Source organism: Orcinus orca, chromosome 7, assembly GCF_937001465.1.
Source record: "Orcinus orca chromosome 7, mOrcOrc1.1, whole genome shotgun sequence".
Lineage (NCBI taxonomy): Eukaryota > Metazoa > Chordata > Mammalia > Artiodactyla > Delphinidae > Orcinus > Orcinus orca.
The window spans coordinates 63,590,369-63,734,547 of NC_064565.1; the positions used below are offsets into that span (position 1 = coordinate 63,590,369).

Genomic DNA, 144,179 nt, shown 5'->3' on the forward strand with positions numbered 1-144,179 from the left:
CGGCGGAGGAGGTCACGACGGTGAGAGGCCCGCGTGCCGCAAAAAAAAAAAAAAAAAAACAGAAGTGTTGACTGCCATACCTCTTTTTACTCATCTGCAACACAGTAGCCCTGAATTCCACTTCTTCATTAGAAGGCAAGTCATCTGCTCCCCTTCTCCTCTTCCTGCTCCAAACACACAACACTACTGTCCAATTTAGTAGTCCTGTGCCATCCTGACCTAAAAGGAGTGCTGAACATTCATGCTTGCTTCAAACTATTGCTTACAATTGTTTGCTGACAGGAGAAATTGGTCTTATCAGAATCTCCTAAAACCTGAACAGCTGCTGCTCTTGCCTTTGCTGGTTGGGGGAGGGGAGGAGGTGTGGCAGGGTGGGGCATCAGGCAGCAGGGAAGGAAGAATCCCCACTCTTCAGTAAGGATTGTGTTTAAATAAATAAAATGCCATTTAATTCCATCAAGCCCAACTACAGGAGACTGCCTTATTGAAGAGAAGAAAGATCATACAAACATACAAAAAGAATCCAGGTCTTCAAAAACCAAAAGAAAAAAAAATCATTCTGAAAAGAATACACAACGTCCACCCAAAACATGTTTCAAGCATATCAATTTTATTTCAGCCAATTCTCAGGTTAGATTATTTTATAAAATTCACAACATCCTATACTGAAAACTCATGTATTCTTTGGCTGTATGAACACTCATAATTGAGAATACAAATTCACGCCAAAATTTGATTCCTTCTTGTTCCTAGGAAAAGATTTTTTTTTTAAGCATACCACTATAATTTAATAAAATATGTCAACTCTTGGCAGGTAGGCCAAGCCTTTAGAACTCTTGCTATAGACAATAAGGCACAAATAGCCTTTCTCACTTTCAGAAAAAAATAACATAGCTGACTATAATTCATAAAATATACCACACTAATGTAAGTTTTAATTATACTTGCCATGTACTGCAAACTTTGCCTTTAATGATTTTTTGACGAAAGTACTCAATTTTAAGGTCTGAATTCCTATAGCTTATACATTGAAAGAGAAAATATTCTTAACATATATATATGTATATATAGAGTGCGTGTGTGCGTGTGTGTGTGTGTGTCCAGGCTCCACCAATGTCCAAAAAGCAGCAACTTAATCCAGAAAATTCCTAACTTAATGTCAGTTGCAACATTAAATGGTCAGAAATGAGATAATGAATAAAAATAAACATAAAAACAAGGTATTTTTATTTTTAAAAAAAAAAAATTTTGTTTTTTGCGGTACGCGGGCCTCTCACTATCGTGGCCTCTCCCGTTGCGGAGCACAGGCTCCGGACGCGCAGGCTCAGCAGCCATGGCTCACGGGCCCAGCCGCTCCGCGGCATGTGGGATCCTCCCGGACCGGGGCACGAACCCGTGTTCCCTGCATCGGTAGGCGGACTCTCAACCACTGCGCCACCAGGGAAGCCCAAAACAGGGTATTTTTAAAAACCCCATTCCACAGGTAAGTAAAATATGGGATCAGGGGTGGGGGGAGTATAGGGATCTTCAAGAATGGGAGTTTGCTAAAGAACACAAATTATACATACAATTTAGAAATCATACCCAAATAATGGACTCACTTGAGTCAAGGAAGAGCTCTGCCACTGTGGTCCCCCCCAGCACACCAGTTCTTAGGCCTTCTTCAGGTCTGTTCACAGTTATTGAGCATCTGTATCAGGCATTAAGAATTCAAAACAAATGAATCCTCCCCACCCTCAGTGTGCTCACAGTTTCCATTTTCTTATATCTTGAGCCAGTCCTTCTCACTTTCTAGCCCCAATTATTATATTTGTAGGAGTTTCAGAAGGAAGTAGCACACCAACCACTAGTGCTGATCAACTCAGGTCTATCATTTATAGAAACCCACTCTCTAAACGTACATGTAGCAGAGACCATGCCAGGTTTTAGTTTTGTTTTAATTTGTGTTGTTTTGTTTGAAGAGAAAGTGAGAAAATAAAAACTGAGAAAACATGGCCTTTCTTCAGTGTTTACAATCAAGTGAGGGAGGCAAACATCAGGAGACTACAAGTTACACCTGGTATATAAAGTACAATGGGAACAAAAGGCAAGTGACTGCTTAGGAAGGCTGAGGAAATCACTCAGATTACAGACAGGGTTAGTTCTTAAAGAAATGAGAGTTGACGAGAGTAGCGTCATGCAAGATCAGTGCAGGGCATCTCTCAGAGGTATGAAAGACTCACCTGTGGTCAGAGCGCGAGGGAGAATAGTGAGAGACGAGGCCAGAAAAGTGATTTAGATTCTGAAGTCATGCTTACAAGCCACCTAAGGAGTTGGCCATACACAAAGGAGCCTTACAATAATATTTAAAGTCTGTGTTTTAGAAAACTCCAACAGCAATGTGGACAGTGTATTAAAAAAAAAAAAAAGGCAAAAGTGTCAATTGGAATTTTCCTAAATTGCGAGAAACAAGCTTTCTGGCCCTTTCCCTTCTCAATAATTCAAATAATTTGAGATTTGCAAAATTCTTCACACTATAAAATCTGCATTAAGACTGCAGTGGTATTTCCCATTGTGTGCGTGTGTACATGCACGCATACTACCATTCAACAGATAATTTATTATCTCTTCTATACACCAGGCACTAGGAATATAATAAGCAAAACCAGACATGTCCTTGCCTTCAAGGAGTTCATAGTCTGGTGCAAAAGATAATATTATGAAAGAATTTCAAGGGGAGGGTGTGTGTGAGTGGAAAGTCTGACAAGTGTTAGGCTAAGAGAAGATTGCCCTGAAGAAGTAACAACTGAGTTATCACAAAAATGAGAAACCCAGGAGCCTGGGTCTATTTCTTTCAGCTACCAAAGAAAAAGAAGTAGAGGGCTCGTAGGCAGTAACGAAAAGGACAAGACTTAAAGATCCTAGGTTCCAGTTCCATTTAAAATATCCATAAACTAAGTGATTTTGGGAAATTAATTTAATCCCTGCTTGACAGGATTCCATCCTCTCACATAGCTCATAGTCTCACACAGACTGTAAGGGAATGTATATGAAAGTACCCAGAGCACAGTGCCTGACCAAGAATAGGTATTCAAAAAAATGTTCATTTAATTCCCCACTTTCTTTATCCTTCAAAATCAGACTAAGATAGAAATATTTATTTCCACAAAAATAAATGATTTTTCCCACATTTCCTAAATCAAGTGCCAGGGATCTGGTAAAAGGCTTTGGCAGTTGAAGATTTGGCCTATTCTCATATAATCCTGGAATAAGAACTTAAAAAACTAATTTATGAGGGAGATTTTTGAGAACTCTTTTTAATCTTCTCAGAGTGCTTCCAGATTCTATCAGTTGTGTTGCCAAAGAAAAAAGGAAGGCATAAATATCTTTTTAGAAAAAGAAAAATGCATAAAGCAGAAACTCTAGGTTTTAAAAAACATCAAATAATACAGAACTATGTAAGTGGATAGTATTTTCCTCTCCTAAAACTACATGAGTAGTATAAATTAAACTACATATAACAGGACCTTTGAAGGAGAAAGAATGGGAAATTAAATGGAATCTAAGTTTCATACAAAGGCAAACTGATAAAGGTAACTGGAGGGATATCTACTATCCAATAAATGCAACAATTTTTTTAAAGGAATTTTTAAATAGTATTAAAGTAGAAAATGTAGATTAGTTTCTAAGGAGGAAAGAAATTAGACAAATAAATAGTTTATGGATTGATACAATTTAATAAGGTTTAATTCTGTACTCATTTTAATTTTTATTATGATTATATTCTCATAAATGTACTTTTCTATATTTATGTTTATCTTTCCAAACTCAGAGCCTGAATCTGTGGACATTAATCAAAGGAGGTCACCAGCAAACTTGCTAACCAGTCTCATTGGCTTCCATCTTTTTTTATGCATAATAAAGTCAACTGACCAGTGACCATGAACAGAGACTGACTGGGGCTCCTGTTTTTTAGCAGCTGTTCCTCTTCAGCTCTGACCATGTTGTTGTGTGATTATCTCAACTGGTTTTAATCAAGACAGAAACTGAAGCTCTATCACTGAATTGTTTAAAAATAAGACACTAGTTTCTTGTATTAAAATTGTTTGCAGTAACAGCAACAACACAAAATGTTTGTTTTATGTCCACATTTTACTTATTAACTTGGTAGAGTTAATATATTTAGGTCTTTAATAACTTTGAAACAAGTCAAATTACAAATTGTAAGATTTAGCAGATCATTGATTCACAACTATATCTTGGTCTATCTTTACATAGTACTTTTATTATTTTTAATAGCTCTTTGGGAGTTCATAAACTATATCTAAATCCCTTCTATAATTTTTACAATGAATTGAAGTTATACTAGATGACTTACCACATTATTTTTCTTTCAATTTTCTAAAGCAGCTCTGTTCTCCATAATTGTTTCAAAATAGCTACCATAATTCCATAAATTATCCTCATTCTTCGACCCTTCCGCTAACTGATCTGCACACAAGCCAAGAGGTAATACTGTAGAGTAATACTGTAAAGTGGTATAGGAAAAAAAATAAGGAAAAAGTTTTAAGATAGTTAAGTAGTTACTGTCAGCTGGAAATAGAAGTAAACATGTTACATATTTTAAATAATCTTAATCTCTAACACCAATATTGATTGTATATAAATGGTGTGTAAAATGTATAAAAATGGTGGTTTAATATAAAGCATCCTACATTAAGAGCTGAGATCTGAGTTCTGACTTGGCTTAGGTGCTAGCTCTCCCTATGACTTTGTATAAGTCATTTAGTATTTCCAACACTCAGCATACAATATTTAATGAAAAAATCATTATATAATTAGAATCTTTCCCCCCCACCTCATGAAACGGTAGCTCTTCTGATTCAATTATGTTCACCAAACAGTAGTGACTGTGTCTAACGCATACAATGAGAAACACCAATTACAAGAATAAAGGGCAAAGCTTAATAACAATAATTAGCAAAATTTCTAAACTTGGGTTCTAACTGGAACTATTTCAATTGAATTCAACAACTACTTACTGAGTGTCCCCATATCTATTTGAGTGGGAAGATACCCCAGGCAGAGAAAGAGTACCAGGAGACTGGGGGATTAGAGAAAAAAACACTGCATATGCAAACCACAGAAAACGGTATAGCTACATTAAAAGCATGGGGGAACAAGGGGAGAGGAACAGTGGCAGTAGCTGTGGTGAGAAATGCCAGAGTTAACTAGGAGCAAAATTACACAGGCTTTGTGGGCCATATGGTAAGTTTGGACCCCATTCCAAGAACAATGAGGAATAATTAAAGGGTTTAAGCAATGGTATGACATGATTTGTTTTCCAATTGTGAAAACTCTTTCAGGCTACAGTGCACAGAATAGATAGCTGTGGGCAAGACTGGAGATGAGAAAACCAGTTAAGTGACAGTTTTGAGACGAAGGAGGCTTGAATTAGAAGGCAGTACAACAGTAATAAGAAGTAAGACTTCTGAAGTCATTTGCCTGCATTCAAACCCCAGATTTTCCACTTACCAAGCTGCTTACTCCCTACACCTGTTTTCTCATCTATAATCCAGAGGAAAAAATCCTCACAGGATTCTTGCCAAAGAACAAATAAAAATAATACTCATACAACAGTTGGCATGTTGACTGGCACATAGTTAGAATGCAAATGTTTACTATCATTAAGTAATGTTAATGGGATGGAGAAATGAGAATATAACTGAAAGATGTTTAGGATACAGAAACTGACAGTTAAGGTACAGGAAAAAGGGTAAAGGAATGAGTGAACAGATTCTAGTTTCTGGCTTGAATAGTGGCACTATTTGATGAGATAAGAAACACAGAAAGTTTGAAGTGTTTGTTTTTTAATAAATTGATTGAGAAAGACATTCCAACAGGCAGGTGAATATATCGCTCTAAAGTGAAGGAAACAGATCAAGGGTGAAGATCTGAGAATGAGAGAGACAGATGGTAATTAAAATCCATTGGGGTTGACCAGAACCTCTAGAGAGAGAATACATAGAGTGAAGAAATGCTGACAAGGTAAAAAGTATGAAACACCAACATTTAAAGGATGGGCAGGGGAAGAGAAGCCTGCAAAGGACACTGAGAGAATGGGGCCAGAGGAATAAGAACAATAGTGTGAGAAGTCAAAAGCCAAAAGAAAAAAAGTGTTTCAAACTAAAGGAAGTACTCAACAGCGTCAATACTGCCAAGCAGTGGAATAAGTTAAGGACTGAGAGTTTTCACTGGATTTAGCAACAAAGTTACTCATTCACATAATAAATGTGTCAAACATTGTGCTAGGCCCTGGAGAAACAGAGGTAAATAAGAGCCTTGCACACACAGACTCTAAGTCTTGAAGAGATACAGTGAACTAGTAAACAGATAAAATACTTACACATTATGATAATAAAGTAACATGACAGAGTAAAAGGCAGAGGCCAGCTTTAGATGCGGAGCTTAGGAGGGCACCTCTCCGAAGAAAGAACATTTAAGCTGAGACTTAAGATGGTAAAGGGTTTAGCTTGGTCAGAGAACTGAAAGAGGCCCTGAGACTGCAGCATAATGGTAGAAGAGCCAAGGAGAGAGAAGCCAGGTCATGACTGTAGATTATGCTGAGGGTATAGTGAGAAAAAGTTAGATGATGACCTGTTGAGCATTAGTAAGTAGGGAAGTTAAGATCACTCTAACTAACGGCACTTATTAGTTTGCTTTTCCTCATTTATACTAGTCTTAATAATCAGAAATAGGACATTTTACCACTCTTTCAACCATTAGCTGTTTATTAGAATGTCAGGATAAACTTTTCTATTTTAAAGGGTACTATATAATTACAGTATGTTACCTGTTGCATTAATTTACCTTTTAACCTTCTTCCATAGATACTTCTCATAATATCTGCTTAATTCTATCATTAAATTATATTTCTCTGAGGTATTCCTCATTTTCTAGTAATGTACATCAGAATTTGAATGTTTTCTAACAAGTAGACTCAGCAAGGTGTTACTAAAGTGTTATGGGCCAATAACGCACAAAAAATCTGATGGGCTTCATCAAAAAAAAAAAAAAGAGAGACTGTCTATATTCTGTAGTATTATATTCCACAGTTTCAGGTTCCTATTTCCTTAACCTATGCATTTATATACATGTATATGATAAAGAAAAGCTGATGCAGAAAACTTAGGCTTGATTTTGAACAGCTGAATTATATGTGCATATTGTTTTTTCATTTCCTTATCTGCAAGAGGAAGAATTTATAGCCCTTCCATATTTCACAAGGATATCAATAGTATAAAATGCTACCATTTACTTAATATCTATTAATTATCAGGCAGTGAGCTAGGCACACTACATAAATTATTTTTAATTGTCCCCATACCTGAAAAAGTAGGTATTATTCTTCCAATTTTACAGATGAAAAAACAGTCTCAGAGAGATCAGCTGACTTGCCCAAGACTGAAGAGCTGGAATTTAAGCCCAGTCCTGTAATCTTGAAAACTCTGGTCACTATACCATGATGCCTCAGACTATTAACAGATTTAGGTTCCTTAAAAATACCTATCAGATATAAGATATTAAATCATAAGGATGAATTTTTAAATGATAACAAATGGTATTTTATTAAATTTTTAATAAACTGTGTACAACTTAGAAATACTTGCCATATACACCATCCCTATATATTCCTCCCTTTGGCATAACTTGATTTCAATTTTTTTTAATAATAGAGAAGAGGGATAAAAGCAAGAGAGAAAAAATAACAACACTGTACTTAAAGTACAAGTATTACTATTCTGGGTCAAAACAATTTCCCAGTTAATCCTTAATACACATATTAAATCCAATGAACTACTATAATTAACTGCCTATTCTCACAAAACTATGTCTCTCAAAATTAAAAACTACAAATGGCCTAAGGATCTCATGAATCAGAAAAATCTAACCTCTGATTAGAACCTCTAAATGTCACTATTTCTCTGAATTTGAAAGGCAACAAGTCTGAATAAAAAGATCATAATTTGCTCTTAACAGAATCTATTGATTTATTGAATTGTGAGCTTTTCCTCCTAAGACTTTTCAGGTAGCCATGTCAGCCACGAAGATACTGTCTGAAGAAGTCTAGGTATTTAACAAAAAAATTGCTGACACATCATCTTTATTTTCCTTAACAAAATACACAATAGAGCACAAAATTCACTTATAATATCATCATTATTTTACAAATATAAATAATGCTCAAAATTCAAGTACAGTTAAGTGCAGAGATAGTTCCTATATGTTAATATGTAAACATAAGCTAATTATAAATATCAGGTACCTCTGGCCCAGGTGCAAAAAAAGAGACATCAAAAGTAACACTGCACTTGACTGTTCAACTGCATTCTTACTGGGAATTCATACCAATGCCTATATTGTTACTGTAATAACTTTCATAGCTCTTAATATAAATGCCTAAATAGACATTTTACCCCCTGGAAAATATCTCAAGAGTTAAGATTCTATCCATTTTAATGATGTAGTATTAAAAATCTTAATTGAGTTTCATTCCTTAAAACAAACGCTATTAGAACTTATTCCTAACCAAAGTTCTTCCTATGTCAAAATGGATAGTATTTACAGGTCACAAATAAAAAACAAAACTGCTATCATATTTGTTTACATTTAGAATGGAAAAAAATACCTAAAACCTGTCTAAACAGTGTGGGTTTTATACATTAAAAAGGATTTTACTTTACTGATATCACTTGCTTTTAATTTTAATAGCCAGTAGACATAACTTTGACATTGAAATAGCTAGGCAATCTGAAATTCAGATGACATCAAGCATGTCTTTAGAGGGGGAAAATAAAAAGAAAGCACCACCTAAGAAAGCAATAACTGACATCAACAAGACTACAAATATCCAGTTGAAGGCACGTGGAAGCATTTACTACATTGTCGAAGATTCTCCACTTAGTTCAGGATTAGGAATAGCATCAGCTCTGGGAACTGTTGATTTGGCTTTATTCATTGAGGTTTCCTCATTCTCGGTCTCTTCTTGCTTCTCCTCTGGTTTCTCTGTGTCAGATGCTTGTTCAATCACTGGGTCTGTCTGCTCTGTATCCGATATTTTGTCATCTGTCTGCTCTGTACTGTTATCTAGAACGTCTTGTTCTTCTAAAGATTCTGAAAAGATAAAGAGTCAAGACTTTAGGTATACCCAAATGTTAAAACTACTAAATAAGATAAGCACATGCAAACATGGACTAAGAAACAGTAGAATGGTCTAACATTAACCTTAAAATCTTAAAAAATATGCACTTAATTCCCTACAGCATACCATATATGAATTGGTATGAATGAAGGAAAAAAAAATTCGGGGGAAACAAACCCATAAACATACTTTTACCTAAAGACCCATAGTTCATGATATATATGAACTTTCATAATATTTAAGAACTTCAAGATGGATTTGAAAGTTGAATGTCCAAATATATCAAAGTCCCAACAGAATTATGTGCTATAAGACAACATCCCAGCAAAAAAAGCAAATGTATTAACTCCCAGATTATGTTTCCGGAAGGAACTGGTCTCCCTTGCGTCCAGGCAACGCTGTGACCAATGTGTAAATGTGTACCTTTGTGTGTGTGTATGTGGTGTGATTTCCCACACTGATTTACATCTCTATTATCCATGACTGGGGAGGTCTGGATCCACCTTTTCCAAAGGCATGACAAATCTTCCCTCATCCCTCTGCAAGACAAGTCCTCAGGATTTAAACCTCTGGGTCAGAATATGCTACACACCTTGAATGCTAGGGAGAGAAAGGGAAGGGTCTTTTGCCCCTGTCTCCACAGCGGAGGGCAAGTAAGGTCTTGGTTCCTACCTGAAAACTTACTCCCTTCAAACTCTCTTTTGAGTTTCATTAAATTCAAATCTCTTAATAATAATTTAATAATAACAATAATAACAACTTTAATTCTTCAAAGTTTATAGAAAGGGATAGGAAAGGGAATGACAGGAGCAGAAAGCTTCGAGCCACCCAATTTCCAAATCAAAGATAAAAACCTAACTTTGAGGTGTTTCTTTGTTGTGTTTGTGTAATAAACAGCAACTAATATTATTGTTAGGAGAAATATGGTTAAACTACATTGGCTAAGCAAATAAGCCGATTTTCACACCATCACAGAAGATCCCTTGCAATAAACTAAAAATGTTACTGATTCAAAAAATCTGGAGGAAAGGTCAGTCTACACTAGTAAAAAGTTCTAGTTTTGTTCCTTACACAGTACAGGCCAGAATTTTGCTAAATAACATTAATAGTTTTGCAAGGAAATTATGTGCTATACGCACACATATTGACATGGAGATCTTACAAATTCATGGTTTTATCATATCAGTTTTCACAAACTCTATGCCAAGAGTCGAAAAATATTTTTTAAATTATATTTAAAACAGATAATCTTAGACGCGTTTACAGAATTAATTACAATCTCTTTCTCTTTTTTTTTTTGCAGTACGCGGGCCTCTCACTGTTGTGGACTCTCCCGTTGCGGAGCACAGGCTCCGGATGCGCAGGCTCAGCGGCCATGGCTCACGGGCCCAGCCACTCCGCGGCATGTGGGATCCTCCCAGACCGGGGCACGAACCCGTGTCCCCTGCATCGGCAGGCGGACTCTCAACCACTGCGCCACCAGGGAAGCCCTCTCTCTTTTTATATATAGAACAAAAGGCCAAATTTGCATAGGTAGGGACATCCAAGTTAATGAGGTTTTACTGTATGAAAATTTCACATGCTCACAAAAAGTAGTGAGGAATGTTCACATGTCACAAAAATGCTAGTTTTATCTTAAAAGGAACTTAAAATGGCACTGCTGCACCACTTGGAATCTTACAAAAATCCAAAGCAGAAAAGCAGTAGGTCATTTGAGTTGTGTTACTTGAATGTTCCAGCGCTCAAAGAAAAAGCAGAAAGTGAAATGAAACTCTATGGACAGGTACAGATCATTTCTGCTATAAGGGCAAGCAAGCTCTTCAGTGGAAAATTTCAGGAGTCACTAACCATTTGTAATTCTACTTTCACATATTTATCCAGAGTAGAATTTTAAGAGTCATGGTTTTCCATAACTCTCTGGCCATAGAGCAATACTTACTTGCCAAGAACTTTACAAGTGGTTATAATTTAGTAAGCCCTCCAATAAAGTCACATGAAATGAAAAAACAAAAAGCTCAAAGTTCAGGACTCATCAATAAACATGCTTAAGTGAACATAGGCCCACATAGTTTGTCATATTCTGTTTGACAGATTGCCTCAGTACTAAACTTAAAACAGGAGAGGATGGGCTTCCCTGGTGGCGCAGTGGTTGAGAGTCCGCCTGCCGAGGCAGGGGACACAGGTTCGTGCCCCGGTCCGGGAGGATCCCACATGCCGCAGAGAGGCTGGGCCCGTGAGCCATGGCCGCTGAGCCTGTGTGTCCGGAGCCTGTGCTCCGTAGCGGGAGAGGCCACAGCAGTGAGAGGCCCGCGTACCACAAAAAACAAAACAAAACAAAACAAAAAACAGGAGAGGTATCAAAGTTCATGATTTATCGTATTAAAGCTCTGTGATGTAACTATTTTCAGAAACAGATACATCCCCAGTCAAATCCGATTTAATTTAAAAATTCTGGGATCTTAAAGAAGTAGTTAATACAAAGAGAAGAACTATAATACTTAACTTTTTAATGTCTATAGAGGTGAATTCTAAGAAATACCATGTGCTGTCATAATTAGAAAATAGCATTATATACAAAACTTGCTCATCAATACTGCACTGTATTTCAAAAAATATATAGAGGACTAAAAACTGGTGAAATGATGAGTAGGGCTGGAGAACAATCAAAAAGCCTAGTAATGACTACTTTTCTTCCCCCAGGTTAATTTTTAGAAAAGTAATTTTAATAGCAGTTAATACTACAAAAATTTGGTATGTGTCATAGTATCTATAATGCAGCTATCAGCTAGTCTAAATGACATAGATATTCAGTGTCTGGATGCCAATGCCATTTTGTGAGAGGTCATCCCAATAAGCTTGAAGTAAACTAGGTGTGCAAGATTAACAGAGAATTAATTACATATCAGTTTAATAACTAAACCACAGAGCTTTATAACAAGTTTATTAAATATATTCCAAAAGTACTTACTTTATTTCTGTGTGGGGGGGTATAATTTGCCTATTCTAATAAAAACAGTGAATTTTTTCTGTGAAGTTTAAAATAGCTTGGTGGTATAAAATACATTACAGTATATGTCAATATTTGGGCATAAAATACCAAAAGAGAAACCAGCTTTTATGTTCACACTAATAAAACAGGCCTACTCTCTCCCTGTGTAGCACCAGTTAAGACTAAAATTGATGCAAGTTATATGAATGACCTAATTCAATCTGTAAGAAAATTTTAAAAATCACCTTTGATATCTGTAATGCCAAGAAAACAATAGATCACAATGTTATAAAACAAAAATTACCCAAGGGATTTGCTCCTTACCTGACTCCTACCCCTGCCCAACTCCCACCCCAATATCCTTGAGAGAGAAGCTTTTTCCACAAAATTGTAACAACTGGCTTCCACTTGTCTGGGCAAAGCTTCAGTTCAGCTAGACAGAGCTCAAACTCGTAAAACTGAGTGTAACTGTACAGTGAATACCACTGCCTCACCTGTAAACCACACAAATGCAAAAACATCTAAGAAGATCACCTTATCTTTAGGTTTTTATTCTAGCTCTTAAAAGAATAACTTTCTAAGAAAATTAAAGAATGGTCTAGCAAAACAATTTCATATGTCTCCAAAAGAAACACATAACTTCCACAGCAAAATACATGATTCTATTTAGATTATGCCTTCCAAAACCCCTCATATTTTAGTGATTTAGATTCTTACTTCTTATTCCTCTTTACAATAACTTAAAATTTTTTTTTTGCCTTGCTAACACATCAGTACCTACTATATGCATAGACTATAAAACTTACCCAAAGGAAATTGGTTAAATTAAGATGGCCAATTTGTCTTTGAACTCACAGATTTTAAACAAACAGTTTTTGCAAGATTTTTCTGCCTTAAGAAAAATGGCCAACTTATATTTAAGGATCAAAGACATGAATTTCATCCCAAAACTAAACTCAATGGTTCAACGAACAAAATTCAAATAAATGATAACCACCTATGAAAAAACAGCTTATCTTTAACACACAGAATGTTGTGTAATTATTTACCATTGGTGAACAAATCCATTAGATGAGACTTTAGAATGTCATTATTAAGTAACAATGTAAAACTATTAGGTGAAGGTGTTTTAGAAAAAGGAATCAAAAGGCTAAAAGATCTATATGTCTAAAACAAACATGCAAAACCATACTACAGGCAAGTTTACATCTTGAGTAAGCTATACATAGCTAAATATAAATAAAGGTATAAGTTTTTTTGATCTGATAAATACACAGAATTCAATAAAATTTATATTATCAAATAGTTCAATTTCCTAGAGCATCATAATAAGCAATACTAAAAATAGAATTTTCCCTAGTTCAACATAACCTAATGGTAACAGTATATTGCTTAAAAGAAAGGAAGAGTAGAAATCAGATTATCAAGATAAATTTCACCTTATATAAATTTTAATCACTATTTTTGATAGTACTGATTAGATGCCATGAGTTTTATTATTAGCAAGTTATTTCAGGTTGAATAAAAGCTATATTCTACTAAAATAATTACATAAGATCTAGCCAAATATAACTGAACAATGAAAACGATATTAACATTTTTCAAACATGCTAACTCCAAATCACTTTACTAAAATACTAACAGTGTAGAAACCTTGTACTTTAATTATTACCATATCTAACAAAAAGAATGCTATGTATCAGTTATTTTGGAAAATACACTTTTAAAAAAACCAAAACTGATAAACCCACTTTAACATGGCTTAGCAGAGACTCAAATATTACTGTACTATTCATTTCACAGTAAAAGAAACCGAGGAACCAAAAACCAGTTCATTAGTTTGGCATACCACATCTAGTATGCTTTTAGATAAAATGACAATCCTAATATCTTGCTTTCTCTAATAGTCTATTACCAAAGCATCTGTATACACAGTTCTAGAAAAAAATACTAGGAATTCAAATGAGCAATTAATGGGAGGAATTTCTTCTAGGTCTCCTTCTTTGATGAAAACTTTCCAAGGTTTCATATATTGTTGTAAAGAGTGGTCCAAAAATTTCAAAAGCCTTGTGCCTCATTCTAAACGCAAAATCTTCCAGTAGCAGGATCAAGATAAAACTTAATTTCAAAGTCTTGCATCATAAATTGGAAAAAAAAAAAAAAAGGTTTCTTCTATTAACTCTAGATTTATATAAATGGTTGTAGAATATTTTTTGAAAAAAAATTCAGATGGAAGAAAGTTACCTTTTGGTTCCATCTGTAAATTCAGTAATGCGATTTCAAGGAGCTATTTCAATACTTTAAAAATATATAAATATTAAAACAGGAAAGTTTTTCTTTCAGACCTCAAGTTTCTACGTCAAAAGTGTAGCAATCAGCAATCTAAGCCCTTAATCACATTGGCTGTCAGCAGAGAGAGTAGCTGATTGAGATGATATACTCCTTACTTCATAGTTCAATTTAATCATAAAGGTATGCTACCAACGTTCAAATGAATGCAGCTTCATCCGTTCATCAGAAATACTTCCTGTCGTTTACTAATAGAATCCAGCTTGGAATTGATAACTGTATATCAACAGTGTTGAGACAGGAGTCTTCGAAAAAATTTTCAGTTTTCTGGAAAGCCAAAGAAGTAAAAAGGTGCTCATAATAGCCATTTTGATGAATCCAAACAGAAGAATGAAGAAGTTACTACTCTACAGACTATCTTAACCAAATGGAATCTCTTCAGTTTCTAGCACTGTGGAACTATCAGACCCTGCCTCAATGTCTTCACCTATTAACGTTACCTTATTAGGGTTGACTCTGAGCCAATTAGACTTCATTCCGGAGATTTCTGACAGAAAATTAGACATCTGGGGTATTGCTCCTCCTAGATTAGATGAGAAGGAAAGGTATAGCTGGGTGTTGTTTTGCTAACTGTGCATCTTGACCTTAGCAGAAGATATAAAGTATGGGACTCATTATCAAGATATCTATTTTGTTGGCTGTTTTTTCTTTTCTTTTGTCCCAACTATTGGGTTTCAAATATTCACTTTAGCTTTCATAAGCAAGGTTACTCATGGAAAGTACTCCAATTTTTCCTCTAGGCATCTTCAGTACGGAATTCTTTAATTTTCAGTTCCAAGAGGCTTGCAATGGCAAAGCAGATGATTTGCATGTGACAGCATGCAGCTCAGAGCATGACTTAAGCAAAAGAAAAAATCTGATATTGTGTTTGGAGTCGATGTTGCAGACTTGGAGAAGACGAATGCACTGATTCAGTGTTGGAAGTACACAGGCCTCTTGTCATGGCTATCTGTATTCAAATTCATTTTGATATTTGTTAGTAAGCCAAAAGCCAAGCCCAAGTCAACACACATATTTTAGGTCCATTCTTCGAAGTTAAAAAAAAAAAAAAAAAGATACTCAAAGTTTCATACTAAATTTTAGATATGTGAAAATTCACTGCCTCATATATTATTCTCAGTTCAAGCACTTTTTCTACTACTCAGTGATTTTATAAAGAAATCAAATATATATAACTGATAATTTCAAGAAGTTAAAAAGATGCATATTGACTACTACTTAAACTATGTGAACTAAACTTCCCATATGCATTTTTTTTTCTGTACCAGGTAAAGCACCAAAATATCAGGGCCTTTGTCATAATTTTAGCAATCTTCATAATTCAGAGCTGCTTAACAAGCAGCTCCTCACTCAATATTAATAACAAGAAATAGCTGGCCATTAATAGTCAGATTTTCCATCTCATCTTTTCCATTTTTTCATGAAATTTCCTCAAGAATTCCTAAAACAGAATTAAAAGATAAGTTCTAAAACTCAATGAATCTTGATAACTTCAGTTTCTCTAAAATAAGGTTGTTTTGGGCTTCCCTGGTGGCGCAGTGTTGAGAGTCCACCTGCCGATGCAGGGAACACGGGTTCGTGCCCCAGTCTGGGAAGATCCCACATGCCGCGGAGCGGCTGCGCCCGTGAGCCATGGCCGCTGAGCCTGCGCGTCCGGAGCCTGTTGCTCCGCAACGGGAGAGGCCACAACAGAGAGAGGCCCGCGTACCGCAAAAAAAAAAAAAAAAAAAAAAAACGGTAAAATAAGGTTGTTTCACAACAAAGGCATTCATCATCAGTGTTAAATCTTGTGGACCTCAATAAATTGTTTGTTTCAAAGGAACACCAGTCCTATCAACATAGTCTTCCAAAGAATGTAAGGCTGACTTTCCAACCCCAAAGTTTCTGGCTTTCGAGTAACTTCTATTCATTGAAATAGTAGGCACAAACCTATTTTTATCAATGTTAATTACAAAGCTTGTAAGAAATTTACCCTTATGAGTAGTAGTTTCATAATTCTCATAATCTGCTTCATTTAAGTAAATTGAAAACTAATTCCATGAAAACATTACTAGTTAAATGTCCCAACAGTTATTAAAAGAGGTAACTCCATAAATAATATTTACCTAGCTATTTCTAGATGCTGCTTAACACAATATAACCTGTATTTTAAAACTGAAACACATCAGGGGCTTCCCTGGTGGCGCAGTGGTTGAGAGTCCGCCTGCCGATGCAGGGAACACGGGTTCATGCCCCGGTCCGGGAAGATCCCACATGCGGCGGAGCGGCTGGGCCCGTGAGCCATGGCCGCTGAACCTGCACGTCTGGAGCCTGTGTTCCGCAACGGGAGAGGCCACAACAGTGAGAGGCCCGCATACCGCAAAAAAAAGCAAAAAAAACAAAAAAAACTGAAACACATCATACCAGTTGCACAGGAGGCCACAGTATCAGAACAACAGCTGATATACGCATGCTGCGAAATCTGATCCATTCTTGTCTAAAACATTATTAAGAGACAAAACTTTTTAATTAACATATTCATACCTTCACTGATCTGGTTCTCTGATGAAATCACACTTCCTGAGGGCAAGGAACCAACTGTGCTTGAGCCTTCCAAAGTCTGCCCCTTCTCAAAACTAAACTCCGGAAGTCTTGGAGCCTGGGGTCTGGTTTTTCTTGCAGGATTCAAGAAAAAACAGTAGGCACAACGAAAAGCTGCAGAGAATTTAAAAAAACAAAACAAAAATCATAAAACCAAAGAAATTTTAAGGACTAATCAAGTAACTCTCAAGATTACTTTTACAAGCAGTCAAAGAAACCTTCAAAAGTTACTTAGCCCTTGTGAAATTACTCGTGGTTTTAATAATATTATGGCAGGTGTTCTAACCAAAGTTTATTTTAAAGCATACTTTCTAATTATTAGAATTATAATATCAATTTAAAGCAGAAAAGATAATAAATTACATAGCAGGTTAACTAATAGCAAAACAATATTAATAATGATCTAAATGTGTTACAGAAGTTACATTTCTAGTCACCGGAATCATTAGGTATCTTAAAATCCAGAATTTTGCTCACCTGACCCAAAAAATGTAGTATGTCATACTTGAGAAGCATAATTAATTTAGTTCAATATTTTTAAGTACTAGTAGCTGCACATAAAAATATTCTGAGGAGCTTTAAAAAAAATGCTGATTCCTGGACCCCACCCCAGATCAATTAAAGCAGATTATTTGTAGGTGGGACCTGGGCATCACAATTTTTAAAAGCTCTTCATGTGATTCTGATGCACAGTGAAGTTTAAGAACAACTGGCCTAGGGACTTCCCTGACGGTCCAGTAGTTAAGACTCCGTGCTTCCAATGCAGGGGAAGTGGGTTCGATCCCTGGTCGGGGAACTAAGATCTCACATGCCGTACCGCATGGCAAAAAAAAAAAAAAAAAAAAGAACAACTGTATACTGTACGAAGAAAAAAACCTGAGTTGTCTTTCCTACTTTGCTCTGTGTTCTACAATATGCCTGAACAACATATAAAGAGTAGTACCTAAAATAAAATGGCATTACATGGGAATTGGCATAGAATGAAATATTTAAACATTTAAATCTAACTGCCAAATAATTCTTACCAATGTATTCAAATTCTTCTTTCAAAGCCATGCCATTGTGAGAAAAACACTGCTGACATATAAGGGCATACCTACACCAAAAGGAAAAATGAATAGAAAAGTTACAAATGCAGATAAAACCCATGGGAGAGGTTACTTTAGCCATCACAGCTGAAGTACACAGTGCATAGCATTTAATATAGCTAAACATGTCATAGTAGATTAGATATTACTTATAAAACAATAAATAATACTCTTTAAACATGCTAACAGTCAAAATTGCAACTATTTTAAAATATAATTTATACATCAAATTAAAAATAAACTAAGAAACTCTCAAATGAAAATATTCTTACTAAGTAAGCAGAAACATATTTGATAACAGAACACTTAAATTTTAATGGTTTCTAACATATATTCCTGGGGATGACAGACCCCAAATCTGTGGTCAGATTAAGACTGGAAAAGATGAAACCTCTTAGAGATTCACAGTGAGTATTATTAAAACCTCTGAGATGTCTTGTAGTAAAGAAATTAATTTAATCTTGTTTAGTCCAGTCCAAAGGTTAATTTCTATACATCATGATTCCTCTATCTATCCCAGTTACACTTAAACATCTTCTGCATTTTCTACTTATGTAATCTCTCTGTTCTCTGCATATGTACTTAACAAATACTTGGCCCTATCAAACAACATTCTATCTGTTTTGAATAACATATAATTTTTTACATTAACATTAAATTCTAGTCCCTTTATTAAAACGATAATATTAACCAATAACCTTGTCAAATATCTACTCAAAGAATATCCTAAGAATTACTTACAAGTCTATACTATGACAATTGCTCTGCTCACATCATACCTATAATCCTACAGTTATTATAAGGATTAATTAAGATAATACCTGGAAAAGCATTTTGGAACTGTAAGTGCCAAATACATGAAATTATCCTCACTGTTATTAAAATTATCACCATCAAGTCCAGTACTCACAATTGTAAAACTCCATTTCTTACAACCTACCAACTTTTCACTATGCTCTTTTCACATGCTCTTCAAGTTCAAAAGAGTCAATGAAATGATTCAATTTCTCTAAAAATTACCTTATAGTATGGTTATAACATAGCAGAGTTACAATATTTTTTCTGTTATATATAATACATTTTTAAATGTTTTATCTAGATACTTTAAGCTACTACTGAAAAATAATTGAATATGTACTCTTTCGCAGGACTATAAAATACTCCATTACGTTCTAAAATCAGGAAACAAGAACCACAAAGTTGTAGAACATCTAGTGCATGTGCACACACACATACCCTAACCAATAAGCTTTTCTTCATTTTCATTTTTCTACCACCCTAGTAAACATTACCTGTTCTGTGGACCATCACCAACTAAATATTCAACAATTCTATCCAGAGCACCTCGTTCTCGGGGCAGAATAGGTCTTGCTAAAGGTGGACCAGGAGGATGAAGACCTAGTAAATAAATAAATATATATATAACTTATATGTATAAAATACATTTAAACTTTAATTCAGTTGCCAAAAACTACCTATGCTTGTCAGAACTTTTAAATGATTTTAACAAAACAAAAATAATATTGTTATTAACCTCTGTGTTCAAATTTTCATTGAAAATACTGCACTACAAAAAATATATTTATACATGTGCTATATTAGAACCAGGAACATAATCTATTAAGGAATAAAGCTATGTTGAGTTCTGTACAAATTAATTTTTAAAATGCTCAGACTCTTAAAAGTTTATGTAATAATAAACTAGGGGACTTCCACTTTGTACCACAATAGAATAACCAGGGTCAGATTTAATCTTCCCACCTAAAACAACTAAAATACTGTGTAAAATATATGATGCAATGGTCTTAAAGACACTGGATATCAGGCAATGTAAGATAAAGATCCCTGAAAGACAAAAAGCAAATAAGATGAGCCCACTGCCAACTCCCAACAGCCAACTGCCCCCAACCTGTTGCCTGGAGAGAGTTTCCAGGTAGCAACTCAGGCAGGGTAAATCCAGGTGAAGTTCATCAGTCTCCTTGAGTTGAGGAGATAAAGCTGGAACTCTGGGGAGGCCAAGACAGGTTGAGTTCACTGGAAAGAGTACCAGAGAGGAGAGAATGCACAGAGCAAGAACACAAAAGATCTGCCCAGGATGCCTATGAGGAAGACTACCTGAGGACAGAGAAATAACTGCCCCAAAATACTAAAGCTACCAGTGCTCACATGGGATCAAAAATATCACATGTTCCCACCAGCCAGGGTGGAAAACTTCATAACTCACAGGTCATCGGGTAAGTATTCAGAGGAGCTCTGTATAGGAATATGAAAACATCCTGTACCCAATAAGGTTAGATCTACAATGTCTGACATCAGATAAAAAATTATTAGACATGCAAATTAGCAGGAAAATACAACCCATATGAGAAAAATCAATCAAAAGTGACCCAGAAATGACAAAGATGACACCATTAATAGACAAATATACTAAAACACTTATTATGACTATATTCCATATGCTTGAGAATCCAGAGGAAAGACTTAATATGTTAAGTAGAGACATGAAAAAAATTTAAAAGATCCAAATTGAATCTCTACAGGTGAAATCTATAATATCTTGATTTAAAAATCCACAGATGAAATGAATAGCAGTTTGGACATTACAAGAAAAAATTAGTAAACTTCAAGACAGAGCAACAGAAACCATACAAAATGAAACACAAAGTCTAAAAAGATTTTTAAATGAACAAATCATCACTGAGCCGTGGAACAACTTCAAGCACCTAGTATATATATAACTGAAGTTCAGAAGAGGAGAGAGAGGGAAAGAAAAATATATTAGAAGAAATAATGCACAAAGCTCTTCCAAATTGGACGAAAACTGTAAACAAACACACAGACCCAAGAATATCAACAAGCCCTAAGCACAAGAAATATAAATAATATTGTGCCAAGGCACAGCATACTCAAACTGCTTAAAACCAGTGATAGAGGGAAAATCTTAAAAACAGTCAGCTGTGGCGCAGTGGTTGAGAGTCCACCTGCCGATGCAGGGGACATGGGTTCGTGCCCTGGTCCAGGAAGATCCCACATGCCGCGGAGCGGCTGGGCCCGTGAGCCATGGCCGCTGGGCCTGTATGTCTGGAGCCTGTGCTCCGCAACGGGAGAGGCCACAACAGTGAGAAGCCCACGTACCGAAAAAAAAAAAAGCAGTCAGAAAAAGATACATTATATACAGAGAAACAGAGATAAGAATGACAGATTTTTCATCAGAATATAAGCAAGCCAGAAGACAGTGAAACAGTATCTTTAAAGTTCTGAAAGAACTCTGTATTAATGAAAACATCTTTTAAAAATGAAGGCTTTTTTTGGACATACAAAACTGAAAGAATTCATCACTAGCAGAACTGTACTACAAGAAATGTTAAAAGAAATCCTTCAGGCAGAAGAAAAATGACATCAGACAGAAAGCTGGATCTACACAAAAGAAAGAGGAGTACCTGAAATGGTTACCATGTGGGTAAATACATAAAATTTATTATTTAAATCACTTTAAAAAATAATCAGTGGCTTAAAGAAAAAGTAATACATGATTTCCCTTCCTGTCCAAAATTTCCCATGAAAGCTTTTGTAAGCCAAAATGGCATAAAGTGAAGAAGCAATTACCTTAGGATACATCTTGCTAATGGATGCACAAAATAAATTGAGATAAAACACAGATGTTCACAGACAAAGTTCAAAGCTATGGCGGCTTGATGCTGAGATGCTGAGTGTAGTTCCCAGGGAAGTAGCTTGGCGGTGCCACTCTTGCTGCTCAGGATGTGCGCTGCCTCTATAACAGCTCACTGCAAAACAAACGCTAAACGCTATTTTTGCTTTCCACCTTTTTTTGTAAAAGCGAAAACCCTCTTCCGATTTCTTTCAGTTAGTGAAAACAGGTACTAATGTAGGTCTTTCATAAAAGCAAAGTGGTGTAAAGTGAACTTTCAAAATGTGGGGGATATCTGTAATTTCTTCTGGGGTTTATAATACATATATAAGCAAAATGTATGACAACAATAGCACAAAGGCCAGAAGGAGAGAAACATAAGTACACTGTAGCTTGATTCGTAAACTATGCGAGAGGTGGTATCATATTACTTGAGATGAACTATGACAAATAAAAGATACATACTGCAAACTCTAAAATACCTGCTAAAATAACAAAAACAAAAAAGCACTATAGCTGATAAGGCAACAAAAAGAATTAAATGGAATCATAAAAGACACTCAACCCACAAGAAGGCAGAAAACAGGAGAAAGGTAGCAGAACAGATGGGACAAATAGGAAAAAAAATAGCACAATAAAAGATTTAAACTCAAACCTAAACATACTAATCATTACATTAAATTTATGTGGCCTGAACATCCTCACTATAAGGCAAATATTGTCAGAATGGATAAAAAAGCAAGACCCAATAGATGCCGCTTACAAAAACCCCATTTTAAATATAAGGACACAAACAGGTTAAAAGTAAATGACAGGAAAAATATATAAATACACTAACACTAATCAAAAGAAACCTGGAGCACTTGTATTAATAGCAATCAGAGTAGATTCGGGAGCAAAGAATATAATCAGGGATAAAAAGGGTAATTTCATAATGACAAGGAGTCAATTCATCAAGAAGACATAATAATCCTAAACATATATGTGCATCGTAACAGAGTTTCAAAAACTAACAGAACTACAAAAAGAAACAAAGACACAATTATAGTCAGAGATTTCAACAGCATCCTCTCAATAATTGACAGAACAAACAGACAGAAAATCATTGATGACATAGAATACTATCTACTACCAACTTGACCTAATTGACATTTATAGCCATTCTACCCAACAGGAACAGAATATATATTCCTTTCAAGTGAACATAAAACATACAACAAGACAAATGATAGTATGAGGTATAAAACAAGTCTCAATACATTTAAGAAGATTCAATAATACAAAGTATGTTTTCTGATAACAATAGAATTAAATTAGAAATCAGCAACAAAAAGACATCATGAAAATATCCAAAGTTTTGGAGACTAAATAATAGACATATGAAAAATCCAGGCTTTAAAGAAAAATCAAAAAAGAAATTAGAAAGCATTTTTAACTGAATGAAAACAAACAAAAAAACATGTCAAATTTATGACATGCACCTAAAGCAATACTTAGAGGAAAATTTATAACACTAAACACTATACCACTAAACACCTACAAAACAGGATAGGCCTAAAATCCATGAATTCAGCTTCCACCTTAAGAACCACAAAGGAAACAGCAAATGAAACCTGAAGTAAACAGAATAAAGGAAATAATAAAGATCAGAGAGGGAATTAATAAAAGAGGAAATACAAAAATAATAGAGAAAAGCTAGCTCTTTCAGAAGACCAATTGCATTGATAAACCTCTAGCCAGACTAATCAGGGAAAAAAAAAAGGAAGATACAAAATACTAACGTTAAGAATGAGACAGACTTCCCTGGTGGCGCAGTGGTTAAGAATCCATCTGACAATGCAGGGGCCACAGGTTCGAGTCCTGAACCAGGAAGATCCCACATGCCAAGAAGCAACTAAGCTCGTGAGCCCCAACTACTGAGCCTGCGGTCTAGAGCGCGCGAGCCAAAACTACTGAGCCCATGCGCCACAACTACCGAAGCCCAGGCACCTAAACGCCCATGCTACACAACAAGAAAGTCACTGCAGTGAGGAGCCTGCACAATGCAAAGAAGAGCAGCCCCCACTTGCTGCAACTAGAGAAAGCTCGTGCATAGCAACGAAGACCCAATGCAGCCAAAAATAAATAAATGAATAAATAAATAAATTTATAAAAAACAAAATGAGACAAATGACATAAATTGAGATAGTAAAGATATTAAAAGAATAAGAAGGGTATATTATGAATAACTTTATGCCAATAAATTCTATAAGTTAGATGAAATAAATTCCTCGAAAGACTACCAAACTACCACAACTCACTCAACAACAATTAGATAACTATTTAATTTGTTAAAATTTTGTTAAGAATTTTTGCATCCATGTTCATGAGGGATATTAGTCTGTAGTTTTCCCTTTAAAAAACTGAATTTTTAGTTGCAAAAAAAAACCTTCCACAAAGAAAACACCAAGCCCAGGTACTTTAACCTGTAAAATTTTAATTTATTATTAAGAAATAATACCAGACCACAGGACAGACAGGAGAAGCAAGAAGAACCACAATCCTGCAGCCTGTGGAACAAAAACCAAATTCACAGAAAGACAAAATGAAAAGGCAGAGGACTATGTACCACATGAAGGAACAAAATAAAACCCCAGAAAAACAATTAAATAAAGTGGAGATAGGCAACCATCCAGAAAAAGAATTCAGAATAATGATAGCGAAGATGATCCAGGACCTCGGAAAAAGAATGGAGGCAAAGACTCAGAAGATGAAAGAAATGTTTAACAAAGACCTAGAATAATTAAAGAACAAACAAACAGAGATGAACAATACAATAACTGAAATGAAAAATACAATGGAAGGAATCAATAGCAGAATAACTGAGGCAGAAGAACAGATAAGTGACCTGGAAGAGAGAATGGTGGAATTCACTGCCACAGAACAGAATAAAGGGAAAAAAATGAAAAGAAATGAAGACAGCCTAAGGGACCCCTGGGACAACATTAAACACACCAATACTCGCATTATAGGGGTCCCAGAAAAAGAAGAGAGAGAGAAAGGATGCGAGAAAATATCTGAAGAGATTACAGTTGGAAACGTCACTAAAATGGGAAAAGAAATAGCCACCCATGTCCAGGAAGTGCAGAGAGTCCCATACAGGAAAAACTCAAGGAGAAACATGCCAATACACATAGTAATCAAATTGACAAAAACTAAAGACAAAGAAAAATTATTAAAAGCAACAAGGCAAAAATGACAAATAACATACAAGGGAACTCCCATAAGGTTAACAGCTGATTTCTCAGCAGAAACCCTACAAGCCAGAAGGCAGTGGCATGATGTATTTAAAGTGATTAAAGGGAAGAACCTACAACAAAGATTATTCTATCAGGCAAGGATCTCATTCAGATTCAACTGAGAAATCAAAAACTTTACAGACAAGCAAAAGCTAAGAGAATTCAGCACCACCAAACCAGAGCTAAAACAAATGCCAGAGGAACTTGCCTAAGTGGGAAACACAAGAGAAGAAAAGGACCTACAAAAACAAACCCAAAACAATTAAGAAAATGGTAATAGGAACATACATATCAATAATTACCTTAAATGTGAATGGATTAAATGCTCCAACCAAAAGACACAGGCTTGCTGAAGGGACACAAAAACAAGACCCGTATATATACTGTCTACAAGAGACCCACTTCAGACCTAGGGACACAAACAGACTGAAAGCGAGGGGATGGAAAAAGATATTCAATGCAAATGGAAATCAAAAGAAAGCTGTAGTAACGATACTCATATCAGATAAAATAGACTTTAAATAAAGAATGTTACAAGAGACAAGGAAGGACACTACGAAAGGGATCAATCCAAGAACAAGATATAACAATTATAAATGTATATGCACCCAACATAGGAGCACCTCAATATATAAGGCAAATGCTAACAGCTCTAAAAGAGGAAATCGACAATAACACAATAATAGTGGGGGACTTTAACACCTTATTTACACCAAAGGAAAGATCATCCAGACAGAAAATTAATAAGGAAACACAAGCTTTAAATGACATAATAGACCAGATAGATTTAATTGATATTTATAGGACATTCCATCCAAAAACAGCAGATTACACTTTCTTCTCAAAGGCACATGGAACATACTCCAGGATAGATCACATCTTGGGTCACAAATCAAGCCTTGGTAAATTTAAGAAAATTGGAATTATATCAAGCATCTTTTCTGACCACAACGCTATGAGATTAGAAATCAATTAAAGGGGAAAAAATATAAAAAACACAGACACATGGAGGCTACACAATACGTTACTAAGTAACCAAGAGATCACTGAAGAAATCAAAGAGAAAATCAAAAAATACCTAGAGACAAATGACAATGAAAACACGATGATCCAAAACCTATGGCATGCAGCAAAAGCAGTTCTAAGAGGGAAGGTTATAGCAATACAATGCTCCCTCAAGAAACAAGAAAAATCTCAAATAAACAATCTAACCTTACAACTAAAGTAACTAGAGTAAGAAGAACAAACAAAACCCACAGTTACTACAAGGAAAGAAATCATAAAGATCAGAGCAGAAATAAATGATATAGAAACAAAGAAAACGACAGCAAAGATCAATAAAACTAAAAGCTCGTTCTTTGAGAAGATAAACAGAACTGATAAACCATTAGCCAGACTCATCAAGCAAAAGAGGGAGAGGACTCAAATCAATAAAATTAGAAATGAAAAAGGAGAAGTTACAACAGACACTGCAGAAATACAAAGCATCCTAAGAGACTACTATAAGCAACTCTGTGCCAATAAAATGGACAAGTTGGAAGAAACTGACAAATTCTTAAAAAGGTATAATCTTCCAAGACTGAACCAGGAAGAAATAGAAAATATGAACAGACCAATCACAAGCACTGAAATTGAAACTGTGATATAAAATCTTCCAACAAACAAAAGTCTAGGACCAGATGGCTTCACAGGTGAGTTCTATCAAACATTTAGAGAAGAGCTACCACCCATCCTTCTCAAACTCTTCCAAAAATTTGCAGAGGAAGGAACACTTCCAAACTCATTCTATGAGGCCACCATCACCCTGATACCAAAACCAGACAAAGATGTCACAAGGGAAGAAAACTACAGGCCAATATCAACGATGAGCATAGATGCAAAAATCCTCAAACAAAATACTCGCAAACAGAATCCAATAGCACATTAAAAGGATCATACACCATGATCAAGTGGGGTTTACCCAAGGAATGCAAGGATTCTTCAATATACGCAAATCAATCAATGTGATACACCATATTAACAAACTGAAGAATAAAAACCATATGATCATTGCAATAGATGCAGAAAAAGCTTTTGACAAAATTCAACACCCATTTAGGATAAAAACTCTCCAGAAAGTGGGCACAGAGGGAACTTACCTCAACATAATAAAGGCCGTATATGACAAACCCACAGCAAACATCATTCTCAATGGTGAAAAACTGAAAGCATTTCCTCTAAGATCAGGAACAAGACAAGGATGTCCACTCTTGCCACTATCATTCAACATAGTTTTGGAAGTCCTAGCTATGGAAGTTAGAGAAGAAAAAGAAATAAAAGGAATACAAACTGGAAAAGAAGAAGTAAAAGTGTCACTGTTTGAAGATGACATGATACTATACCTAGAGAATCCTAAAGATGCCACCAGAAAACTCCTAGAGCTAATCAATGAATTTGGTAAAGTTGCAGGATACAAAGTTAATGCACAGAAATCTCTTGCATCCCTATATACTAATGATGGAAAATCTGAAAGAGAAATTAAGGAAACACCCCCATTTACCACTGCAACAAAAAGAATAAAATACCTAGGAATAAACCTACCTAGGGAGACAAAAGACCTGTATGCAGAAAACTATAAGACACTGATGAAAGAAATTAAAGATGATACCAACAGATGGAGAGATATACTATGTTTTTGGATTGGAAGAATCAATATTGTGAAAATGACTATACTCCTCAAAGCCATCTACATATTCAATGCAATCCCTATCAAATTACCAATGGCATTTTTTACAGAACAAGAACAAATCATCTTAAAATTTGTACGGAGACACAAAAGACCCCGAATAGCCAAAGCAGTCACGAGGGAAAAAAACGGAGCTGGAGGAATCAGACTCCCTGACTTCAGACTATACTACAAAGCTACAGTAATCAAGACAATATGGTACTGGCACAAAAACGGAAACATAGATCAATGGAACAAGATAGAAAGCCCAGAGATAAACCCCACACGCATATGGTCACCTTATTTTTGATAAAGAAAGCAGGAATATACAATGGAGAAAAGACAGTCTCTTCAATAAGTGGTGCTGGGAAAACTGGACAGCTACATGTAAAAGAATGAAATTAGAACACTCCTTAACACCATACACAAAAATAAACTCAAAATGGATTAGAGACCTAAATATAAGACCAGAGACTATAAAACTCTTACAGGAAAACATAGGAAGAATACTCTATGACATAAATCACAGCAAGATCTTTTTTGATCCACCTCCTAGAGTAATGGAAATAAAAACAAAAATAAACAAATGGGACTTAATGAAACTTAAAAGTTTTTGCAAAGCAAAGGAAACTACAAAGCAAGATGAAAAGACAACCTTCAGAATGGGAGAAAATATTTGCAAACGAATCAACAGACAAAGGATTAATCTCCAAAATATATAAACAGCTCATGCAGCTCAATATTACAAAAAACAAACAACCCAATAAAAAAAAGGGCAAAAGACCAGATAGACATTTCTCCAAAGATGACATACAGATGGCCAAGTAGCACATGAAAAGCTGCTCAACATCACTAATTATTAGAGAAATGCAAATCAAAACTACAATGAGGTATCACCTCACACCAGTTAGAATGGGCATCATCAGAAAATCTACAAACAACAAATGCTGGAGAGGGTGTGGAGAAAAGGGAACCCTCTTGCACTGTTGGTGGGAATGTAAATCAATACAGCCACTATGGAGAACAGTACGGAGGTTCCTTAAAAAACTAAAAATAGAATTACCATATGACCCAGCAATCCCACTATTGGGCATATACCCAGAGAAAACCGTAACTCAAAAAGATACATGCACCCCAATGTTCACTGCAGCACTATTTACAACAGCCAGGTCATGGAAGTACCTAAATGCCCACTGACAGACAAATGGATAAAGAAGATGTGGTACATATATAGAATGGAATATCAGCCATAAAAAGGAACGAAATTTGGTCATTTGTAGAGACGTGGATGGACCTAGAGACTGTTAAACAGAGTGAAGTAAGTCAGAAAAAGAAAAACAAATATCGTATATTAACGTATATATGTGGAATCTAGCAAAATGGTACAGATGAACTGGTTTGCATGGCAGAAATAGAGACGCAAATGTACAGAACAAATGTATGGACACCAAGGGGGGAAAGCCGGTGTGTGGGAAGGGGTGTGATGAATTGGGAGATTGGGATTGACATATACACACTAATATGTATAAAACAGGTAACTAATAGAACCCGCTCTATTAAAAAATAAAATTCGAAGAAAGAAATAATACCATTTCTACACAAACTTGTCCATAAAATTAAAGATGAGAAAATACCTTCTCATAGTGAGGCCAGCATTACTCTGATACCAAAACCAGAAAAAAAAATTACAAGAAAAAACAAAAACAAAACTACAGACCAATATCCCTAAGGAAAATTGATGTAAATATTTCTAATGAAATTTTAGCAAATTGAACCCAACAATATATATAAAATAATAAAACATCATGACCAAGTGAAATTTACCTCAGGAAAGCTAGTGGTTTAACATCTAAAAATCAATGTTAAAAAAACCAATAAGGGGGCTTCCCTGATGGCGCAGTGGTTGGGAGTCCGCTTGCCGATGCAGGGGGCACGGGTTTGTGCTCCGGTCCGGGAGGATCCCGCGTGCCGTGGAGCGGCTGGGCCCGTGGGCCATGGCCGCTGAGCCTGCGCGTCCGGAGCCTGTGCTCCATGACGGGAGAGGCCACGGCAGTGAGAGGCCCGCGTACCGCAAAAAACAAAACAAACAAACAAACAAAAAACAATCAGGGACTTCACTGGTGGAGCAGTGATTAAGAATCCACCTGCCAATGGAGGGGACATGGATTCGATCCCTGGTCTGGGAAGATCCCACATGCTGCAGAGCAACTAAGCCCGTGTGCCACAACTACTGAGCCTGCACTCTAGAGCCTGCATGCCACAACTACTAAAGCCCCTATGCCTAGAGCCTGTGCTCCGCAGCAAGAGAAACCACCACAATGAGAAGCCCATACACTGCAACGAAGAGTAGCCCTCGCTTGCCGCAACTAGAGAAAGCCCACGCACGGCAACAAAGACCCAACGCAGCCAAAAATAAATAAATAAATTTATTTTAAAAAAATCAATCAGTGTATTTCACCATATGATAGTGAATTAATTAAAAGTGATGTTAAAACAAAAAAGCAAACTAAAACCCTACATGAGCATCTCAATAGATGCAGAAAAAGCATTTGACAAAATCCATCATCTTTTACTGATAAAAACCTTTGTAACTAGGATTGGAAGGGTACTTCCTCAATCTGACAAAGGGTATCTATTAAAAAAAAAAAACCCTATAGCTTACATCAGGCTGAATGAAGAAAAAGTAAATGCTCTCCTCCTAAGATCAGCAATAAGGCAAGAATGTCTGCTCTCACCACTTCTATTTAACACTGCACTAAAGGTTCTAGCTAGTATAATAAGGCAAGAAAAAGAAATGAAAGGAATCCAGATTTTAAAAGAAGAAGTAAAATTGTCCTTACTTACAATCTGACAGCCTATGTAGAAAATACTATGGAATCGATAAGAAAAAAAGCTATCAGAACTAACAAGTGAGATTAGCAATATTACAGGATACAAGATCAATATACAAAAATCAACTCTATTTCTATATATGATAGCAATGAACAATGGAAATAGTTAATAAAATATCATTTAAAATATGATAAAAACATGAAAAAATTAGATGTACATTTAACCCCAAAAGGTGCAAAACCTATATACTGAACACTGCAAAACATTGTTGAGAGAAACTAGAGAAGATCTAAATAAATAGAGAGATACATTGTGTTCATGTAATAAATTAGCCAGTATCAGAAGAGATGAATGGAGAATGGGGAGTGGAGGAATAACCCAGAATTTAGTTAATGATTACATCATATAAAAACAGTAGCAACAAAAACAAAGATTGCACATTCAAACTTTATGAATTGTTAACTCCACAGTCTCTGAAAACTGAAACAGAACTGTGTGCAGGAGATACTCTGAACTGAGAGACTACACAGAAGGCACTGAGAAGAAAGTGAGAGAATAAAATAAATAAGATGTGATGTTTGCCTTTGTAAAACAAGGCCAGATAAGAGTAAGATAGGCAGCAATGGAGGTTACGTGGAGACCTCGTAGAAGACTTTGAAACAAAATGCGGTCTTGTTGGAATAAACCCTGCAATACATGCATAAAAGGTTTTCAAAATGGCTGTGACAAATACTTTAATGCATTAAAAAATGGCTTTAGGGCAGTAATATGATATTAATATGTTAAAAGATAAGAAAGAGATTTGCTTTGTAAATAATCACAAATCTAAAGGTTGTTACCATCTTTAAAAAGGCAAATGATGTAGAATTATAGCTAGTAAATGAAATTTAGGTTCTAGAATAAGTTTTTAGTATTACAAATCAAGTACATTTTTCAGATTTCATCAGTTATTGGTATAGTCGTACTAACAACATTCAATCATCATCATCAAAACATTAACTTGAATGTAGACATTAAGTGTCATCCCTCATTACCAAATTTTCAACTTGAATAAACATGCCAAATTAGATTTTGAAAGCATTTAAGCCAACTTAACTTTTGCTGGAGTATTTTACTTCTACATGTTTAAAATGAAAATGTCCAGAAAGGAATCTGGATAAATAAAACAACAGATTTCATAAAACTATCTTAACTCCCTTGCATACTAATAACTTTTAAAATAACACATCTTTGTATTCATGCTGTTATGGGTAACAGTAATTAATAAAAACATCAAGAGCAATCATTGTAGGAATACTGGTCATTTTTACACAGCTTGGCAAATTATCAAGTACCTGCTGGTTATTAATTTCCAAACATATGGGAGCCCTGTGGTAATACACATTAAATTGATTCTCTTCCACAAATATGGCATAATGAAAATATGAATTATTAATCTTCGCTGTAAGAAATCACTTAACTCATTCATACTTTTGGCAATGTACAACTTAAATACAAAGTCTTTTACACAGAAACTAATTAAAAACTTCAGTAAAATATGTTATATTTACATGATCATGAAATGGTAGGCCATTGCTCCTGCTATAATCCTGTTCTTACATGTGCTAGTATATAATTTTTATTATTTTATATAAATTGCTAAACTTTAATTTCTTTAAAACTAGTTATACAAATGTACATAACTCATGCATTCTCACAAAAAATGTTCTTTCATTAAACAACTAAGAGCTTTACTTTACAAATATGGGTATCTTGGATCAACTAGATAACAACTGAAAGATGAATAATTTTCAATCACTTTAATTTACTCAACTTCACAAAATATATGGCTGTCTTGAGTGACATCATTATATGTCAAGTTTAAAAGTATTTTTTCAATAACCAATAATTAAAAGTTATGTTTTGTATTCATTTCATTTGTAGCTAGCTTTCTTAATGTATTTATAAATTAATAGTTTTCTAAAATCTTATGCTGCTTTTTTTGAAGAAAAAGCAGGAAAAAAAGTCTACTGCATTAGTAACATTTAGATTGCTTATTGATTTTATTACATAAGTGCCCTGAATACCTGATATCAACTACTAACTAGCCTCAAAATCATTATAAATTATATGCAATTAGTCATGAAATATGAAAGTAATCTAAATTAAAATTAAATATTCTAAAATAAAATAAATAATTTACTATCATATTCAATAATCAGACATGGAAATCTACATAAACTAATGTGATCTGCTGATATAGTGGACTTCCATGTCCCAATCACACTCCAAAAGAAAGCTGCAGGGTAATATAATCTATTACACTCCAAAAATGGGGTCTTCCCCTAGAGATCTACAGCACTGAAAAAAGAGAGTCCAAAGAAATGAAATACTAGTAAAGGGTAATAGTAGTAATTCTATTGAATTATTGTTATTAATTCAATAGAACTTTATGTTAAAGTATCTGTCAGAAGATACTAAGGTTCTATGGCTTAAAAAAAGAAAAATCTACCAAGCCCACATTAACATTAGTAGTATTATACACCACAACGCATGAATATTCTTCCTGAAATATGTTAAGTAATTGTCATATTTAAAAATATATATGAAGGGGCTAGCAAAAAGCACGAATATATTCCAAAAATGTTCTCTTCTATCGTCATTTTATATAAATCTGGGACCATTCTAAAGCTGAATATAAAAAGATATGCTATACTGTTGACTACAGAATACTACAAAGTTTTATTGCCATTTAAACAAAGAAGCCATAACAGTTAAATGAGCTCAAGAAATAGGTTTCAGTATCACAAGGTGCCAGCTGTAAAGAGTTATGGCTAATTGAATATGGAACTCCTGCTTAATCAGATAACTGCTCTGCTATTTCCAAATGAAATGCCATTTCCATACTGTCTGAAAATGGTCCGTTTTATTGGTAACCAGAGAAAACAATATAAACTGTAAATAACATTAAGTGCTCTGTTTACCCATTCCAGGCACTGAAGTAGCAGGGGATCCAAAACGTCTTGGTAACACATTTGACGATAGGGCTGGAATAACAGTTCTTTCTGGGGGTCCACCAGGGGCCGAAGTGTCCTTTGGTGGTCCAGGAGATACTGGAACTTTGCAGGGAGAGCCCTGGCTAGAGCCTGCTGGTGCTGGAGAAAGGTTTCTTTGAGCTGCAGGTCGCTGACGAATCTCTGAGAATAAGAATAAAAAGTATGTATTAGGTTCAACATCCAACATACCACCATTAGTCAATATCACAAATGACTTACATTTAATAATGTTTTGTGGCACTAGAAGGCATCTGTAGGGTCAAAACTACTTGTAATAAGAAATCTATAAAATGTGACACTGAAAGCTGGCTGTAGAGTACTCCACTTCTGAACCTACAATTCAACTACATGTATATATTTACACAACAAGCCTTGATCTAAGTCTACCTGCTGATATTATTTTTCAAAATAAATTCAAATAAAATAGAATCGTCACCCAGTTATGCATCATATCTTTTTACAATAATCCTTCCCAAGTTATGATAAAGAATGTTTATCAGAATTAGTGAAAACGCCAGTGAAAACTGTAGAATTGTTTTTTCAAGATAAAAAAATGGTAATGCTAAGAAATGAGTAAATAAGTATATTCTGTAATTATCAAGTGTTTATGAGGTAATTAAAGTAGTCATAGAAATGCTGAAAAAGTATTCTTTACTATTAGGTACCATTAGCTTCCCATTCTCCTTTATACTATTGCTATCTTTTTGGGTAAACTTTTTTTGCCAATACAGTTTACAAAGGAAAACTTCCACTCTGCATAAACAATATATTATCATAAACAAATCTTATCTTTTTCTTGCAAAAATTACAAGAAGTGGACAAATGTGCCAAATCCAGGCTGCTGCCTCTTTCTGAAACACAATAACGCTGTTGTTTACATACTGTCTATGGCTACTTTAGAAGAGTTGCGTAGTTACAACAGAGACCATACGGCTCTCAAAGCCATTTACTATATTTACTATCCGGTGCTTTACAGAAAGTTTCATGATCCCCTGCCTACTCGATAACATAAAATTCAATTCTGTCATTCCCCATACCCACCAATATCTTACTTGAATGTCGATGGTAAGAGCTCAAATAAAGATGCACTTCTAGCTTTTTAATTCTACATATCACCTTAAATTATCACAAATCCTGAAACTGTAGGCTAAAATTAAAGAAGTTAAATTTTAATTGGCATGACTGGTAAAAAATGCATACCTCCAGAAGCAAAATAGTTTAGATTTGGACTCTATTTGACAGTTAAAGATTTTCATGAAAAGTTCATTGCAGTCAAAAGTACAGCTTGAGCATCAGATTTCAGTTTACTATAATCTAGTCTACTAGTTAAGAACCTGGGCCCTGCGGTCAAAAAGGTTTGGTTAGAATCCTGGCTGCAGCTACAAGACCACAGATGGGCTAACTTCACTAGGTCTCTGTCTCTTTATCTGTAAAATTAGGATAATAATATCCTAACTCAGAATTGTTATGAGAATTAAATAAGATAATATCTGTAAGTTGATAGTTCACATTTATTGAATACATATTTCAGATGACAGTGTTTTCATACAGCTAAGTATTTCAAATCACCATTTATCTGTAATTAGTGGGACCAACTAATTTTCCATTGGTTCTTAATTTAATCTCTAGCCTAGTCACTGCAACAATAAATTACAAGCATGTCATCATTATATAAATGGAACTGCCCTTATATTTGGCTATTTTCCTTACAGTTTATAGAAAACTTCAGATTTTACGTAGACTAAGTGTATCTTAATAACTCCTGCAAATTAGCTGGTCACTTAATTATCTTTGATTCACAAGGAACACCTTAAAAGATGGTTACACATAAGAAAAGCCACTAAATGCTGCAAAAGGTACTGAGATCAATGAAATCATATAAAGATCTGGTCACTGGAATTAATTTAAAAAAACAAGGCATCAAATATTGTAAATCATTTCTTTAGCAGATTTTTAGGTAGGTAAAACATAACTCAAAAATTACATTTTTCTTCCAGATAAATAAATGCTTAACATTTATTAGACTATCTTAAAAGTTACTATTATCCTTTCACTTCTTGAACAAAGACTTGAGACTGCATCCTCTGAGTGTGCATTTACCCAGTGAAAATTAACTAAGGCACTCTTTTTTTTAACATCACTCATATGCTACTGAAAGGTAAGGTCTATAACTAACTATTTAACAAAGAACACCATATCTAGCATTCCATAAAAGAGATGTGGCTTAATAATTTCTAAATCTAAAATTAGGCAGACAAAAAGGAAAACTGATACAGAAGAGTCAGGAAAGGGAGAAAAAGTTTCAATGTTTACAAAAGAAAAGCAGGTAACAAAGAGTTACCATGACAATGGTTGAAAATAGCTAGCAATACAATACCAAATCTATATTTGGTAAAGTGTTATGGAATATTCTGGTATTCTCAATTTAAAATATGTAAGATTTATCTACTTTTAGCTACATGGCACTTACAAATGCTTTGTATTATAATTCTCTTAAAAAGTTTCTAGTACTCAACAAAGTAGTCATATCGGTTATATTGAACATTTCCCACATTTAAATGTAAAATACCATCCCCCAAAAAGATTTAGCAAGCATTCTATGTCAGTCTGGTTAAGTATAAGGACTGTCCCATAAAGCCACCTCTTGGCCAGAGGATGTTTTAACATCCTTATCAATGATCAATCAACTATTCAATAAAAATCATACCAAGTATGAGGACATGTCTATAATTTTAAATTCAAAATGAAGCAGACTCAAAATGAGATTAAAAACTACTATTTTATGATAAACAAAAGGAAGAAAAAAAAGTTTAAAATAATAAAATAAGATAGTTGTTAAAAGCATAGATTCTGAAATCAAACTGTCTTGATTTAAATTTTAGCTCCACCCTGTTTATTAGATGTGCATGCAGCCTTTTCCAAGTTGACATCTCTCAGTTCAGCTTCCTCACATAATGAGAATACTTACCTCCATGGTTGTTACAAAGAACAAGGGCCTCATCTGTCTTCTACTTACTTGACCCTTTGCAGAATATGACAATGGATATCATCCCTACTTACACTTCAGCTTTCTAGATGCCAGTTTAGTTCTGCTTTTAACTTTGATCATTTCTTCTTTTTCCTGGGCTCCTCTTTCTCCATCTACACTTAAATGTTAATGTTCTTATACAGGGGTCCCCAACCACAGGGTCGCAGACCAGTATCGGTCCACGGCCTGTTAGGAACCGGGCCGCACAGCAGGAGGTGAGTGGTGGGCGGGTGAGCGAGTGAAGCTTCATCTGCTGCTCCCCATCGCTTGCGTTACCGCCTGAACCATACCCCGACCCCCTATCCTACCCCGGTCTGTGGAAAAATTGTCTTCCATGAAACCTGTCCCTGGTGCCAAAAAGGTTGGGGACAGCTGTTCTTATGGGTCCTCTTACTCTATTTTCTCTCCCTGGACAATTTCACTCGATCCCATGGTTTCAATAAATATCACCTATGCTTCCCAATGACTCCTAATCTGTATCTATAACCTCAACTTTTTTCTAAGCTCCATTTGAAATAATTAACTACCTATAAACCATATCACCTGGATTTAACTCTCATTCAACAGATCCAAAAGCAAAGTCATTATCTTCAACACAAACCTACTACTCTGATTCTTATGTTCCTTATCTTGCTTATAACACTAACATCTAACCAGTTGCTCAAGCTAAAAATCTTTACTCCTCCTTCGACTCCACACTTTCCAAATCTAATAGCCATCAAGTCCTATCAATCTATTCTTAAATCTGAATAATCTCTTAAATCTCTTTCCTTTTCAACTTCTTTGCAATAAGCTATCTAGTGTAGGCCCTTGTCTCTTACCTATATTAGTTGGTATCCTAATTGATACCCATGTGTTCAGCCTTGCTCTCTCCAATCCATTCTCCATGTTACAAAAAAGAAAAAACCAAAACCAAACAAACAAAAGCTGTTCTTTCTAAAATGCAAAGCCTCCAGTGGCTCCCATGTTGCATATAAGATAAAGTCTCAAACTCTGTAATGCTGCATACAAAATCCTTCATAATTATCCCTCCCTCACATAAACCCTACCCCCCTTTTTCAGGCATATGGCACTATTTGCAGTCCCTCAAGGTACCAAGGTCTCTTCTTGGTACCTTAGAGTAGACCTGAAGAGTCCTTTCCCACCATGTTCTCAAAGCAAATTGTTATTAAAACATATGCATTGTGATGCGTGACGACCTTCACCCGTGGTCCTTGGTATGTTAAGATTATTTACATATGCATAACTTTTTTAACCAAGAGCTAATAGACAGGAACTGCATCTTTATAGCCCCAGGATGTGGCAAGGTACTGGCACAGAGTATGAGCTTAATAAAGTCTATGAAACAAATTTATGTTCCTCCTGCACTTTAATAACGAACTTCCAACTGCCTATTACCCAACTTACGTGGTACAGTAGGCAGAATAAAGGCCTCCCAAACACATCCATGTCCTCATCCCCAGAAAATATAAATATGTTATGTTACATGCAAGAATAAGTAAGGCTGTACATGGAATAAGACTGTTAATCAACTGAATTTTTGTTGCCTGCTACATTGAGAATTTCAGCCTAATTTCAGGAGACCATACAAAAAAGCTATCTTCAAGCAGAAAATTTTCTAATAACATACACCACTTGCCAGCCTTTAGTTGAGTTTACTTTTTTGTTGCTCTGCTCTTTAAAGAACTATTAAGCAAAATGTACTCTTAATTTATCGAAACATTTTTCTTCATCACCTTGATGACTTATTCCTACTCTAGTTTGTCTCCTATCTCTCAATTTTAAATAACCTGCACCTTGCAGTTCACCAAGGTCTCATTTGGTTAATCACTTTTTTACAACATTTAAACAAAATTTATGAATTCTTTAAAAAAGTTTCCTTTTATTTCTTTTGACAACACACTTATTAAGCAACCACTATGAGTAAAGCACTACTGAGTGGAATTCAGAGTTGCAATATAAAGGTGGCAAGCAAAGATAATACAAAATTATAACATACACTAATACAAGGTAAATGCCACAAAAAAAGGACACAACAAAGTACCATGAAGGGTTCAGGAAGCGGGATATTAAAATCAGTGATGGGATGAAGAAAGGTTTCATGGTAATGTTGGCATTTAATATGAACACAGAAAAATGGATGGGGATAGAAATGCCTTTGTTACCTGTATTAAGGTGTATGTGACAGTTTTAAAATAAGAGTCCACAATTATTTGAGTCACCTCCATTCAAATGGGAGAAGGAGAATGCCTATGTCCCCTCTCTTGAATCTGTAATACTGCTGTTTGACCAAGAGAATATAGGTGTGCCAGCTTTCAAAACTACTCTGTCTTTTGGGTGGCTTACTCTTAGAACCCAGCACCACATTAGAAGCAAGTCCAAGTGGCTCCATTAGAGAGGTCCATGTGGAAAGGAACCAGTGGCCAGCACCAATCTGTCAGTCATGTGAGTAAGCCATCCTGGTAGTAGATCCTCCATCCCCAATCAGGTAGTTCCAACCCATGTGGGGTAGAGATGAGATGTTTCTACCAAACTCTGCCGAAATTGTAAATTCATGAGCAAAACAAATGAATGCTGTTTTAAGCCACTAAGTTTTGGAGTGGTTTGTAATACAATAGATAACTACAACAGTATAGCTATAACACGTAAGAACACCCAAAAAAGTGCATTTGTTATTTTATGTTTTCGCAGATTTTCTTTATCAAATGTACATCCCCCAAAACAGCAAAGTATGAAGTATCATTCCATTTACTATCAAGAGCAAAAAAGATTCATGACTTCTACTTTAATCTTCCATATCTGCCATGGAACACAAGTGAGTAAACTCTAAAAACCTACTTAAATAAGAAGTTGTAATCCATTTGCTAGGACCATTAACTTTTTTTCAATACTTTTTGATTTCACACTTAGCTGTGGCAGGATATAACTGACTTTCCTTTTGTTAATTTCACTAGTACAAGATGCACTTGTACACTAAATCCCATCCTTTCTTGCCTCCTCATGGATGGTTCTCCATCAATTGTCCCCACTCTCTCCATCATCAATTATTCCATGTCTTCTAGGCCATTCCCAGTAGCACATAAACATGCACATGCTATCATTTCTTTCATACATCCTGCTCACTCATACACACGAAATGCTTCCCCCTCCAGCTACCCATTTTCTCAATTCCCTTTACTCAAAAGAACTGCCTCTTCTCATTGTCTACCACTTCTCTACTCCCTTACTTTCTTAAATCTACTCTAAACAGGCTTTTACTCCATTCCTCTACCAAAACTATTCTTCTCAAGGTCACCAAGTTCTTCAACATTGCTAAAACCTATGGTCAATTTTCGTCCCTCAACTTACTTGGCAGCAGTATGTGTCACAGATGACCATGACCCAGAAACTTCAATTAGTGTCCAGGACACCACACACTCTTGGGATTTCCTATCTCACTGACCACTTCTTCTCACTTTCTTTTTCTGGTTCTTCTTCATTACTCCAAGTATCTTAATGTTAGAGTACCCTAGGGTGGCCTTGGTCCTTTTCTCTTCTTTCTCCACATTTACATCCTTGATAATCTCATCCGGTTTCATGGTTTTAGTAGATACCATCCAAATACTGATGACACCCAAATTTATATCTCCAATCCACATAATTCCTGTTTGCCAGACTCATATTCAACTACATCCTTAGAATCCCCACTTGGACATCTGTCTAATAGGCATCTCAAACATACATATCCAAAAATCAAACCCTGTTCTTCACCACCTCACCTGAAACCCCATCCAAAAAGTGCTCCTCTTGTAATTTCTACCATCTCAATAACTGGAAACTCTATCTTCCCAGTTACTCAGGCCAAAATCCTGAAGGTCACCTCTGAGTCCTCGGTCTCTGACCCAATATCCAATCCATCAGGAAATCTTTTAGGTTCCAACTTTAAAATATATGCAGAATCTTAAACCACCTCTTATGTTACTAAACAAAGGTTCAAGCCACCATCAGTGCTTTCCTAGATAACTGCAAGAGCTTCCTAAGTACTTTCCCTGCTTCCACCTTTGCTTCCTTTGCAGCCTCAACACAGTCACCTTCCTTTTAAAACATAATTTAAATCATGTCAATCCTCTGCTCAAAACAAAAAACAAAATTTTTTAAAAATTGAAAACTGAAGTTCTTACAGTGGTCTACATTCTACAAGACCCACATGATATGATCCTTTGCTACCTCTCTTACTGTCTCTCCTACTATTCTCCCCATTGTTCAATCCAGTCCAGCCATATTGGCCTCCACGCTATTTCTAGAGTAATCTGGGCATACTCTCTACTCAATCTCTGCACTTACTGATCCTTCTGTCTGGAATGTACTTCCCTCAGATATCTGCATGACTCATTCCCTCACCTCTTTCATGACTTTGATCAAAGGTCACCTTATCAATGTGGCCTTCCCTGACAACCCTACTTAACGCTTCAACCCACCCTCACTCAAGACAGTCCCTATACATCACCCTTTCTTCATTTTCCTCCATCTAACACTATACAGATAAACTGATAGATAAAATTGTCTACCCCCACAACATGCACAAAGGGAGATTTTTTTTGTCTCTTTTGTTTTACTACTATAACCTCAGGGCCTAAAACAATGCCTGACAGCACATACTCAATGAACATTTACTGGAAAAAACAAAAACAAATGAATAAATCAGAAATTAGTATATAGAAGTCAAATTTATTCCCATATACCAATTAAAACCTTAAAAAGGAGGTTCTCCCCAAGGACTGAGGAGTCCAATCCCCACACTGGGCTCCCCAGCCCAGGGGTCCTGCACCAAAATGAGCCCCCAAAATGTCTGACTTTGAAAACCAGCAGGGTTCACATTTTGGAGAGCCAGAGGGCTGTAGGAAACAGAGACTGCTCTTAAAGAGTGCAGGCAAAAACTCACTCAATCTGAATTCAAGCAGAAAGGCAGCAGTGTGAAAGGTGCCAGGGTCAGACCTACTTGCCGATCTTAGAAAGCCTCCTGCTGGGACTCCCCTTGGGGACTCAGATGTTGGCAGCAGCCACTAATGTGATCTCATATTACCTAGATGACACCAGAACTGGCAGGCATGCTCTGGAATCCTCCCTCAAGCCTATTAGCACCAGGGGCCTGCCTCGCCTACCAGTGTGCTCACATCAGTTGCCTGCCACCAGGCCTCACAGCCTGATGTGCTGGGGGGCCTGCACCGCCCACCAATGTATCCCCTGTAATCGCACAAAGCAGGTCCTCTCAGCCAGCTGGGCCCAGGGGCCAACCCGCATACCAGCAAACCCATGGCAGTTAGCCCCGCAACAAGAGAAAGGCGCACACAGCCCACACAGGTTACACCCCTGAAGCATCTGGCTCTGGTGCACAGAAGAGAGCATGTGCCTGGGCCCCACAGGACACCACCTACATAAGACCGCTTCTCCAAGATCAGGAAATGTAACGGGCCTACCTAATACAAAGAAATAAACACAGAGAATTAGGCAAAGTGAGAAGACAGAAAAGTATGTTCCAAATGAAAGAACAAGGCCAATCTCAGAAACTAAATGAAATGGAGATAAACAATCTATCTGATAAAGAGTTCAAGGTAATGATCATAAAGATGCTCATGAAACTCAGGAGAAGAATGGATGACCACAGTGCAAACTTCAGCAGAGTAAGAAAATACTTTAAAAAATCAGAGCTGAAGAATACAATAACTGAGATGAAAAACACACTAGAGGGAATCAATGGAAGATTAGATGATACAGAAGAATAGACTAGTGATCTGAAAGACAGAGTAGTGGAAATCACCCAAGCTGAACAGAAAAAAGAAAAAGAACTCAGAAAAAAGAGAATAGTTTAAGGGACCTCTGGGACAACATCAAGCATACTAACATTCGCATTACATGAATTCCAGAAGGAAGAGAGAGAGAGAAAGGGGCAGAGAAGTTATCTCAAGAAATAATAGCTGAAAACTTCCCCAATGTGAGGAAGGAAACAGACATCCAGGTCCTGGAAGCACAGTCCCAAACAAGACGAACCCAAAGAGGTCCACATCAAGACACATTATACTTAAAATGTCAAAAGAGAAAGATAAGGAGAGAATCTTAAAAGCAGCAGAGAAAAACAACTAGTTATACATACGAGAGCCCCCATAAGACTATCAGCTGACTTTTCAGCAGAAACTTTGCAGGCCAAAAGGGAGCGGCACAATATATTTAAAGTACTGGAGAAAAAAAGAAACAACCAAGAATACTCTACCCATCAAGGTTATCATTCAGAATTGAAGGAGAGGTAGTTTTATACACAGCAAAAGCTAGAGGAGTTCATCACCACTAAACCGACCTTACGAGAAATGTTAAAGGGACTTCTCTAAGTGGAAAAGAAAAAGCCACAACTAGAAGTAAGAAAATTCTGAGAAAACAATCTCACCACTACAGACAAACATATAGTGAAAGTAGTGGATCAATCACTTATAAAGCTAGTAGAAATGATGAAAGGTATAAGTAGTAAAATCATCTATATCTATGTAGTTAAGGGATATGCAAAATAAAAGGATGTAAATTCAAAACATAAAACATGATGGGGGCTAAACATGTAGGGCTTTTAGAAAGTGTTTGAACTTAAAACAAGATCATCAACTTAAAACAGCTATATACACAAGTCATTATATATGAACCTCATAGTACCTAAAACAAAAACACACACACAAAACAAAGGAATCCAAACATAACATTAAAGATATTCATCAAATCATAAGGGAAGAAAGCAAGAGAAGAAGAAAGAAACAAAGAAGAACTACAAAAACAACCAGAAAACAATAAACAGAATGGAAATGAGTAAATACCTATTAATAATTACTTTAAATGTAAATGGACAAAGTGCTCTAATCAAAAGACAATGGATGGCTGAATGGATCAAAAAATCAAGACCAGGACTTCCCTGGTGGTGCAGTGGTTAAGAATCCACCTGTCAATGCAGGGGACACAGGTTCAATCCCTGGTCCGGGAAGGTCCCACATGCCGCGGAGCAACTAAGCCCGTGCGCAACAACTACTGAGCCTGCGCTCCAGAGCCTGTGAGCCACAACTACTGGCCCATGCGCCACAACTACTGAAGCCCACGCGCCTAGAGCCTGTGCTCTGCAAGAAGAGAAGCCACTGTAATGAGAAGCCCATGCACCACAACAAAGAGTAGCCCCCACTCAACGCAACTAGAGAAAGCCTGCATGCAGCAACAAAGACCCAATGCAGTCAAAAAATAATTAATTAAAAAAAAGAATACTAGCAACCAAATTGAACAATACATTAGAAGGATCATAAACCATGACCAAGTGGGGTTTAAACCAAGGATGCAAGGATGGTTCAATATCCACAAATCAATTAATCTGACACACCATGTTAACAAGACGAAAGATAAAAATCCTGATTATCTCAATACATGTAGAAAAAGCATTTGACAAAACCCAACATCCATTTATGATAAAAACTCTCAACAAAGTGGGTATAGTGGGAACATACCTCAACATAATAAATTCCATATATGACAAATCCAGAGCTAAGACTCAACAGAGAAAGCTGAAAGCTTTGCCTCTAAGATCAGGAATAAGACAAAAATGCCCACTCTCATCACACTTATTCAACATGTATTGGAAGCCCTAGCCACAGCAAGCAGACAAGAAAAAGAAATAAAAAGCATCCAGGCTGCTGCTAGTGAACTTGTCCTCAAGGTGAGACACAGCCACCTCTCGCCTCTGCAGGAGACCACCCAACACTAGCAGGGTATTATAGACTAGAAAAATCCTGGTTTAAAAATAAAGAGATTAGGAGAGGAAAGACAGCAGAAGCAAAAAGAATTACAATCCTGCAGCCTGTGGAACAAAAACCACATTCACAGAAAGATAGACAAGATGAAAAGGCAGAGGGCTATGTACCAGATGAAGGAACAAGATAAAACTCCAGAAAAACAACTAAATGAAGTGGAGATAGGCAACCTTCCAGAAAAAGAATTCAGAATAATGATAGTGAAGATGATCAAGGACCTCAGAAAAAGAACAGAGGCAGACTCAAAAGATGCAAGAAATGTTTAACAAAGACCTAGAAGAATTAAAGAACAAACAAACAGAGATGAACAATACAATAACTGAAATGAAAAATACACTAGAAGGAATCAATAGCAGAATAACTGAGGCAGAAGAACGGATAAATGACCTGTAAGACAGAACGGTGGAATTCACTGCTGCAGAACAGAATAAAGAAAAAAGAATGAAAAGAAATGAAGACAGCCTAAGAGACTTCTGAGACAACAGTAAATGCAACAACATTCGCATTATAGGGGTCTCAGAAGGAGAAGAGAGAGAGAAAGGACCCAAGAAAATATTTGAAGAGATTATAGTCGAAAACTTCCCTAACATGGGAAAGGAAATAGCCACCCAAGTCCAGGAAGTGCAGAGAGTCCCATACAGGATAAACCCAAGGAAGACACACACCAAGACACATAGTAATCAAATTGGCAAAAATTAAAGACAAAGAAAAATTGTTGAAAGCAACAAGGGAAAAGCAACAAATAACATACAAGGGAACTCCCAAAAGGTTAACAGTTAATTTCTCAGCGGAAACTCTATAAGCCAGAAGGGAGTGGAATGACATATTTAAAGTGATGAAAGGGAAGAACCTACAACCAGATTACTCTACCCTGCAAGGATCTCATTCAGATTCGATGGAGAAATCAAAAGCTTTACAGACAAGCAAAAGCTAAGAGAATTCAGCACCACCAAACCAGCTCTACAATAAATGCTAAAGGAACTTCTCTAAGTGGGAAACACAAGAGAAGAAAAGGACCTACAAAAACAAACCCAAAACAATTAAGAAAATGGTCATAGGAACATACATATCAATAATTACCTTAAATGTGAATGGATCAAATGCTCCAACCAAAAGACACAGGCTCACTGAATGGATACAAAAACAAGACGCATATATATGCTGTCTACAAGAGACCCACTTCACACCTAGAGACACATACAGATTGAAAGTGAGGGGATGGAAAAAAGATATTCCATGCAAATGGAAATCAAAAGAAAGCTGGAGTAGCGATACTCATATCAGATAAAATAGACTTTAAATTAAAAATGTTACAAGAGACAAGAAAGGACACTACATAATGATCAAGGGATAAATCCAAGAAGAAGATATAATAATTATAAATATATATGCACCCAACATAGGAGCACCTCAATACATAAGGCAACTGCTAACAGCTCTAAAAGAGGAAATCGACAGTAACACAATAATAGTGGGGGACTTTAACACCTCACTTACATCAATGGACAGATCACCCAAACAGAAAATTATTAAGGAAACACAAGCTTTAAATAACACAATAGACCAGATAGATTTAATTGATATTTATAGGACATTCCATCCAAAAACAGCAGATTACACTTTCTTCTCAAGTATGCATGGAACATTCTCCAGGACAGATCACATCTTGGGTCACAAACCAAGCCTTGGTAAATTTAAGAAAACTGAAATCACATTAAGCATCTTTTCTGACGACAATGCTATGAGATTAGAAATCAGTTACAGGGAAAAAAACGTAAAAAACACAAACACATGGAGGCTACACAATACATTACTAAATAACCAAGAGATCACTGAAGAAATCAGAGAGGAAATCAAAAAATACCTAGAGACAAATGACAATGGAAACACGATGATCCAAAACCTATGGGATGCAGCAAAAACAGTTCTAAGAGGGAAGTTTATAGCAATACAATCCTACCTCAAGAAACAACAAATATTTCAAATAAACAATCTAACCTTACACCTAAAAGAACTAGAGAAAGAAGAACAAACAAAACACAAACTTAGTAGAAGGAAAGAAATCATAACGATCAAAGCAGAAATTAATAAAATAGAAACAAAGAAAACAATAACAAATATCAATAAAGCTGGTTCTTTGAGAAGATAAACAAAATTGATAAACCATTAGCCAGACTCATCACGAAAAAGAGAGGACTCAAATCAAAAAAATTAGAAATGAAAATGAAGTTACAACAGACACCACAGAAGTACAAAGCATCCTAAGAGACTACTACAAGCAACACTAAGCCAATAAAATGGACAACCTGGAAGAAATAGACAAATTCTTAGAAAGGTATAACCTTCCAAGACTGAACCAGGAAGAAATAGAAAATATGAACAGACCAATCACAAGTAATGAAATTGAAACTGTGATATAAAATCTTCCAACAAACAAAAGTCCAGGACCAGATGGCTTCACAGGTGAGTTCTATCAAACATTTAGAGAAGAGCTAACACCCATCCTTCTCAAACTCTTCCAAAAATTTGCAGAGGAAGGAACACTCCCAAACTCATTCTATGAGGCCACCATCATCAACCTGATACTAAAACCAGAAAAAGATACTACAAATGAAGAAAATTACAGACCAATATCACTGATGAACACAGATGCAAAAATCCTTAACAAAATACTAGCAAACAGAATCCAACAACACATTAAAAGGCTCATACACCATGATCAAGTGGGATTTATCCCAGGGATGCAAGGATTCTTCAATATACACAAATCAATCAATGTAATACACCATATTAACAAACTGAAGAAGAAAAACCGGATCATCTCAATCTCATCTCATCTCAATAGATGCAGAAAAAGCTTTTGACAAAATTCAACACCAATTTATGATAAAAACTCTCCAGAAAGTGGGCACAGAGGGAACTTACCTCAACATAATAAGGCCACATATGACAAACCCACAGCAAACATCATTCTTTTTTTTTTTTTCGGTACGTGGGCCTCTCACTCTTGTGGCCTCTCCCGTTGCGGAGCACAGGCTCCGGACGCGCAGGCTCAGCGGCCGTGGCTCACGGGCCCAGCTGCTCCAAGCACGTGGGATCTTCCTGGACTGGGGCACGAACCCATGTCCCCTGCAACGGCAGGCGGACTCCCAACCACTGCGCCACCAGAGAAGCCCCAAACATCATTCTTGATGGTGAAAAACTGAAAGCATTTCCTCTAAGATCAGGAAAAAGACAAGAATGTCCACGCTCACCACTATTATTCAACATAGTTTTGGAAGTCCTAGCCATGGCAATCAGAGAAGAAAAATAAATAAAAGGAATACAAATTGGAAAAGAAGAAGTAACACTGTCACTCTTTGCAGATGACATGATACTATACATAGAGAATCATAAAGATGCCACCAGAAAACTACTAGAGCTAATCAATGAATTTGGTAAAGTTGCAGGATACAAAATTAATGCACAGAAATCTCTTGCATTCCTACACACTAATGATGAAAAATCTGAAAGGGAAATTAAGGAAACACTCCCATTTACCATTGCAACAAAAAGAATAAAATACCTAGGAATAAACATACCTAGGGAGACAAAGACCTGTATGCAGAAAACTATGAGACACTGATGAAAGAAATTAAAGATGAAACAAACAGATGGAGAGATATACATGTTCTTGGATTGGAAGAACCAATACTGTGAAAATGACTATACTATCCAATGCAATCTACAGATTCAATGCAATCCCTATCAAATTACCAATGGCATTTTTTACAGAACTAGAACAAAAAATCTTAAAATCTGTAAGGAAAAACAAAAGACCCCGAATAGCCAAAGCAATCTTGAGGGAAAAAATACAGAGCTGGAGGAATCAGGCTTCTGGACTTCAGACTATACTACAAAGCTACAGTAATCAAGATAATATGGTACTGGCACAAAAACAGAAATAAAGACCAATGGAACAGGATAGAAAGCCCAGAGATAAACCCACACACGTATAGTCACCTTATTTTTGATAAAGGAGGCAAGAATATACAATGGAGAAAAGACAGTCTCTTCAGTAAGTGGTGCTGGGAAAACTGGACAGCTACATGTAAAAGAATGAAATTAGAACAGTCCTTAACACCATATACAAAAATAAACTCAAAGTGGATTAGAGACCTAAATGTAAGACTGGACAGTATAAAACTCTTACAGGAAAACATAGGAAGAACACTCTTTGACATAAATCACAGCAAGATCTTTTCTGATCCACCTCCTAGAGTAATGGAAATAAAAACAAAAATAAACAAATGGGACCTAATGAAACTTAAAAGTTTTTACACAGCAAAGGAAGCTACAAACACGAGGAAAAGACAACCCTCAGAATGGGAGAAAATATTTGAAAACAAATCAATGGACAAAGGATTAATCTCCAAAATATATAAACAGCTCATGCAGCTCAATATTAAAAAGACAAACAACCCCATCAAAAAATGGGCAGAAGGGCTTCCCTGGTGGCACAGTGGTTGAGAGTCCGCCTGCCAATGCAGGGGACACAGGTTCGTGCTCCGGTCCAGGAAGATCCCACATGCCGCGGAGCGGCTAGGCCTGTGAGCCATGGTCACTGAGCCTGCGTGTCCGGAGCCTGTGCTCTGCAACAGGAGGGGTGACAAAAGTGAGAGGTCCGCGTACCGCAAAAAAAAAAAAAGGGCAAAAGACCTAAATAGACATTTCTCCAAAGAACACATACAGATGGCCAAGAAGCACATGAAAAGGTGCTCAACATCACTAATTATTAGAGAAATGCAAATCAAAACTACAATGATTTATCACCTCACACTAGTTAGAACGGGCATCATCAGGAAATCTACAAACAACAAATGCTGGAGAGGGTGTGGAGAAAAGGGAACCCTCTTGCACTGTTGGTGGGAATATAAATTGATACAGTCACTATGGAGAACAGTACGGAGGTTTCTTAAAAAACTAAAAATAGAATTACCATATGACCCAGCAATCCCACTATTGGGCATATACCCAGAGAAAACCATAATTCAAAAAGACACACACACCCCAATGTTCATTGCAGCACTATTTATAATAGCCAGGACATGGAAGCAACCTAAATGCCCATCGACAGATGAATAGATAAAGAAGATGTGGTACATATATACAATGGAATATTACTCAGCCATAAAAAGGAACGAAATTGAGTCATTTGTAGAGACATGGATGGAACTAGAGACTGTCATACAGAGTGAAGTAAGTCAGAAAGAGAAAAACAAATATCGTATATTAACGCATATATGTGGGACCTAGAAAAATGGTACAGATGAACTGGTTTGCAGGGCAGAAATTGAAACACAGATGCATAGAACAAACGTATGGACACCATGGGGGGAACGTGGCCGGGGGGTGGGGGGGTGGTGTGATGAACTGGGAGATCGGGATTGACATGTATACACTGATGAGTATAAAATTGATGACTAATAAGAACCTGCTGTATAAAGAAATAAATAAAGTTCAAAAATAATAATAATAAATAAAAATAAAGAGATTAGGAGCAGTTGCTCTACTGACTTGCTGTATAAAAAAAAAAAGAAAAAAGCATCCAAATTGGAAAGGAAGAAGTCACTGTCACTATTTGCAGATAACATGATATGGTATATACAAAACCCTAAAGACATCACCAGAAAACTTTTAGAACTCATTAATGAATTCAGGAAAGTTGAAGGACACAAAATTAATATACAGAAATCTGTTTCATTTCTATTCACTAATAACTAGCATAAAGGGAAAAAAAAGAGAAAACAATCCCATTTATAATTGCATCAAAAAGAATAAAATAGCTAGGAATAAATTTAACCAAGAAGGTGAAAGACCTATACTCTGAAAACTATAAGACACTGATGAAAGAAATTGATAATGACACAAATAAATGGAAAGATATACCATGATCATGGGTTGAAAGAATTAATACTGTTAAAATGTCCATACTATCCAAAGCAATCTACAAATTCAGTGCAATCCCTATCAAAATACCAATGGCGTTTTTAACAGAACTAGAACAAATAATCCTAAAACTGGTAGGAACCACAAAAGACTCCAAATATCCAAAGAAGAACAAAGCCAGAGTTACTGTGCTCCCAGAGTTCAAACTATACTACAAAGCTATAGTAATCAGAATAGTATTGTACTAGCACAAAAACAGTCACGTTGATCAATGGAACAGAACACAGCCCAGAAATAAGCCCATGCTTATAGTCAATTAATCTATGACAAAGGAGGCAAAAATATAACGTGGAGAAAGACAGTCTCTTCAATAAAGTGTTGGGAAAATTGGACAGCTACGTGCAAAAGTATTAAATACCATATACAAAAATAAACTCAAAATGGGTTAAAGTCTTAAGTGCAAAACCTAAAACTATAAAACCCCTAGAAGAAAACATAGGCAACAAACGCTTGACATTAGTCTTAGCAATGTCTTTTTGGATCTATCTCCTCAGGCAAAAGAAACAAAAGCAAGAATAAACAAATGGGACTAATCAAACTAAAAAGCTTTTGCACAGAGAAGGAAACCAACAACAAAACACAAAGGCAACCTACTGAGTGGGAAAAGATATTTGCGGATGATATATCGAATAAGGGGTTAATATCCAAAATATCCAAAGAACATACACAACTCAGTATCAAAAAAACCAAGCAATCTGATTAAACAATAGGCAGAGGACTTGAATAGACATTTTTCCAAAAAAGACATACAGATGACCAACAGACACATGAAAAGATGCTCAATATCACTAACTATCAGGGAAATGCAAAACAAAATCACAGTGAGATATCACCTCACACCTGTCAGAATGGCCATTACCAAAAAGACAACAAGTAACAAGTGTTGGCAAGGAGAAAAAAGGAACCCTCATACATTGTTGGTGGGAATGTAAATTCGTACGGCCACGATGGAAAACAGTATGGAGCTGGGTCAAATAATAAAAATAGAACTACCAGAAGATCCAGCAATTCCACTCCTGGGTTTCTATCTGAAGAAAACAAAAATACTAATTTGAAAAGATATATGCACCCCTGTGTTCATTTCAGCATTATTTACAATAGCAAGTGTCCACCCATAGATAGGTAAAGAAGATGTGGTATGTATTCATGTATACAATGGAGTATTACTCAGCCATAAAACAGAATGAAATCTTGCCATAATGCAACAACATGGATGGACCTAGGGGGTATTTTGCTAAGTGAAATAAGTCAGGCAAAGAAAGACAAAAACCAAATGATTTCACTTATATGTGGAATCCAAAAACCAAAACAAAGGAACAAACAAAACAAAACAGAAACAGACTCACAGATACAGAGAACAAACTGGTAGCTGCCAGAGGGGAGGGGAGTTGGGGAATGGATGAAATAGATGAAGGGGATTAAAAGGTACAAACTTCCAGTGACACAAAAAATAAGTTAAGGGGATATAATATAGTGTACAGCATGGGGAATATAGTCAATAATATTATAATAACTTTGTATGGTGACAAATGGTTACTATACTTATTGTGGAGATCATTTTGTAATGCATGTAAATGTTGAATCACTATGTTGTACACCTGAAACCAATATTGTATGTCAACTATACTTCAATAATTTTTTTTAAAAATAAAGAAAAACACAAGAGATAAAAAATTGGTGGGGGTGGGGTGGCCGTGAGAGGCTGGCAGTAAGGTTAGTATTATGTTCAGTAAATATTATACTCCTTTAAGAGCTAAACCTAAGCAAATCAAAGAATACTATTCTCAAATTTTATAATCATTCTTAGTGTAATATATATTATTAACACGTAAATAATAAAAAATAAAAGAAAGCTATCTACTACACATGAATCCAAGTTCTGGTTCAGAAAACATGCAAGAGAGCTAGTAAAATAAGGACACCACAATTAGATTCAGTTTGGAGAGCCACACATGTACATACATACATCCTTTAGTATTTTTTTCCCTTTTCTTTTATTTAAGTTCAGAAATAGGTGAAAGAAACAAAAAGGAAAGAAAGGGGGAGGGAGAGAAGAAGGTGTTGGGGAGAAAGGGAGTGAGTGAGGAAGGAAGGAAGGAAGGGAGGGAGGGAGGGACTGACGGACTAACAATGGTTCAAAGCAAAGAAATAAAGACAATTTTAAACTCACAGAAACACAGAACTTAAACATAAATAAAATGTATGACGAATTTGCCTATAATAACAAGATCAAATTAAACAAGGAACTAAATTATAATTCTCAAAAAGTAGAATAAAGTTGAGATACAGTTTAGAGTTTTTTTAAATAGGGAAAAAAATTCCAAATAGCAATTAATATTTACAGACCCAGAAAAGTTAGGAATACTAGAATAGTGTACCTCAGAAGAAATATTTTTAAAAAATAGGTTATAAGCTTCTTAAGGTCAAAAACCATATTACATTCATCTCTTTATTCCCCATGATGTCTACACATAAGAGTTATTTAATACATTCTTTGAAGTGAATGATTCATTTATATTATAGCTAAATGTTAATTCTCCCTAAAAGAATATCCAAAAGCAGTGCTGCAGGAATCCAAAGTAGAGAGACCAGAAGTGGTTTTTCTATAGTTACAACAATATGACAGCAGAAGAAAAAAATTGGGGCTTCAAAAGTTTCTAAGGAAAGATAAGTTTAGATTCTTAAAGGAACTAATGTTGCCTAATGTTAATAAATGCTTAAGAATGTCAATAAAGGGCATCATACATCTGTTCTTTTTTAATAAGAGAGAACAGATTTTTGTTAAAGTAACAGCAACAGCTTTCTGCAAAATATCACATTTTAAAAATATATTCACTAAGGTTATTCAAGAAGCACTTTTGAAAAGTTACTACCAGTCATACAAGTAGAAAGTATAGTAACCTGGCCTTCAGGCCAAAAAAAAATTTTATAATTACTAGTAAGAAGTATAAATTATAGAAAAATTTAAACTGATTATGAAAGTAGGTGTTACATTGCAAGTATCTATGACTAATTTTCTTTTTTTCAGAAGCACAGCATGGCTTGTGGGATCTTAGTTCTCTGACCAGGGGTTGAACTCACACCCCATGCAGTTGGAAGGGCAGAGTCCTAATCACTGGACCTCCAGGGAATTCTCTACGACTAATTTATTTTAATCATATTTAAACTTTTACATAACTTTTGATAGACTTTTACATTTATCAAAAGAGCGGGCTAATATTTCTATAAACCAGAATCCTACTTATAAAATATGGGAAACAGTGGGATTCTTCCCACATACCTCCGCCAATTAGAATACCTAAAACTACTATGGCTTATTTACTACCCATGGTCTTTGTGGATATTTATAAAAGAACTGACTTCTCGAAGTTCTAAATGTCACCCTAACTTTATAAACCAGGCTCCAATTCCGATGATTTATAAGAGTAGAAGTTAAATTTTTGTAAGTATATTCCATATAGCAACAAAAGCCTTACAAACTACAGGCATACCTTGTTTTATTTGCTTCATTTTATTGTACTTTGGGAATACTGAGTTTTTTCACAAAATGAATTTTACAAATTGAAGGTATATGGCAACCCTGCATTGTCAGATGATGGTTAGCATTTTTTAGCAATAAAGTATTTTTTAATTAAGGTATGTACATTTTTTTAGACATAATGCTATTACACACTTAATAGACTACAGTATAGTGTAAACATAACTTTAATACACACTGGGAAAACCAAAAAGTGTGTGTGACTCACTTTATTGCGATATTCACTTTATTGGGGTGGTCTGGAACCAAACCTGCAATATCTGAGGTATGCCTGTTAATTTATTATACTCTAGAGAAGAGAACAAAAAAGGAAGCCAATGCAAACTCAAAAATATCTTTTCACATGCCAGTCTTGGGCATACTTTATGTAACCACTTAAAATAATAACATAATAGTAATGGTTTCACTAGTAATCTGGCAATATAACCTCAAAAAGAAAGAGTTAATGTTATTATATAGCAGTAATTCAATTTTTTTTCTCGTTTCTAAATTACATTTTTTTTCTTTCTAACAGTGTTACTTTAGAAGGAACTCAAGTTTGACAAAAATCTTCATTAAATTCCTCAAAAAATAAATCATAAAAATGTAAGAATTTTCATAATAGCAGATATTCCAGGAGACTCTTATTTAAAGGGGGGAAAAAACCTTACAAAATATTGGTGAAATCACTTAAATTTCAAAAGATTAAAACTAATTATATATTTAATCTCAAAAGATAATAACATCTTTACTCATCAACATATTTCTATAAAATCAAAATGAAATAAACTTATTGCCATCTATTTTAAGTCATATCCCAAATTACCAAATACGAATTAACATAAAAGCATCCTACATAAGTTTTTCACACCTCTATCACACTTTTGAACTCACTTGGATAAATATGGATCTTTCCAACAGCAGCAGGAGTTTCTACAAAGTTATTTACCTTGTCCAGGTCTTGCAGTTATAGTTGCTCCAGCAGATGGCGGCTCCAACTCCTGTCAAATTCAATAATGTTATTACAGTGACCTACTACAATGTGCGATTTAAAATAAAATAGTAGTGATATTACAGCCTTACCTTTGCTTTCTTTGAGTCTGGATCAAACCTTTCAAGAATTAATTTAGCTGTTTTATAAGTTTCTTTTTCCATGACTTCTTCAAGCTGCAAACAAAAATTTCCACAAGTTGTCACATTTTAAAACACACATGCACTACTTACTTTTATAAGTCCTATTCAAAAAGTATTCAACTGCAAGGCTTAAAATAAACAGCACATAATATACCCAGATAGCATGAAAGACTTCCACATTCAAATAATTAAAATCCAGATTTTAAAATGGCTTCTAACCTCTAATATGTTACTTGTATTTAACAGCTTTACTGCAAGGAAATACCAAATATTGCTAATTGTTTACATATAATGAGGAGAATAATTACATGCACCAACTTCAATAATGGAATGTGCAAAAATCTATCAGCCATCATTATTGGAAGTTATTAGACATGACAAGCAAATGACAGGCAATTCCTCAGATTTATTTCCTCCTAGTACTTAATGCTATTAATTTAAAGAAGGTCGTTAGCCAAGAGCTTTACAAAATAAAATCTCTGTGCCAATTAACTGCTGTCAGCATCGATTTTAGATTATTTATTAGCAGAAGCAATTAGCTTGCTGCAAAATGCAGTGAAAACTCACCTAACTGGGAGAACAGCCATGCTCTCTCATGGAATTTGCTCAAATGACTTTAAAAGCTGAAGCTCCCCATTTTTTACTTAGATTCAAACAACTTTAGGGGGAAAAACTGAACATAATAAGAATTTAAGTAAAGATTTTACTGAGTTCTATGCTCACACTAGGGACTGTAATTAAAGCACTTCATTATTATAGAATTTTATTTACAATGCACTCAAGTCACTTTATGGCTTAATATGTGGGTTTAATTTAAAAAGTAATCACTAGTAAAGTATCATTTTAGCAGTTACAGCCCAATATCAGAAAAAGTTTAACTTTAGTACAAGACAGTCATAGTTATGACATAGTTAATATATAGAATAAAAATGCTTTTGCAAAACTTGGAAGAGGACCTTTTCCTTCTCAGTGACCACTTAGATTCATTAAATGTCATGTTTATTCCAAAGGACATTTATTTTAAAATGCAAAGCAGAGAACATTTACCAAATTAAAATACAATTTAAAATATGCTGCCACAATAGTTAACAGATTCCTCATTAAAATCTCAATATAACACTTAAGAAGTGCTTAGATGAATGATTTACTAACCTTGGTTTAGTGAAACTAAAATATTTTTCTAACTATTTCAAAATTATGATAAATTCTCAAACAAGCAAGTTTAAATTTCTGATGTAAAGAAAATGTTTGTAACATTACTACTTTAGGGTTGGGGAAAAACTTAGGATGGGGACAGAGAGAGGGCATGATAGAATCTATCCCCAAATCAACATAATCTACATGAAACAGCAAAGAACTGAATCCCTGATCTCTACAAATTAATTTTTGATGGTCCAGACCAGTGCTGTAACAATAGAACTACCTGTAATGATGGAAGTGGTTTATATCTGCACAATAGAGTAGCTACAATGCCATATGTGATAAATGATCACTTAAAATATTGCTTGTGCAACTGAGGAACCCAACTGTAGCTACTTTTATTCCACTTTAAATAATGTAAACTTTAAAAGCTACATGGGTCTAGTGGCTACTGACTTGTACAGCACAATTCTAGAGTAAGACTATTGGTAGGTTTAAAAAGAAGATTAGATACAACTGTGATCTTTAAAACAATACACAAAAGTCAAAACTGAAATGCCATTTTATTAAACGATTGCCATTCCTAGTACATCATTCAGCAAGTATTCATGTTTATGTCTATGTACATGTAAAGTATCTTAAATAAAAACATTTTAAAAAGCAAAAGATATAAATCCATTCTCTTTTTCTTTTGCATTTACTTTGAAAAATTCTTTTTTCACGTAATAGCTTAATTAACACATATATTCCTACTACATTTTAAGTGAATAATTTGTTTTATAAATAGGGAGACATCTGATCAGTGGGAAGAATACAAACTTGAAACCATGACATCAGAAAAGATCTGGGTTCAAAGTACATCTCCATTGTTAATTAGCTGTAGAAAGACTGAGCAAGTCTGTTAGCCTCAGTTTCTCCTTTTGTAGAGCAGAAACATTAACACTTTCTCGTAGCACTGTTATGCAATTTAAGTAATGTAGGAGAGTCTATACCAGTACCTAACACAAAAACGCATAATCTTCAATGATACCTCAGTTATTCAGAGTGGATCTGAAACAAGCAGTGTTTTCAAATACCCACCGTATTAATATCAGGATTCAGGAATGAGAAACTGAATTCTCAGAATTCCCTGAATTACAAATTACTCTGTATTCTTCCTAATATTTTACATATTTCAAATAATAATGAATGATGTAACAAAGAGTGAATTGTTTTTCTGTGATATGAGTATACTAAAAGTTTAAAAGTTTTTTATTTAAAAAAGAGAATAATAGGGACTTCCCTAGTGGTGCAGTGGTTAAGAACCCACCTGCCAACGCAGGGGACACGGGTTTGAGCCCTGGTCCGGGAAGATCCCACATGCCACAGAGCAACTAATCCCGTGCGCCATAACTACTGAGCCCGCGTGCTGCAACAACTGAAGCCCACGCGCCTAGAGCCCGTGCTCTGCAACAAGAGAAGCCACCGCAATGAGAAGCCCGCGCACCACAAGAGTAGCCCCTGCTCGCCGCAACTAGAGAAAGCTAGCGTGCAGCAACGAACACCCAACACAGCCAAAATTTTAAAAATAAAATAAATAAATTAAAATTAAAGAAATAAAAATTAAAAAGAATAATAAACACATGGTTGCTTATTTATTATGAATCAACATTATTTTGGCAAGATTATATATTTTGAGAACATATAAAAATTATTTCTACCTGATATAGAATTTCATCATAGAAGATACTAAAAGAAGGGAACACTAACACAAAATAAACATCAATTTTTTTAATTTTGAAAGATAATTATACAATATTTAAATTATAACTCTTGAAATAAAATTTTAAAACACACAAAGCATTAACTGCCTTATCCAATACTCTTTATCCTGTTTCATAACAAATATTCCGATGTAGAAAAATGTCTTGTGTTTTGTACTGACTTTGGTCAAATTATTAAAAGAATCTTCAATTCACAGCTTTAGGGTACATGTTGCATTATTTAAACTCATATTTTTAAAATGATGAAAATACTGTCTGCTTATCCTGATTTTGTTTTGCTGTTGAAATCAATATTGTTTTTACTAATTCAGATTTTAAATCATTTTCTGACTTTATATAGGAGTATTCTACAATAACAGTAACATCTCTCTCAGCATTTCTTCTGTTAAAGTATTTACAAAGATCTGTAGCCTACAGTGAATATTCAAACACTGGAAAACACCAGCAGATATTACTGGGTAATATAAAAATGTAACATGAAACTTCTAGTGAGGTTAACAGCCCCACACAGAATCACATGCTAAAATTGCCAATTTAAGGACTTATTTTGCTTCCAAAATTTATTTCATGGAATATCACTCACAGGATTTTGTATACAGTATTCTATATATATAAACTTATTAACATTTATTTGTAAGAATAAGTCACCATTAATAAGAGACAGGGCCCATAAAACAGACTTATGGCCACAAAAGCAAGACTGACTAATTAGATTGTGCCACTTCTCCTCTATGTGCTCCTGTCCTGTTGCCTAAAATGTCCACATTAACCTACAGCTCAGCATGCCAGCATTTCTTGCTCTTGCTTTCAACTGACACTAGTGGATTCTTTTGAACCAGTAACATTTGTAGTGATTGTTAAGTTTTAATTCTCAGAGAATTATAATAATTCTTTCCCAGGTTCCCAATTTCTCAACCGATTTTCCTCAGGACTTGGAAAAATATAAATTGCCTGAGAAATGCCAGAAAGGAATTACCACATAGAAACACCTGTAATATTCTGAAAAAAGCACAGCATTTTCATGAAGCCACTTAAAGAGGTCATTTTGACTCAAGTTTTGATGGATTTTGATTTTGAACTGTTTTGATGGGATGCTCATGGATACAAAGCGATTATCTATTGAATAGTGACATGTTTTAAACTAAAAGTTAAAAAAAAAATGTGAGTGGCAAAACGTACACAACCAGACTTGGGAGGTTTTTTAGGTAACTAAAGATTAATTCCTAGCTTTATTTTAGTAAGTAAATACTTACATTAAGTTCTTAGATTTAAAACATTGTTTTAAAACATTTAAAACGGTGTCACTCATTTTCCTTTCTAAGTAATTTTAATTAATTGATAATTCATGTTTATTGTTACAAATTACACTTTGACAAATTACAAATTACATTACAAATCTATCCAGATTAAAGAGAGGCATACCTGAGGAAATCACCTTTAATAACACCTCAAGTAGTAAATACAATTTACATTCATTTTTTTAGTGAAAGAGAAGGGTTAGGAGTTGGGTACTTTTAAACTAATGGCTATTCTTCCTGCCAGCATTTTTAAAGCTATAAATGTAGAGTTAAACATCAAGGAGCAAAATCAGTTTTGATTACATTTTGCTTTTGCTCAAAAGTAATGTCCCTTCTTTTTCCTCTCATTACCAGTACAAATCATTAGCTAGCATTGTACTCCTTACAAATTCACCCTTAACACCTATTGTTCTAAACAAAGTATAACTCAAACAAAGCAGCTCTGTTAAGGGCTTGAGCAATAAAGGCAAGGGACTAGTTAGCAACAGCAACAGTACTGAAACCAGAAGCAATCAAGTCAATGCAAATTGTGTTCCCTAATTAACAAAATGAGTTAAAGCAGCCAACTTATTTTTCTTTAATTATACATTGCAAGAGAAATGCTATACTGAAGTATTCTGTAATATTGATGTCTCATGAACCATTTAGATATACAAAACTATTGAACCTTGAACTGAGTTTCCCAACTGTCAGACCTAGATGGAGCAGCGTTTATGTTGTGATTCCATCAAGGGCTATTAAAGAAGTAAATAGCTTGGTTTGTCCTGTCAAAGAATTTTCTAAGTCTGTTCTGTTACTCTACTGAGAGTTCTTCACCAATCATATGTTCTCTAAGATTCTGTTTTCTGTTCATGTGATGCCACTGACATTGAATCAGCTTCTCATCACTTAGAATTTTTTTATTTTCTTCTTTTTTTCTCTCTCTTTTTTCTTTTGTCTTCCTCCTTGTCTTTTCTACTTTAATCAATATTTCTCCATTTTGGTACAACAAGTAAGGCTTGGCTACCAGCTCTTCTTTTTTTTATCACATCAGCAAACCAAACCAATCATATCACAACTTCTATATTATTGAGAACCATCAGTATTTCCTCACTTTGAATTTCTGGCTGTTCCATAATGTGTAGAATGCCAGAAATATAATAAGATACAATGGAAACATTTCTACGTTTCAATTTAGGACCATCAAAAGTATCAATGCAATTTTTTTTTTTTTTTTCCAGTACGCAGGCCTCTCACTGTTGTGGCCTCTCCCATTGCAGAGCACAGGCTCCGGACGCGCAGGCCCAGCGGCCATGGCTCACAGGCCTAGCTGCTCCACAGCATGTGGGGTCTTCCTGGACCTGGGCACGAACCCGTGTCCCCTGCATGGGCAGGCAGACTCTCAACCACTGCGCCACCAGGGAAGCCCTCAATGCAATTTTGATAAATACCTCACAGAATACTGAAGAGGCATCAAATAAAAAAGATAAGGAATCCTTTCAGAATTAAGGTTTCTTTATTTTTCAGGTACTTAAATCCCTCAGGACCAGTGTCTTTTCTTACCAATTCACAGAACAATTTTTAACATTAATCTTAACCTTCATAATTTTTATTAGTTTCATCCATAATTGTTACTCATTATGTTAGACTAAAATACATTAAATTGATTTTGCATCTGATCAAATTTCATTAAGTTTCCATATAACATGATACTCCTATCAATTATCATTCTTATACTTCAAAAATAATTACATGAAAAAAGTATATGTAAATTCAAGCCAAACACCAAGTTCAACCCACTTATTAAAAACTATTACAGGGCTTCCCTGGTGGCGCAGTGGTTGAGAGTCCGTCTGCCGATGCTGGGGACACGGGTTCGTGCCCCGGTCCGGGAAGATCCCACATGCCATGGAGCGGCTGGGCCTGTGAGCCATGGCCACTGAGCCTGCCCGTCCGGAGCCTGTGCTCCGCAATGGGAGAGGCCACAACAGTGAGAGGACCACGTACCGCAAAAAAAAAAACAAAAAAACTATTACATATCAACCTCTAAACATCTAGAGTCCTTCCTCTCTCTCTTGATCCTCCTCTTTCCAACCCATCTGAAGGATGCATTTAACTGGCCCCACAACAGACACCCATGTGATCAGAACTGCTGATAGAAAATGAAAGAAACCAAAGAAAAAATACTCTCTTTCTCTCTCCCCAGTTTTCTTTGGCCTTTTTTTTTTTGCATGTTAAATTTGTTTTTTACAACCAATCTTCTTGATTCCCTCTCTCCTCGCTTTATTATGTCAAGAAAATCTGAGAACTGACATACGATGTTTGGTCTTTTTTTGGCCCTAATAATAAATCTGGATACCCACTTTTTACCACTCTGCCTCATTTAGTCCTCCAAAATGATTCATTTACTTACTTCTCAGCTTCCAACTGACATAGACACTCAGACTCTCAAAAGTTCATCTAACTACTTTTTCCTGTCGATCATTATTAACTAGCAAAAATATTCATAACTTAGCTTCACCATTAAACTGTTATCTAAAAACATACTTGTTCCTTACTTAATGTTCCTTTCCTTAAGTAATGACTCTTAATGTAAGAGTCATTACTTACAACATATAAACATTAATTATTCAGTTCTGAATTTATTAGTTTTATATAAATTAACTTAAATAAAAGTTAACTTACTATTTTTTTCTTCTGGGATTTTAAATCATCCAATGCTTCATCTAGAAAACAAGATTTAAACCAAAACTAAATCAGATATTAAGATACTTAAGATACAAGAAAAAAAATCATGTCAAATGATATACATTAAGCAACTGCAAGAAAACAGTCTCATTTTAGAATTTCTCACAGATGTGTACAGACAGAAGTCATCTCAATTTTTACCCATATATATTTTATATGTTTGCTTATATTAGATATTACAAGCTCAGGAGTGGAAAAATGGACTTTACATAGAATAAAACACGTTTCCAAATTTTAAAAGATACATATTTTTTAAATGTTTTCAGAAATATTACTTTTTATTATTTCTCCTTCAACATCCCACCCACATTAATTTACAAAATTAAAACCAATTATTTTTTATACATTGGTAATAAAAATGTTCTCTTTATTTATGAATAAAGAAGTACATATTTTATTAAGTTATTTGATCTTCAAGATATTGAGCACTAATAAAGAAACCTTTGAAAATCTATAGCATTATATACCTGAAGAGGGACTTGGAAAGGAAGAGGATACTAATTACTTTTCAAAATTAAACTTTTCCAAGATTTGCCTGTTTAGTTAGGTTGCATTGGTGGAACATAAAGAATCATTTCAAAGGATATAATTTATGAATGTCAATATCTGCTTTACAAATTTATTTTAGATTTCTAGTTTTTCTCTAGAAATACTGAACTAGTATAAATAAGAATACTATTCCAGATGGAAAGAAGACTTATAACTTGATTTAAACATTTTACCAAATAGAATTCAAATAATTGTTCTTAATGTTTAATTAAATTTACAAATAAAATTATCTTTTCATGAAGTTCTGGAGTAGCAAACATCTGAATACCCAATTCAAATAATACTATTTACGTAAAAATCCAAAGAAATACAAACTTATGAAAAGATGATTTTACTATATATTTTTTTCAAAGTGTTCTAGCAGACTAATTACTGAAAGGGGAAAAAAACTGCTGACCTCTTTAAAGAGAATAGTCATCTTTAGTTAGATAAGACCAAGCCAAATATCTAACCTTTAATGCAGAGATCAGCAAACTTTTTCTATAAAGGGCCAGACACTAAATATTTTAGGCTTTATGGGCCAAAAGGCAAAATTAGGTGAGCACTTTTAAAGGAGTAAACAAATTTCCACAAAACTTTCATTGACATAATTCAAATATAATAATAATTGAGTTCAATTTTTTGTAACATAGGTCTACCAATGAAAAGAATGGAATCTGGAGGGGTAGGTGGGGGATAACATTTCACTTAATTGAGATTCAAAATTAGTGTCCCCCATCCTCAAAATTGATCACAAATGTCAATCTGTTAGTTTATCTGTAATGAGATTTCACACATTTTATTTTTGAAAATTTTTTTTCACAGATAGCTGCTGCTAAATATTGAAATCAATCCACAATCACATGATTTTAATTGAGCATATTCATTGTGTGAAAGGCATTTATAAAATTCTTTAGATTCTTCTCTTGATATTTGCCTTTTATCATGTCATTGCAAATTAATCACTTCCAGTTAAATGGATTTTGAAATACGGAAATTTCCTTTGTACTTGCATGAGGTCTGAAAAACACTGCTGGAATCGCAGTTTGAGCTCAGATAATGTATCTGCTGCAAATCGGGGTGGGAATGGAGATCTTGTTTCTTAACTTCTCATAGCACTTTTTAAAAAATTACCTTTCGTCATCAAAAGCAAATTGTTATTTGCTTTTCTAAATCACTTTATAGCAGTATAGGTTTCACATATAAGGACTGTTTTGTCTCGTACTCTTAGGTTGAATTCATTAAGAACCATTATCAAGTCTGCAGCAAAATCTAATTTCCAAAGCCAGTTCATTCATAATGGTTGAAGGTGGTTCTTCTCATTCAGAAACATTTTAGTCTTGGCTCTGAGCTCAAAACATCACAATAAAAGTTTACTACTACTACTAATCCATCCAACTGCTTGTATTTCTGATAAAAGTTCACATAATTGATGATGATTAAGTCCATTGCTGTTGAATAACACAGTGGATAACCACAGAATTTAAACACCTTACAGTTTCATGAGCTTTGTAAATTAATCCACTAAGCCTCTTTCTGCTTCACACATATTTTTACCACCAATAGTTGTAAATACATCTCAGTAGATTCCACTTCAGGTTGTACTAAATTAGTGTTTTTTCAACTTCTTTAAAAATATTCTCTCCCAGAGTGTTCTACACAGACTGTTCACAGAGGCTAATTCTTCAGTCATTTCAAGTTCAGTACTGACTTCTGAAATAAATTACAATTGAGCTGTTATCAGTAACATCTGTCAACTCATCAAGAGTCAATGACAGGGAATTCCCTGGCACTCCAGTGGTTAGGACTCGAGCACTTTCACTGTGGTGACCCGTGTTCAAGCCCTGGTCAGGGAACTAAGATCCTGCAAGCCTCGCAGCATGGCCAAAAAACAAAAAAAAAGAGCCAATGACAATCACTTTAAATAATTTTTTTTAAATGATCTTGTTTTTAAGTTAATTATGTTGCTTCCAGTGTTCTTAATTCTTCAAGCAATTGTTCTTGCTAAAAAGGCTACTAGCCAAGCAAGTATTTTCTCTAAACACATTTTTTCAGCTGCTGCAATTACACAATTTAATTAACTCACCATTGGTAAATAGCTTTCTTTGCTTCACAAATAAGCCACTCAGAAACTTACTTTGAAGTTCCATTTTCACTTTTTATTTTTATGAAGAAATCCTGCTATGATGAGATATTCCATTTAAAATTTTCTAGGGGCTTCCCTGGTGGCGCAGTGGTTGGGAGTCCGCCTGACAATGCAGGGGACACGGGTTCGTGCCCCGGTCCGGGAGGATCCCACATGCCGCGGAGCGGCTGGGCCCGTGAGCCATGGCCACTGAGCCTGCGCGTCCGGAGCCTGTGTGCCACAGCAGGAGAGGCCACAACAGTGAGAGGCCCGCATACCGCAAAAAAAAAAAAAAAAGTTCTAATTTTTCTAACATTGCTTTTCTGTGCATTGGGAGTATCATGATGAGTACTTAGCATGATAGTCAATGTATATTTGTATTCTTTTAGTACATTTATAATGGCATTGCATAATAAGCACAATGCTTTGTGGTTTGATAATAAAATAGTCCACAATTCATTGTGCCTTAAAAGTGCAACATTCAGGGCTTCCCTGGTGGCACAGTAGTTGAGAGTCCGCCTGCCGATGCAGGGGACACGTGTTCGTGCCCCGGTCTGGGAAGATCCCACATGCCGCAGAGCGGCTGGGCCCGTAAGCCATGGTCGCTGAGCCTGCGCATCCGGAGCCTGTGCTCCGCAACGGGAGAGGCCCGCGTACCGTTAAAAAAAAAAAAAAAAAGTGCAACATTCAAAGTCCAATTTTCTCTTCTTGTTTTTACATAATGAGTGTACACTGGTAATAATAAATAAAAGTCACAGTACAGCAATTATTACAAGTTATAACAGTGTCGCTGTGATTTGTTGTGCATCCTACAATAGGCTGAAATGTTGAGAGCACCATACAGTCTGTCACAACTACTCAATTCCGCCATTATTGAATGAAAGCAGCTACAGATAACGTATAAATGAATGGACGTCGCTGTGTTCCAATAAAACAGAAATGTGAACTTCATTCAAATTTAACATGTCACAAAATACTACTCTTTGAATTTTTTCAATAATTTAAAAATGTAAAAACCATTGTTAGTTAGCTCATGAGATGTACAAGGTGGTGCGCAGGACTTAGCTCACAGGCTGTAGTTTGCCAATCCTTACTTGAATCTATACTAGGTCCAACTTGTAAAACAAAGGAAATACAACTAACAGAGAACAAAAAGCAAGACATGATCAGTAGCTTCAGACTTAAAAAAAAATATATATATATATATACACGCACACACACATAAATATATATACATATGGTACCTAACTTTATGCTAAAAAGAAGTGTAAAACTGCAAGACAATCTCTTATGAAGTCTATTTTATCTACATACAATACCTATGCAAATGAATTCGTACAATTTTTTTAAATGAAAGGATCTGTAAAATAAAAATTTAAAGCAAAAAAACTCCTTTATATAATAAGCATGTCCTAATGTGCCTACTTGCAAGTCAAAATATTCACACATTTTCCTTAGAGAAGTGTTTCCAAGGGCTCTTTTAAAATAAATTTTCTTATATTTTTCACTATTTTGTTCGTTCCATGAGGTCCAAGATCATATTTGTTTTAAACTTCTTCCTGTCTTCCCGGCATCTACTATATTACTAAATATCACCGGAAACAATGCCATAAGCTTAATTTCTCTAATCTGATTAAAAGTATCAATATTTTTTAAAACCACAGCAAACATCATACTTAATGGTAAAAATTAAAAGCTTTTGCACCAAAATCAGGTGCTAGACAAAGATACCTGCTATTCCCACTTCAACTCAATATTATACTGGGTCCTAACCTATTAAACAAGGCAAGTAAAATTTTAAAGGCAAGAAAAATAAAAAATAATAGGAATTGGAAAAGAAAAATCAGTACCATCAGCCCACATGTATGTAACACTTTACAATTTTTATATGCTTTCACACATAATATTATCAGTTAAAACTCATAACAGTCTTGCCAAAACAAATATTTGTTTCTAGTTTATAAACTAGCAAACTGAGGTTCAGAGGACTTAACCTTATTTGTAGGACAAAAAGATGGCTAGTGTGGCTGGAGCAAAGGTGAAAAAAGGAGAGTGGAAAGAGATGAAGTTAGAGAAATAGACATAAGCCAGAAAGTTGGGGTTAAGGTCAGATTTTACTCTGGTTGCAATGGGAAGCCACTAGAAGAATTTAAGTAGGAGAGATACAAGATCTGATTTATACCTTAAAAATAGACTAGTTAGGAAACCACTGCAATAGTGCCAGCAACAGATGATGATGAATTAGATGACCTGAATTAGAATTGTAGCAGTAGTAAAGAAAGTTATAAGTGGTCATATTCAAGATAATTTTGGAGGTAAAAATGAGAGAACTTTGAAGGGGAGGGAGAAATGCATTGTAAATTAAAGGGAATACGGAGTCAGGATGGGATTTTTCCCCCAGATGATTGTATTGAGACAGGATTATATGCCAAATAGGGACAAGCCAATACAAATAATACAATACAATACAATACAGATAATGCAAAAGAGATGCAGGTAGGGATAACTATAAGAGCAAAGTTCATGAAATGGTCAGAGTATCTAGAATCCAGAGCATAAATGAAAGGCTTAGCCAGAGATGGGATCAAGGTCGGTCTTCCAAATTACCATGATGGATGACAGCATACTGAGTAACAGATGGGGCAAACTCTATGTTTTTGGTGGTGGAGATAGCGCTCACCTGTTTACATCTATTTTCTTCATGAAGTGAGACTATCAGGTCAGAGTGGCCCGGTAGATTTTGTGAAGTTTTGATTATTTGTGGCTTCTGAATTTTTATTTGGTTGGTTGGCTTTATTTTGGTTTGGTTTGGTTTTGGTTTTGGGGTTTTGGTATGGTGGTGGGTATTAGTGATTTGAGGAGAAATACAGTGTCAAATAATACTCTCAAAGAGAAAAAAGTAAATTTACTAGGGAACTATAATAGGGTTGTGTAGCAGTGTTGAGTGTACATTTGGTATTTGCAATCATAGATTTAAAGTGAGTCTAGTCAGCATGTTGTATGATTTTCCTCTAACAAATTTAGTTTTCCTGATGCAGATATAGACTAAGCACATAAATGTTTTTAACCAGGATATGGTTTCTCCAGTCACAGATTAAGCATATAACTGTATTTAAACAAGGTATGGTTTGCCAGACAAGCAGAATGGGAAAGAGAGGCAAAGGAGTCAAGGGTGTCTAAAAGGGATGGTCATTGGTCTAGATCACAGAAGCTTAACTGGGTCAAAGATAAGTTATACATGAGGAGGGCAGTTTGAAAGTCATGTATCTGTGTGAACCTTATTTGGATCCTGAGTCAAACAAACAAAATATTTTTTAAAGCAAATGACATTTGTAAGATAACTGGAAATTTATTATTTTTATATTTAATATTTTATAATTTTAAGAATTCTTTTTTAAGTATAATAATGTACATTGTTTACACATTTTTTAAGTATATTATGGATAGATATATCTGGGATATACTTCAAAATAACAGAGATGGAGAAGTGGGTGGGGGTAAAAATTAAATAAGATTGACCAGGAGTTGATGATTGTTTAGGTTGTGTGATAGGTAATAGAAGTGTTCATTATACTATTCAGTCTACTTTTGTATATGCTTGAAATATTCTATAATGAAAAGTTAAAACAAGAAAAAAAAAATCACATGTAAAGTTCATTTAAAATGAAATTTGCATATCTTGGGTTAATTATAACTCATAGTTTTAAGACCTGAATGTCTTTAAAATCTGCACATACACAGAATACAGGAAAATTGTCATAATTTACATACATATTGTATTTACATACAATAAAAACAAAAGCCTAGGGGCTGTGAGCCTGAAGAGAATGATGCAATTAATAGAATAAATCAAAAGATGTTTAACTATATTTTATTCCATAACATGTTTTCTATAAAGATAATTTAATAAATATAATTTCTCTTCATTTAAAGAAATGAATTGTTTTATGTATTGTGTAAAAAAAAAGTTCTAAATGGACAAGACAGAAATAACACAACTGAAAAACAGAACCAGTTTGATCATTCATAACCTTTCTTATACTTTACAGTAAACAGCTCTTCAATATTTACCACGTTGTCATTTCAATATACCATTTCACAACCTGTTATTCAATTACAAACTAATGCACCATAAGATGGGTTTTTTAATGTATTTATAAAAACTTCAAAATTAAACTTACTATTTCTTTCTGTTCTCTTGGAAAAGAAGAAAATAAGCACCGTTCTTATGCTCCAGATGCTATAGAACAAGCAAAATTCAAAAACAAAAACCATCATTAGGATACATGAATTAGAAGCCACATAAAATGAAAACAAACACACATTTCCAATTAGAGTTAGGGACATTGTATCCCTTTGTATTTTGAAAAGCAAAAAGCACTCCTTTCTTTCAGAATCCACCAGAAGTTTACCTGTGCTTTCAAAGGAGGAGTTCTCAATCTAAAATCCATGGACCTCCTGAGGGTCCCTCCAAATTGTGAAATTGCCTTTGTGTGCATAAGTGCATTTCTCTGGAGACACCATTACCCTCATCATTCTCAAAGGAGTCTATGAATCCTCCAAAAGATTAAGAACAAATTAAAAAATTCCTTCTTACTAGGTAAGCATCAACTCTAAAACTTTATCTATTCCCATACGTTAGGGAAAAACATGTTTTACAAATCCAAACCATTATACAAATGTAAGTTGCTACTCCTTCCCTGTTATTTTTTTTTTTTTGCGGTACGTGGGCCTCTCACTGTTGTGGCCTCTCCCGTTGCGAAGCACAGGCTCCGGACACGCAGGCTCAGCCGCCATGGCTCACAGGCCCAGCCGCTCCGCAGCATGTGGGATCTTCCCGGACCGGGGCACGAACCCGTGTCCCCTGCATCGGCAGACGGACTCTCAACCACTGCGCCACCAGGGAAGCCCTTTCCCTGTTATTAATATTAGAGGGATCTTCTCTACTAAATAGGATAAGCTATCTGGAGAAAAAATAAAATCTTACCATCAAGTAAATAACTGATAAGTAAATTTAGCTAAACATTGCCTTTCAAAGATTTTATGAAGGTAATTCTTTAGGCCTTGCATTAGTAAGTCGTCAAATGATACTAAAAGAATTAAAAGAAAATCAAAGAATGATCCTAATCACAAACTTGTCCAGGTCATCTCTTAAATTCAATGTAAATAAAACAAAAATCCCTTCTCCATAGAGCATGGCCGAATAAGTATACAAACATTATCCATCATTTTATAAAAGAAATACATTGTATCTAAATGCAAATTCAGATAATAGGTATGAAAATTAGTTCTTCACTCTGAAATATATCATTGCCATTCTTAGGAATTAGCCTGCAAGGTCATCACCAGTGAACCCTGTCTCCTGGTATTCATAACTTTATGTAGTTCTCTCTCACCAGTGTTGGTCTGTGTGACCAATAGCATGTCACTTCAAGATTAGGTTATAAAAATATGCAGTTTCCATCTCAGGCCTCTTCTTCCGCTTGCTTTCTTTCTCTCTCTTGGATTACTCGCTCTGAGAGAAGCTGCTATGACATGAGGACATTCAGGGAACTCCATAGAAAAGCCCATTTGGTGAGGAACCGAGGTCTCTGGCAAACAGCCAGTGAGGAGCTGATGCCTGCCAACAACTGCATGTGTGAGCTTAGAAGTAAATTCTCCAGCCTTAGGTAAGCCTTGAGATGACTATAGGTGCAGCCAATAGCTTAACTGCAATTTACATATGAAAAAAGACCCTGGGCCAGAACCATCAGCTAAGCTGCTCCCATATTCTGTCCCTGAAGAACTGTGAGAGAGAATAAACATTTGTTGTTTTAAGCTACTAAGCTCTGGGGCAACTTGTTATATAGCAATAGATAACTTGCACATGTTTTGGGGGTTGTTTGTTTGTTTATTTATTTATTTTTGGCTGCATTGGGTCTTCGTTGCTGCACGCGGGCTTTCTCTAGTTGCGGTGAGTGGGGGTTACTCTTTGTTGTGGTGCACGGGCTTCTCATTGCAGTGGCTCCTCTTGCTGTGGAGCACAGGCTCTAGGCACACGGGCTTCAGTAGTTGTGGTGCATGGACTCAGTAGTTGTGGCTCATGGGTTCTAGAGTGCAGGCTCAGTAGTTGTGGCGCACAGGCTTAGTTGCTCCTTGGCATGTGGGATCTTCCTGGACCAGGGCTCCAACCCATGTCCCCTGCATTGGCAGGCGGGTTCTTAACCATTGCGCCACCAGTGAAGCCCCTACATGTTTTTACATGGTGATGATTTATTTTTATGATATGAAAATACCAAAATAACCAGTACCAGATTCCTACATGTTACTTGGACAACTATCTAAGCACTAAAAAAAAGACACTGGGTATTGTCCTTATCAAGGGAAGGGAGATGAGAAAAGAGGTTAAACATACAGCTCACAACCCTAAATGATCCTTCAACAGTAGAAAAGTCCCATAATATTTCCCCATTGCAAGCCCCCTGAAACAGTGGCAAGCTGAGAGAGATGATTTAGGAAAAAAAGTATAGGGAAAGAAAACTGAGAACACAAGAGAAGGAGTTGCAGAGATAATGACTAAAATTCTGAAGAAAATCAGTAAATTTTCTTAAATGGTATATTTTTTTAAAGCATATATAATTTTCAAAGTGTAAAAAGTACGAGAATGGAAATATACTCCCTTACTTCACAATAAAACTCACTAACTTCCCTTTGTGGACAACAAATTCTTCTTTTGGTTTTTATCAGAACTACTGGTGGAGAAAATGAGCTATCAAATAATACACATTTCTAAGTGTCAAGCCTTGAAAAGGTAGAATATAATAGAGTTAGTTATTCCTTAAGGCTAAATTAAATGAAATTCTTTTACATAATTCTTTAAAATAAAATTTAGGAAAAGAATTAAAGTACTTCAGGAATATGTGTTCTACTTATCCCAACAAAGATGTTGCTCTCCCAATAATTAAATATAATTTATGAAAATACAGCAACATGTTTTGTGAAGATATTAAAGATATTACTATTGACTCCTACTTTGAGAATACTGGCATAATCTCCATTTCCCCCTTCTCTTCGTAGAAATCATCCAAACAGCAAGGAGACAAAAACAAAAACACAAATCCCTTTTCTGATAAAATTAAGATAAGCTAAAACTCAACCCTCAAAATATGTGGAAGTGTTCTCCAAAACAATGGAGATCATGCAGGGGCTCAAAAGAGTAAAAGCAGAGAAGGAAAACTGCTTATCTCACTAAAAGGTAGGAAGATAAACTTCTCAAAGTGTAAAGCCTAAAACGCATGTTTATTACAGTGAGAATAAGATACACATGCTACAGGCAGAAACTGCTAAGTTTGGTTCCAACAATGAAACAGAAAAGGCAGGGCTTAAAGAGAAATCACTCAGAAATGCCCTATTTACAAAGAATATTCTGTTTCTATGGCAGCAGGGGAGAAAAGTTTTGTACTATGAAAAATTTTATACACAGTTGCCTAACCCTGTTGGCTGGAGAAGGATAAAAGCTGAACAAACTAACATACTAAATCCTGGATCGTAAGGAAAATTCTAGATAGCCTAAATGTAGGAAGACTTGCCTCTATACTCTCACATAAACCTCTTACAAATAACTGGGCCAAAGCAAAGTAAACATACCACATAGCTAGAGATTTTCTATTTAAGGTATAAAAACCAAAAGCAAAATAGAAAATTAGTTTCAAAACTTAGACCAACATCTTTCACCTCAATGAACGTAAATGAGCTAAACTCACTAGAGCAAAAGAAAAAGACTTTCAGACTGGATCAGAAAATAAAAACCAACCCTATAATGTAAACTGACACCTAAAACTGTTTTTGAAGGTTGAAAATAAAACAATGGGCAAAAAATATAGTAGGCAAATACACACAAAATAAAGGTTGTGATCTTAATATGCCACAAGACTGAATTCAAGACTACACCCGCACCAAAAAAAGCTTTAAACTAGAAAAAGAAGGTCATTTTATAGTATTAGAAAGGATGCAGTTTCTTTCCAGCAAATAGAGCTGGAGCAACTGCACATCCACAGGCAGAAGAAATAAAGAAAGAGAGAGAGGGAGGGAGGGAGGGAGAGAGAGAGAGAGAGAGAGAGGGAGAGAGGGAGGGAAGGAGGGAGGAAGAAAGGAAGGAAGGAAGGAAGGAAGGAAGGAAGGAAGGAAGGAAGGAAGGAAGGAAGGAAGGATGGATCTCAATGTGAACCTCACATATTATATAAAAAATTGGCTCAAAATGGCTTATGAACTTAAATGTAAAATGTTAGAAGGAAAAAAGCATAGCAAAAAACAAAGAAGAAAGTCTTCAGGACCTATAGATACAGAGAGAATTCTTAACAACAAAAGCACAATCCATAAAAGGAAAAATTTAAATAATAAATTTGGCTCTGTGAAAAACCCTTTATAAGGATGAAAACCCAAATTACAGACTGAAAAAAAATATCTGCAAACCATATATCCAGCAAAGAACTTGTATCTACAATATATAAAGAACTCTCAAAACTCAACAGTAAAAAGACTAATTATCCAATTAGAAAATTAGACAGCAGACCTGAACAGACATTTCAATGAAGAAAAGATACAGATGGAAAATAAGCACATGAAAAGATGTTCAGCATCACAGCCATCAGGGAAATGTAAATTAAAACCACAATGAGTTATCAATACACACCTATCAGAATGATCAAATCACAAAATAGTGATAATACCAAATGTTGCCAAGGATGCAGAGAAACAAGATCACTCAAACATCACTAGTGGAAATATAAAATGGTACCTCTACTCTGAAAAAAGGTTTAGCAGTTTCTTATAAAAATAAACATGTACTTACAAGCGCCTCAGAAATTACACTCTTGGGCATATACCCCAGAGAAATAAAAACTTACATTCAGACAAAAACCTGTACACAAATATTCATGGCAGTCTCATTTGTTAGAGTCAGAAACTGGAAACCATCCTAATGTCCTTTAACAGGTGTGTGCCTAAACAAACTGTGCTACATTAATGCCATGAAATACTACTCAGCAATAAAAAGTAATTACTGTTACACTTAACATCTTGGATGTATCTCAAGAATATGCTGAGTTTAAAAAGCCAACTTCAAAAGGTTACATACTATGTGATCCCATTTTATAACATTCTTGAAATAAAATTATAGAGATGGAAAACAGATGGGGTGGAAGGGGTTAGGAATGGGGCATGTGGAAGAGGGTTGGTATGACTGCAAAGGGGTAGCAAAAAGGAACTCTGTGAACAATTCTGGATCTAAATTGTGGGGTACTTACATGAAGCTACACATATGATAAAACTGCATAGAAATATAAAACACATACACACAAATGAGTGTATGTAAAACTAGTGAAATCTGAATATGCTCTATGAATTGAACCAGTGTCTATTTCCTGTTGTGATATTTAACTGTAGTCATGCAAGATGTTACCACTGGGGAAGGCTAGGTGAAGGGTACACAGGACCTGCTTGTACATCTGTTTTTTCCAATTTCCTGTGAATCTATAATTATTTCAAGATAAAAAGTATTTTTTAAAGGATGTGCCTACAATGAAGATATTACAAGAATATTTACTCATCAAATAGAAAAGCGTAACATTCATAAAGCAAAACTAAAGGAAATATAGGGAGAAGTAGAAATACACTGTTATTAGGATACAGAAGACCTATATAACACAGTAAGGTAGTTTACAATGATAATATTAAACTCTGAAAAATATATATATATATATATATCTTCAAGTGTTCATGAAACACAGCAACTGATCAAATAGCATGCCACCAAAACAGGTCTCAATAAAACCAAAGAAGGAGAAATATTATTAAACAACATTCTCTGAAAGCGATATAATAAAACTAGAAATAGTAACTAAGCCAAAAAAACAAACATACAAACACACATTGCCACCTGGAAATAACTCTTAGATTATAAAAACTTAAAAAAAAAACTTTTAAAAAATGTAATGAAGTTTTAAAAATAACCAAAGTAAATACATATCACTACCTATCAAGACCTGTGGGATAAAACTAAAGCAGTCAGAAAAATACCATGGCCTCAAATACATGTGTGGTGTATTGTGTTAAGAAATAAGAATGAAAATAAATACATTAAAGCATCCATTTTGAGTTACAAGAATAAAGTAAGCCTATGGAAAAAAAAAAGAAGTAATTTTTTAAGCTGGTTCTTTGGAAGAAACAGCTAATAAAAACAATCAGAAAAGAATTACAAATATACAAAATAAGAAATAATAAGGAAGCAATAATCATAGCTACAAAGAAAATTTTAAAAATCAATGAGACAATGATTACTGCTATTACAACACTATGCAAATACACTTTAAAACTGTAGAATGGTTAACAAAACTAACCTTGGAAGAGAGAGAAAGCCTAAAAAATGAACTGCTATTGAATTTTAGAAGTTAAGAGCTATCCTCTATAAAAAACACCAAGCCCAAAAGATTTCAAATGGAATACTACTAAACCTGTAAAGGACAGATAATGCTAGTACTATTTAAACTGTTCCAGAGCATTAAAAAAGAAAGGAAAGCTTCCTGATGTTCTTATAAAATGACTACAACTAAGAAAGTAGAAATTTTCCTAGAATTCAAGATTCAACATTTGATTTCAATATTTAATATAATCTATCATTATCAAGAGACGTAAGATGAAAAATCACATGGCTATCTCCATAGATGATGAAACAGCATTTAACAAAATTCAACAATCTTTCTTGATTTAAAAAAAAAACTAAATAAAATATAAATAGCTAGAAGATTCCTCAACATAAAATATATCTGTCTCAATCCAAAGTCAGGATAATGCCCAATGGGGAAACATTAGAAGCATTCCCAAGGAACAAGTTAAGGATGTTGACTATTTTCTCTGTAACTTAACATTGTCCTGAAAGTATTAGCCAATACAATTACCAAAGAGGAAAAAAAAATCTGAAAGGAGTCAAAATATCTGAAAGGAGGTGGTAAAATTATTGCTATTTACAAATAATATGATTGCATACTTAGAAACTCTCAAAGAATCAACTAAAAAACTTACTAGAAACAATAAGACAATTATCATAGTTGAATACAAAACTAGTATAGAAAATCGATAAGTTCATACATACTATCAGTTCTAAGACATACTAAATACCCTAACTCACATTCATGTAATCATTCCTGTTGTTCTTTTCTGAATGAAACTGATGCTATGTGAAATGTAAGTACAGCATGAATTTCTGTTAAATATTATCCAGTGACTTGCACTATAAAATTATAAAGGTGTTCTAACAGGAATAACTGGAGCCTCAATAAAACAGAATCATACTTTAGATTCAGTAAACATTTTAAATCCTTAATACTAAGTGTTTTTACTGTACTAAAGTTAAAAATGCTAAAAGTTAAAATGTAGCAGAATACCTAAAACTCAATCAATATAATAAAACCTTCCTCACTTTTACTAAAGGATTAACATTCCATAAACCTCTGATGATTTTTCACCAACCTTCATATAAAAAGGAATTTTTACTTATTTCGTCCTTTCTGCCAAATTTAAGTGCTTTCTTTCCAACAACTATACAAGCCCAATCCAATTTATTGAAATGTTTTTAAGATGAGACTTAACAATATATAAAGCTAAAAATGAAAAGATTACAGGTCTCAATATTTATAACTATGTTGACAATTTTGTCAGTTTATTTAACCATCAAAGGCTTTAGGGAGAATTACCGTCACATTTAGACAAGTAACAATGATTTATTTTGGTATAAGGAACAAGCTTTATGTATTTATTTTTATTATTTGGGTGGAGGAGAGATATAACTCAATACTGTTTTCCCCCAATGATTTGAAATGCTATCTTTATCATACATAAAAACCATATATAATAAAAATTCCTTTTGGGATTTATTTCTGGATTCTTGTATCTCTTCCTTTGGTCTGTGTCTCTATTTAGACACTATCAAACTTTTAATTAATGAAGTTTTACAATGCATTTGATGCCTGGTAGACCTCTGCTTCTCATTCCGCTCCTTTTTTAGACTTTTCAAGACTATTCTTATGTGCTTATTTTTCCATTAAAAATTATGGAATAAGTGTGCCAAGATTTTTAAAGTATTGTTAGTATTTTTATTGTGATCACACATTTTTAGATTAATTTAGGGAGAACTCATCTCAGAATAGGATTTGTCTTCCCATCCAAGAATAGGATTTGTCTCTTAATTATGTCTCAGTACATAATTTTTTAAGTACAGAATTATATCAAGTGAATATCTATATTTTAATATGAATATTATAAAAGGGATGCTTGCAAAATGATTTTCTTACCTACAAAAACTAAGAGTAAATATTACCTTGAGTAAATATCAAGAGATGTTCAGATATCTTCTCCTTTAAGAGCCAACTATAGTTGATGGGAGATACTTTGTATTTATAAGAGTGCCATGAAACAAACTTTTAACTTTCCTGAAAAGGCTACAAATTATGTCTGTTAGCTGCCTAGCTGGATTGAGGAAATATATACCACAAACTGGTTGGGAGGAGGGGAAGTGGGAAGGAGGCATTCCCTGACAGTCCAGTGGTTAAGACTCTGCCTTCCAATGAAGGGGGCCCAGGTTCAATCCCTGGTTGGGAACTAAGATCCCACATGCTGCGTAGTGCAGAAAAAAAAAAAAAAATTGTATAAAGTCAAAGCTCTAACCTCAAACGGCTTTCAATTCAAGTAGAAAAGCAAGAAAACAAAAAACAGGAGGAAGGATACAGGAGACAAAACCACCTTCCTCAGTTCCTTTGCTTAAATTTTTTCCCCTCAAATCTCATTTTAAGAGGAAAACACACATACACACGGAAAGAAAATATGGCCAAACCCTCTGGGAAGGTTAACATTTTATGCTAATTGGTCTCTGAAATGACCTTATAGAGAATGGAATTTCTAGAAAGTTATTATTTGTAAGAATAAGGTATCCAGGAATAAAAGTTTGTAAGATTGCTTGCAGAGTCAGTTAAGGGTAGAGACAAAGTCTATGGTTGTTCCTTCTTAGAAAATGAGCCAACTCCCAAGATAATGCCTATCTGCCAGCATAATGCAGAAATACAAAAATTTAATGTAAACCAAACCTTCCCTCACTATGGAGCACAATCTTAATAATTCCTATGAAATCAGTTCACCATAATTTCAGTTTCAGTAACAGCTGAAAAGATCAGAGAGATATAAATATATTATCAAATCTGAAAAGCAGAAAACCAATAGACTGGAATCTCACCAAGTTCCTCCCTATTACATCCTAAAAAGAAGACAAAATAAAATCTCAAATCTTCTCAGGTATTGATATTCTACCAAAAAAGATAATTTGGGAATAGTTATGATTAGGCAATATATGCTCAGTCCTGAATCCATGACCTCTCTGCCAGTAAAAGCATTTGGGAAACTGGGAATGCAGAGACAACAGTCGCTTTTTGTCATTGTCAGGTAGATTTCTAAACTTTATAATTAATGTAGACAGTGATGAGTAAAGCAATACCTTTTCTTGCTCCTTCTGCCTCCATTTCTTTAAGCAAACCCTGGTCTAGACATCAAAACTTTGTTTCCAAAGAAAAAAGGTCCAGGGGTAAGCTTGAGCGAGAGCTCATATTACACACAAAAGGCAATGTCCTGTGTTAAGTCTTCTTTCTGTTCACCACAACATCCACTCTCATGTTGTTGTATTCTATTTCATGCTTTTTTGATTGTAATCAATCAGAAGGACAATTCTATTCTTTGTTGGATAACTGGTCTATGCTTCCAAAAGTGAACAACAGCTCACTGAAATAGAAACTGCAGCAGTTGAGAACCAGGTCACAGATGTGAATGAGACAAAGTGAGAAATGGCTCTGAAGCTTAACAAGCCAAGAAATACTAGATGCAGGTGATGCAGAACAGGCAGAAGGACACAGTAAGGATAACAAAGCTTCACACTCAAAAGAGTGGAAAGATCAAACTGAAGAAATAAAAAACATTTTTAAAGAAACTAAGTTTTTTTACTTTTTTTTTTTTTTTTTGCGGTACACGGGCCTCTCACTGCTGTGGCCTCTCCCGTTGCGGAGCACAGGCTCCGGACGCGCAGGCTCAGCGGCCATGGCTCACGGGCCCAGCCGCTCCGCGGCATGTGGGATCTTCCCGGATCAGGGCACGAACCCGTGTACCCTGCATCGGCAGGCGGACTCTCAACCACTGCGCCACCAGGGAAGCCCCAGTTTTTTATACTTTTAAAAACAATTAGTATATGATTTATGTGCAAAAAAACAAACAAAAAAAATCTTCTGAGTCACAATAGCCAATCACAATCTGTGCTTAGGCATTAGAATTAGCACAGAGAGTTCCCTGTCAGGTATTCTTTTACAACTAGATTAAAATCTTCTATAATCAGAAAATCAATTTTTATATGGAAATGGATGTCAAATGGAGTTTTTTTAAGTATTTAAAGACATTTAAATCAACTAAACATCTCACACTTATTCCCTTTCTAAATTTTTCTCCCTTCTTTTCATAAAAAAAAAAATAGAAGGTTAACAAGGGAAAGGGGCTCTGCATTATGAAATCTGAGACTACACCTGGGATAAGAAGCATTCCAAAAGATTTCAAAAGAGAAGAAACATTTTTTAAATGGCAGAGACAATTATTTTGTAATATGCATGTACTTGATTTTTGGCTCTTTACCTACATACAAAGTTAAAATTGTATCAGCACCAGGAGTTCCTAAAGACTAAACCAAAAATGTTTACTATAGTAGTCCCAATGAAAAAGATCCTACCCCACCCACCAATGTCAAACCAAAAAACCTAAGCATCACCCTGATTCCTGCTTTTCCCTTACCTTCCATTTCCTCCCATCAAGTTGTCTCAGTTTTACTTCCAAAATATTTCCAAATCATCTGTTCATCTCTTCTGCCACTGGGCAGTCCAATCCGTCTTCATTTTTTATTAAACTTCTACAACAGCCTCCTAGCTGATCTCCCGGTTTCTATTCTTGTCCTCCTCTTACTCCATCTCCATAAAACATCACACATGATCTTCTTAGATCTCATCATGCCATTCTTCTACTAAAACCTTTACACTCTGTCCATTTCACCCAAAATAAAATTCAGACTCCTCTCTGTGACCCTCCATGACCTAGATTGTGCAAGCTCACCTTGCATCACTCTTCCTCTCCATCACACACTCCAGATATACCTATGTTTTTGACCCTCGTGTAAGTCACGCTCTCTCCTACTTCACAGACTTTGCATTTTCCATTCTTTCTTCTTGGAATTTTTTTTTTTTTAATTTGAAGAACACACTGATGGAAAAAATTCTAACAATACCAAAAAAAAGCATGTGGAAAGAAACGACTACTTAAAATTCCAACACCTGAGAAAATTACCATTATTATTTTGAGGATAATCCTTTCCTATATCTCTCTATGGATATATGTGCTATTACACACTGTACATATAAATACTCTTCCATATATTCCAACTCTTTCCATACTGGTTCTTTCTCATACTTTAGTTCTCAATTCAAATACCTCCTCAAAAGAGGCCTTCCAGGACCATCCTAAAGCATCCTATTCTTCTCTATCACATCACCTGTTCATTTTCTTCATTGCACTTATCTCTCTCTAAATTAACTATGTTTGTTTACTTGTCTCGTTTTTTGTCTGTCCAATCCCAACTGAATGTAAGCTCCCTACTTTCTCAATCACAACAGGCTAGCCCAAAACCTAACACATTGCAGGTACCAAATATTTACTGAATGAACAGATGATGGCTTTGACTAATATTTATAAGCTGCCAAATCCTAAATTTATATCTCCCATTCAAATTTCTCTCCTGAGCTTCAGTCATACTTAACCATCCCACTTGGCAGCTCTATCTGGATAGACCATAGGTATTTTGGTCTCAGTGGGTCAACTACCTGCTCCTCCTCATGTTGTTCCCTATTTAGATGAATGATGCTACCATCAACCAAATTTCCCAAGCCATGAACTTGAATTTTATCCTTGACGCAATTCTTCCTCTTCACCCCACATTTAACCAATCACCAAGAGCCTCTCCATATTACCTCAATTCTACCTCTTAAATCTCTTCAACCCATCCACTTCATTCAGCCCATCTGTTTCTCTTCAATGCTGCTACCACCACTCAAGTGCAAATCACCATCAATCGTTTCTCCCCTAGACAACTACAATAACCTTCTAACTTGCTGCTCCGGATCCATTCTTACTCCCCTCTAATTTATTCTCCATGCTGTAGCCTCAGTGGTATCTTCAAGATAATGATATGATCATGTCATACTCCTTAAAAATCTTCAGTGGCTTCCCACTATTCTTAGATTAAAACCTAAAATCCTTATCATGGACTATAAGGCCCACAAGAAATATCCTTCGTCTAACTATCCAGACTTTTCTCCATAATCCAGTCTTTGGCCTTCTTTCAATTCTTTAAACCTACCATGCTCTATCCTCCTTCAGAGTCTTCAAATATGCTCTTCCTTCTGCCTAAAACACTACCTACCATGTCACACCACCCTTGCTACATATAACTCATCCTTCAGGTCTCAAACTCAAAAACCACTTCCTCAGGAAGACTGTGGTAGGCAGAATTCTAAAGATATCCCCCTCTCTCTCCCCAAGATTTCCATTCTCTGGTTATATTATCAAACAGTAATCTAGGTACTACTATGGAGGGACTTTGCAGATATAATTACTACTCAGTTGATTTTAAGATAGGCAGATTAACCTAGATTATCCTGGTGGGTCTAATACCATCAGTTAAGCCCTTAAAAACAGAGGTTTCTCTCAGCCAAGGGCAAAATAGGAAATCAGAGAGATACAGCAGAAGTCAGCCAACACCCTGTTTGAGCCTGGAAGCAGATTCTCCGCCCCCAGAGACTCCAGGCCAGCTAATAACTATGATTTAAGCCTGCAAGACCCTAAGCAAAAAACCCAGTCAAACTACCTGGACTTCTGACCTACACACCTGTGATATAATAAATGGGTGTTAAGTCACTAAATTTGTGGCAACAGTAGTAAAGAATACAAAGGCCCTTCCCTGACTCCCATGTCCACTCCAGACTGTGTTAAGGACCCATTATAATATTCATTATACTTATTACTTAATTTCATGTATGCAGTCTAAGATCTACAGTCAAAGGTTCTGTATTTTTGTGTACCATACACCATTATAATCCAACATGCACACAATTGGTACCTATAAATGTTTGTTGATTGAATGAACAAATTTTTCATTCAACTTTCTCTCAAAATTCGCAATCATTCTAATCTCAATTCACACCTCCTGTAAAGTGCTGTATTACAAAATATTTCTGTAGTAAGGGTCAATTGCTTTATAGCAGTTACTAAAAAGAGGGGAAGGGTGGGATGAATGGAATACATTCAACATGGGGCAGATGTTCTTTTTGTTTTACAAGTCCTTCCTCACTTGCCACTACCCACAATCTGAAATGCCTACTCCATGCCCAATACTCCTAGGGAGCATGAACATGTGTTAGAGAATCACAAAAGATTACCATACAGAGCCATTATTACTAATGTCACTGGGTCATATTCTTCAAGTATGTTGGATTATAAATAAAGGTTTAAAACAATTGTTCTACTTTTTAAAGAAACAGTTTTCAAACTGCAAAAAATGCAAATTTATTCACTCTGCAACATTATTATTTCATAATAAAAAGAAACTGACTATATTAAAACTATCTAGTCAGGAAGAGGAAAAGTCAACAAAAAGAACATTTTACTTACATTAATGGGAAAGCAAAAAATGGGAGTGTCATGGCAAGTCTTGCTGTAAATTCATCGGGAAGGTACCATAAGTATACAATTAAACATGTAAACAGATAGAGAATTGAAGAGTAGAGAATTAATCTTCCAACCCATAATTTTTGTAATCTCTGATTTTTTTCCCTAAATTCTTCCAATGCTTGAATTTCCTGTGAAGAGAAAGTTATTATGTATTATTAAATCAAATTCATAAAGAAATTAAAATGGTAAAAAAAATTTTACATGAGAGGTTATAAAGAACTCTTAAAAATTCAATGAAACATAATACCTTAATATTTTAAACAGAACATAATATGAAAAAGAAAATTAAAAATGAAGTTAAAACATATGAAAAATGTCTATTATGATTTGACAAATCTTTTTTAAATTAAAAATTAAGATATTTAAAAATAATGTTTGATAACCTATCAAATTAGCAAAGATCAGAGGTATAAAATTGGCATCAATAGTCTTTGTTAAGTCAAACAAGTAATAATTCTCCCTGTATAAGGCCTAAAAAAAAAACTCTGACTATAAAAAGAATTAATAAAAATTGAAACAGTGACCCATACTAGATTCTTTCAATCCATTCATCACTCTCAATATTCTCAAAGAATAACCATTTTTTTATGATAGAAAGTATAAAAAGCTGTGAAGTTTGCAAACTGATACAAATAGTTGCAGACTATTTTATAATCTACTTTGTCCTATCTGTAACATTGATTTACACCATGCTGTAGATCAAATTTCATTCTAACATTCACTATTACCTGACACAGACTTCTTAGGTCACTGATAGACTTTGGATTTTAACATTGAAGTTCTCAGGCTTACTCTATTATCACCTCTAAATTCCCATACCAGATCTAGTCTCCAAAGTAATATGTACTCAAATAATATTTATGTAACACCTAAAATGAATTAAAACACCCCAGAGCCAAAGAACATACCTTATCTATATTTTCCAGAACCTCTACAGTTGAAGGTTTTGTCTGTTATAGAAACAGAAATAAGAGACAGCATTAAAACCTGTTATCGCTAACTCAGAAACACTTTGACTTATATAATCATACAAGAACATTTTAATCCAAAATTAAGTTTTTTCAATGTTATTAAGCAATATGTATTCCTGTCTTTTTACAAATGAGATTTAGACTTAAATAAAAATTATAACTATGAACAAAATTACACAAGACTAAAGAAATAAGATGTACCTACTTAACTTAAATTTTTAGTCCTAGAAGTACTTTCAACTCTGATAGCTCAATTTTTACCATCCTTAACCAACCCCAATAAAACATACTTTTACTAAGAGAAAATCTGTTTAAATTTTCCTCCAAGAAAAATTTTCTTAGATATGATTATTCAAAAGAATTCTATTAAGTTATTATAAATTATTAATTCTATTAAATTATTATAATTATAAATTCTATTTAAAAATTCAAGACTAAATATGGTCTGATTTACTATTGCTAAAAGTTCACTTAGGACTCTGGAGGTCGAAAATCAATAGGCTACCTTCATTCTGAATTCCTAAAGTACTTTTCTGAATATCAGATTTTTAAAGGGCATCTAAGAATACTTCACTATTGCAGAGCTTGTTTGTCAAAGATATTTTTTATATCACTTAGAATAAAAACCAGCCAAAATGCCTCATACAACATTTGAAAAAAGTAATTACCAGTTATATACTCAACCATCTAAGAGGGTAGTGATTATCAATTCATTGTAGGGCCAACAGGAGTTGTTAATATTAGGTTGAACCATATGCAATTGTTGTTTATGTAGTCAAAACTGGCAGTTTCATATGGTTCAACCTAACAAGAAAGACAAAGGAAGAATAGATAAACTTGATTCTCAGGCAGAACTTTAATAAGGTTTTAAAGGGGGGTGGAGGGTGTCAATGTAATGCCAATCCAAAACAAAGCATCTCCAGCAATAGGTCAAAAACTAAATTGTGTACCAAGTATTGCTAGACTCCATTGTTATGGTAAAAAGGAGTCAAAAAATAAGCAAAGTAGTTGTCCTAGACTACATTACCTCCTCTTATATTAGAGAAGAGCATTGACCAGAATATTTTATATTTTACAGCTCTAAATTTGAGATACTTCCTCTAAAGACTTAGCCAATAAAATCAAACTATATTTTTAATTTTGTTTAACCTATTAATTCCTAAAAGTATACCTAGTGTGACTTTAGTAAATATTTGTGACAAGCTTTAAGCAAAAAGATATAGCCTATAAAAACATAAATATTGTATAGAATACTTAATTTCAACTATCTTTCAAGTAAGATTGAAATTTAGGCAGTATGAAAACAAGAAAAGATAACCATTTGTACACAAATGTATAAACAGAGAAATAAAAATAATTCATAGGTCAACGTGAAATAATTCTGTTAAACAGAGACATCAGACACCTATATAGCAAGTAGAACCATTAAAGTCCAAATAAAAAAATAACTCATAAGAGAAGAAAGAAAAAAAATTAAATAGAGTTAGGGATAATATTAAACCACTACTCAAGTCTACACCACAAAGGAGACCCTTACAAATAGCTTTATGTGACACTTTTATATTAGACTAAGAACTGGCTGTAAAGAAAAGTAACTTACCCTCCATCGAGAAAATAATCCACCCATTTTTTTATTTGTAGAAACTGGGCACAATGATAAATATCATCAGTTGTCCAAAGGAATTCACAGCTAGAAATAAAGCAATTATTTTTAAAATTTAAGTTAAATATACAGCATATTCACTATAAAATTTAGATGTTGCAATACTACCCAAAAATACTATAAAATATTAATTTATTTGGACTCCACTTATGTGGAATTTTAATTCAAACAGTCTTGCAGACAGCCCACCTTTTAAAAATTCCTTTCTTCCAAGCCAAAACATATTTAAAAGTGAAAATAAAGCTGGAAAGACTTTTTAAGTAGCAAGGCGTTTTAAAAGTGTATATTCATACCACTTTGCAATTTTCTGTTCCTTAAAGTAGGTCCCCTATATTGTTCTTCTAAGAAAAATTCTGCTGTACTACATTTCTATCATTCAGCTGTCTCCCAACTAAACTAGTTATTTGGAATTAGGGGTGCTCTACAATGTTTAGAATAATATCACCTTACAATAATAGAAAACCAACAGGATTTTGAGTAAGAAAATAAGGGTTATAAGGTTACCTGTGACAGTGAGCATATCATTTAATGTTTCTGAGCCATAATTTTCTTTTCTGTATATTAAAGTTAATAATACTACCACTTTTCACAGGATAGCCTTTATTATTACCATTTTACAGACAAGAAAATTAAGTGGAAAGAAGTTTAGTGATTCACCCAATAGCTCAGAAGAAACATTACCCAAAGCCACTCTATCTTCAGACTTCCGGTCTGTTCACTACCGTTCAACACCCAAATAAACATTTCTTTCTGAAATTGTGTCTACGTCCCTCAAGTTAAACTGTCATGTCAGCTAGCTGTATCTCATATCCCCTTTTTTTAGTTGTTTTTCTATGACTCTCAAATGTATTAAATATTACCATACATATAAAAATGTATCAGCCATATTATATCCTAAATCAATTTACCAGTCAATAGTTATATAATTTTTAATTCTTTTAAACTGAAATAGTGAAAGTATATTTTCAAACTTACATAGTTTTACCAGGTTACAGTTATATACTACCAATGTATAAAACTGCTTCATTTCCACCTAAAAAAAGTTAGGCCATAATTCTTACATTTTTTTAAACTCATAAATGTAATCACAAAATAATGCCAGTACAAAGTAAGTACATTCACTCTGCAATACTATTTTTAGGTTGGAATTAGCATCAGGCATGCCTATCTTGACTTTCTTGGTTAGAGAAGTAACAAAAAGTCTAATTATGAAACACACAAAGTGATTTTTACCAACAGAAATACCTATAATCTGTACTGAAAACTTCTGAAGTTTATAAATGTAATCAATGTTATAAGCCACATTTAAGTTGCAATCTAAATATTATTAATCCTTCAATAGTAAATCGGTATTCAAATTTCTAAAGTGTGGTTGTAGGAAATCCAGGAACTTTAATGAATAAAAGTATAAATTTCTGAGTTAAGACATTAAATAGATCTTAAAACCTTAAGATGCTAAAAATCACCAAGAAAGGTGGCTGGGAAGGGAAGATTCAGATGAACCACTTAACTTGTATATTTTCTTTTTTTTTTTTTTCCTGTATGCGGGCCTCTCACTGTTGTGGCCTCTCCCATTGCGGAGCAGAGGCTCCGGACACGCAGGCTCAGCGGCCATGGCCCACGGGCCCAGCCGCTCCGCGGCATGTGGGATCTTCCCGGACCGGGGCACGAACCCGTGTCCCCTGCATCGGCAGGCGGACTCTCAACCACTGCGCCACCAGGGAAGCCCTGTATATTCTCAAAGTATACATTATCCCATGTATACGATGAATGCATGTGCTATACACCACTATGTATGGTGTATAGCACAGTGTTTTGTACACAACTGACCTACACATTTTGGTTTGAAACAGTTTATAGCTATCACAAATCAGAATTTTTAATATTTGAAAGTAATGACAACAATAATATCATTTAAACACTTGGTAAGGACTTAATCTTCTAGCAGGCCCTAAAACAAATGCTTTTCATGAATTTTATCATTTAGATACTACCATCACTCTATTTTACAAATGGCAAAGCTGAGTCTACAGAAGTGAAGTAATTTGCTAAGTTCCCAAAGACAGTAAGTAACAGAGCCAGACCCAGTATTTTAGTTTTGATTTTTTAAAAAGCAACAAGTTAGCGGTAGTGGCTTAAGAGATACAAACTACTATGTATAAAACAAATAAGTTACAAGGATATATTGTACAGCACAGGGAATATAGCCAACATTTATAACTATAAATGGAGTATAATCTTTAAAAATTGTAAATCACTATGTTATACACCTGAAACTTATATGATATTGTAAATCAATTACAGCTCAATAAAAAAGGCAAAAAAAAGCAACAAGTTACTTCTAATAACTCAAAATCAGAAATTAAGTCTTTCTGTAGATTAGATTGGAATATTTATATATAAAACATATAAAAGCACCTCAGACATTCTCAAATAGCTGGTAAACAGAGCTACTGAAGTGGAAAGTCATAAACATAAGACACAGGGTTAGTACAGTTTATCATGTAGCCCAATTCCTTCATTTGCTTAAATCTGAATGCTTAAATCTGCATGGAAGAGAAGCTAAATGACATGCCAAAGTCATGCAGGTCCAGCTAGGGGCAGAACTGGTGCTAGAAGTCTGCAAGTACTGCCTCTACTTGTTTACTGCATGTCACTTTTAAAATTCATGTAATATGAAATGTATGCATAATATTACAATTAATACCAACTTTGACATCAATTATTTGCTTGGAGAATTGTTTTGATGTTAATGAAACAAATTACATAAGATCCCTGCAGCAGAGAACTGTGCTTCTAAATTTGTCCTCTAGAACAACACACTATGGTAATAGTCATTAAATGCCATATTCATCCTTTCAGGTTCATAATCAAAAAGCCAATCAACCCTCATTGTCCCAACTTTATCAAATTCTGGTATTTGTTAGGGACGCCTGATTTACTATAATACACATGTATAAGTAGTACTTTCCAACAGATACGAAAGCATAACAAAATTAAATAAATCAACTATTTCTCTACAACTTTAATTTCATACCTCTTCTATTTCCAAACACTTTTTCCCTCCTTGCCACCTGAACATCTTAACTCCAATTCCTGTGGCCCATTACTATGAAACCTTGGGCAAATAAATAAATTAACCTCTCAGTTACTCATTATCTTCATCTGCAAAAGAGCGATAGTTAAGAACCCTCTCAAATGTTGAAAAGCTTAAACAACATAATGTATTCTAAAGTACTTACAACAGTGCCTGACACATACTAATTTCTCGATACAAATGGTTGTTTTTACTGCTGTGGTTGCTGCCCTTTTCTAGTCCATCTCTGCTTCCTTTCAACACATGGAAAATACATGGGAATCAAATAACTAGCATTTCTTTCTGAAGCATAAATCAATTTGCTTGCTCTTGAGTGGACAGATGTTCAATCTCAAGTGGCCTGTTCCAAGAAATCTTCCGTGAACGTGTATAAAGAGTCTCTTTCCACTCTGCTATCACTATGGGACCTGACATGACCTTAAGAGCTGGGTGCATCTAATGTGTTTTTCACTAAATAATAACACCCACCATATTATTTGAATGTTTTCTATTAACTGCTATTCACACTCAGGTTTAGGTGTCAGAATTTGAAATCTTGGGATGTGTTATTCTTAAATTTTGAGCTTACTTCAAGTCATATTGAAATAATGGAATAAAAAAGGTCTTGATTCAAAATATGACTCAACCACATACTAGCTACGTGATCTTGTATAAACTAAACTCTCTAAGCCTCAGTTCAGCATTTGTAAAGCGGTGAAAATATCTACATCTACACTTCACAGAATTGTTGCATGAGTTAAATGAAATTATATATCACTTGGTAATGAAATAAGTGTATAATAAATTATAGACATTATTACTACTATTACCAGAAAGCACATGTAGTACGGCAATACTTCTCATATGGAACACATTTCTTTCTAACTTCTTATAAAGAAACTGTTTCATAATTTTAAAATTGGAAAATAAAGTTAGTTTGTATTTTAACTGAAATTGTATTGCTCTCATTTTCTCCAGTATAAAAAATAAAACAAAATACTCTGAAGACTCTTACATTAAAATAAACTTTAACAGCAAAGGAAGTTTAGTTTTATGTTTATCAAGTTCCAAACTTAAGTAGAAACTATTGTCACCATCAACAGTACCTCTATAACACACTGGACAATTCAATTTGAGATTAAAAGAGTTTGTTCTATAACTCTAACTTTCAAATATCCTAACAGAAAAGACAATTCTGAAATATCCCAAACTACCACATTTATTGCTCAAAAATAAAATTACTGAAAAGAAGTACATCTCTAAAAGCACTTTTATTATACAATGATTAAGTTCTGGTCTTCATGGTAAGTCAATGCTCATTCTGAACTAAATACTACCAAAAAATGACTATTTGATTGTAAAGATTTCTCCTATAAATCATACCTGTTGTAAGCCATATAATTTCTTCCTTTTTTTATTCTTTCAAGTTAATAATATGTAAACACTAAGGTTTTTATCAGCAATGGGTTGATGCCAGTAGATGACGGAGAAACTTGAAATTCTAATTTTAAATGTTTAAAAAAATGTGTTGAAAATCAACTTAGTCCTCCTAAAATGAAACTACGGGGGCTGTTGAAGACAAGAGATTAGCATTCCCTGCCAGTTTGAACATATGCCTAAAGCCAAGTTTACTCACATCCACACAAACTGCTGTTGAATTTTGTGTGGTGACAATTTTGTCAATGGTGACACCCAGGCCACTGAGAAAGGAGAAGAAAGTCGACACTAGGCACCACAAACCAGAAGCCTACTGGGAAAAGCGGAACATGGAAAATTCAGTGAGTCACAAATTTTACTTAGTAGAGTGAGGGCACCATCAGCAAAACTGCGTGCACCAATCCCAACTCTCTCTCAATCCCCTTACACTGTATTCAAGAATTAAAACTATGATGTAGTTTAGATTTGCTCTTCTCTTTCTGCCATGCCTATGACACCCACGCAATCTGGCCCTTCCCTCCACCCCACCATTGCTCAAAAAAGGACTACAGTCCAAGAGAGGCTTCTCTAAGCAGCATACAATCCACGCCCACATGCCTGGGCCGAGCACCGTGACACTGACAGTTTTCGGTCCCTCCCGATCTCACCAACTCGTGGCGCCTCCGCACAACTCAGCAAAAGACGACAAGGGTAGAACCCACTCAAAGCGATGGCTTAGTGCAGGACTTTCTGACCCTTCGACCGAACAGGGAAGTGGGCCAAAGAGACGATGCTCAGCTCAACCCAGTCACTGCCCCCCTTCCCCGCCCCGAATCTCCGAGAAAAGGCTGGGGAACCAACTCCCCTCGAGAAACAGAAAGGGGTCTCCAGCACTCCAGAGCCATCCCTGCCACTGTGCTGGGAAACCAAGGGGATCAGAGGGCGAGACAGGATCAGCACGCAGCCGGGCAGCAGCTCAACTAGCCGCCGCCGCAGAGCTCGTAGGCCACTCGGCATGGGGCGGAGGCGCCCGGGAGAGGCAAGCGGGGGAACCCGAAGCGTATTTCCCAGGGAAGAGCTCAGCGCATCTCCCCTCTGCCGAACCCTTCCAACGGCCCTCATTTTGACCCCTCTACCTTCAAGTAGAAGCGGGCAAAGCCCGGCGCTGGCGCCCAGCTCTGCCAGCTTCGGCCGCCACAGCGCAGCCCGCCTCCGGAGCAGGCAGCAGCCGCCACTGACAGAGCGATGGGCTCAGCCAACTTCCCATCAAACCCCGCGCTCCCGCCGCCGGCCAATCGGCGCCGCAGCCTGCGCGCGGCGCTCCCCCGTCACGTAACCGTGACCGGGGCGGGCAGCTGAGGGGCGAGGCCGGCGGTTGGCCCGAGGACTTCTGTCCCTCTGGCTTCTGCGGCAAAATAGGGTGCTCGTCTTCGCGTCTCACAGGTGGACTGTCATTTATTATGACTCTTAACAGTACAGTTACTTCTTACTCCTCCTCTGCCTCCTTCTTTTCTTTTAGAGCCCGTTCTGCCAAGTCTTACAGGCGAAAGAAAACCCCGAAATTGGTCCTGATGGTCCTAGACCGCCGCGGGAGAGAAGAGTGCGCTTGGGTGGAGATGGATGCACTTGGAAAGGAGTCCGCCTTGAAGAGTGCCCGACCAGCTGCCATCCAACCGGCAGCAGAGCAAGTTAATGCTACACCGCTTAGAAGAGACGGGTTCCCAAACAAGCCAGTGGAGAAATTCAGCCTAGACTCCAGGAGTGCTTGAGGCTTTTATGACTCTTGGACGCCAAAAAGGGTCATTTGATATCTGGGCGCTTACCATTGTGTGGTAAACGTCGAATGTCCAAGGATGTTGATTTCAAACTTGTGGATAACAACATAAGCTGAGTTTTCTATCTCTTACCTTAAGAACACTCCCTTCACAGGTCCTGGTACTAGGCCCACGAATAAACCACCTAGGTTTTACTTGCCTCAGATTTGAAACATTGGCTAAAGAGTGTTAAATCTCCTAGTCAACTGGGAATGACAAGTCTAAATAACAAATGGTACTTGAACCACACAAGGTAATGTTGGAGAAGGGTAGAGAAACCTCAGTAAAAGCTTTTGTCCCATTTTACCCCTGTGTGCAAACATTTTTCTATTTTATTTAGTTACATACACATTTTAAAATAATGAAAAGTGTCCATAGTTTTTAAAGAGTATAATCGTTTTAATATGCTACCTTTAAATTTTGACAACCAAACAGGTAAAGTAAGAAAAGAAAGTGAGCATAGTATCTAGTTGGTAAGAATAATTTATTATACTGGAAGCTACCAGATAATTCACTGTAGAGTTGCTTAACTGCTAAAATCTTTAGTTATAGCTTTGTAAACTTGAAAAGAAGGGAAGGGAACCAAAGTTTTTTCTGGTACTCTGGGTCAGACACTTTACAAATCTAAAAGAAAATGAAAAGAAACGTTTCACCTATTCTGGTATGGAAATTTAATCGTTTTGTTTTTTCAGCCTTTGCTTTTTCAAAGGCCTGTGTAAGACTTAGAGGCCAAACTAATGGTTACCAGGGGGAAGGGTGGGGGGGGAGGGATAGCTAGGGAGTTTGGGATTGACATGTACACACTGCTATATTTAAAATGGATAAACAACAAGGACCTACTGTATAGCACAGGGAACTCTGCTCAATATTATATAACAACCTAAATGTGAAAAGAATTTGAAAGAGAATAGATAACATGTATATGTTAAAAAAAAAAAAAAAGGCCTGTGCAGTTTTGCGGATGAATCTCCTCACTTCAGGACAATCTTTTTTCCTAAGAGAACAAGGAAGAAATGTTTTCTACTTGCTAATGATTTGTTCTCTAGTTTTTGGGGGTTTTTTAATATTTATTTATTTGGTTGCACCAGATCTTAGTTGCGGCTCACATCCTCCTTAGTTACAGCACGCAGGCTCCTTATTTGCGGCATGCATGAGAGATCTAGTTCCCTGACCAGGGATCGAACCCAGGCCCCCTGCATTGGGAGTGCAGTCTTATCCACTGTGCCACCAGGGAAGTCCCTGTTCTCTAGTTTTAATTGAGCCATCAAGATCTACTGTAAAGGGGACAAAAACAGGAGAGGGAAACAGGAAAGAGCTAACTGGGTGCAAGAGATTCCAAAAACCTAATCCTGAGACAAAATTCCCTAGGTAATTGATCTACAAGAGAAGAGATTTGGCCTGGCAAGGGGAGAGAGAAGAGTATTAAATAATTAACTTTTTTAATCCTCCCAGCAACGTTTTAAGGTATCAGTATTCAAATGAAGAAACTGAAAAGTAGAAAAATTATACATATATCGTTGAAGGTAATGCTAACACTGCCTCTACCAAGTGGTAAGAGTTTGTAGGCACAGTGAGGGAAGACATTAGAAGCAGAGAAATCAGCATATGCACTATATGGCTGTACTACAAGCTACAACGGTCATTCCAAATATTTACTGAGGACAAGACCCTGTGTTAAGTGCTAGGGATACAGAGATAAGTAAAACAGCTGTCCTAAAGCAACTGATGCTAGTGAGAGAAACCTTCAAGAAAACAACAAAAAAAATACAATATGAGGTAAATAAGTGTTGTGGTAGAGGCAAATTTCAAAAGATTGGAAAATCATTAGGCAACAAGAGCCAGAGGGGATGTGGGAAAGCCAATGAAGATGGTTCTTCAGTTGAGTCCAAATATTCATCCTAAAAATTGTTCTGGAATAGGTTCTAAGGAAGTGAAATCAAACAAGAGAAGATGAGCAAGGAAACAAACTATTCTAGGCAAAGGAATTCGAAAATGTCTAATTCAACAAATAAGTGAGCCACATTTATTTAGATAAATAAATGAAAGTTGCAAGAGATAGGTGCTCTGAGAGCTTACATTAGGGTCACTCACTGATCTGGTCAGAAAAGTTAGGTAAGGCATGCTTGAGGAGGTCTCCTGGAAGAGAGATCTGAAGGCTGAGAGACTGAAGAAAGGAGAAAAGGAAACAGGGAACATCGTGTATTTTGTCAGGAGTGAACAGTGCAAACCTGAGGGACTGAAAGGAGGCCATTGTGGCTAGAGCATAGTTTGCAGGGAGACCAAACTAAGCAGAACTTGGTTGGCCATACTGAGAACCTTCATCTTTTTCTTCAGAGCAAAGTGGGGAAGGGATATGACCTGATCAGATCTGTGTTTTGAAAAGATCATTCCAGATGCAGTGTGGGAACATGAACAGGATCAGCCTTGGACCAGTTAGGACCTATGGGTCATGGTTAGCATTGGTAGTAAGTAGTTCAAGTGGACTGGGATGGGCACAAGGAGATGGAGACGAGTGCAGAAAATGGAACGATTTAGGAAGTGAAATAGGAGGTCTTGGGAATGGAGTTAGATAAGGCAGAGTGGAATGAATGGGGATTGAGGGAGAGGAAGGAGTCAGAAATGATGGGATTTCTGGCAGGCCCAGTGGGTGGATAACAATGCTCACTGAGGTGTGGGGAACACTGAAGGAGAGTCGGATTTGGGGGAAGATGATGATTTCAATTGAAACATGTTGAGTCTCAGATGTTTTCGGGACTTCAAGGAGAGATGTCATGTAAACATCTATGGGTCTGCAGCACTGAGGAGAAGTCTGGGCCGGAGAAAAAGTATTTTACGGTTTGTAATATGTTCTTTTCCACAAGGTACTTATTTTTTCAAAATGCAAATATTATAAATATTGTGGAAAAACGAAAGAAAAAGAAGTCTCTAGAGCTGTTTCCCAAACTTCCTTTCAAATTACCTGGGGACTTCATTTTGAAGAAAACAAGTTCTCAGGCTTCTACCCTATAGATTCTGATTATACATGTCTAGTATGAAGCCTCAAAATTGGATTTTTAACAAGTGCCACCGGTGATTCTTCCTCTCAGTGATTTTCTATGGGCAATGGTACTCCAGTGCCAGAGGCCCCCTGCATGAGAGTTATCCTAAGTGCTTATTAAAATATAGACTCTTGGGCCCTGCAGACTAAAATCTCTAGGGATGGGAGGACTGGAGAAAGGAAGATGGTACAGTACCAGGTTGTCCAAGATTTCACCATCTATGGCAGAGGTGTCCTAGGCCCTCCACCAGGCAGTTCAGAGAAGAGTTGGTGTCCTTTGTTGTATGATGCAAATGTAGGCAGCAGGCAGCCCTGGCAGGCTGGTATGATAACAGCTTTCCTGGCTTCTAGCCCAGGCCTCCCGCCCTGTCCATTGAAATGGTGCTCAGCCTATTCCGATGCTCTCTTTTTCTGCCACTCCTATCAAACCTCATCCTTCCCTTCCAGGGGAAGGTGTTATGCGTGTCATGCTCCATATACCCCTCCCAGTTCAGAGGTTTCTTTTAGCTAATCTGGCCAGGGTTGGGAGAGAAATACGTTCAAATGCTATGTTTCACTCTCAGCAAAGTTTTTTTTATTCTCAAGAACCTACTTTGTAAGCGTTTTGTTTTTAAAGACTGAATTGTTAGTGTCACTGTAACATCTCTATTTCTCTATGAGGTACTGTAGATGTAGAGGAAGAATCAGAAAGTATGGGGGGAAAAGAGAAGATTAGAATTTTTTTTTTTTTTTTTGGCTGTGCCGTGTGGCATGCGGGATATTAGTTCCCTTACCAGGGATCGAACCCACACTCCACACTCTCTGCAGTGGAAGTGTGGAGCCTCAACCACTGGACTGCCAGGGAAGTCTCTAAAATTATTTTTTGTGATGGGAAATACAGCAAACACACAGAATAGTTCATTAAACAGAATATAACCTAAACACTCATGTAACCCCCACTGGGTCAGAAAGTAGAACATTATCAACATCCCAAAAGGCCCCAAAGTGCCCCTTCCCTTATAACCCCCAAGTACCTAGGGTTAATAACCACTGTCATGATTATTAACATATTCACTTTCTTGTTTTTCTTTATAGTTTTATTGACTAATTACTCAAACAATATAGCTTATGCCTGTCTTTCAACTCTATGTAAATAGAATCATAGAGTAAGGTTTTTTTCACGTCTTGAATGTTTTTAATCAAAGTTAAGATTCATCCATATGGATGTCGCTATAGATTTTTATTAAAATTTCTTAAACTGTATGTATTAATTTCAGGGAGAATAATATCCTTCCACATGAGCCTTCCCTTTCTGGAATGTTGTATAACTCTACATTTGTTCAAGTGTCCTCATGTATTTTCCAAAACCATTTTTCATTTTCATCATATGAGTCTCATACGTTATAATAGGTAGAATTCTAAAGATGGCCCTCCAAGATTCCCATCCCCTGGTTAGCCAGTAAAACAATCGTCCTCCTGTGAAGGCCTTTTACGGATGTAAAAGAGGCAACCCCGAGCTCCAGGGACTGGGCCTTGAAGGGCATGTTCAGGTTGGAGGGCGCACGTGTGGACCAGGAGGGGACCAGGTTCCATCCAGAACCAGCCTCTAGAGTGACCCTTCTAGCCCCAGGCTGTGCTTGTGCATCCTTGGGGGACGCAGGAGGCAGATACTGCCGTGCCTGGGCCCCGCACCAGGCTAACCACATGCCGTTACTCGAGATGAGCCACAACATGCCTGGATTTCTGATCTACAGAACTGCGAGGTAATAAATGAGTGTTGTTTTAAGATGCGAGTGTTTTAGTAATGTGTTATGGCAGCAAAAGAAAATTAATACACACCTTTCTTATTAAGCAAGAATCTTTTTGGCTCATCAAGTAAGCCTTTACTCGAAGTAGGATGATACCAGGGAGGTCACACTACTCAAGTCGTATAGCTGAGATCACTTCACCTTTTAGAATCCAGACTAAAAATGCACGTATATCTACTGAAGGTGGCACTTGAAGCTACTCTCAGCTGCCTCTGAAGCTGGGTTTCGTAGATTGATAGTACTTGGGAGGAGAGGGACGACAAGGCGGGGAAAGCACAGCAACAAAAGCCAAGAGCTTGCGGTGCAGCAGAAGGAACACTGCAGCTCCTCAACCTGTTTGCTCACTTCACATTTAGATTCGTCCAGCCCATGCTCTGGAAGCAAATGCATGCTAAATAAAAAAGTGAAGGAAGAAATAAAGGCTAGATTGCTGTGAAATAACTGAAAATAAAGATTGACATTTATCAAGTCTAACATTAAAGATTCATCCATTATCATAAATAATGCATAATTCCAGAGACCATTTGTGTCTGAAAGGCATAATTTAAAATTAGAACACAAAGTATCCTGGCATGTAGATAGTTCCATGTGAGCTCAATCTAGTTACTGAAAAAGAAAACATTTCCTTCTTAAAATGAAAAACAAAAAACAAAAAAGAACTTTGCTTGTTCTGGAAAAATATATATATAAACTAAGCTAAAATAAATTATTGGCTTGCTGCCCAGTAATTCTAAAAGATGGCATTCTAATGCTACCTGAAAAATAATAACACACATGACAAATCAGGGAGCTAATGAAACTTGAGTCTTCACTTGTATGCATGTAAAGCTTACACATAAAACAAGGAAGATGTAGCTTTAGCTAATTCATACTGAGATTTATTGTTAATAGGAGTCATAAGAGTACATGGGATTTTACAAAGCATAAAATATGGAAGACAAATTTTCTGGCCTGAGGAGCTTAGTAAAACATGTGTAGGCAGTAGCTAACAGGAAAAATATTAAGTCATGATGATTTACAAGTGATCACCAATGGGAGACTGGGTATAAAAAAAAAAAGATGTCATAAAAACAGAGAATTGAGAAATGCCAGGGATTTGAAAAAAGATTGCAAAAGCTTGAAGGAAGACTGAAAAAGAGATGTGAGAAATGAAAGACAAAGGTCTAAGAAATGAGGAAGGAGAAAAAACTGAAGATAAAGATAGAAGAAAAGACTTGCCACTGTGAGGCATGAACCAATACATGAGAAAAAACGTAGGACTGATTTGCTTGACAAACCTCTGAAATTAGACAACTGGAAATCCTAACTATACAATTCATTTCTTATAAAGTTTAAGAGCTAATTTTCCCAAACAGTAGACACTAAACCAAACTTCTTGTTCAAGCCAAATTATTCCATCTATAACATATGTATATATAAATAAGATTCCGTGCAACTCTGTATGCAGCTGAATTGTGAACAACTTAAAAGCTTAAGAATATTTTTTAGCTATAATGCAAAAGGAACTTCACTTTAGACTATATATTCAAAAGCAGTAGTTTTCTTTATATATACATATGTTCTAGGAAAGTCCCAATGCTATGGCAATACTGAAATCAGACACAATATTTCTCTCCAAGATAAAGGCCAACTTCCTGTGCAGTGTATTCAGGGCCCACACCATCTCCATGTGCTACCTTTGTGGACACAGCAGGTGTACAGTTTTCTCTTCATTCACCAAATAGCTCATACTCAGGAAATTATCTGTTCAAGAAATTTGAGCATCTTTAAATGACATTGTCTTTTTATTAATGAGTTTTGGGCATTCTTTATAAATTCTGGGTATTCCTTTTCAGATATGTGGCTTTCAAATATTTCTCCCAGTCTGTGGCCTGTCTATTCATTCTCTTAAGTGTCTTGCAAAAGGCATGAGTTCTTAATTTTAATGAAGGGAATTTATCATTTTTTTTCTTTTATGGGTTGTGCCTTTAGTATCATATCTAAGAAATCTTTATCTAACCCAAGATCACAAAAATTTTCTCCTAAGTTTTCATCAACAAGTTTTATGCTTTAAGGTTTTGCTTTTAGGTCTATGATCCATAGTGAGTTAATTTTATATATAATGTGTGAGATACGAGTTGAAGTTCATTTTAAAAATTTTCTTTGCATATAGATGTCAAACAGTTTCAGCACCAACTGTTAAAAAGATTATCTTTTTTCATTGAATTGCCTTTGCACTTCTGTCAAGAATCAGTTCACTATATATTTGTGTGTCTATTTCCCTCTTCTTTCTATATTTTTGCTGTTTACCACACCATCTTGACTACTCTACCTTTACAGTAAGTAAATGAGGTGGTGTGAGTCCTCCAACATTGCTCTTTTTAAAAATTGTTTTGGCTATCCTAGTTCTATATGAAGCTTTAAGTAAATGTATCAATTTCTAGAAAAAAAATTGCTGTAATTTTTATTGGGATTGCATTGAATATATATATTATTTTGAGGAAAATTGGCATATTAACAATATTGAGTCTTCCAATCCAAGGACAGAGTATTTCTCCATCTATTTAGATCTTCTTTGATTTCTTTCATCATTACTTTATAAGTTTTCAGCATATAGATCCTGCATATTTTTGTTAGATTTATATCTAAGTATTTCATGGTTTTGGTACTATTTTGTTAAATAAATTTATTTATTTATTTATTTTTGGCTGTGTTGGGTCTTCGTTGCTGCACACAGGCTTTCTCTAGTTGCGGCGAGTGGGGGCTACTCTTTGTTGCGGTACGCGTGCTTCTTATTGCAGTGGCTTCTCTTGTTGCAGAACATGGGCTCTAGGCACATGGGTTTCAGTAGTTGCGGCACGCGGGCTCAGTAGTTGTGGCTCATGGGCTTAGTTGCTCTGCGGCATGTGGGATCTTCCCAGACCAGGCTCGAACCCAGGCCCCCTCATTGGCAGGCAGATTCTTAACTGCTGTGCCACCAGGGAAGCCCGATATGTGAATCTTAAGAATGGCTGTCAAGTGTGGGAAAATTACTATCAGATTGTTAGTTTTTTCATATAGGCATTGTAAGATGTCAGGGTTTTCATGTTTCTTTGTGCAGTAATTAATTGAAAATATTCTTTGAATCAATAGCAGTTATTACTCATTCTTGATGTCCTTGTTGTAATAGCACATTATGAGTTTTATATTACTTTTTTCAAAGTAATCATTTTGTGTCTAATCAAAAAGAGTTTTAAATCGTTTTCCAGTGTGTTCATATGATCCCTTCCTCTCATTAATTGCATTATCAAACAATCCAAGAACCTATTCATCACTTCTATTTGAAATGTATCTCTTTCTTTAGTGAATTCCTGCTTTTGGTGATGATTTGACACCTTTTTTGTTGCAAATACTTCTTGATGTCAGAACAATTTCTATTAATTTAATTGCTTACCTTTTCCATTTTTGTTTCATATTCCATTAATTTTTTATCTGAATTTTTTCTCAGTTGTTTATAAATAGATTTAAAGATGAAGAAAGATGGTCCCCTTTATGTAATTCAAATAAGGTGATTGCAATTTCTTAAATATAGAAGCATTTCAAAGTGTCTTTCTGTATTACAGTTATAATGATGTATTTGCTGGTTGTCAATTTTTTGAATAAGATTTTTGGTTTTTCTTGTGTGTCGGGGTTTTTCTTCCAAATCTTTGAAAATATATTTTAGCGTCTGTAAAATATCCTTGACCCATGTTGTAAAGCTTGAACAGCTTTATAATGGATAACCCATTATATTACTCTTAGACTTTTTTTTTAATCCATGTTGATATGTTTATGTAAAATACTCCATTTGTGAGAGGAACCTGAAATGAAAATAACTGTTGTAAAATGCCGAGGTGGTTAACAACTGTGAAGCAGCTTTTTCTCTTACCAGATTAAAGGAATGAGCTGCATGTGGTGTATATCCTGCACACTTATTAACATTCTTTAAAGGCTGCTGGGAGCCCTTTTCCTCACCTTTGTTGGACAACACTCCATGAATGTTTTCAACCACAGGTTACTATTTCCAAAAGTTATTTTACACTGTTGGATAAAGCCACAATCTGGTTTTCAGTTAGTGAAAAAATTTAAAACTATACGTAGAGTTTTCGATAACAGCAGTAGAGCACAATAATGGCCAACTAATGGAGTAGTATTTGGTTTCTGGTTTCTTTATCTGTTAACCCTTCCATTATATAAATATTTTCCCATTACTTCTATTCATTCTTCATAAACTGTTACTTTTTTTTTCCTATTTTGGGCATTTTTCCAAGTTCTCATGCAAAAATTAATTAAATTTAACAATTATTTCTAGGATTCCCATTAAATTTCTGTTAATTGAATCATGATTATTGTTTCATCATGACCTCTGAAAGTTCCCTTAAAAATGCAATAACCTCAACTACTCTTTTCAGCTCTTCAAAATAATATGGAATGTTCTTACTCAGCTGTTTTTGATTTATGGGTAATCTAAGAAAAGATAGTTGTCTTGTGCTCCATAGAATAGTCACAGCTTTTGAGGGCTTTCGATATATTCGTTTAGTCTGAAAACCCATCCCGTGTAAGTAATGTCTGTCTTGTTGAAAATAATTTACAAACAAAACAATGTTTATGATCTTTTTTTTTCCTTGGCATAAACTAGCTAGAATCTCATAAGAGTATGACTATTTAAAACTTTTTTTTTCAAAATATCTTTTTGAGAAACATCTCTCTTGCCCATTTTATGTTGTTTGATTCTGTATAAATGTTATTGGAATCACAATTTTGAAGGAAAAAGTTTTCTTTAATTAAAGTACTGAATGACATTATTACTTTTTGCAATAGGGCCATAATAAAAGACCACAGTCCTTATTAAGGTCAATGAAGTCATCAACATGAAACTGCTGCGAACCTTTGTTGACTATACAGATTGTATTTTGCTTGACTATTTTCTATTTCTCCTACTTTTTCATTTCCTCTTTGGGAGTGCCCTGATTCTCATAATCTTTATCTCTTCTGTTGTCATTTTAATCATCTAAATTTTCTTGGCTCTAATGAATGCTTTCTTTTCTTCATGATTTTGGCAGTTTTAGTATACATTCCAAGCTAATAAGAAAGTTTTTGATATTTTGAAGCTTTTGTGAATCTTCAGTTTAAATTTTTTGCTTCCAAAAGGATACTCTCTTCATGAGAACTCAATTTTCCACTTATAATTTTACTCATCTGATGATTGAAAGAATTTTCCACAGACTATCTTCTAGCTCCATATGTTGCAAACCTTGTTTCTCCTCCACTAACAGCCTATTCCCACCATCCAGGTACCACTCATCTTGTGTTAGCCTCTGGCCTTGCACCTTCATACCACCATGCCAAGTGAGCAGGTAGAACAGGCAATTGAAGTATGCTGAGAGGTTATTCTTACCCTGAGTGCTTAGCAATAACCATAGGAGTAGCTGTGAACCACGTAAATATATCCCACTAAACCTAAAATAGCATATCTCCAAATCAACTACCTCTAAGCTGGATCCCAAAACTGCCTAAGCAATTGCAAAGCCACCTAACACAAGGGGAAGTGTGATGAAGGGAAAGCCAGAAAGGAAAGACACAGCGGTCTTCACTGGTTGGAGTTAAAATATCTTACTTGGGCAAATATTGCGAAAATAAATAATTTGGGGAGCACGTCATTAGAGTCCCTATCAAGAAGTTTTATTAACATTTTCTTCCAAGGAGTCATGACACATCAACCTCCTTAGCTTCTTGGTAAATCTGCCTCTGGACATTACTTCCAGGCTTTATCCACAATTTCCCCAACTGCCTGAAATGTCTTATCTCTTCTTCTACTCCTAGCAAATCCCTACTCTTCTTTCACGGCTTAATTCAAATGTCATTAATTCCCTGAGAAAGAACCCAGTGTATTGGAAAGAATTTGGGTTCTGATAAAAGACAGATAGAGGGTTTCAATCTTGGCTGGGCTTCATGTTCTTTGTGTGTCACAACCAAAGTACTAACTTCTTTGAGCCTCAATTTCTTCATATATAAAATACAGATAAAATATATATACATTGCTGACTTGTAAGAATTTTTTAAAATTTAGCAATTTCATCAATTCTATTTTTTCTCATTTTAATATCTCTGCATAGAATATTGGAAACATTGAGAAAATGGTGCTTAAGAGAGGCTTTAAATTATTTGTTTCTCTTCTTTTAGCATTATTTTATTATTTGGGTGATCAAAAGAACTGGAACTAGGATGAAGTGAGTGAGACATTTGCCTTAGGTCCAAACTATAGGGAGGTGTCAAAAAACTCAGTAATCAATATAAATTCAATATTTTTAAAAAAATCAGTGCAAAAAAATCCATAATGAACAAAATATCAAAAATTTTTTTAACGATGGGATCAGTACTACTGATTTTTCCTTTGCGTTAGGCTCCAATATGACTCACATTGGAACTGGTGATCAAAACTTGATGGAAGAATTTGGAAGATTACTTTTTATAACTATGCATAGCATTTAAATTATTCTCTTTATATTCAGTTGTTTTTACAGATGCCATATTTCAATAACTCCAGTATTAATTTTTCTAGCATCAAACTTTAGCCCTCCACAATAGATGATTATGAACAAATTATCTTTGTTTTACCTTAGAAATATTGTTTGCTCTATTGAAAAGTAGGTTACTGTTTTGGAAATCAATTTCTATTACAGATAACCTCACTCTAGAATGATCTACTCCATTTTTTCCTACACTGAAGCTATTTAAATTTCACTCTCAACCTTTTGCAAAATGACTCATTTCAGAGTACTTCAGAGATCTTATGTTTCCTTTAGGAATTCTACCTATATAGAGTAAGTTGTTCTTATTTTCCATCTAAATTATTTAGCCAAATTTATTTATGACTATTTCTCTGAGGTGATGGAGTAAAACACTTCAGATAGTCTACTTGAGATATGCTCTGTAATGTGTACTCTCATACATTGTTGGTGAAAGTATAAATTGGTACTTGCTTAAGGTCAATTCTAACATAACCACCAAATTTGAAATATGCATGGCACATATTACTTTTATAATTAAAATAATAATTTTTAAGTGTATTTTTTTCCCATTCTATCCTTCTAGGTGAAAGAGTACAGGATCCCTGGCTTCAAGGACCTCATACTTTAAAGGTGAAGGAGAAAAGAATAACTTGTGGTCTTTACATAGGGTGATATTTTAAAATTGTTTTGAGGTGTGTTTTCATATTATAAATATTAATTATAACCCATAATTATAGCCCACGTAGAAAGTATAAGGAGAGTCTAAGGGCTTCCCTTGTGGTGCAGTGGTTGAGAGTCTGCCTGCCAATGCAGGGGACACGTGTTCGAGCCCTGGTCTGAGAGGATCCCACATGCCGCGGAGCAACTAGGCCCGTGAGCCATAACTACTGAGCCTGCGCGTCTGGAACCTGTGCTCCACAAGAGAGGCTGCGACAGTGAGAGGCCCGCGCACCGCGATGAAGAGTGGCCCGCGCTTGCCACAACTAGAGAAAGCCCTCGCACAGAAACGAAGACCCAACACAGCAAACATAAATAAATAAATTAAAAAAAAATAAAAGGTTGAAGCCAGATTGGAAAGTCATTTAAAAAAAAAATTTTTTTGACGGTATGATAGTTTTAAAAAATGGTATCTCACAACATTGTAAATCAACTATACTTCAATTTTTAAAAATGGTATCTCATCATAGTTTTGTATTTTTTCTAATTATGAGGGCAGTGGATCATCACTTCATGTGTTTAAGAGCAATATTTACTTTCAAGGCTCATTATGTAAAGAGTAGTCAATATTTCCTTCCAAATTTGACTAGATATTTTTCCTTTCAATGAAAAGAAATAAAAAACCCTCCTACTGAGTTGTAGCTTTATAACAGCTACCATTAAAATAAATAGATAGATAGATAAATAAATAAATAAAAACATTACAACACTTTAGAATATAAAAGCAGAGTTTTTCCACCTTTTCTGGAAGAATTCAAAACTTTATCTTTGGATTGTAACAAAGATGTGAAATTTCACTGAGATTATCTATTAGTAAAGTTGGAAATCCCCACAGTATATAAATGCTCAATTTGAATTGCTTTTCACAATTCCATGACAAATGCAAAAAAAAAAAACACCCAAAAACCAATAAAAAATGTTTTCCTTCAAAACAATACCTGTGATATTATTCAGTAATAAAAAGTAAACTTCTAAGACTTAGAAAATCCCTCTTCTAATGAAAGCTTGTCTTTAGGGACCTTCTAACATGATTATTGATGAATAACATAAGTATAGTATAAATTTTAATGCAGTATCCATAAATAACATTCTTACATTGTTGCTGAAGTTGTAACACCAATGTAAAAAAACATTATAAATGAATGTCAATAGTAATGTTTCCCTCTGTTCTATGTCATTTCACTGTTGGCATTAAACCATTCTCTTTCTTTTTTTAATTTTTTAAAAGTTTTATCGGAGTGTAGTTGATTTACAATGTTGTGTTAGTTTCTGCTGTATAGCAAAGTGAATCAGTTATATGCATATACATATATCCACTCTTTTTTAGATTCTTTTCCCATATAAGTCATTACAGAGTATTGAGTAGAGTTCCCTGTGCTATACAGTAGGTCTTTATTAGTTATCTATTTCATATATAGTAGTATACCATTATCTTTTTTTTTTTTTTTTTTTTTTTGGTGGTATGCAGGCCTCTCACTGTTGTGGCCTTCCCATTGAGGAGCACAGGCTCCGGACGCGCAGGCTCAGAGGCCATGGTTCATGGGCCCAGACGCTCTGCAGCATGTGGGATCTTCCTGGACTGGGGCACAAACCTGTGTCCTCTGCATCGGCAGGTGGACTCTCAACCACTGCGCCACCAGGGAAGCCCTACCATTATCTTTTAATCATTGTTATAGAAGTTAGTCTTACTAAGTAAAATCTAGCACTTGAAATGTATCAAAAATCTTAGAACTTTTCTAGTTAGTTTGTATTGATAGTATGGAAATACTTAGTATTTTAAATATCTTTTTTTTGGGGGGGGGGAATCAGTCTTCTTACTCCCTACTTTCCACCCACCCAATCATCCTCAACCAGAGAAATAGCTCTCTCAAGTTACAGATAAGAGATGCCAATTAATCAATCCGGCTGGTCACTGGAGTGAAAGATGTCACTGCCAGATCCCCTGATAACCTATATAGTGGCACAGACTCGTGGAATTGAAAAGGAGCCAGCTTGCGGAGTCATTTAATCCAGACTTCTCTCTTCCTGCAAGGCTCTGCCTGAAATGTCTAAGACAGATGGTTTGTCCTTAAAATTCACCAGGGACAGAGATTCTACAGTATTACTCTGGAGCCTTTTCTAATGTTTAATCACTATTACTGTCAGGTTAGCTTAAGCTCTTTCCTGCTAGTTTTTCCTCTGCAGACATGGAAAACAGTTGGTCAGCAACCTCTTTATAATCACCTTTCCAATAGGCAAAGACAGTTAACAAGGTGCCCTTCAGCCTTGTTTTTTCAAGTTTACACAATTTATCTTCTATCCATTTTTAATATATCAATAATTTATCTCTATATCACTATTTTGTCTCATTAAACATTTGGCTTACTTTTCATTAAACTCTTTTTAAAATTTTTTTTATTTTTTTTTATTTTTAGCTGCATTGGGTCTTCGTTGCTGCACGTGGGCTTTCTCTAGTTGCTTCGTTGTGGTGCGCGGGCTTGTCATTGCGGTGGCTTCTCTTGTTGCGGAGCACGGGCTCTAGGCACGCGGGCTTCAGTAGTTGTGGCACGTGGGCTCACATTGTGACTGGCAGGCTCTAGAATGCAGGCTCAGTAGTTGTGGTGCACGGGGCTTAGTTGCTCTATGGCATGTGGGGTCTTCCTGGACCAGGGCTCGAACCCATGTCCCCTGCATCAGCAGGTAGATTCTTAACCACTGTGCCACCAGGGAAGCCCATCATTAAACTCTTTCCATTTGTTCTATATCACCCCTAATTTAACATTATAGTAAGTTCTTTAATTGTAATGTGGTTTTTAAATTTTTAATTATTGTAGGATAAGGTAACAACACTTTTGTTTATTCACTAAATAAGTACTATTGAATATTTTGTGCCAGCAAGAAAAAGATAGGCAGATCTCCTGCTCTCATATAATATATATTCTAATAGAAGAAATCAAGAATAAGCAATTAAAAATGGATCTATAATGTAATATAATATAACGCTATGATAAGAATAAAGCACCTTGTATGAATTAGAAAAAAGCTAGGCTGCTGTGATAGAGACCCAACAATAATTCAGTGGTTTGAAGAAGAGGTTTGTTTCTTACCAACAGTCCACCCTGACTGCTTTGTCATCAAGAAGTTCTGCTCCATAAAGCCATTCAGGAATGCCAGTCCTTCCATCATGTTGCATCATCAAACCTTAGGTCATTGTCACTATCTTTATAGTATAAGCTGGGTGACCCAGAGTTCCAGCCAGCAGAGAGGAGAAAGACAGTATGGATGAAGCTATCCCAGGCCCAGAAATGGCACACATCACTTGCACTCCTTTCCAATGAAGAGAACACAGTTACAGGGCCACACTTGGCAAGAGAGACTGGCTAGCCATGTGCCCATGAAGAAGAGGAGAATGGATTTCGGGGGGCCCAGATAGGGAGTTGCAAACACTATCAACGTTGAGACTTCCCTGGTGGTCCAGTGGTTAAGAATCCACCTTCCAATGCAGATGCAAGTTCGATCCCTGGTCGGGGAACTGAGACCCCACATGCCATGGGGCTACTAAGCTTGTGTGCTGCAACTACCGAGGGCTGCAACTACCGAGCCCACCCGCTCTGGAGCCCTCGTACCACAACTAAAAAGAAGCCCATGCGCCACAATGAAGAGCCTGCTCAATGCAACAAAAGATCCCACATGACGCAGTGAAGACCTGATGCAGCCAAATAAATATTTTTAAAATGTAGATTTGGGGTTTTTTTAAATATAAAGAATTTTTTATTTTCCAGGACAAAGAGAAAAAGAAAATATTTTCAAATTTTCATTGAGTTGTAACAAATTCAAAAAATAAAGAATCGATTAAAATGGAAAATTGCCTATCAATGCAATGCATATACATGATTATATTTAATAAAAAATATTTCAAGGCAAATATATATATATATATATATTTTTATATTGGAGTATAGCCGATTAACAATGTTGTGATAGTTTCAGGTGCACAGCAAAGCGACTCAGCCATACATGTACATGTATCCATACTCCCCCAGACTCCCCTCCCATCCAGGCTGCCACATAACATTGAGCAGAGTTCCCTGTGCTATACAGTAGGTCCTTGTTGGTTATCCTTTTTAAATATAGCAATGTGTACATGTCAATCCCAAACTCCGTAACTACCCCTTCCTTCCACGATGTTTCTCCCCAATAGCCTCAGATCCCGTTTTACCTCTTTATGTGTTTCTGCTTCCAATGTCAAACACTGGACTGTTTCTCAGAAGATGCTCTAGGAGCACTGGAAAGTTCTAGGAATTTACCTCCCCCCACTCTACCTCACCCAGGGGGAACTGATGAGTGCAGGAGTATGAAAGACCAGCCCCCTTACCCTCTGCTGTCAGGATGATTCTGAGGCATAACTTACATTTCAGAGTTCCCATGTAAGCACAGGCTGAAGCTACTCTCTATGGGAGTTGGCCTGAGATTCATCCTTGCTTGGATGTCTTCTCTTTCCTGTCCTGCTTTCCACATTCCCTTCTTGGTTTCCCCCAAGAGTACTTTCTTAATAAATCACTTGAACATGAATCCTCATCTGATGATCTGCTTCTAGGAAACCTAATCTAAGACACAAGGTAAAGCATTAAAGGTGCTGGATCACTTTCAGTGGCTTCACACATACGATCAAAAAGAGTATTTGGACAAGTATGAATGACTTAGCTAGCAGTTATCACCACTACTGTGGGAAAAAAACAAACAAACAAATGAAAATGTGTATTTCTGTTGCTAGGGGTACATTCATATACATAAATTTAGCTTTTGTGATGTGGATATCTACAATTTGTTCAAAAAGTGCATGCATTTGTATCTTGTATATTATCAAATTAAGCTTCATAAAAGCAGTCTTCTAATTGGATCTTTGAAGATAAAGGGAATACAGTTATGTTAATAGAGAGAATGGGCAACGAAAGTGCTCAGCAACACCTCAGCACTGGGTAACCCACAGGTACTTAGAGCCTTTCCAAATACAAGATATCATGGATTCTAAAGCACCGAAGAGTGACATCTTTTGGGGGCCCAAAAATATTGCATGTAATTGTTCTGAACAAGGGTACTGGTTGCTGAACCACAGGGAAAACCGTGCGGGCCTTTGGGTATGGGGAGGCAGAAGGACTGCAGAAGAAGCAACTGGCAAAGATTAGCTGATTTAGTTTTGACTTTACTAAGTGTAACCAACTGTGATTCTCTTCTATAATCTTAATTAATAAATTAACACAGAAGTTTATGTTGCACAGTATTTTTTACAATAATATTAAAGTATGTAAATATGAGACATTTGTGTGTTGCAGAATTACTAGGTTTTGTATGAGTAATTAACACAGCAAGATAGAATTTTTTTTAAATAGGTTTCTAAGTTAAAATATTGCCTTTGATAAATACAAAAATCAGGAACTAGAGATGCTAAAGTAAAATTCTACAAATTTTACCCTCTTGGAGCCCTGCAGACTCCTCTGAGGCCCTGTGGCTTTACTCACAGTTACAATTGTACATTTATTTTTGTGCTTGTTTGATTAATGGCTGTCTCCTACACTAAACTATAGATCTGTGAGGGCTACTTTGGATCACTGTTGTATCTCCAGCATCAAATGCAATACCTAACACATAATAGGTACTCAAAAAAATTTTGCTGACCAAAAAAAATTCATGAATATATAAATACAGAATAATTTATACTAAATTTCAAATACTAAAATCTTTACCATCTAAAGTACATGGTGCAAGTATTCTTATACACTACTCTGTAAATTATAGAAAATGGATAATACAAATGATTCTTGTCCTTAGAAATGCAAATAAATTATATCCAGTAGAATGCAGTTGATTATTGCTCTATGCGTAGATCAGTTTTGCATCATATGTAAATGTATTTTAGCTTTCCATACTGCCCACATGTATGTGGTTCTTTGAATTCTCCTTTGAAATGCATATAACATTCTACTGGTTCCCTCATTAATCAATGCATTAAATTAGATATTTGATATGTGTTTATATTTGTATGAGTCATGACTTTACCTTGTCTAAGAAAATATGCTTTAATACCTTAAAAACATCTTAAATAATACTAATAGCTTATTTATGTAGACAAAGATGTATTGAGAATGAACTACATGACCACTGTGCTATGCCTGAGCAGGAACTGAATATACATCTTTAAAGAATTTTACTAGTCAAGCTGCAAAGAGATTCCTAAAAAAACTATTCTTACATATTTTGCTTTTTATCACTATTGTTAGTTCATGTAACAAAGTACTAGCACTTCACTGTATCATTCAGACCCTTCCCCAGCTTCTTAGGATTTGCACACTAGGGAAATATTTTACAGAGACCATCCATACAAGTATTTCAAAATGTCCTGGTTTGCAGTTAAAGTCGTTCTTTTATTTTCTGTTTTCTTTTGTTGTTGTTATTTTGTTCCATTTTATGTGCTTTATAACCGAAGAATTACTCAAAGTTGGAAAAAGAGACAGCTCAAGCACTGGAATTTCAACTCCATACATGTTTTGAAGAGTGCGAGAGGTTGTATTACAGGCGGGGGGTGGGGGGGGAGGGGTACTAAATTACATACGATTTTTTTCAAACAAATGCCAAGAGCTATATCTGCTAATAAGTTTTACCCAGCTTGGAAACCAAACTCAGCCACATAGTATGAGAATACCAGATATACGACAATAAATATTTTTGGCGTAGTTTCAAAGCTACATAATGCCAGACATAGACATGTAAAAGTAATGGCAAAAACTACAAAGATTATAAAAGAAATAAAGTCACAGTTCGTAATTCATATGATTATGTTCAATAGCAGGTTTAGACAGTTTTCACATAATAAGATCCACATGTAAAAGCATCAGCTTATTTTCCTCAGAAAAAGATAACAAATATTTAAATGGCTTTTAAAAGTAAAATTTTATTGAGAGGTTGTAAATGTATTTTTGTAAGCTGAAGGAGAGTAACTTAAATTGTCTTTTTATTTCTATTTAGATACCCAACTTCTGCTTCCCTTTTTGTCACATAGAAAAGTTAAATAAGAAAAGAAAATGCAGTTTCAAAGATTGGGCCATCTCTGAATTACTGTCACTGTAGTCTGTATATTAAAACTGGAAAACACCATTCCCCTAAAATTAAGTAAATTGTGCATTGCATTTAGAGACAGGATGAAGGAAATATAGTTTTCAGATGTTCAAACCCTGATTTGACTACTGGGTACAGATTGTGGGGCTCAAAGCCAAAGTTAATAAAATAGTCTGAAGCAATTCCATTATATCCTCCATTGCAAGGTATCTCAGCCTGGTTATTTTTGTTTGTTTGTTTTTTAAATTTATTTATTTTTGGCTGTGTTGGGTCTTCGTTGCTGCGCGCAGGCTTTCTCTAGTTGCAGAGAGCAGGGGCTACTCTTCCTTGCTGTGCGCGGGCTTCTCATCGCAGTGGCTTCTCTCGTTGCGGAGCACAGGCTCTAGGTGCGTGGGCTTCAGTAGTTGTGGGACGTGGGCTCAGTAGTTGTGGCACATGGGCTTAGTTGCTCTGCAGCATGTGGGATCTTCCCAGACCGGGGCTCGAACCTGTGTCCCTGCATTGTCAAGCGGATTATTAACCACTGCACCACCAGGGAAGTCCCTCAGACTAGTTTTTAAGTGCAGGTATTCTAGCAACATTTTGTGCTACTTGGAATATTTTATTTTGGACCTAAAGACCTCAAACTAAATTGCGTTTGTGATGGGTTTGATTTCCAGAGATAAAAGAAGCATACTTTTGTGTTTTCCTTCTGCTTAATTTATAGATTAGAAATGATCAGCCATCAGGGTGGGCTAATGAAAAGCAAGACTAAGGGGAAATGCTAGTGAAAGAAGGATGGAAGAAACTGTAGAATCTGAGATAAACTGTCAGTCCCTCAGGCAAGATAAGCCAGAACACCACGGTGCCAAGAACAACTAGCTCAGATTTCAGTTCTCAGTCACAAGCAACACTGCGAATTGAGGTTTAGTTTTTAAAAAAGGAATTTTACCAGGATGGAAAATAATAATTTAGTAGGTGAACTGAAAATAGTCACATTTTAAGATTTCATAGTAAGTGCAATAAAATACTATATGTACTATATGTACTATATGTCTATATTGTATTGATTTTTTATTTTGTTGGATAAAATATAAAAAATGTTTTTGTTTCTGATCAACCCAGTGAAAACTTATAATGTAGGATAAGTTATGTGGCATCTCTATCAACTATTATAAAAGGGAAAAATAATGTTTTGCAAACACATATTTTCCTTAGTTCCAAGTTTTGCAAGAAATTTTTAAATACCCCTCTAGTAATGCACTATTTGTATTGAATACATGTGTAATGCATTGGTGGGAATATGCACTCTTACTTAGATGTGGGTGAAAACGTTTGTTACAAAAAGACATTTTCACATTGAGTTCTATCCCCATTTACACATGGATCCCTTTAATGGAGGTTGAGAGTCTCGATTTATAACTTTTAATAGGCTCGTTTACATTTTGCAAATCTCTACCTTTGAAATAAAAATGTAGTGATCCACCCATCTGCAGACAATTAGGACCAGCAGCCAAGTATAAAAGGGTGGAGAACTTTTAATAGGTGTTTATAGATTGGAAGCACCGACCCCCTTTTAAATGAAAGAGGCCTAAGAAGAAATAGTAAGTGTTAAGGATAACCATGAAATTCATTTAACCCCCCAAGCAGAAGATCTGTTATCTAAGAATTGACAGAAGTCTGCACCTTCTAACTTAAGGTTCTTAGCTTGAGTACTTAGCAAATGTACTTAGAAAGAAATATCTTATTAAAAGTGTTTTGATTATAAATTCTTAGCCGCTTTAAGGTCAAAACACAAGCCCACAGGAAGACCAACAGTAAGGTATGTGATATAAAAACAAATATTTCCATAAAACCTTTGCCCTAGCAAAAAGGGAAATTCTTAGTAGGTTCAAGGTGGGAATTTAGGGAATAGTATTTTTTTACAGAAAATACTGGTTAGGCGTTTTATATAGGGCGTTCTGCATTTGTGAAGGGATAATTTGCTCTAAAATATGTGGGCAACCAGCCTAAATTCTCTAATTGAGTAGTTTGCTCATAACCCCAGGCCATTAGGTGAATGTAAACTGTTACAGGCTTAGTAAGAAAATAGTCCCATTAGGATTTTTGTATTTGTATGCAGTTGTGGGTTAGAGTAACTGTTTCCAAAATCATGGATTAATGAAAAGCTCTTTTTTCTGAGTTTGCAAATACCAGCTTTGAAATGCTCAAACTCAAATTAAGCCAAGGATTCTTTTGTTGTTGTGGTGGTGGTTTTACAGTTAAAATTTTTTTTACAAGATCAAGTCTCAGCTATAAGCTCCATTGTAAGTTATCTAAGGAAAGTTAGAGATATTTAATTGACTGGTCGTTAATAAAGGAAAGCAGCCAAATTTTCTTTGATACTGTCATTCAAATACTTTGCTCACATCCTAAAATTCCCCTCATTGGCCACTGCCAAGGAACTTGCTGCACAGAAAATGAGTATGACTTTTAAAAACTAAAGACTAGTGCACAAATTCAAGAAATGTTGTGTGCATGTGTTTCATTTAGTACATGTGCGGCGGGTAAGCTCGTATTTCTGTGAAGGAGAAGACAACTTTATGTGCTGCTTCTTGCATCCAGTCTTGGGCTCCTCTCATAATGGATCCCTTCAGTTAAACAGTCTACTTCCTTTCCTGTTGCATGATTCCTGTTAACTCATCACATTGTTTCTTACCACGCATAGTATACTTGTACAGCAGGGCAAGGCAGGAACCCAAAATAGGCTATGTAATACTCCTTTCAATCAGTGACTGTAAAATGCAGAAGAAATTCAGTCAAAGGAGGAAAATATCTGACCAAATATATCAGATAAATTATATAGACATTCAAATTGAGATAATCCATGTATTTTTCGTGTCTCCATTTTCCCACTGTAATTGGCTCTAGTACTAAGAAGATTGTGGATACTAGTATTACATCAAACCTTCTTTTAAAAACTGAATTACACAAGACCTTTTCTTCGCAATTAAATAAATAACAAAATCACAGTTAGAGTCCAATACCAATCTCTTAGGGCACCTGGGGCAGTGCTGGGTGTTTTCATAGGCTGTTTAACTTTTCACTCTGTCAAGTTTCCTTTTTTCCTCTTAAAAACTTCCTATTTCAGGGCTTCCCTGGTGGCGCAGTGGTTGAGAGTCCGCCTGCCGATGCAGGGGACACGGGTTCGTGCCCCGGTCTGGGAAGATCCCACATGCCGCGGAGTTGCTGGGCCCGTGAGCCGTGGCCGCTGAGCCTGCGCATCCGGAGCCTGTGCTCCGCAACGGGAGAGGCCACAACAGTGAGAGGCCCGTGTACCGCAAAAAAAAAAAAAAAAAAATTCCTATTTCAAATCATTATAACAGTACAGCAATACCATAAATATATATTTGCCTAAACCATTTAGTTGAGAAAATCAGAATGATGTGATATGGGAGGAAATATAAATATAAAAAGAAATTCTAAAAAGGAGATACTAAAGCAGAATTGTTCTGAAATGACTTGTTGTAAGAAGTGAAAAATTAAACTCACATACACAGGAGGATGTGAAGAAAGAAGGGATTTTTAAGAGGGCCCTGCTCTACTGTGAAAGTATGTGGAAACTCCATACCTTGAAAGAATGTACTAAAGATTTCTAGAATAGTTGGATAGTTTTGAATAGCTTTCTTAAAAACTTTCTAAGAGATATAACAAAGAGATTGTATTTATTATCTTCTTTGGATTGAGACTGAAGCTTGAATACTTGCATAATAAATTTTGGACAAGCTGAGAGATGAGATTTGCTGAAAGAACAGACGATAAAGGAAATACAAATTGACTCTAGCAACAACGAAATGGAGAGAAAGGACTTATCTTCAAAATTCTTCCCTTAATTTATCATTTTCAAAAGTAATAAAATAATACTATAGAGAAGAAAGGCAGTGATTCATCAGATTTTTTCACATACCGGTTTACCAATATTTTTAATACTAGCATAGCTATGAATTGTGTTAAGAGCAAAGTGAAAATATGTATGTAGATATTTTCATGGAGAACAATCCCACTTGGGGTGCCCAAAAGACAGTCGAATGTTAATGAGGGCTGAGACCTAACAAAGAAAAAAAATCCATAAATATAAATATACAATTAGAAACTATCTGCATATAAAGATGCTTCAAGAGGATCCTAGATGACTTTTTAGAAGACATATAGGTGGAATTTTAAAAGGAATAAATGCCCCATCCTTCTTAGTTTCATCTTGCACATAGAATACTTTTAACAAATATTTTTTTAGATGAATTAGAAAGAAAGAATAAAAGCAAGCTAATTACGATACAATATCTATTTTGTAAGAAAGAAAATACTGTAAGTCTAAATATTTGCTCTTTCAAGTTTACAAAAATATGGTTTAAAATAGGTTCCTGGTAGCTAACTGTTGAAGCCAGGTGAGGGGGTTTCATTTTCTCTCTTATATAGATTTGAAATGTTCCATAATAAATATTTTAAAAATGAAAAAGTGTATTCCTTAGGGTCTGTAGAGTAGATAAAGTGGCATTTGCAAAATTCATAGTTAGTAATCAAAACTTGGAGATTATTGTGGAATTTCACTTCTAGGAAAGACTTGTTGGGGGAAGGGATAACAACATGGGGTCTGCTCTGTCCAGTGACGGTGAAACAAGTAGGTGGAATGAGGCAGAAAGGGAAGTCAGAGGGAGGGGCAAGGCAGCCGTTTTAAGCCTGGTGGCTATTTCAATGTTACAGGAGTTTGTTCTTCTGAGGCTTCACCACCTCATTAACCTATGCCATTCTGAAGTCTTTTGCCATGCTCTCATGATGAGAGACTCGCTCGCTAACAACACAACATTTTAAATACAAGCTCTTCCCTGGCGTCGCGGTGAATTAATTTTCAATTAGCTTTCATTAATGAACTTCATTTTTATGGGTCTAATTGCTGTCCCAGCTTCAGGAAATTCAGCAAGTACTTTGGTGGTGTGAGAGGGGGCAGCTGTAGGAGTCAGGAATATCCTGGGCCCTTTGCAGAAGACCTTACTTCAGCCATCAACCAAAACAAAATTTATGTCTAAATTATAAATCGAACGTGTACCAGTAGAATCCATGAATATTTTCTGGGGTCTGTAGAGGTAAGTTTTATTGCTAGCTTCACCCAGTGTTTATTTTGTATCCCAAAACCAGACTCAAGAAGGGAAAAAATTGAATTTAAATAGAAAAATGCTCTGGGCTCTGGCACTCATCTTTCTATACCTTCACTTCCTCGCATGGAAAAAGGTTTAGTCCAGATTGTCTAGATCCAAATAATATGCGCCTATAATAGGTGGCAAATGATTGCAAATAAATCTAACACAGAAAGACAAACTACATAGTAAAACCAACGTTCTTGGGTTGCTAATGAAGGACTAGTAGCCTGGATAACACGCCCACACACCAAAACTCTAGCAGCTTCTTAGGAAGAGTGTGATACTCTTGTGCCCAAAGACTGTAAGGTTTCTATGCTCTTTCCACTTCCATTAAAAAAACTGGCAAGGGAGAGCCGTGATCTACTCCCACCCTGTAGCCTAAGACTTTGCCTTAATAAAATTTAATAAACATTTTTCTTTCTCATGATTTTTCCATGAAAATGCTAAGTCTGTTGATAAATTAATCCTTTGGTGTTTGCTCTTAAGGAGGCACACGTTTTTGAAAGTACACTGGGATTTTAGAATTATAAAAATGTATTGGGCTTCCCTGGTGGTGCAGTGGTTGAGAGTCCGCCTGCCGATGCAGGGGACGCGGGTTCGTGCCCCGGTCCGGGAGGATCCCACATGCTGCGGAGCGGCTGGGCCCATGAGCCATGGCCGCTGAGCCTGCGCCTCCGGAGCCTGTGCTCCGCAACGGGAGAGGCCACAGCAGTGAGAGGCCCGCGTACAGCAAAAAAAAAAAAAAAAGAGAGAGAATCTTGTGTAATGATGTAAAGAAAATGACTCCCCCCAAAATCAGCAAGAAACTAGAAATGTGAAATACTTTATAATGTAAGTCACTTTTAAAGATCTGGAACATCACAGTACAGATTAGAATCTAATCCTGGAAAATATAAAAGGAACAATAGATCATAAAACGGAATTAGTGATGTACAGGAACAAAACTAACCCTCAGAAGAAATAGGTGGCCCATCTGTTAATGCAATGAATAAAAGACAATTTGTCAAAGCCCTGAGAGGTGTTTAATCTTTAACAAATTTATGCATTTTTAACAAAATATTGTCTATGTAATTGGTTATGAACTTAAGATCTGGAGTCTGATGATAGCATAATAGAAAGAGCTCAGATTTTAGACTCAGACAGACCTGAATTAATACCATTTCTGACATATATGAACAGGTTCTTGGGCAAGTATCTTAGCTTCTCTGAGTCTCAGTTTCATTATTGGTAAAGTACAAATAATAATATTGCCGACATTATAAGGAGTTTTGTGAGGATTAAATGGGATAACTCACGTAAAATGTTTTGCACATGGTAAGCACTCAATAAAAATGAACTATTGCTATGATATGTACTTAGCTAAACATTTGGAACCAAGCAAGATTCTCTAGGCAGATAAGGAGTTATCTTACAAAATCGTCTCATTAGTGGAGTCTATAGAATATTTTTATTAAAAACCACTAATAAATTTGGAGACATAACCAAATGAGAATTATGTGACTGCCATTACTTAGGCTGTCTGGTGGTCAATTAAAAAAATTGATGAGATGTCATCAGTTTCCAAATTTCAACTTCTGGCACAAAAAATCAAGTATTTAATATTATTTTGCCTTCACAATTCCACAGAAACACCAGATTATTGGATTCTACCTTTTGTCCTAAACTCCAGGTTAAATCAACAATAATGTACATGTCCTGTGTCTTCCCATGAATAAAACATAAGTGGATATTTATGTGGTTTTATTAGGTCAGCTGGGAAAATGAACTCCCCTGCAGCCATCTACCTGTTTTCTACATATTCCAATAAGGAAAACGTCAAATTTCTTTGAAAGAACCACGGTGAAACTGACCTCTGAGTACACTTTTCTAAACTCAACATAATAATGCTTTTTTAACATAATACATTTGTTTTTAAACATTAAAGGACTTTTTCAGGATTCTCTAATCTGAGTCACAATGTTCTCATAAGATGAATGATTTTTACTACTTTTTAAAGAAATAGCCATACTTAGTAGCTGAAAGTCAAACAGTAATACCAGAAAATAGCAATGAGAGAGAACGGAGAAAAATTATAATTCTCACTCTGCAAAGTACTTCATTTTAGGTGTAAATAAACTTATTTACAAAACAGAAATAGAATGACAGATGTAAAAAACAAACTTATGGTTACCGGGGGCAAACGGGGAGGGAGGGATAAATTGGGAGATTGGGATTGACGTATACACAACACTATATATAAAATAGATAACTAATAAGGACCTACTGTATAGCACAGGGAACTCTACTCAATACTCTGTAATGACCTATATGGGAAAAGAATCTAAAAACGAGTGGATATATGTATATGTATAACTGATTCACTTTGCTGTACACCTGAAACTAATACAACATTGTAAATCAACTATACTCCAATAAAAAATTTTTTAAAGGCCAAAAAAGCCATTTTACCTGCACTACAATAATAGAATATTATTGCCCCCATTCTAGCCTAATAAAATATTGTTTTGTTTTCTTTTTTTTGAAACAGTAATACATGTACATAGTCTCAAAAATTGAAAAGTTCAAAAGGATATGCTCCCTCACTGATGTCCCAATTAAACTTATTTCTTAAATTGGGGCATTATGCTGTCATGCACATTATAAATGTAATTTTCCATTGATTTTCCTGATAGATAAAAACTTTTACTTCTGACTTAATATATGTAGTATATATATATTATATTTTATATTTTAATATTAGTTGATGATGTAGTATATTAAATCAGAAGTAAATTAACAAATAGGACTTAAGTTACTGCAAGTCTTTCATGACTTTTAGTTTTGAAGAAAACATCTAACATAAGAAGTAGTCTATTGTACTGTAAAAAGACCATTAAGAAAAGTTTTAAAAACCATTTTACTTAAGGTTTTATTTATATGAAGTCAAAAGGAGAATTGAAGCAAAAACCATAAGCTCCTATCTAGCCAGACCGAAATAACCAGAGTTCCTTGTAGTCATAGGCAATAATTCATGTTCCTATAGATGGCCCTACAACTCCACAAGATGAAAGTGCCTTCTGAAGCACAACGCAGTAGTTATGTTTGACTCAGTATTAAAGTCATCTTACTATTTCCTTGAAATGTATGATCCAGGATTAAAAGTTTCATATGTGTGGCAATGTCTTCATTACTCAGAATATTAAATTAATCATAATATTTCATTATCCTCAAGTTCTTTTAAAAAGGAATTTCCTTTAAGTTTAATGTGGAAATAAGAGGACCTATGGAGAGAAGGGAAGACAATCTTCACCTACACGACGTTATGAGTAAGACCTCTGTCCTTATTCTTGAGTTCAGTAGTATTAATATTGCCTTAAAGTGTGCTAAGCAATTTCATCTTTTTTTTTTCAGTTTTTCCTAATAAATAAATTACATATATAATCAAACATTCAGATGTTTTCTTAATAGATTTTGATTCCACAAACACATCATTTTAAATGCATATAAATGTATTTTAAGTGATTAAAGTGCAGCTCTTCAGATATTTTCTACAAGGAAAAGTACTTTCCGTAAATACAGGTTATTGTGCTAAGATATCTTAAGTGTACATTTAACATTTATGGTACTCAGTTTTACAAGTTAACGATTTAATGCCATTTACTGGTTTTTTTACATAATTTAACTCATTTCTTCAGAGCTAGTTACTTCATTTTTTACATCCATTTTAATAATTATGCATTGTACATGGTTTGAATAACCACCTTAAAACCTCTCTCCCTGAATCTAATTTAGAAGCTAAATTATTAACACAGAAAACTGTTTTTAAAGTTTCCTATGGAAAAATTTTAAAATATTTTATGTATGCTTTGCTTCGAGTTTTAACAATGTTTGGAGCAGACTAAATTGTTCCATTATTAACCATTAAGTTTATATATATATATGTGTGTATATATATATATATATATATATATATATGCATAACATTAGAATACTTCTATTTTGACAGATAGAAACGAAAGGAAGCAAGGAAATGCACAATTACACCAGAAAGATACTGTGTCATCCAACACTCAAAACACCACAGGGTACGCTAAGAGAGCCATTAAAACAGCATTCTGCTGTGTTCCAATGACATAAGGTAGGCTTCCAAAATTAAGAGTATTTTGCTGCCTACTGGCTTATATCACAGTCTTAATAGTTTGGGGGGGGTTTGTTTTTGCAGAGTTGGGCATTTAAAATGTGTTCTGTGTTTTGATAAGTACTTTTGAGAGTTTATGAAGCATTAGTCTCTTTATGTATGTGATTCTGGTTAAGAAAACAAAAATCCACTTCTGTTTTCTTTACAGTTCTCTCCTCCACTCCGTGCCTCTCTCTCCTACTTGTACATTGGGGTAGTCTCTCTGTTCTCTTCCTCTCAGCCAAACTGCATTTTTTAAAAGAAATTTAAAAAATAGATTAGGAAAGATACAGATTTCCTTGGTTGTGCTATCTGTTTCTCATGCCTGACCTAATAGGTTGTGAGTTCCCCTTGACCTTTCACACGTGCAGTAGCATCTCCAATTTTGTTCAAGACATACAGGGTTAGCTCTGCCTCAGCACACCCTTGACACCCATGACTGGAGTCACTCTTACTTAACTTCAGCTTGGTAAAATACTCAGTTTATGCCCCAGAATGTGTTCACTATATAAATCAGATTTCAATAGGATTCCAAAACAAAAATGTATTTCTAAGCCATAAGGAAAAGTGTAGAATCTCATCTCAAACTACACATAGTCAGGTCACTCTGTGGCACTGACTGTTTTCCAAATGAAATGAAGGTTTTCAGAGTCATATAAACTCAACCTCCATGTCCAAGTATACACTTTCTAAATATTAATTAGGATACTCTGTGTCTTCGATAAACTGTAGTGGGGTCTCCTTCTCCAAATTTCCAACCACCACCATCTGGATCTGAAGCATCCATTGGCCATTTGTTCTGCCAGGTGTCGAATTTCTTTTTGAGAGTGTTATATTGAGATTACTGAAAGAGATGGCAGTATTACTTAGCTCTCTGTTCCTCACTTACCCCCAGAGGGATCAAAGGGCAGTACATATTTTGAGGTCAATTACTCTGTCTCTTTGGTTTAGAAGGATCTTAGTTATGCAATCTTCAAGACACAAAAGGTAAAGGAGTTTCTCTGCACCCAAAATTACTGACACCACATGGTGAGAGATTCCAGCCCTGCCAAATTCTTCTTCTGTGGTGTAACACAACACAGCACAGACATGGGTTCACAAGGCAGAGGATAGCTGGGGTGCTGTTAGTTGCCTTTAGCTGATGTTCTGCTCCTGGAACCTGGGGAAGACTCAGATGTAGCATGTTTAAAACACAGCCACTGGGTTTAGATGGCCTGGATTCAAATTTCACACATTGCTAGCTGTGTGACTTTGGACCCGTTAATTAAGCTCCTTTCTCCTCTATAAAATAGAGCTAATAACAGCATCTACTTCATAGGGCTTCGGTGTGATAACGTGTATAAAGTGCCTAGCCCCTGTGGTGAGCATTCAGTAAGTGTTGGTTATTATTATTTCATTCGTTCATTCAACAAACACTGAGCACCTCTACAAAGCATTTTACAGATGAAGAAACGGAGACACGGAAATCTTGGGCAGTCATCCCAAGCTCCTGTTGAAATAGGACTGGGACACAGCTGGCCTACTGTCTATTTTCATCTCACCAGGGCAAGCTGCTTTTCTTAGTGGGATATTAAAAACCCAACTTAGATTTGGGAAACAGCCAGGAGCTTCTCAAAAAATGAAATATTTCATAGAAAAGCCTATTTCCTGTTTCAGTTTTGTGAAGGGTGTAATGATTTCAAACATGTCTAAAATGTTTTCAAGAGCAGAACAAAATAAGACTGTGATGTAAATGTGACCCACAAAAGAAAATGCCAATAGACCCTGAAGCCACATAAAAATCCATCTTACCTGTGTCTTGCATGATCTAACAAATATGCCTTGTTGTCAAGTGAGGGCCTTTTAGTTCTTTAATTGTACATATTTTCTTTATTTCTTCATATAATGAGATTCTTATAAATTTTAATCAGTATTATATATAAGAAATAATCAATAGTCAATAAGGGCAAATAATGGGTGAAGGGGAGGAGGAGATGATTTGAATTGACAATTTATTTTCTCGAATGAGTGCTACTCCCAGAGATTACCTAACAAAGTAAAGTTTTTATACTAAATAGATTAGCCCACATCCACCCTACCAAACGCTGATTTTAGATTTCCTATGGAACAAATACTACTTAAATCTTTAATTTCCATATTACTACTACTGAGTTGAAAATTTCAGGCCCTATAAACCCAGAATAAGTTAAGAATGGATAAAAGACTATGATGAAATCAAATTAAATATAAATTTCTTCACATATTCTAATAGGAGTCTAAACATACGATACTTTGGTTGTTTCTGCATAACAATGCAAAAATATGTTTATGTTAAAAAGTGATAAAATCAATAACTAGTTAGTGTGGTCATGAAAACACTTCAGTGTTTATTCAGGACCAAAACAACTATGAGAATTCCCACCGAAAGCAGAGAAAATAGTAATGTTAAGGCTGTCCAATTAATTTGACCAAATTTTATAAATGCTCTATAGGTGGATTTTCCAAACATCTTTAACCAGATGCTGAGGTTTGATAGATAGAGTAGACCTACACTTCATGAAATGAATATTTCAAACTGTTGAAACTTGATTTTTCCTAAATCCCTCTAATTGAAAACTGTACCAAAATTAATATGAAAATAAATTTTGAAACAGTCAGGAGTCAAAAATGTATATTTTGAATGACAGCAGTTCTACTGGCTTATAATCATTTCTTTAGCACATATAAAAGCCTCTTTATAGCCCCGGTTCCACGACTGTGCATTTCTTTTTTTTTTTTTTAATTTTATTTTTGGCTGCGTTGGGTCTCCATTGCCACGTGCAGGCTTTCTCTAGCTGCGGGAAGTGGGGGTTACTCTTCGTTGCAGTGTGTGGGCTTCTCATTGTGGTGGCTTCTCTTGTTGTGGAGCACAGGCTATAGATGCATGGGCTTCAGGAGTTGTGGCACGCGGGCTCAGTAGTTATGGCTCGCGGGCTCTAGAACACAGGCTCAGTAGTTGTGGCACACGGGCTTAGTTGCTCTGCAGCATGTGGGATCTTCCTGGACCAGGGCTCGAACCCGTGTCCCCTGCATTGGCAGGCAGATTCTTAACCACTGCACCACCAGGGAAGCCCTGATGTGCATTTCTGATGCAGATAATTTATTATAAGAAAAGCAAGATAGTTCTGGTCTGTGTAAGTGTATTTAAAATTTGCTCTGCTGTGAGATATAACCTTGATTATAAAAGAAAGTAGGAACGAATATTATTACAAATGACAAGACTTTTTATGCAAAACTGGCATTTGACAGTGTCATTTACAATAACAGTGAGTCTTTTAAACCATGTAATTCTTGGAATACCTTATCTGTTGCAGGTGATACTTATCAGTTTTCGATCACATTGTAACAAAGCTCTAAGCTTAATTTCACTTTTATGTTTCCCCTGCCTGTACAATAGCAATTTTGAAGCTGATCAAAGTAAGATTTCTCCTTATAGAATAACAGTTGAGATGAATCCATTCATTCACTTCACACTTTTTCATAGAGTGCCTATTATGTGCCAGCTAGGGACCTATGCTAAGAAAAATTCAAGGTCCCTGCTCTCATATAGCTTAGAGTCTAGTGGAGGAACCAGACTTTTAACAAATAAATGCACAAATAGGTGTATCACTTAAAGGTGATAAGTTTTATGAAAATTAGAGGGGTCCATGCGTTAGACGAGGAAGATTCTAATTTAGTTTGAGAGATCAGGGAAAGCCTCTCTGCAAACCCGACATTTAAGGTAAGAACTAAAGAAAGAATATGAGTCAGCTAGGTAATCTAGTGGAGCAATGCAGTAGACTTTGTGATTGCTTCTCTCCATACCCCTCACCCCGCATACCCCTACACACATAGTACACTAGCCACAGGTTTGGGCTGGTATAGAGCCCTCCCCCATCTCAAGGACTGGGCCCAGATTGGTCCAGTCAAATCTTCTTGCCATGGTGATTGGTTCAGAGTTGGACTAGCTTAAGCCAAGCAGTTCATGCCAGACTTCATTCAGGTTGAAGTAATTGGTTCATCATGGGCATGTGACCCAAGATGGATTAATCGGAATGAAAGTCAGGACTTCTGTTTGAAGGTGAAAGGGAAAGAGCTGTTTTCTCTTCCTGGATGTAAACAAGAACATGTAGCCTGGGAGCTAGTGGCAGCCGTCTCTCTACCATGAGAAAAGCCAGCTTGAAAATAAAGCCAACACACAGGATAGGGAAGAACCAGAATTATCACAGTGAAACAGAGCCCTGATAGTATTATGAACTGAAGACCAAACCAGCTTCTGGTCCATTCGTCTTGGGTTTTTTATTAATGGCGACCAAAAGCACTCTGTTATAGGTAAAGAGGATTCCTGACAGAGAAAATAGCCCATGTGAAAACCCTGAAGCAGAAAAGAAGGTGATACAATGTTAGACACCCAGTTTCCAACATATTTCCATTCATTTTCCCCCTAAGAACACTAGGCTCCTGGTCAACTCAAAGCTACACTCATATTGTTTTCTCTCGTGTTTTTTCCCCCTACAGTCTGCCTAGGAAGTACTTCCTCCTTCTCCACAAATTCTTCTCTAACCATTGTTACCCACAATGATGCTATTTATCCTAACTGATCCTAGCCAACTTCTTTCAAATTTCAATTTCAGCATCTGCTGTATCACTCAACCTCCCCTTCCAACCTGTTCTCCAATGCACTTCTGCACCTTCATGCCTTTGCCCAACATATATTTCCTCAACCTGGACTGATCTGTCTCTTACACTGTCTGTTGAAATCCTATAAATTCTTCAAACATCTATAATTCCACCTCTCTTGGAAAGCCTTCTCTAATCCCCTAGTAAGACATGAGCATGTCTATTTCTCTCACTGATTGTCCTTCCTTAAAGACAGGACCATCTTTTATTCAACTTTGAGTTCCCACTGCATTATTACAACAGAATAGACACTAGAGACACATGTTCATTGAATGAATAGTGGATGACTAGATGGATGGATGAATAGATGGATAGATTCCTCTATATATACATAAGTATATGTATAAAAGTTCTTAGAAAAAGGAACCATAGCTAATGTTTACTCTTCTCAGTACCTAGCAGAATACACTTGCATACTATAGGATCTAAATATAAATATTTTTGAATGAAAAAAACTTACATATGAGGTGCTAGAATTTAAAATAATCAGAAGTATAAGAATTTAAGCAAATCTGTGTTTGATGTTTTTCTCTTTTTTTAAACTGGAAGCTACAGAATGTCATTTAGCCACTTTTCCTTTAATGCCAAGAGTTACGCACATTCTTTACTTATGAGCTACATCATCAGGGCCATTACTAAAGTCACTGATATAAAAGGATAGGGAGCTAATAGAAAACAGAAGTGTTGTTCATGTGGTAAGCACTAAATTTTGGTGAATTGCATTTAAATAGCAAATAGCTTCAGCTGTAAATACTAGACTAAAAGAATAAAGACCAATATTTACTTCCTTCTTTTTCAATGACAAATAGGCTTTTATGGTGAGAATGTCTTTCAATAGATCAAACTGGAAACTTAATTGCTTTATCATTTTCTTTAGAGTAAGTAGTTTCAGATTTTTAAGTTACATAAAGATTTTTGGTGCCACTCATACAATGTTTGGTGGGAATATAATTGGTACAGATTTTTTGAACGATAATTTTTGACATTATCAAAATGTAAAATATGCATAACCTTTGACCCATTGAGTTCACTTTTAGGAATCCATCCCAAATAATAAACTGGAACACAAAGAAACATGTACGAAAAAATGTTTGATGCAATATTATTATTAGTTAGAGATAACTAGCCATCAGTGTGGAAATGGTTATATAAACTAACGTATTTTGATACTATACTATTCTGCTACTAAAAATAATGAACTAGATGTGTAAGTATTGATATGGAAGAATGTCAGTGATAAATTCTTGCAGAAGCTGGGTGATGAGTACTTACTCTTCTCTCTACCTCTCTAAATGTTTGAAAATTTCCATAATACAGAGGATTTTTAAAATACCATCTAGAGTTCCACCTCTGCTTAGGATCTATAAAGCTTCAAGAGAACATCACTCTTATCCTAAGAACAAGAAAAAGCCAGATAATCTACAAAATCATAATATTTTGAATCCATTAGAGACCTGAGTACACAAGGCCACTAAATGAACTAAATTCCAAAGAGTTAAAAAGCCCTCCAAGGAAAAAAGAGAACATATAAAATTTACCTTTGGCACAGCATGGAAGGAAGGATTGGCCACCATTAAGGTAGGTAAGAAGAAAACAGCTAAACTTTTAACAAATTCTTAAAGGCCAAATATGGGCTGGTGTATCAGTTTAGAATAAACGGGAACCCCAGACTTCTTCAAGGAACATTGCACTTATTCCCAAGCTCTTATCCACCAGGTGATCACAAGAAAGACTGGGGGAAGAGCAGGAGGAAAGAGAGAGTCCCCTCTGGGGGCTCAGGTATTGCAGGTAATGATCATCTCCCACTGATCACAGCCCACTTCCCCACAACCTTCTCTCATATAAAGCAAAGGCTTTGAGAAGCTAAGGGGCAGAAAGAGAGTAGCAAAGCCTGCCATGCAGGGACCCAGGCAAAGATGCTTCGTGGAAAAGGGTAGAAATAAAAGCCCCTTGCCCTAGGGGAGAGCTATGAAAACCTATGGGCCTGAGAGCCTGCATGAATACAAAGCAGGGGTTCTCACCGCATAGGGGAAGAACAGGAAACTCATCTGCTCAAGACTCAGTACAAATGTCCTTGAGGTCCACCCATAAATTTCATACTTTTAAAAGAACTAACTTACTTAAATTACTAAAATTATCTCTTCTATTAAGGATCATTTTTCTCTACATGAAGTAATCAGATGATAGTGAAGAACTTTGCAAGTAATCAGAAACAGCTAGTGAGTGATCCTCCAAATCAAGCTTGAGAGGATATATTCTCTTCACTTTCAAAGAGGAGCTATAAAACTGATGGTGATTACATTCTACGGTTGGGAAGACTGCGTCTACTAGTAAGAATTTTTTCCAAACAGTGTTCTCCTGTAAATATGGTGTCTTGGCTTAATGCAGGCAGCTTGATGCAGGAAAAACATGACCTTTGGTATCTCCAAGGGCTTTAGCTGTGGGACCATGCGCAGAATGCTGAGCATCAGTTTCCTCATTTGTAAAACAGGAAGTAGGGGAAAGTAATGCTTACTCATGCAGTTGCCTGTGAAAATCAAATGAGTACAGTATACAGCCATCAAAAAGAATGAAATAATGCCATTTGCAGCAACATGCTGGATCTGTAGATTATCATACTAAGCGAAATAAGTCAGAAAGAGAAAGACAAACCATATGATATCACTTATATGTGGAATCTAAAATGTGACACAAATGAACCTATCTATAAAACAGAAACAGGCTCACAGACATAGAGAACAGACTGTGGTTGCCAAAGAGGGGGGGATGTGGAAGGGAAGGATTGGGAGTTTGGGATTAGCAGATGTAAACTATTATATATAGGATGGATAAACAACAAGATCCTACTGTATAGCATAAAGAACTATATTCAGTATACTGTGATAAACCATAACGGAAAAGAATACGAAAAAAAATATATATATGTATGTGTGTGTGTATATATATATAAAACTGAGTCACTTTGCTGTACAGTAGAAACTAAACACCACACTGTAAATCAACTATACTTCAATAAAAAAATTTTTTTAATGAGTTCAACATAAAACAACCAGCCCTGCACTTGGCATATAAAAGACACACACTACAAATGCTTGGTGCCTTTTCTTCTCATCCCAACACTACCCTATTGCTGCATATTTTGTCTTATGGACTTAGCCATTGTTTGCAGATCTTCTTGCTATATACCACTCTTAGACAAAGACTTTGATCTAGAAAGCCATATTCCTTGTGCCTTTGCACCTGGCTGACCTGTTAACTGCTCTATGTCTTATCTTCTTGCCCTCTGCCTCAAGGCTCCAAGACATTTCTTCAGCCCCCCTTCAGCTCCTATCATAACTGTGTATGTACGTTTGCTGATATTATTTTTAAATCTTATTATAATAATTGTCATTAAGCTGAAGTTACTTCTCTGTCATAGTGAATAAATGACACATGGAAATATTTCTAGGCAACAAACTGCCCTGTACTTAGACATTTTCTACATCCTAATTCTTGATCAATTCACCTTCCTTCTTAAAAACAATACTGTATCCAAGCTAGAAAAGAAGTTAGAGGACATCTAGCTCATCCCCCAAGACAGGCCAGTTAGCCAGTTAATGACAGGGCCAAAATTGAAACCCAAGTCTCCTGCCTCATCCCATCATAATAAAAGCAAATCAGCTAAGTGATTTTAAAAATCAAGTAACTGTGCTCTATATCATAATTAAAGATCTCTAAAATGTGTAAAAATCCCATGGTGAAGGTTTTTATGGGTGAAAGCACTTCAAGACCTCAGAAGAAAATAAGCCATATTAATCCAAAGTTGTAGCAGCATTCATTATTATTATCGTTATTCAAACAATTGAATTGTTTTAGTTAATTTTAATACTGTACTCTGTTGGATTAAAGATGGCCACACATTTTTTGCTAGCCCTCCCCTGGAATCTGGGCTGACTTCGATGGCCTGTGTGACCTATAAAATACAGCAGAAGTGAGGTCCTAGGACTTCTAAAGCTAAGTCATAGGAAGTCTTGCAGCTTCCACCTGGGTCTCTTAGAATCCTCTTTCTGAACACCATGATCTGGCATGTAAGAAGTCCAAATATACAACTTAAAAACAAAATAACTCAATTTAAAAGTGGGCAAAAGACTTGAATAAACATTTCTCCAAAGAAGATATACAAATGGCCAATAAGCATATCAAAAAATGTTCAACATCATTAGTCATTAGGAAAATGTATATCAAAACCACAATGGGGCTTCCCTGGTGGCGCAGTGGTTGAGAGTCCGCCTGCCGATGCAGGGGACGTGGGTTCGTACCCTTGTCTGGGAGGATCCCACATGCCGCAGAGCGGCTGGGCCCGTGTGCCATGGCCGCTGAGCCTGTGCGTCCGGAGCCTGTGCTCCACAACGGGAGAGGCCACATGTAGGTGCTCTCACAAGAGTGAGAGGCCCGCGAACCCCAAAAAAAAAAATAGAATAGGGAAAGGCAGAGGAATAAGAAGGAGGAGGGGAGGAGGCTGTCCTAGCCCTAATGCCTTGAGACCCTAACAGGAGAGGCCACATGTAGGTGCTCTAGTTGACAGACCTGGCTGATCCTGACGGTCCAAGAATCCCTGCAGGAGCCAGACATGTGAGTGAGTCTGTCTTTGATCCTCCAGAGCGGCCTAACCTCCAGCTGATTACCTCTGAGTGACCTCAAGCAATGTCGCTTGGAACGGAGGAATTCCCCAGCTGAGCCCTGCCCTGCTCCTCAGAATCACAGACATGATAAATCAGTTGCCGTTTTAAGCTGCCAGGTTTCTGGGTAATTACACACATGTAATTCTTCAATTACATGAGAATCTTTGTGGGTAGGACTCAGTCCTCAGGAGTTTTTAAAACTCCCCAGTACTTTCCAATATGAAGTCAAGGTTGAGAACCACTGAAATGGAGGAATGAGGCATGGAGAAATCTTTAAAATTTCCATCCAGCTCTAAAAATTTTTTACCTTAGCTACTTTATTAATGCACTGGAAGAAGGTGGTCCTCTTTTCATGCCATGGACCTTGGTCCCAAGAAGCATCTGAAGAGTGTAGCAGCTCCAAAGCATTGGATGGTGGATAAACTGGTCAGTGTGTTTGCTCCTTGTTCATCTACAAGTCTCCACAAGCTGAGGAAATGTCTCCTTCTCATCATTTTCCTAAGGAACAGGTTTAAGTATGCCCTAACAGGAGATGAAGTAAAGATCTGCATGCAGCAGTTCATTAAGATTGATGGCAAGGTCCAAAATGATATAACCTACTCTGCTGAATTTATGAACGTCATCAGCGTTGACTAGACTGAGAGAATTTCCATCTGATCTATGACACCAAGGGTGGCTTAGCTGTTCATCGTATTACACTTAAGAAGGCCAAGTACAAGTTGTGCAAAGTGAGAAAGATCTCTGTGGGCACAAAAGGAATCCCTCATCTGGTTACCCATAACGCTTCCACAATCTGCTACCCTGATTCCCTCATCAAAGTGAACAACACCATTCAGATTGGTTTGGAAAGTGGCAAACCACCAACTTCTTCAAGTTTGACACTGGTACCCTGTGTCTGGTGACCAGAGGTGCTAACCTGGGAAGAACTGGTATGATCACCAACAGAGAGAGACACACTGGTTCTTTTGATGTGGTTCCTGTGAAAGATGCCAATGGCAACAACTTTGCCACCTGGCTCTCCAACATTTTTGTTATTGGCAAAGGCAACAAAATACGGATTTCTCTTCCCCAAGGAAAAGATATCCACCTCATCATTGCTGAAGAGAGAGGCAAGAGACTGGTGGCCCAGTGGGTGGGTGGGTGAAGAGTGGGTGAAATGATCTCTAAGTGACATGATTGGAAAAGTATTTTTACTTAAGTAAAGATAATATGGCATGAATATTGAGTGAATAAATATTGTATAACCTGATACCTCCAAATGTTATCATTCCTTTAATAAATATTTATCACATGCTGTGTTCCAGGCATTCTGCTTGACACCACAGATTCCAAGAGTAGTTCAGTATTCTAGATAGTGGGGGGCAATGAGGGCAATCAAAAAGAAATACAGACAGTATTCAGTCTCAAATCAAGGGAAGAAATGGAGTGGTCAGTTCTCCTTGGATGGGGGGAAAGAGATTCAAAGAGGAAATAACTTGAGCCAAGTCTTCAAGGATGATTTGCTACTTAATGAAGGTAAGGTGCAGGTAGTGGAGGGTAGAGGAAGGACATCTCCAGTTGCCCAGCACCCTGGTGCCTGACATTTACAGTAAAATTATTGATGTAATTAAGTGGGGACCTCTGCTTTGGTTAATTCTATGACATCAGTGAATGACTTTCCTAAAAGGGCTTGGCTTATGAAGGAAGAAATGGTTCACAGGCAGTGTGATAGTACAACAAATAATAACAACTACTAGTTATGAGGCGCTATCATGAGCCAGCACTGTGCTAAGCACACAATGTTCATGAGTTCAGTGACTTCTGATCTCACAAGCAAACTGCCTCAGGGTATTCAGGGACCATAATGTGACAGATCATTTGGATTTGTTCCATGTGGTCCTGGGTTAGAACTAGGATCAATGAGTGGAAGCCATAGAAAGACAGACTTCAACTCAACCAAGGGAATAGCCACCAAAGAGGCTATACCAAGATGGACTGAATGACTTCTGGACAAAGTAAGTTTTCCACTTTTAAACATTTTAATACCTTTCTTTGTAATAGCTTTTACTCCCAAACTACTTAGAATTAAGAACAAGTGGCAAAGACAGAATTTAAAGAATTATTTGAGTTTGTTATTCTGCCCACCCACAGATAAATCTCTATTTCCTACAAGACGAGCAAGCAAAAAAAAATATATATATATGATAAAGAGAGAGAACCTCTTCACTCATGTAAAATTGTAAAATGCAAGCTTAAGCAGCTCGAGCACATTGAGTTCAACTCGGATATGCATAAGTTAGTAAGGTGTACCTCACAAAACTCTGAGACAAAGTGGTACCTGAAGCTTCTGCTTCAAGCTCAGTCCCCTCTTCTTCTTGTAGAGCTAGACTGGTGCCCAGAGTGCCGGTTCCAGCAGGCAGTCCCTTGCCCAGGTGGGTTCTTGTCCCCTGCCGTCCATCTATGGAGTCTACCTACCTACCCATATGCTTTTGACTCTGAACCTCTTGATTTGACAGATGGTTTTAACTTCAAATTACAAATAATCTTCTCTCTGAGTACTATCTCAGTCCCTAACTTATGTTTAACATTTTAGGTAATAGCCTTCTGTTCATCATCTTAGGCAATTTACAGATTTAAACGTATCCTGTGTATGTGTGTGTACATGTACGTAGAGACGTGTGTTCTAATACAAATAACTTCTTACTTCATTATTTTCTCACAGAACATCCTGAAAGAGGAGGGTAGAAAGAGGAAGCCTCCAGTGAACTGAGGTTTCCTCACACTCCTAGCACCATGACACCACACTTGAAGGACTCCATAACCCGACAACTTGTAGAAATGTTGAAGAAGGGCCTCCAAGTGCCAGGTGGGTAGTGGAACTACATTACCTGGAATTGCTCTCCTAAGTCTAAGAATCTGTAACTCTCTGGTAATTAACTTGAGTTGAAATCAGCCTTGAAATGGGACTATTTCCCATCTCTGTCTTTCAGTCACAAGTCATAAATCATCATGGCTGGCTTACTGCGATCAGTGAAGGGGAGGGATTGGGAGAATCAGAACCCAAATGAAGTCATTGATTTATGTTTGGTTGCAGCCAAGATTACAGAAATGAATAAGACATGGTCCTATGCTCAGGAAGTTCATAATCTAGTAGGGGAAACAGAGCCATTCCAGATCATTTTAGAACAATGTGGCAAGTAAAGTGATTTAAAAAAAGATGTATACAAGGTGTCATGGGACCACAGAGGAGGGGCACGCAGTCAACGTGGGCTAAGATGCAGCATTTGGAAATCATCTGGAGGAAGTGATTACTAAAATGGATCTTAAGGGAATTTCCTGGCAGTCCAGTGGTTAGAGCTCAGCGCTTTCATAGCCGTGGTCCCGGGTTCGATCCCTGGTCGAGGAACTAAGATCCTGCAAGCTGTGAGGCACAGCCAAAATATAAAATAAAATAAATAAAATGGATCTTAAAATAAAAATAGGACTTACACTGGCATGTAAAGAGAGACATCAGCACTCTGGTCTTGTGTTGTGTTGTGTTGTGTTGTGTTGTGTTGTGTTGTGTGTGGAGGGGGAAATTCTACTTCGGGACAGAGCTGTCAAGGCTAGCATGGGTGAGAGATGGGGCTGGAGAGGACACTAGGAGCCAGACCACAAAAGGCTTAAATGCCTCATAAGGGCATCTGGGCTTTACCTGGCTGGCAGGAGGGAGCCATTGTTGAGTCTTAAGCAGGAGAATGACCTGGTCAGATACGTCTTTCAGATAACTCTGGCATGGCTTTGTAGAAAATTTATTTCAGGAGACAAGACAGGAGGCAGGGAGTAGTTAGGAGACTACAGTAGTAAGCCAGAGAGGAGATGATAAGGGCTTGAACCTGAGTGTTAGTAGTTAGGGGAAGAAATTAAGTTGAGAAATATTATTACATGGTGAAATTGGAAGGCTCAAAAGATGGTTGGGCATGGTGCAGGGTGTGTCCAAAAGGGGTGGATTAGGGACAGTTTCCAGGTATCTACCTAGTGTCACTTCCCAAGTGAGGTATTTCTTGGCCACCCTATTAAAACTACATCATCCTTACCAACATTCCCTAACCTCCTTCCCGGCTACGTCTTTCTCTATAGCTCTTATAACACATTATACAATTCTATTACCATCTATTTCCCCCCACTAGACTATATGAGGTTCTTCAGGGCAGAGATTTGGCCTCTTTGTTCACTGAGCAGTCACTGGAACCCACCATGGGCTCAATAAACGTCTGCAGACGGAATGAATGTACAATAGTGGTACTGAGAAGCTGAGAAAAAGAATGCAGGAAGAGGAACAGATTTAGAGAAAAAGTTGAGTTCAGTCTGGGAATTTCTAGACTACTCCAGGCAAGGCTCTGTAGGAAAGATAAAGTTCTACAGAGTCTCAGAATGTTAGATCTGACAGGTGCCCCAAGGACAGTTCTACACAGTTCCTTCATTTGGGGAAGAAAGAAACTGAGATCCAGAAAAGTGATGTGCCTTGTCCGTGGCAAGACAAACACTAGCCAGATACTAGCACAGCTGAACTGAATGCCCAGCCTCCAGCTCCCAACTCCAGACCTCTAAGGTTTGTGCCTCACATTGTCTGGTTTCTGCTGATCAGAGAGATACCCAAAAATCGCTTGCCTTTGACCTTCAGCTAGAACTGAACCAAACTGTTAAATGACTGTTTCTTTGGGGCCAACTTGACCAATTACTCCGAGAAAGAAAACTTTGAGCCTGAACCAAAACTTTGAGCCTGAACCAGGCTGAAGATGTAGCAGCTGTGCTAGAACAACAGACAGCTTTGCCTCTATGCCTCATACCAGACAAGGGGCTGCTTGAACCACTTAGTGATCTCATTTTTATTTAATATTTTTAAATGGAAGTATAATTTACACACAGTGAAATGTACAGATAAGAAGTACACAGGTCAATGAATTTTGACAAACATATACACCCCTGTAACCACCACACCAGTAAAGATCTCTCCTGCCTTTCTCGGTCAAAGCCCCTTCCCAGAGGCAACCACTTTTCTGATTTCTATCACTACTTCATATAAAAGAAAAAATGCACTATAGATTCTTCTGTGTCTGGCTCCTTTTACTCATGTCTTTTAGCATCATGTTTGTGTGATTCAGCCATATTACTGCTTCTATCAGTAGTCTTTTCCTACATATTGCTGAATAGTATTCCATTATATAAATATACCACACATTGTTTACCCATTCTCCTATTAATAGATATTTGGGTTATTTCTAATTTCTGGCTATTGTGAATAAAGCTGCTACAAACATTCTTGTTTAAATCTGTTTATGGACATATGTTTTCATTTCTTTTAGGTAAATATCTAGAAATGAGATCGCTGGTTCATAGGGTAGGTACATGTTTAACTTTATACAGAACTGCCAAACTGTTTTCCAAAGTGGTTATATGATTTTACATTCCCACCAGCAACGCATAAGATTTCATTTCCAATTGCTTCATATCTTCACCAATCTGGGTATTGTCAAGCTTTTTCATTTTAGCCACAAGAAGAGTCAAATAAACACAATATATTTTTCAGTTTCTGCCAGCACTTTGGAACATTCTATTATTATGCAGAATTTCATACATTCACTAAAGCATTAGATGTACCCATCACTCAGTTCAATAATTATCAGCTCATGGCCAATCTGTTTTCATCTCCATACACATCTATCCCCTCCTCCCATATTATTTTGAAGCAAATCTCAGACATCATATCACTTCATCCATAAGTATTTCAGTATGTATCTCTAAAACATAAGGACTCTTTTTAAACCTAAGTAAAATGCTATTACATTTATTTTTAAAACAGTAGTACTTTAATATCATTAAATATTCAGTCAATGTGCAAATTTCTAATTGTCTGAACACTGTCAAAAATTATTTTGTTCAGTTTGTCTGTTCAAACCAGGATCCAAATAAGTATGTATATTACAATCAGCTAATATGTCTTTTGAGTATCTTTCAATTCAAAGGTTCACCCTCCTTTTCTTTTATTCTCTGCAATGTTTTTGTTAAATAAATTGGATTGTTTGTCTTCCAAAATTTCCCACAGATTGGACTTTGCTGATGCATTATTTAACATATTCCTCTGTCCACTGTATTTACTGTAAATTATTCTTTGGATCTAGGAGCTTAATCATATTCCAGTTCAAATTTTTTTTAGCAAAACTACCTCATATTTGAATTGTGTTCTTCCATCAGGAGGCACATAATGTCTGTCTCTCTTTCTTATGTCAACACTGTTGAGGCTCAATGCCTAGATCATTCATTCATTTTGGGATGCAAAATGGTGATATTCCAATTCTATTCTGTCTTCATTTATGTGTTGAGATATTTCCATAAAAAGAAACTTTTTCCATCTACTATTGGTTACCCCGTGGTACAATTAATATAAAAAAAAACAGAATAAATTCTTATTTCCCTTTATTTACCAATTTTTTAAACAATGAATTCTCTAGCATTCTTCAATGATAACCAATTAGTCTGGGACTTTTTCTGTATTATTAGGATGAACTCACATATTTAAACATATTTGGTGTGTTTCAGTCCATTGCACTTACCATTTTTGATGATAATTTTTTTCTGCCAATCAAATTACTTAACCCACTGACAAATACCATTGAAAAGTATTACTATGTTTCAAATGGTTTTTATTTTCAATTTCGTACATGGCTGTCTTTCTAATTCAAATAATTACACAGTATACAGCAGTGTTCTCACCAGCAGCTTTAGAGAGCACCCACTCTGTCCTGGCCTCTTGTGTAAGCTTGTCAAGAAGGAAAGTTCCCCTGTCATGGACTTAGCTTGTGCCATCCTACAATACAGCAGGGACACCCAGAAGGCTACTAGAACTTGGGCAGCAGAGCAGAGAGGTATTTACTACAGCCCTGAACCTGACTGTTTGGGTTCAAATCCTGGCCTACCTGTCAAGCTTGGTGAAGTTACTTTATGTTTTTCTGCCTCATTTTCCCTACGTGTAAAACAGAGAGTAGTAGCAGTACCTCAAAGGGATGTACATAAATCATTATGATGATTAATGAGCTAATAGATGCAAAACACCATTTGCCTGGCATATTGAGCACTCAATAAATGAACAAACTTATTACTGCTCTCATCATTCAAGCTAAACCTGGATTTTCTTTAGAATTCCTAGCCCTACCCATGAGTGGAGGTTTCAGACTCAAATGCCTGCAGGACCCCTCAAAGTCCAGTCTCTACTCAGAAGAAAAACACATCACTTAGTAAGAAGCAGTTGAACTATGACATGCACTAACCTTCATAAGACACAAGAGGGAAAAGAAAGCTATGCTCTCAGTATACAATCCTTATTTGTTTTATCATCTTAACTCATTTTTCTTGGAGCCTCTTGTGTGCCAATTGGAAATATCTACTTTGATAAAGACTTTAAACTTCAGAAAGCACTTTCACCCACATTATCTCGATCCACTTAACAGTCCTGGATAGAGGCAGGGTTTATTATCCCCATTGACAAACAAGGGAGCTGGCAGTGACTTGCCCAAGGTCACAGAGTCAATTACAGGCACAGCAAGAACCAACAGCCAGATTTTCTGCCTCTTTTACAGCAGCTTGAGGCCACCGTGGCCTCCTCTTCTCATCCATTGATTTATTAGTCCAATAGCTATTTATTGAGCATCTATTTATTTGTCAGGCACTCTTCTAGAACTAGCATGCTGTTGATATAGCAGCAGATACAGCAGTGAAGAGGAAAAACTACATGGACAAAAACTCCTGCCTTCGTAGAGTTTACTTTCTAGTGGGAAGAAACCAAAAACAAATCAATGCTATGGAAAAGCAGAAAGCAAAGAAGAATAATAGGGAGTGTAATAGAGTAATAAGGAGGGGTTACAGCTTTAACTAACTGGTCAGGGAAGGCCTTACTGAGGAGGTGACATTTGAGTCAAGTGAGGGAGGTAAGGAAGGAACCTTGCAAATATTTGGAGGAAGAGCTACCAGGCAAAGAGAAGTGGCAAAGGCCCTAACTGGGAGGCAGGCCTAGTATGTTTTATGAACAGCATGGAGGTAACCTTAGCTGCAGTAGAGGCAGCAAGAAAGAGACTAGTGTCAGGACCAAATTGTTTAGGGCTCTGTAAGTAATTGTAAGGCCATTAACTCTTTTTTTTTTTTTTTTTGCTGTCCGCGGGCCTCTCACTGTTGCGGCCTCTCCCGCTGCAGAGCACAGGCTCCGGACGCGCAGGCTCAGCGGCCACGGCTCACGGGCCTAGCCGCTCCGCGGCATGTGGGATCTTCCCAGACCGGGGCACGAACCCGTGTCCCCTGCATCGGCAGGCGGACTCTCAACCACTGCGCCACCAGGGAAGCCCAAGGCCATTAACTTTTATCCTGAGTTAGATGGGATGCCATTGGAAGATTATGATATAATCCTTACCAGGAAGTGAAATCAATAATAATATATGATAACCCTAAGATAACCCAGCAATTCCAATCCTAGGTATCATACTCACCAGAAAAGCACAGATATGTGCACCAAGAAACATATACAAGAATGTTCATAGCAGCATTATTCAAAATAGCCAAAGACTGGATATAACTTAAATGTCAAACAACAGAAGGACAGATAAATACACTTTCTTTATGGATGTTACATTTCAATGATGTTTATTAAAGAAATAAGAATAGCATGAACAAATGAAAGGTCTATGATATCTACCCATGCTCAATAATGATTGAGCACCTACTATTACAAGGCACTGTTAGCCACTCTCAGCTTAATTATTGTATTACTTATTATTATTGTACCACATACAGCAGACCCTTGGGGAAGGGGTCTTAGTTCTCTTGATAAAGTGGTAGCAAGTTCATCATTCCGAGAGCAGAGGTCTAATGCTCAGCCCATCCACCCACCTGTGGTCCAATAATCAGGCAATGATGAAGGAAGGCCCTCAAGATAAACACCTCTTCTTAAGAGCTAAGATCTGCAAAACCTACTCAAGCTCTTAACAAATACTTTCAATGAGGCACACCTGAATGGGATGTCTTTATCAGAAAATATAATCAAGAATAGATGATAAAAAAAAGAATAGATGATAAATAACTATAAGGAAATATATGACCTTAATGCAAGTTTTTTAAATTTCTAGTTGAGAGTAGGGTAGCTTACAAAAATGTTTCACATTTCCTCAGCTGACTTACAGTCAAATCTTTTTGCCTATTAATAGACCAGCTATCCATCTGGCATTTAAATCCCATCTTCTAGGACAGGGGTCCCCAACGCCCAGCATGGGTCTGCGGCCTGTTAGGAACCGGGTCGCACAGCAGGAGGTGAGCGGCGGGTGAGCCAGCAAAGCTCCATCTGCTGCTCCCCATCACTCCCCATCGCTCCCCATCGCTCACATTACCGCCTGAACCATCCCCCCCATCGCTGGCATTACAGCTTGATCCAACACCCTGCCCCTTGTCTGTGGAAAAATTGTCTTCCACGAAACCGGTCCCTGGTGCCAAAAAGGTTGGGGACCGCTGTTCTAGGAGACAGGCTGACAAGGTGAGTTTCTTATATTTTCAACTAAGGAATATATAGAACAGGTCATTAAAACCATACCCTCAAAGTCAGACTGTATTAAAGCCAAATTACCTTAAATATGGCATGTTTTAGTGTTATCTTCTACATCTTTCTTTAATGTATTATATGTGAATGTTTGTAGCGGCCCATAAGATGTGTATTACAATGGCAGGAGTATTTGATCCCTAAACCAAGAATAAAGTCACAATAGAACCAAAACTCAGATGGGTAGGGGAAAAAAACAGAAATGACTCTGGAAAATACTCAGAGAAGTAAGAAACCCAGAGCTTAAAGCAAACCATAAAACACAGCTTTCTAATTCTGAGATGATAGTGGTGAACATCTGTTTACCAGTTAAATACAATGCCATTTACGTGAGGGAGTACATTTAATGGACAAAGCATTAAGATCATTGAAGGATGACATGTTTTGTTTGCAGTAATGTGTGACTGCACAGCCTTTCCAACCAGCACTCATGTCCAACATAACTGAGGAGCCCGGTGAGCCCCTCCCATTACATCAAATTCTCTCTGTTCAAAGCCTGTGTCTGGCAAAGAAAACAAAGCTGCCCTGGATGTCCATGTTGTGAGTACCAGAACCACAGAGCAAATGGAAGATTCTTCTTGGAGATATTTTATGTGGAGGAGCCACAGAATCTAAAACCATGAAAACTAATAGTTTGATGACTTTGAGTTTTTATAGTTATTTCAATCATCATTTTAAAAAGATAGAGCCAGAGAGAACTTTTCTAAACACCTTGACATAAATCGTCAGTGTTTAAACAACAATTACATTATGAAATGGAAATTAGCTGTCATGATCAAGCCATATGGCTAATATAATTGATTGGTTCATATTTTTAAGAGGATGGAAAGCACAACCCAAAGAATAACTAAATAGCTTTTACAAAATTAACTAGAGATGATAAGTTCTATTTTGCTGGGGTTTTTTATGTGAAGAACAGAGAAAAAAATCTTTGTTATCTCTGATTTTGAATAGAACCCATGAATTTAAAAGTTCAACGATTTGATTAATTAAAAAACCCTTCACACAAAGTGGAAATTTTCACATATATAAATAAAAAAATAGATATATATTTATGTGGGGGAAAGAGACATTAAAATGAGAAGCAATACAAATATTCACTTCTATAGTTGACAGCATGAGAAAAAAATAGTTCTGGGTTTTCTCCCTGTTTTAAAAGTATACTTCAGCATATCTGGAGTAACTCTGCAGTTATATAATGTTTGTGTTTTATCTGCAGCCCTCCTCTAATACATGACAATTTCCTACATTGATACTGGAGAAACTAAGATGTGTTTACAGAAAAATATCCCTCGGCTTGATGGGGACCTGTCTTGAATTTTAAAGTGGCAAACTGGGCACAGTTGTCCCTTCTCACATGAGTGTCCTGAACCCCTTCCCTGAAACTGGGTTGAACCTTTTCTTCTGTTGAGCTCAACCTGAATGAAAATAAGCTCTAATCAGCCTGTAGTGGAAATGTATGTCTTGTGGGGTCTCTCCTCTTTGCTTAGGTTTTGTTGTGGGGGGGTGGTTATTGTTGGTGTTATTGTTTTTAGTGAATTATTGGCTCTATCCTCCTGGGTTGCCAGTGTAAAATTCTTCAAATAGATTATTTCCTTTAACATTCACAAAGATCCTTTAAAGAAGCATTATTACTATCATCCCCATTTTACAGATGAGGAGATTAAGAATCAAAGAGTGTAGAATCCATTACATTGTAGAGTGGCAGAGGTCAGAAGACAGATTACTTCTAAGCCCGCATTATTTTCACTGGGCTACCTAGAAAGAGAAATTTGTCCATTGCTATTCTTTGCCCTTGGAAATGGGTCTCTGGAAGGTGGGAGTGGCAAATGTTGCCTTAACTTTTAAGACAGGCAGGGGTGGGGGTGGGAAGGAGGGGTTTCACAACAAACAGGGAGCTGAAAGGCACAAACCTGGGACTTTTTTGTGTGTGTGTCTGTGTTGGGTCTTCACTGCTGCGCACGGGCTTTTCTCTGGTTGCTGCAAGCGGGGGCTACTCTTCATTGCAGTGCGTGGGCTTATTGCGGTGGCTTGTCTTGTTGCAGAGCATGGGCTCTAGAGCGCACACTCAGTAGTTGTGGCGCATGGGCTTAGCTGTTCCGCCACCTGTGGGATCTTCCCGGACCAGGGCTCGAACCTGTGTACCCTGCATTGGCAGGCGGATTCTTAACCCCTGTGCCACCAGGGAAGACTGCAAACCTGGCCCTTTGAGTTATGGAAGTGGAAAGGAATTTTTCTCAAATCGCTTCAGCCAATGCAGGCCTGGCATTTTTAAGCCCACTGGCCTACTTTTGAGCACCCACTCCTCTGCAGCATTTCATATCCACAGATCCTGAGTCCACTGGGTCTCATCCTGCCTGTGTGTTAGTGTAGGAGAGAGAGGATCTTGGGTTTGCGCTGAGGTGTGCTTTATGGAATGCCTTCTAAAAGCAAGCCCCACACTACTTTTTGTGTGACATGAAATAACTCGTGAAATCCTTAGGACACCCCCCCCCCCCGAGGTAGGACGGTTATTTATCCCCATTATACAAAGGACACAAAGAAAGGTCTAGTAACTTACCCAAGGTCTCAGAGCAAATAAATGATGCAGGTGGAGGCGGGAGCTGCAGACTTGCCCAAGGGGTTCCCCGGGGCCCCTCTCAAGCCCACGCTGTTTCACTAGAGCTCTCCGTAGTGCTGGCCTGGATTTGGTACAAGGATCTTAGCGCCGCCACTAATGGTGGGGCAGAAGGCGGAGGGAGGAAGACGGAGGGGGAGGGGGCGCACCCCAGGGGCAGGCGCTCTTTCGGGGACTTGAGCTTCAATAGTCCAAGTCTTCGTTTACTAATGAACTTTAGAAAAGCAGCTAGACGGAGACCCTGGGCGTCGCCAGAGTCCCAACTTCTACTGACACTTTGCCATGCGGTGGAAGGCGCGGGTGGACGCATCTGCCCGCCCACAAAAACGGAGGCCCTTGGGGCTGTGTGACGTTCAGGTCCGCCCATTAGAAAGCGGTGGCGCGTTACAGAAAAACCCCTCCAGTGTCCGGCTCTTTGGAAACGTGAGGCCCCGCTCTCCTTAGAGCAACGTCTGAGGGGCCAACACTTCGCAGAAAATCTCCGGATGTTTCCGGGCATCCCCGGGAAAGCTTTTCTAACCGCCAGTCCCCGTTCACGGGTACCAGGCCTGCGGGGCCAGAGGTTGGCGCGTTTACCACCGGGAAAACGTTGCGGGCGCTCCCCGCCCAGCTCGTCGCGGGGCCAGCCCTGCCCCGGGGCTCCTTTTCGGCCCTGCCTGGGCCGCTGCCGAGACCACATCCTCACTCGGCGCCACTGGCCGATACTGCTCCTCCGACCCTCGCTGCGCAACTGAGTCAGTTGCGAAAGGCGCAAAGTCCAGGGCCGCTCCCAACAAGCCCTCGGCTGCCTCTGAGTACACGGCTGCGGACCCAACCTTGACGTTCCCTGGTTGCTACAGGATAGGAGCGCGTCTGTGACCTTCTTTAGCTTCTGTTCCTTCAAAGAAAAAGAGAGACAGAACCGAAGGTGGCTGTGGGACCAGGAGTGACCACTAGGCCAAAACCCCACGTTTCTTTTCCTTTCCTTTGTCTTAAAAAAAAAAAAAAAATCCTCTGGCCCTACTAGGCCGCTAACGCCTAAGGACAGAGTTGTGCGAGGGATGGGAAGCCCTCGGTGATTTTCGCCGGCGCCAGGAGTCCGGAAGCTAGTAGAAGCCAGCAGGGACGGACCTTCTTCGCGTCGGGAGCACCAGGGTCGGGCCCCGCGGTCTTGTCCCACTTCCGGGCCTGCGAGGCTGCGGCGAGGCAGGCTCGGCCGGCCGGGAAGGGTTGAGACAATCAGGCAGGGGTCTGCGCGCGCCGGGCGCCTGGCCTCGCCGCTGCCCTCGCGATAATGTGAGACCCTTGCGGCGCGAGCCGGCTCCTGCATCCTGACCCGCGCGCACCAGTTGGAGAATGGCCTCTCAGCAGGGCACCTCGCCACTTTTAGGGCCACGTTTCTGAGGGTCTGGGCCTCTATCTTTTCCCCACTCGCCAGCCGCCTTTGTCCCTCAGCTCTCAGAAACCGCGCGGGCCCCCGCGAGCTGGGGAAAGTTCAGGTTTGCGCAGCAAGTGGAGGGCAGAGGTCAAGAGTTCTGCCGGTCACCCGCCAAAGAGGCGGCAGGGACTCCAGGAACACAAATGAGGCCTGCCACTTCTCAATTTTCAAAGTGTGAAAGTTTCTAATGCACAGAGTTCATCTGGGTTCACTCTCCATGATAAACGCCAGCGACCTACTAAGGGGACGCTTGTAGGTAGGACTTCGTTAAGGCCAACCAGGAGCAAGTCTGACTGCAGGCTTTCAGGAGTCTCCTAAGGAGGTCCCTAAATCCTCCGGGGTAAACTAAGGTTTCACAGAAGATTCCAGAAGCTTAAACCTGCACTTGCCTGGCACAGCTGGTGGCCCCAGCCTCCTGGGTAAGCAGCTCTGCCTCACCTGGAACTCTCCCCACGTCCCACCGGTCCCCTTGGATTACTCGCATTGGGCTCCCCAAGGGCAGACAGTCGGGGTCCGCTTCTGCCGGCTCTCAGGATGCTTCCGAGGCGGGGCGAACAGCGCTAGTCCCAGCTTGGGCCCGCCTACCCCCACCCCGCACCTCGGGCCGGGGTGCTTTAAGAATATCTTCCCTTCGCTTGATGGGACGACCGCCCATCCAGCTGTCGTGTCGCTAGCGCCGGCAGCCCCAAGCCCCTGTAGCCCGCTGGGTCTTGCGCACCCGCCCTGTGCGGTCACCAAGCGCAGCCCCAGTCCTGCCTGTACATTTCAAAATCAGCAATGGAGGCTCCGACGGGAAACAGACGTAAGAGTCTCACACACTTGAGAGTGCCCAATCCGGATCTCCAGCCCAGCCGGCCTTCCCTCCTGCCTGCAGGCGCCAGGGATGAGAGGAAAAATAACGACAATGGCTATCACTTACTGAACACTGACTTCGTGCCCAGAAAACTTTAAAAGGCTTTATTTTCTCGAACAAGCCTTCCAACAATCCAAATGAAACAAGTCTAATATTATATCCATTTTACAGAAGAGAAAACTGAGATGCAGAGAGGTTAATAGATCAATTACCTGAGCTCCAGCCGGGAAGAGTCCGACATCACGCTGCTTTAATTTTAGAGAGGATGTGGAGATTGTTGGTAAAGGAGGCAGAATGTGGCCTGCAGGACTCCACTGGGCTCCCTGATCCTTTGGTTCTCCCATGTCACCAGCAACAAACGAAAGGAAGCATTTCCAGGGACTCTGCTGGGG

At 36.6% G+C, this 144,179-nt stretch overlaps 1 protein-coding gene and 1 pseudogene across 3 annotated transcripts; one reads left to right on the forward strand and one right to left on the reverse strand.

Moving 5' to 3' along the window:
* Positions 1–7,590: 7,590 nt before the first annotated feature.
* Positions 7,591–90,974, reverse strand: LNPK (lunapark, ER junction formation factor). 3 transcript variants are annotated; one of them, XM_033423620.2, is made up of 14 exons: positions 90,839–90,939; positions 85,148–85,237; positions 83,485–83,526; positions 82,517–82,704; positions 68,923–68,981; positions 62,026–62,066; positions 55,110–55,193; positions 54,976–55,027; positions 33,614–33,826; positions 19,480–19,585; positions 18,125–18,195; positions 17,043–17,213; positions 14,960–15,042; positions 9,010–9,153 (listed from the first exon to the last, which is right to left on the reverse strand). In XM_033423620.2, the coding sequence occupies exons 2-14, from the start codon at positions 85,172–85,174 to the stop codon at positions 9,145–9,147; spliced, it is 1,146 nt and encodes a 381-aa protein (XP_033279511.1). In that variant the 5' UTR covers positions 85,175–85,237; positions 90,839–90,939; the 3' UTR covers positions 9,010–9,144. The 3 variants fall into 3 exon arrangements, with proteins under 3 accessions (XP_004267389.1, XP_033279509.1, XP_033279511.1); XM_004267341.3 differs by lacking the exon at positions 14,960–15,042 and having other exon boundaries at positions 7,591–9,153; positions 90,839–90,974; XM_033423618.2 differs by lacking the exons at positions 14,960–15,042; positions 90,839–90,939 and adding an exon at positions 89,923–89,941 and having other exon boundaries at positions 7,591–9,153.
* A 38,688-nt stretch (positions 90,975–129,662) lies between these two features.
* LOC101280979 (40S ribosomal protein S4-like) lies at positions 129,663–130,449 on the forward strand (annotated as a pseudogene).
* The last annotated feature ends 13,730 nt before the right edge of the window (positions 130,450–144,179 follow it).

Excerpts from the sequence above, each read along its gene's own strand:
- LNPK (XM_004267341.3), bottom strand. The coding sequence starts at position 85,174 with ATGGGTGGATTATTTTCTCGATGGAGG. Across the intron at positions 68,982-82,516 it reads TTTTTTGCTTTCCCATTAAT|CATCTGGAGCATAAGAACGG; the intron begins GTAAGTAAAATG and ends CTTGTTCTATAG. Across the intron at positions 33,827-54,975 it reads AACTGCAAGACCTGGACAAG|AGATTCGTCAGCGACCTGCA; the intron begins GTAAATAACTTT and ends TCTTATTCTCAG.